This window comes from Pempheris klunzingeri, chromosome 1 (genome assembly GCF_042242105.1).
Source record: "Pempheris klunzingeri isolate RE-2024b chromosome 1, fPemKlu1.hap1, whole genome shotgun sequence".
Lineage (NCBI taxonomy): Eukaryota > Metazoa > Chordata > Actinopteri > Acropomatiformes > Pempheridae > Pempheris > Pempheris klunzingeri.
In genome coordinates this window covers 1,865,470-1,981,253 of record NC_092012.1, presented here as the reverse complement: position 1 = coordinate 1,981,253, position 115,784 = coordinate 1,865,470, and the positions used below count along the sequence as shown (strand labels likewise).

At 43.3% G+C, this 115,784-nt stretch overlaps 4 protein-coding genes across 9 annotated transcripts in view; 3 read left to right on the top strand and 1 right to left on the bottom strand.

Annotated features, from left to right (window-relative positions):
• Positions 1-951: 951 nt before the first annotated feature.
• On the top strand, positions 952-7,731 carry LOC139212231 (ZP domain-containing protein-like). Its single transcript, XM_070842769.1, has 6 exons — positions 952-1,116; positions 5,376-5,584; positions 5,665-6,065; positions 6,179-6,278; positions 6,912-7,104; positions 7,195-7,731. Exons 1-6 carry the CDS (start codon positions 987-989, stop codon positions 7,329-7,331), a joined length of 1,170 nt encoding a protein of 389 aa, XP_070698870.1. The 5' UTR covers positions 952-986; the 3' UTR covers positions 7,332-7,731.
• A 7,727-nt stretch (positions 7,732-15,458) lies between these two features.
• Positions 15,459-62,141, top strand: ppfia1 (PTPRF interacting protein alpha 1). 6 transcript variants are annotated; one of them, XM_070832231.1, is made up of 31 exons: positions 15,459-16,030; positions 17,967-18,236; positions 30,806-30,907; positions 31,600-31,764; positions 31,924-31,998; positions 33,762-33,863; positions 35,074-35,307; positions 36,282-36,428; positions 37,444-37,578; positions 41,650-41,733; positions 42,020-42,151; positions 42,239-42,301; positions 42,421-42,500; positions 42,611-42,761; positions 44,047-44,270; positions 44,381-44,612; positions 48,170-48,199; positions 49,189-49,313; positions 49,739-49,911; positions 50,030-50,123; positions 50,603-50,614; positions 51,795-51,876; positions 52,608-52,808; positions 53,133-53,195; positions 54,962-54,988; positions 57,079-57,254; positions 57,384-57,481; positions 57,578-57,753; positions 58,691-58,759; positions 58,876-59,044; positions 60,427-62,141. In XM_070832231.1, exons 2-31 carry the CDS (start codon positions 17,967-17,969, stop codon positions 60,486-60,488), a joined length of 3,753 nt encoding a protein of 1,250 aa, XP_070688332.1. In that variant the 5' UTR covers positions 15,459-16,030; the 3' UTR covers positions 60,489-62,141. The 6 variants fall into 6 exon arrangements, with proteins under 6 accessions (XP_070688332.1, XP_070688347.1, XP_070688340.1 ...); XM_070832246.1 differs by lacking the exon at positions 50,603-50,614 and adding an exon at positions 60,073-60,137 and having other exon boundaries at positions 60,405-60,504; XM_070832239.1 differs by lacking the exon at positions 50,603-50,614.
• A 1,932-nt stretch (positions 62,142-64,073) lies between these two features.
• cttn (cortactin) lies at positions 64,074-81,614 on the top strand. Its single transcript, XM_070832278.1, has 15 exons — positions 64,074-64,190; positions 65,824-65,922; positions 66,050-66,123; positions 66,216-66,345; positions 67,918-68,028; positions 68,861-68,915; positions 70,498-70,608; positions 71,456-71,566; positions 74,156-74,266; positions 77,108-77,163; positions 77,694-77,763; positions 77,862-78,175; positions 78,619-78,745; positions 79,083-79,151; positions 80,025-81,614. Exons 2-15 carry the CDS (start codon positions 65,839-65,841, stop codon positions 80,159-80,161), a joined length of 1,560 nt encoding a protein of 519 aa, XP_070688379.1. The 5' UTR covers positions 64,074-64,190; positions 65,824-65,838; the 3' UTR covers positions 80,162-81,614.
• Positions 81,615-93,879: 12,265 nt separating this feature from the next.
• Positions 93,880-115,784, bottom strand: part of LOC139219884 (SH3 and multiple ankyrin repeat domains protein 2-like) — a 134,754-nt gene continuing 112,849 nt past the window's right edge. Inside the window, exons 16-24 of the mRNA XM_070852268.1 lie at positions 114,440-114,575; positions 112,618-112,698; positions 112,476-112,484; positions 110,448-110,471; positions 109,354-109,392; positions 108,632-108,744; positions 107,712-107,817; positions 104,251-106,759; positions 93,880-94,408 (exon numbers count right to left, since the gene is read on the bottom strand). Of these exons, the coding sequence (XP_070708369.1) occupies positions 93,880-94,408; positions 104,251-106,759; positions 107,712-107,817; positions 108,632-108,744; positions 109,354-109,392; positions 110,448-110,471; positions 112,476-112,484; positions 112,618-112,698; positions 114,440-114,575 (3,546 nt within the window). The remainder of the gene's footprint in view (positions 94,409-104,250; positions 106,760-107,711; positions 107,818-108,631; positions 108,745-109,353; positions 109,393-110,447; positions 110,472-112,475; positions 112,485-112,617; positions 112,699-114,439; positions 114,576-115,784) is intronic.

The following is a 115,784-nucleotide window of genomic DNA, read 5'->3' as shown; positions in this document are numbered from 1 at the left end:
CTTGATGAATTCATTGATTTCCTTAAGCAATTTGGTGAAATTAAACGAAGCGTCACTATTGAAACTACCGAAACAGAATTCAATGACCGTGTTGTAGTTGAATTTCTGGTTCAGCACTGTTGAAGCTAACACCGTTATTGCCATACACATATACTTCTAGTATAGGTAATACATTTTGCATTGAAAATCTGTCCGACATATATGCATCCAAGATTTGTGATTCAAAGACTCGCACTCTTATGGCAGAATTCAGAAGTATTGCACACACACACACACACACACCAGTCTTCACATCAGCTCAGGTGAACAAAGCCCTGAGGAAGGACCTTTTTTCGAAGAGCTTGTCGATGGAAAATGTCTTCATCTGGTCGTACACCCGTCTCATCATCCTTAATGGGTGTTGCCACAATGCTGTCGGGCTGAATTCGTGCTGGATATCGCCCTCTCAAGGCCGTCCACAGCGTATTCCTGTGCCTGTTGAAGAACTCACCATCATGAGCTTGTGTTCCCACATACCCACTCAGTTGTGCTGCAACCAATGTCTCCTCCATTTCCTGTTTTCCCAATATTTTCCCCAAGATGGCTTTCAGGTCTTCCATTGCCAGAATTGTAGCAATGGTCTCCTCTTCAAACGCTGCTATCCATTTTCCTGCTCCATCATGAATGCAAGTAAGTCTCTGCACTAGTCCTTCCAGATCCATTTTGGGCCATGGAACACATTGGAGCTGGGCACCTTTTGCCAGCAGTAGATACTCTGATGCTTCTTCCACCACTGTTGTGGCCACTGGTACTCCCCTTGTGTTCATAGTGAGTACTCCATTAATACTTACTTGTTCCTTGATGATTTCACTTCAGCTTCTCCTGTTTTTTGTCTCAGTCTTGCTGCAAGAGGCCAGGAAGCCCCTGGTGCCTTGCCTGTTTTTTTCCCTGTTTTGGGTTTGGACACCAGGCCAGGATCAGGCAAATCGGTATATTCTGTCTGCAGAATGGAGTGTTCAGAAATTTTTCCTCCTGTTGCTTCAGCCTCCTGCAAAAGTCTCACCACACGGTCATCCATCCAACTTATCCTTCTTGGCTTCCTTTCCCTGACCTTCAGTGATTTCAAAAAGACTTCAGGTAAGTCGGCTACCTCATCTTCCTCTTCAGGTTTTGCAGCTTGTGCCAAGATTTCAATACATAGTCTCCCACAAACTTTAACTCATGCAGAGGCATTTCTGCAGCATAGAGTGGTGGTTCTAAATCAGCTGGATTCCTCTGTTCCAGCTGCTTCCTAACATGCTGTTTAGTCTTTTCTCTTAGTGCTTTAGCAGCATCAGAGATCAGGTGTACTGAATTGTCCTTTCCCTTATGATTTTTGATCAGCACCCTCATCTCAGCACATTGTGTTGCATCAAATGTTGCCTCCGCAGGCCACGGAGATGGACCTTTCTTTGTCCATGCATTCCATTTTTGTGACAAGTTCTTTATTTCGCCTGCTAAAAGCGGATTCCTTCCCCCCAGTATACTTACTGGAGCCAAATCTTTGATTGCAGATCCCATGATGTTGTGCCAAACTATGTATATATGCCAAAATGCAAAAAATGATTGCTTCCACAAGGTAGCCGCAGTGTATTTATACTTATGCAGACCTGTATTAGATATAGGTAGATATATGTATATATCTCCCCTCTTTTTCTTTTATAAAAGAGAAACCACTCGCCACACCAACCACAGTGAGACAGGGACCAGAATACAGCCCCACAGGCCCTGCTCTGTTGTGTAACAGAGCAGGGCCTTTTTTTTTTTTTTTCCAATTTTTCCATAGTGTGTCTGTGACTTCTGGATGGGAGGGGTAAGCGCCGACTACTGTTTTATGGGCAGTTTAACTCTAAACATCTGCCTATGAGCTCTAAGTGCCACACCTTTTGAAATTCTGCCAGCGTCTAAGTTAACTGCGCAACAAGTTGCGACTTTGAACTAGAACTGTTTTTCTTCCTCCCAAAAAACCTCCTTTTTTTATATACACTACTCACAAAAAGCCAGGGATATTCGGCTTTCGGGCATAGACATGAGGAGAGAGACATACAGGACAGCAAGCATGCACTCTTTTATTTCTCTCCTCTCTACTCATGGAGCCAGAGCCTCCACTCACATCCACCACTGACACCTCACACACACATTCACGCAAACACCAACACCAACACCAGAGAAAAACTCCGCACACACAACTACACACACACTTTTCCTGCTGCTGCAACCCCTCTGAGACAGAGACGGACAGAGACACAGAACACACTGAGACAGAGAGCTACACAACACTTATCAAAACCTATATACATGCATATATATAGGGTTAAGCCCGAAATTATTCATACCCCTGGCAAATTTTGACTTAAAGTTACTTTTATTCAACCAGCAAGTTTTTCCTTGATTGGAAATGACACAGGAGTCTCCCAGAAGATAATAAGACGACGTACAAGAGGCTTCATTGTGGAAAAAAATATTTCTCAGCTTTTATTTACATTTGAACAAAAAGTGGCATGTCCAAAATTATTCATACCCTTTGCAAACTGTCACAGTCTATGGGAAAATCCAAAATTCTATACCATTCCAAATAGTCCAAGCTGTTCTAAAGCACCCTAATTACCCTGATTCATTGGGAACAGCAGCAGCAGGAACCGTTTTAATTAACTCAAGAGGTAAAAAAACAGCAGCTCTCTGCAGTTGGTTTGTGGACAGTCATGGCTAAGACAAAGGAGCTCACTGAGGACCTGCGGCTGCGCATTGTGGCTGTCAGGAAAGGGCTATAAGGCCATATCTAAATGTTTCAAGTTCCAGTGGATACAATGCAATGTATTGTTAAAAAATACAAGACGTTCCGCACTGTGGAAAATTTCAGAGGATGTGGTTGGAAGCCAAAAGTGACACCTGTGCTGGCCAGGAGGATCACCACCAAGGCCATCCTGGTGAATCTGGGCTCTGCTGGTGGCAACGTCTCAAGGCAAACAGTCCAATGGACACTGCACACTGCTGGGTTCCACGGATGCAAACCAAGGAGGACACCACTTCTCCAGATAAGGCCCACAAAAGCCCGCTTGGCCTTTGCAAATGCTCACAAAGAAGAAGACTTCTGGTCTTCTGTTTTATGGTCACATGAAACAAAAATTTAATTGTTTGGCCACAATGATGTATCCTTCATTTGGCGTAAAAAAGGAGAAGCCTTCAACCCTAAGAACACCATCCCCACTGTCAAACATGGTGGTGGGAACCTAATGCTTTGGGGCTGTTATTCAGCCAATGGACCAGGGAACCTAATCATAGTAAACGGCACCATGAAAAAAGAGCAATACATCAAGGGCACAGCAAAAGTGGTGAAGAAATGGTTAGTGGACAAAAACATTAACGTTTTGCAGTGGCCCAGCCAGAGTCCTGACTTGAATCCAATTGAGAATCTGTGGAGGGAGCTAAAGATCGGGGTGATGGCAAGGAGACCCTCCAACCTGTTGGAGCTCATCGCTAAAGATGAATGGGCAAAAATACCAGTGAGACATGCAAAAAGCTGGTCAGCAATTATAGGAAGCGTTTGATTGCTGTAATAGCCAATAAAGCCATTTTTTGTTCAAATGTAAAAAATATTTTTTTCCACAATGATGCCTCTTGTACGTCATCTTATTATCTTCTGGGAGACGCCTGTGCCATTTACAATCAAGAAAAAACTTGCTGGTTGAATAAAAGTAACTTTAAGTCAAAATTTGCCAGGGGTATGAATAATTTCGGGCATAACTGTATATATTTCACACAGTTCATACGGTCCAGACACATAGACATACATACAGACAAAGTGCTTAAGTGGGATTTGCCGGCTTTTTCTCTCTTATCACACCCCGTGGACCGCTCCTTCGCAAAGGAACACTATGGCTACTACAGAGGCAGGCCAGTCCTAAGCTTCCGCCATATAGTCCAACATATACATTAACCTGTGTGTCAAATTTATGGCCCACTTTTAATTAGCCAAACTTCAAAGACACCCCTATTTTGTAATCAGAACCCACACAGGGCGCGCAGAAGTTGTTCCCTACAGCAACGAGCTTTCCCCCTGCTCTTTGTGGCATCGGCCGCTGTCAAAACAAAAAGAAAAATATAGAGTGCTCAAACCCAGCCGGCCTGATGCCCCATTTGCGGGCCAAATCCGCTGTACACCCACCGGAACAACGACATACGCTTGCAGTCTCTATTAACAATTTCTGATCAGAACTTGGAGTCAACAGCCCGAACACTTTAGAGGAACCAAACCGACTTCCAGATACATACTTCACACCATAATTTACGTAGTCAATGGACTGCTCTCTAGTGTCGTTACTGACGTACGACACACATAACACAAACACACACTCACCTATGACTCCCCCCTTCACACTCACAAGCACACTCAGAAACACATGCAGTTAGTAAAAGCCCAGAAATATTAAAAGCTATGTACTCTGTTCCACCCACACAACTCCAAAACGTTTCCCCCTCACAGATACTTGGAGGAGAGCCAAATTAGAATCTGAATTTGGAATATTTTGTCTGCTAAATTCACTGTACCAGCATCTCTCAGCTACCTCCCTCAATCACAGACAATATACCAAGTTTTTCTTTTTATCAAAAGGGAAAACCCCCACCAGGCCTGTTGAAAAATTGTCTGTGACGAAAAGAGAGCCTACAGATGCCGGTCACCAGTCCAAAGCCAGTCCCAATCCGGCTCCTACCAAATTCGTGACGCCAAATTCTGTGGTGGCAAACAATGATGACACACCAACAACTTTCCCCCTATGGGGGATCAAATAAAGAAGTCTAAGTCTAACTAATTCAATCCAATAATATATTTAACATGTATTCAATGATGTTACAGTGGTTGAACATATTTAAGAGACAGGTGGAATAAAGTACATGTTAACTGCAGGTAGATGATAGAGGCAGTAGGAGAAGGAGAGCCAGGTAATCCTGAATTGAACAGAAGCCCCACCAAAGACGCTCTCTCACTTTACAAATCCTTGCATGGTTTTTTATCCCATACTGGGGGGTCCACCCCCTTCTCCTGCATCCCTTCCTATTATGGTCAAAAGGAGCATCTCAAGGTTCTGGAGAGTTCTGCTTTCGCAACTTATTGTTTATGGATCATCACCAACACCATTCCAGGAAACACAAAGTTCACCCAGGGTCTCAAATAACCCAAGTAATCAGAGTTATATCAAATCATCATTACACAAGTGATATGAAAACACAATATAGATAAATGTATAGATAATGTATAGGTAAGGTATAGATAATGTATAGATTTCCACTACACCTCCTTTCAGCATGATGTGTTTTTATTCATACATGACACGCTGCACATGTGCCTCTTGTTCCAGTCGAAGCCATTGTGATCTGCGGTGAGTCCACAATGAGAGTCGAGGTTGATAAATCTTCATACTTTGGACTCCATGAGGATCATTTGCGTCTCAGTGACCCCAGTGACCCCAGTGACCCCAGCAACACCGCCTGCAGCCTCCAGCAATACTCCAACAGCACTCACATCATCGCCGTCGTCCCCCTCAACGCGTGTGGTACTCAGATGGAGGTACTTCCTCACCCACTGCTCTCCTCTCTCACTTACTTTGTCATTGGCTGTGTGAGGACTGATCACTTTTCCCTCTGCAGGAAGACAATGAAAACCTCATTTTCAAGAATGAAATCACGACAGTTGACAACAGCAGAGATCTCATCACCAGAAAGCACCCGGTGGAGATTCAGTTCAAGTGCCAGTACTCCAAACACGGGAACGTGTCCCTGGGCTTCATCGCACACAGGGAGAACATCACCGTGTGGGAGAAAGGCTTGGGCACCTTCACCTACCAGTTTGAGTTGTACCCTGACAACCAGTTCCAGAACGTGATTGATCCGAGCTCATACCCTCTGGAGTACAAACTAGGGAGCAGGATTTACATGATGATCAAGGCCTCCTCTCAGATCAGCACCACCGAGCTGTTTGTGGAGTCCTGCAGAGCTGCACCTTACAACAACCCCAACTACTTGCCGACCTACTCCATCATTGAGAACGGGTAGGTATATGATTATCTCCCCCTGGATGTAAACATCAATGACTCACTTACTTTTCCTTATAATGTAAATACCTCCATCCATGTGTAAAGCCTCTTATTTGTGCTCTGACTAGGTGTAAAGTGGACTCGACAGTTCAAATCCACTCCAGGGACAATCACAGACAATTCAAGTTCAGCATGGAGGCCTTCAAGTTCATCGGCTTGCACAACCAGGTGAAGAATGGGTTTAGAAAGTGTTTAGACTGGAACAAGTGACTCTGAATGTCTCTGTGACGTCTCTAAGGCCCAAGTAATAGTTTCCTCATTATATCCGACATGTCTGATTATTAGAGGCTTAATGTTTCTCACAACTCACAATGTGAAACACATCTTTGCACTAAACACTTAACACATCAGAGATTAAACATCCTCAAGAGTGTTTATGCCAAAAGACAGCAGTTGATTCAAAGTGCTGCACAATCAGCATAAAAGAAAAGGAAATCTACAGTTTTTCACCTGTAATGTTTTTTGCTGTGGGAGTTAATCTGTTAAAGTTTTGTCAGACTGTTAAATTAATTCCCTGAGACAGTCTGCGGCTATTTTAATGACCAGAAAAAGAAATTTTAGGAATCTTCAGGCCTGTTTGAAGGCCACGTATGTTCATCAGCCGCACAGAGGCGTCACTTTCATTGATCGTGTTTTGAATCAATCATCAAACAATCAGCGGTGGACATCTGTCGGCCGTCGGCGACTCAAACACCTCTAATGTCTTTCAGCTGTCACCTTCCTCATGTGGTCTATTTAGCCCGTTCAGTGACTCCACTGACACTGTGTGAGGTTTGATGTTTTGTGGTCTGTTGCGTTCAGGTGTACATCAACTGCTTGGTGCTCATGTGTGAAGCAGGGGCTTCCGGCACCAGGTGCTCCCAGGGATGCATCAACTCCCCACGGTCAGGTGGTCGCCTCAGGAAGAGAGAAGCTGTCACCCAGACAGCCAGGCACCTCATTTCCCAGGGTCCCCTGCGCCTGAGGAGATCAGCAGAGCGCACCGAAAGCCCAGGTATGAAAACAGGGAGTTTTCTGGCCCGTTTGAGTCCCGCTTACACTTTGAGACAAGATGGAATTCAAACTGTGCTTCTCTCTTGTCCAGCGGTGAACGTGAATCTGAACCTGGTTTTCATCGCCGGATGTCTTCTCGCAGCGGTCGGCATGATCTGTGGGGTGGTGGTGTACAAAACCAGAGTGTCAAGGGTTAGATACCAACCTCTGCCTGTGTTTAAAAGCTAAGACAGCAGCACCTGCAGACCACCACTTCTACTTTCATTAGCCCTGAATGCATATTTGGATTGTTTTACTGTCACTTATTGAGTATTGGTTGTTCGTGTGTTAACCTGTGGTCACATTTAAATGAATGTCTGCAGTTGGATCTGTATGAGCTGAAAGAGGAGGTTTAGATGTATATATGAGACAGTGACAGCATGATCGCCTGGTACTGCAGCTGCTGGGTGATTCTTCACTTATGGTGTCTGTGTTTTGGGGGGAATTTAGCTTCACAACTATTATTTTGTGTTACAAAATTGTGTTGCCATAATCAATCATAATCATTTCTGTGTGTAAGTGTGTTTGAACTCTATGTTGGTTAATAATACACTTCCTTAATGGATCAATAAAAACAAGCATTCTCTTACATATTTGCTTTTATTCACATTAACACACATCAAATATAAATTATCCACATTCATGTTTCTATTAAGTAAAACAGCCATTATATTTTTACTCAGCCTCACCCTATCTCTAAGGGTGAGGAGCCCAGCCACCCTGCGGAAGAAACTCATTTCGGCCGTTTGTATCCGTGATCTCGTTTTTTCGGTCATGACCCAAAGCTCATGACCATAGGTGAAGGTAGGAGATCCTCAAAGTATTCCTTCCACCGCCCGACGACATCCCCAGTCGAGGTCAACAGTCCCCCACCCGCACTGTAAACAGTGTTGGCAGAGAACTGCTTCCCCCTCCTGAGACGCCGGACGGTTTGCCAGAATTTCCTTGAGGCCGACCGGTAGTCCTCCTCCATGGCCTCCCCGAACTCCTCCCAGGCCCGAGTTTTTGCCTCAGCTACCGTCCAAGCTGCAGCACGCTTGGCCTGCCGGTACCCGTCAGCTGCCTCAGGAGTTCCACGAGCCAACAAGGCCCAGTAGGACTCCTTCTTCAGCTTGACGGCATCCCTTACTTCCGGCGTTCACCACCGGGTTCAGGGGTTGCCGCCATGACAGGCACCAGAGACACTTCATTAATGGATCAATAAAAACAGACAGAAGCTCTCCCGGAGGTGAGAATTGAAAACCGCACCGATGGACGGCCTTGTGTTCGAACATGGTGTTCGTTATGGACAATCTGTGACTAGGACAGAGTTCCAACAACAGAACACCACTCGGGTTCAGATCGGGGAGGCCGTTCCTCCCAATCACGCCCCTCCAGGTCTCACTGTCGCTGCCCACGTGAGCGTTGAAGTCCCCCATTAGAACAATGGACTCCCCTGTTGGAGCACCATCCAGCACCCCTCCCAGGGACTCCAAGAAGGCCCGGTACTCTGTCCATAGGCCGAAACCACAGTAAGAGACCCTCTCGTTCACCGGGGCGAACTCCAACACATGGCGACTGGGCTGCGGTGCTATAAGCAAGTCCACACCAGCCCGCCGCCACACACCTTGGGCAACACCAGAGAAATGGAGAGTCCAGCCCCTCTTGATGAGCTGGGTTCCAGAGCCCAAGCTGTGAGTGGAGGTGAGCCCGACTATATTTAGCCGGTACCTCTCAACCTCCCGCACAAGCTCCGGCTCCTTACCCCCCAGCGAGGAGACATGTCCCTACAGCTAGAGGCTGTTTCCGAAGCCTGGGTCGCCAGGGCACTCTGCCTCCACCGCCGCCCGTTCCACATAGCACCCGACCCCTACGGCTCCCTCTGAGGGTGGTGGGCCCACAGGAGGTCAGACCCCCGTCACCTAGGACCTGTTTGCTGTGGCATAAAGCCTAAAGACTAGGTGGTCTCCCCCCACCTGGTCTAAACCATGGTCTCCCCCACCTAGTCGAAACCATGGTGTCCCCCACCTAGTCTAAACCATGGTCTCCCCCCACCTAGTCTAAACCATGGTCTCCCCCACCTAGTCTAAACCATGGTCTCCCCCCACCTAGTCTAAACCATGGCTCACTCTGCTCTCTGTTGGCTACAGAGGAACAGCTCGCTGACTGAGAACAGACTGAGTTCATGCTTCTGTTTTATTCTTACAAACATTAAAACACCTTAAATGAGAGAAGTTGCCTGTCTTCATTAGAAAAAAACAAACTCAACACTTCAAGCCAAAGAACTCTGCTCCAAATTAGCTAACGCTAGCAAAGGCTACAGCTGTTTCCATGTCACCTAACTGTACCATCACATTTTCTGCAAGTTTAAGTTTATTTTCCGAGGAGGGGGGCCGTTTGTTTTGACAAGCAAAGGTAAGACACTTTACTTCCAAATCCAGATATGCAATCATCGAATCACCAGCTTACTTAATGCTAGCTTAACATTGAGTGCTGCTCACTTTGTGGGTTTCGCTTTGAGGCAAACAAACTAAGCCACAAGTTATAGCACATTCTCAGACGGTATCTTAATGGATAACAGTGACTGAGCTGGCGGGCTGTCTGGGATCATCAACACGACCATTAGCAAAACTTTTGGCGCCTCCCTTCATTGGACCCCCAAATATGTGGAAAAAAAACAACAAAAACAGGTCAGGTTTAAGAATTAAAAACCACCGAAATCAAGACAATGACTGACCTGCAGATGTAAGACTGGCTAAAACCTTTCAGCTCAAAAAATAAAAGCACCCTGATGCAGATTAATGAATGAAGGGGTGTGAACTATAATGAGGCATTCCATCACCCATCCAGCTTGTCTAACCAGGAACAGTGGCCTTTGTGTCTCCATTCATTATTACAAGCACCTGCTTCAATCTATATGATGCTTTAAGAGAAAAAACAGAAACAGAAAGCAAAATACCTGCATCTAGATTGCATAACAGCATTGATTTAGTGTTTGTGTTAGAAAATACCATTTGAGTGATGTTGGTGGTAGAGTTACTGTGAAAATAAGTTTAATAATTAAATAAGTCACTGTATCCACGTTAAGTATTGGTTGTCTTTGTAAATGAAGCCGTAATACTTCTATTGGACTACTCAAAGCGCTTTTACATCCTCATTCACCCATTCGCTGATCATTCGTACAGGAGGAATCTAAGTTGGAGGACACATGGAAGCTGCTTCAGGAGCAAGCTGGGCTTCAGTGTCTCCAAGGACTGAAGAATCCCCACATAAGCAAAAACACGATATTATATTAGGCAACAGTGGCAGGAAGAACTCCCCTTTAACAGGAAGAAACCTCGAACAGTGGCAGAACGTGCTCCTGAGTCTCCTCAGCTCGGCGTGGAGGGGATGAGAGGGATTGTCCATGATGGCCTTCAGCTTTCCTCCAGTGTTGAGGTGCTGCTGATCAACTGTTAGGTGTCGTCTTGGTCTCATGATGTCAGAATGTGAACAGCAGGATGAGGAGGACTGTTTAAATACCAATTCTAACTGAAGCAGGAAATGTATTGGTGGATTCATGGATCAAACCTGTTGTGAATGTTGCTGTTAAGCTTCTTGTTAGAGAACAGCAGCTGGTGCAGAAAGTACTGAGACACTGAACAGTTGGACATGTGCATTCAAAGGTTTAGAGAAGGTCACATTAAGTTCACCTGGAAAGGTTAGAATGCATTTTAGGTTCATCCTGAGATTTCACCTGAAAGCTGAATATCCCTGACTTTTAGTGAGTAGTGTATATATAGTTATAGTGCTTATAAGGGGAATATGACTAATAATTACCTATATGGTAACATTGAAAAACTTGGGCGTTTGTAAAGTACAACTTGAACCTGAGAGAGGAAACTTAAGATGAGCTGATAAGGAAACTGATAAGCTGCCAAGATGGATTGAAGTAGATGAAAAGGAAGAATTCCTGTATCACGTATCAAGTCAAAGCCAGAATATTATCTCAAAACATCCTCATACCGAAGTGACAGTGACAGAACTGGATGGTTTCCAGTGACTCCCAAAGCGACATATTTGAGTATTCAGCGTCCTCTACAGGACAGATAAGAACCAGCCACAAGCAAGCATATAACTTCTCCATGACCTGAGTTAACATGGTTTGGTTTGGCTTAGGCAGCGAAACTACTTGGTGAAGTTTAGGAAAAGATCATAGTTTGGATTAAAATGCACATGTCAGGAAGTGATGTAATGTATGTTAGAAGTTATGTTGTGTACGAGACATTAGTGTTCAGTATGAGGATGGTCATATATATAAACTTAGATAAAGTAAACGTCAGTGTTATGACCAGGTCTCCTCGGTTAAAGTGTTAAATGAGTGTTTGCTGCTGCCTTTCAGGTCTGGCATCTATCAGTCTGACATGAGGTGTGTTGTGGTGGATAACATGAGGATCATTTGCGGCTCAGTGACCCCAGCAACACCGCCTGCAGCCTCCAGCGATACTCCAACAGCACTCACATCATCGCCGTCTTCCCCCTCAACGCGTGTGGTACTCAGATTGAGGTACTTCCTCACCCGCTGCTCTCCTCTCTCACTTACTTTGTCATTGGCTGTGTGAGGACTGATCACTTTTCCCTCTGCAGGAAGGGAAATTAAATTCCCTGAGACCGTCTGCGGCTATTTTAATGACCAGAAAAAGAAATTTTAGGAATCTTCAGGCCTGTTTGAAGGCCACGTCTGGGCCCAGTGTTCCCAGAGCTTCACTAAGTCTGTTCATCAGCCGCACAGAGGCGTCACTTTCATTGATCATGTTTTGAATCAATCATCAAACAATCAGCGGTGGACGTCTGTCGGACGTCGGCGACTCAAACACCTCTAATGTCTTTCAGCTGTCACCTTCCTCATGTGGTCTATTTAGCCCGTTCAGTGACTCCACTGACACTGTGTGAGGTTTGATGTTTTGTGTGTTGGTCTGTTGCGTTCAGGTGTACATCAACTGCTCAGTGCTCATGTGTGAAGCAGGGGCACCCGGCACCAGGTGCTCCCAGGGATGCATCAACTCCACACGGTCAGGTGGTCACCACCATCAGCATCACCGCCGGAAGAGAGAGAAGCCGTCACCCAGACAGCCAGGCACCTCATTTCCCAGGGTCCCCTGCGCCTGAGGAGATCAGCAGAGCGCACCGAAAGCCCAGGTATGAAAACAGGGAGTTTTCTGGCCCGTTTGAGTCCCGCTTACACTTTGAGACAAGATGGAATTCAAACTGTGCTTCTCTCTCGTGAGTGTGAATCTGAACCTGGTTTTCATCGCCGGATGTCTTCTCGCAGCGGTCGGCATGATCTGTGGGGTGGTGGTGTACAAAACCAGAGTGTCAAGGGTTAAATACCAACCTCTGCCTGTGTTTGAAAGCTAAGACAGCAGCACCTGCAGACCACCACTTCTACTTTCATTACCTCTGAATGCATATTTTGATTGTTTTACTGTCAGTTATTGGGTATTGGTTGTTCGTGTGTTAACCTGTGGTCACATTTAAATGAATGTCTGCAGTTGGATCTGTATGAGCTGAAAGAGGAGGTTTAGATGTTTATATGAGACAGTGACAGCATGATCGCCTGGTACTGCAGCTGCTGGGTGATTCTTCACTTATGGTGTCTGTGTTTTGGGGGGAATTTAGCTTCACAACTATTATTTTGTGTTACAAAATTGTGTTGTCCTCATCAATCATAATCATTTCTGTGTGTAAGTGCCATCAGTCTATGTTGGTTAATGATACACTTCCTTAATGGATCAATAAAAGCATTCTCTTACATATTTGCTTTTATTCACATTAACACACATCAAATATAAATTCTCCACAGTCATGTTTCTATTAAGCGAAACAGCCATTATATTTTTAATAATTCCTCCTTTTGCTCAACCTGATCAGATTTAAGATTAGGAATAAAAAGATTTAGGAATAAAAACTGATAAATTATTTCTAATATAATAATTGTGTTTCATGTCAGTTATAAACAGTGTGATTTTACTATTCTGGTAAAACATTACATCGTCTCGTTTTATTGCTGATTGACCACAAGATGGAGCAGCGACTCTCTTTGCTGCGTTCACTGTGATCAGCAGTTTCATCTCCAACAGCTGAATGTAGGTCACTCGGCGAAACGGTTAAAATGTTGGTTTTAATGCTAATAAAGTTAATATATTATTTAAGAAAACGAATAAATCCCCTCTCAACATATCTTATTCAGTGTCATTTGTAGATTTTTAAAGCTGGATTGAGATTTTTTTCAGTTATTTAAATGTTAATCCAAAATGGAAAATATGAATTTTGTTGTGTTTTTCTTCTGTTATTATTTATTAATGGGTGTTGGAATAAACTTAATGTGGTGGTCAGATATCTACAGTGCTGTAGTTATAGAAAAGTGCAATGAAATCACATTGTCACAACATGCAGATTTCCGTGTTGTATGTATATGTTGATTTGTATTGATTATTATAAGAAGTATTCAGTAGTAAAAGTACTAATATCAGAGTAGAAACACAATTACAAGTGAAGTTCCTGCATTCAAAATTCAATTTAAGCAAAACTACAAACCTTTTAGCACATAAATATACTTTAAGTACCAAAAATAAAAGTACTTCTAACGCAGAATGGCCCATTTCACATTCATATGTATCATAAGACTAACTATAATGTGACTTTATATACTGCTGAGTAGCTAATTTCATAACAATACATCATCATTTATTAGTCAGTGTCCATTTTGTATCAATAATCTGAATCTGTAAAGTAACTGATGTTGTCAAATAATGTAGAGGAGTAAAAAAAATACCATCATTTCCTTCCAAATGTGGTGAAGTAGAAGTAGAAAGTACCCCAATACTGTGTTTAAGTTAGATTCCACCAGTGTTTATATATGTTGTCGTTATTGGTATATAATAGACTAAATTATATACTTAGATCATTGATTGTTAATTTAATCAACGGTGGAAGAAGTATTCAGATCCTTTACTGAGATAAAAGTACTAATACTAAGTATTGATACTGTGTTTCATGGTGATTCCAAGTATAATCAGGAAAAAGTACTTAAAGTATTAAAAGTGAGACTTCAGAAACATTTTCTCCTCATTTGAGAAGCTGGAAACATGATTAATTGATTAATTCATTAATCATTTCAGCTGTGCTTGTATAGGAAGTTGGGTAGTTTCATCTATAACAACCCATATTTCACATGTATTGTGTGCAAAAATCTTAATTTGTAAAGTAGAGCTGCAATTAATTGATTAATCAACACAAAACTGATAAAAGGCAAATAGTTTGATAATCAATTAATCATTTTAGTCCCCTTTTTCAAATAAAATTTAAAAAGATAATAATTATTCCAGGGTTCAAATGAGAAAATGTGCTGCTTTTCTTAGTTTTACATTATAATATATATATATTTTGGACAAACTATGACACACATTGATCTCTATGATATTATTTTGTAGCTTTAAACTTCACAGACCAAACGATTAATCGAGAGAATAATCGGCAGACTAATAGTAAACAGTAATAATCGTTAGATAGATATTATAAAAGTGCAGATAATTATAAATGTAATATTTCCCCCCCTGAGGTGAGGTGGAGCTCAGGTGCAAAGTGGTGTGACAGGTAAAAACTTATTAGATCATAAATTACTTGTATTTGTTTGACAGCTTACCTGCAGTGCGTGTTCAATAAACTGATTTTTCTTTTTAAAATGAGTGTTTTCAGTGTATGCAGCACCTGTGGGGGTTCACCTGGGCGAGGACTCCCTACAGGAACTGTTGCCGACCACCACACCGGGCTGCCGGGCTAATGAGCAGCGCTAGCCACACTCCGAGCCCTCCATTGGCTGTCCCGACTGCCGAGGCTGGCAGGCAGTGGCGACAGGGAAGGACCGGACATACGGACCTCAATTTGGTGGAAATACCGGGAGGACGCCACGAATTCGGACGGAAACGAAAGGAATACAAGTTTTAATTTACGGTTTGGGCTTTTCCAAGCGGACCGAGAGCCTCGCTAACGCTCAGTGTTGGCTGGAAGTTTCCGAGTCGAGCCGTGATGTGGTGACGCGACTCCGCCGAACCGACAGGGAAGCTAACGCTAGCTAGCCGAGGAGCTAACGCTACTTGGTAGATTAATCATTTCAGCAGAGCCTCGGAGACCCATTTCGGGGTTTTTACACTTGTTTTAGTATTTCCGATAATGTAAGATAAATAGTTATGAGATGTTGTGTCCTTTTGTGTACTTTTATACGAAATAGAGCTTATTCTTAGATAACTACCTGGCGGTTATCTTAGCTAAGTTAGTGTGTGAAACTAGCGAGCGTTAGCTGCCTAGCTGGCTAGTAGCTAACGTTGGCTAGCAGTCGACTTTAAACTGACTTCAAGCCAAAGAACTCTGCTTCAAATTAGCTAACGCTAGCAAAGGCTACAGCTGTTTCCACGTCACCTAACTGTACCATCACATGTCTACCTGTTACGAAATGTTATTTTCGGCGAGTTTAACTTTATTTTCCGAGGAGGGGGGCCGTTTGTTTTGACAAGCAAAGATAGACACTTTACTTCCAAATCCAGATATGCAATCATCGAATCACCAGCTTACTTAATGCTAGCTTGCTAACGTTGAGTTAGCCGGCCAAAACTTGGAATACTGCCCCCTGCTCACTTTATGTGGGTTTCGCTTTGAGGCCTTTAGGACATTATCCCCTTTTTTCACCAGGAGAAGACCTCTTTCACAGCCTTAATGCATCCCAGCCTCCGTATGGAAGCTATATGCTCTGAATGACTCTGGATATTTGAAGCTTGACGAGGTTGGTGACATACATTTGGAGCACCTGGAGCCTGTTGACAGAAAATAACGTGGATCACAAAAGGCATCTGGAGTGACGTTAGTCTGTAAAGGTGAGATAAACACTCCAAATGTGCACCAAACAATCTAAACCACAAGTTATAGCACATTTTCAGGCTGTATCTTAATGGATAACAGTGATTGAACTCAACATGTACTTCAGATTGTGGCTGAGCTCCATGATTATACTTTATTCTCCAGTGGAGTGACTATAAATGCAGAATACAAGAACAGACTTATCTTAAAGTTAAATATTTGATTAGTCTGATGCGTGCAAATGCAAGTCTAGTTTCCTAAATGACATCTTAATTGAGTCACAAGTGGCAGTGACCTTATTCTGCTGTCATGCCAGATTGGTTTCTCAGTTATCCCCGTATCATCTCTGTGCCGTGTAAAGAAATACCCCAAAGTTGTTCCAACGTAATAAGCGGTTAAGCTGGTTAAGTCTATATAGGCGCCCTGCTTCCAGGTTGTGGTTTGTCATCTTTACTTTTTGACGTATGGGGACGTCTGTGTGGTAGGTTAAACTGGACCCACCATCTGTCACTCCCTCCCATGGATGCTGAGTGACCCTCCCCCTCATAAACATTGTTGAGCCTGAGTGGCTTGACCTCGATATGGAGCGTTGGTTTTGTATTTTGCTTCTAAAAATTAGGTTAAGTTTAGCTCCATCAATCTGAAACAGCTTTTATCATCTGAAACATGCGATTTGGAAATGTAGTTAATTAAGAACGACTGCCAGGTGGATTTTATCAAGATAATTTGCATGTTACAGGTATGCTCCAGCTCTTGAACACAGTTGAGTGTTGGTGCAAATGGCTTTTGGCATCTCAGGCGATGCAAAGAAAAGGATGAAGGGGAGGCTCTGGTTGCCACCAGGTTCCTACTCGCCTTGTTCCAATTTGTAAATTGTTTTTCCTTGTAGGTATGTTAAATCCAGCTCACATGATTCTTGGCTTTTTGTCCAGCAGCCTGTCTACAGGACCTAAGCTCCTTGGTGTGGAGAGTGGCTCTAATTCCCCAGACGTTCCTGCCCAGCTGTTGTTAGATGCAACATTACTCAAAAAACGCTTCAGACAACACAGCTTTTTTTAGTTGCCTGTGGCTGATTTAAGGTCCTCTGTTCTTTTCTGAACAGCGTCAGACTTCCAGTAGTTAACCATTAGTAACAATCAGTAAGCAGGTTCACCTGATTTGGCTCTGGTTTTCCTTCTGATTCATCAACATGCTGTTATAATGGCCAACGCTTTGGTGTCTGCAAAGTACGTTGATTAAAACACCTCCAAGGTGCCGACTGTCTGCTGTTTCATCTCAAATCTGCAGAGAGGGGGTCTGTTATGAGCAATATTTAGTCTTTTAATTTTGATCGTGAACTTACTGGTCATTTTCAGGCAGGAATGTGTTACTGTGTGTTCCCACAAAATTTGTTGACGCTTTGCAGGAGTAGAATGAATGTAAATCCATGTCTAAGTTCTGGCTACGGCAGACATTAGGGAATCCAAACTAATATGAACTAAACTCTCCTTGGACAGGAATAATATTTTAGAGTCAAATCAATTGTGCTCTGACTTTTACATAAGAAGGGATTTGTGGGAAATGTTTGGGTTTATTGAGCACAAATTTCAGAGGATGTCAGTGACAAAAGGTCTGTTGGGTTTGAGATAAGACTGCACCCAACTACAGCGGATGTATGAGGCTGAGAGCAAACTGCAGTCACTGGAAGGTTTTGTTTGTGGTTCTTGATGCACTGAGAAATGTCGTTTTTAACATTTAATGATAAACTGTCACTATCCTTATGCAGGATGTGATAATATTTTCACTGTTTTTACTGAATATTACTGCCAGGGAACCAAATATAAATAGTCTTTACAGTTCAGATGTTTATCACATGTCTCCTGCTCTCACAACTCTCGTCCTCTAACTCCAAACTGTTTCTTCTCTCGCTGTCCCCTTTGGCCCCGCTCCGTCCTGTTCAAACCGTGGCTGCAGATGATGTGCGAGGTGATGCCCACCATCAGCGAGGCCGAAGGGCCCGGCGGGGGAGGCGGCAGTGGTCGTCGGGGCTCTGGCTCCCCGCTGCAGTCGGACTCGGAGGGTCACTTCGAGTCGCTGATGGTGTCCATGCTGGAGGAGAGGGACCGTCTTCTCGACACTCTGAGGGAGACTCAGGAGAATCTGGGCTTGACTCAGGGCAAACTGCACGAAGTTAGCCATGAAAGGGACTCCCTGCAGAGGCAACTGAACACGGCTTTGCCACAGGTGAGTGAGAGAGGTGTTTTTTATCTGTCAGAGAGTCTGATGATATGGTGATGTAGAGGTTTGTCAGCTGCAGCCCAGGACTTATCTGTCCTCCAAAACATTAACGATAATAACAATCATAAAACTCCTCTTGTACTTTCTTTTTATGGTAAAAACAAGCACAATTAAAGACGCAGTGTGAGAGGGATTAGAATAATAACATCAGGTAATGCAATAAATAGTCTCACCTTGTAAAAGTCAAGACTGAAATTTGGTGTCGTTGTACCAGGACGCTTGAACGTGAAATTCTTTGGGCTGGAAGTCCATCAGAGAAAGATGTTAAAAAGAAATAATACATGTATATATCTATATAGAGAGAGCGCAAGTGCTTGTAACTCCCAAAAAAAGCAGTTAAGTACTAAAAAAAGTATTTAAAAGTATTTACAGTAAGTGTGGTGCTCCTGGCAAGTCACCCTCCTGCTATAGCGCCATGTTGGAATTTCACAGCATAAAAACCACATAGTTTCTCACTGTAAAAACAGGAAAAAAACAGTCTATTTTACTTTAATTTAAAGAGAAACACACCACAGTCCTGCGGAGCACCCATCCCGCATCACTTCGTATCTCTCTGTTGGATGACGGCTCCTTCAGCCAGGTCTGCACAAAGGCAAATTAGGCCCACTATGTTGGTTCTATAAGCCCTTTTCTTGTTTGATTGAGCAGAGCTGATTTTTCATGAGTTGTCCAATCTAATAAATAACATGATGACCAATCACAAGTGTCCTCAGAGTGGACTGACCGTCATCTCGTGGGTTTAAGAGCAAAAATGAATGGCTTTGTTTGTTGTACATTATTGAAATGTAATTTGCAAAACACAAAAACAATGAATATGCAGTAAGCTCTTGCAGTAATTAGGTTGTGATCGCTGTGCTTCTGTTTCTACTATTTGCATAACATGATGTGGGGGGGAATGGTGATCCCGACTGTCCATCTGCCTCCAGGTCTCTGTTGTATGAATGGCTCGTGTTTCTACCCTCCGAGCTCTTATATTTAAAACAAAGGCATCAGGTTTCCAGTTTTTAATGATGCATAAGAGGCCGGTAATCAGTCCAGCCTAGTGGTAGTTTTGGTTGAATATCCATCCAGCATGTAAAGCTAACATGCTCACAATTTATTAAACGAGCGAGGGAGTCGTGAGGCGTGCAGAGTGGGACAGATGACGGATCACAGGGCTGAAGGCAGAGTGGTCTGCGGATTGGGAGGGGCCGCTGCATACATTAGGCAGAGCAGATTACACAGGGCTCTGACTGATAGTGTCCCAACTTTCCTGGAACATCAGATGGTACGAACTGATGTTTAACACACTCGTGGGATGTCCAGGCCTTTCCATTCAGCTCTGCGCTGTACAACCAGTGAAACTTCAGCCAAAGTAAAACCATCCAGATGCTGTGTCAGGACTCTCTGACCCTTAACGTAGCGCAGAATAAATATACGGAGGGAAACATGTAAAAGTAAAGCACTGTCATCTCTAGCTTTCACATAAGCTAATGATTATTTTCATCATCTGTTGTTCAAAATGTCAGAAAGTTGTGAAAGTTTGTTTCTCCAAGGTCTCAAATGCCTTGTTTTGTCCACAACCTGAAGATATTCAGTCTAATGTCACAGAGGTGGAAAGAAACAAGAAGATATTCATCTTTTAAGAGCCTGCGATCAGCGAAAGTCAAACTGTGATGATTACTTATTTAGCAAATGTTCATCCAATAACACTACAGTGATCAGTTTATTGATGCTTAGAATATTTAATGTGTCACACAGAACATTAGTTTGAACTGAACTTGAACTGTCCTGAGTCATGTTGTATCTCATGTGATGTTATTATGTGACATCTCAAGTTCAAAGCATTTTACATAATAGAAGGACTCGCCCTTTTAAATGCTCTACGGGTGTTTAGATCCCCGTTGGAGGCGTAGCCACTCGTCTCTTTATTACCTTGTGGTTACTGTTACTGTTGAAATTAACAATCTATTTGGCATAATTAGAAATTGCTTAAGTGTATTAAATCAGTAGTAAAGCTGTCACTGTCATTCTTAGTCTTAAATCAACGTATAGTTACTTAAACACGACAATTTAATGGAAATAATGTTTATTACAAGACAATTTTTGAAACAAACACACAGTTCAGACTACTGAATGTACGACCCCGTTATAAAAACCATAAAAAAGAAATCATTTTTGAACCCGGTGAATCAATTCTGTTGAGCTATAGACAATGAGCGAAGGATTTATTCAGGCTAAAACCTAAAGATATTAAAGCTGTAATCCTGTCGACAGAGGGCCATCTCACCAACATCCACATGTTTAGGTTTGTCAAAGAGATCAGTGACCTACTGTTGGGGAAAAAATGTAATGATAACGTAAGAAATTTAGCAACTTTATCATTTTTAACGAAATGCTAATGGTGGTGTGATGTAATTTGTGATCATTTGAAATCTCAGTCAGCACAAAAGGTGATCAGTTAGCATGAATCTACCTCTATCCTCCACCCTACATATTCATCTTCTCCTCCTTTTGTTCACCACTGAGGCATCTGAGGCCTTTAGCCGGAGCCTCCGTGTGTTCATTTCGGTGTGTGTCGGTACGTGTGCGTGCACGCCGCTGTGCTGCTGTCAGCTGACTATCTGGCTGGCTGCCAAGCCTCCTGGGATTTGTATCTGGAAGGCAAGAAAATCCAGCTGTTAAAAAAAGTAGAAGCACTTAATATGCTGTAATCTGGTGTTAATACACATCGTTTTGTTTTCACTGCAGTTCGCTCCACTCAGTTCTATGTAACTGAGGGATTTCACCTTATTAGTAGTTTATGTTTTATAAATATAAGATTTAAAGAGTATCGTGAAGATGATGTGTTCTGTCACCTTTTTATTGGAAGCCAGTGTGTCTGTTGTCTTATAACACAGGTGGAGCTGCAACAATTGTCGATTAAACTGTCTTTTCTTGGTTTTCTTATTAGCAGGAAATGAATTATTTGGGGTTTTTGACCTCATCTTGGCTGTAGGATGGTGTGATTAATAAATATCTGCACAGTAGTTTGTCAGTCATCATTAGATTCAGCTCTAAACACAGGTCTCTGACCTTGGCCTCATGTAAGTTTTATTAACATTTTACTTTAAATGTCTATTGTTGTTTTTTTACAATGAAAGAAATCTCAGCAAAACCCTTTTTAGGTGGAAGATTTGTGGTAAATTTCAGGTCGACATTACTGAAAGCTCTTCCAGAAACGCTGCGTCAGAATTGAAAATGTCTTGTGTTTGTATGTTTTGGCTGATTACTGCTGGGGCAGCTCTGGCTTTAGCTCAAGACATTTGCCAACATTGTCTTTGTGTTTTCATCCTTTTATGGACAAAGCATTAATGAATCCAAAATTTGAAATGGATTCCTACTTGGTGAGGAGCTCTGAAAGGATAACTTCATTTTTTTTTTAAAACCTGGGGCCTATTTTACCTTGTTTTTGGTTTGCTATGAAATCACTCTTTTTGTCAATGGAGTTTGGTGGCTTTGAAGAGAGCTATATAATGGCCCTTTCTGATTAAACAAAAAGGATCTCTGTGCCTGTCAGTGGCAAAAACAAGCACTTTTAGCAGACATATTTTGATCTGGTGCTACTTCAGCCATTGTGGCAGTCATCCACCAGTCATTTAGACACCAAAATAGTGAAAGTGGTGCGTCTAACAGCACTTTTCAGGAAGTAATTTCAATGACACATAACTGGAAAATGTATAAACCAGAGGGGAATATAAAACAAAGTGGGAACAGCAATCAGCAGCCAGCCTCCATTGAGATACATTCCTAGTAAGCTTGTAAACTCGCTGTCATCTTTAACTATTGTGTTAAAGAGAGAGTCGAGGTCTTCGGGCCACAGTAGGTAGGTGAAGGGGAGGTACAGTTTTCTCTCTCGCTCCCTCCCTCCTGGTGAGAGTACCCTTGGACTGGTATGCACAAACATTCCAGGGCGGCTTGCTCACACGTCAACAGCTTTTTCAAACTCCAGCGGTGCCCTATTGGAGGGCGCTTATTTGTTCTTTTGTGTTTTCTTTTTTTTTTGCCGTGTGTCTTCTGTATGCAGGCCAACTGGTCTCGAGCTTCCACAATCGTATGCAACCGTGTGGACAACTTATTGACTCCAGACTTCTTTACTGATCCAATTTTAGGACCCACATGTTGTGGCAAAAGTACATTTTCTGTGCTTCTGTGTCAGCCAAGCCTTGTAATAGTTGTGCTTGAAGTGGCCTTGGCTGGGTGTGGGTGTGTGTGTGTGGTGTGTGAGTTTCCAGCTGTTTCCTACCGCTGCTGTGAAGGCTGTTGAGGCAGTAAAAGAGAGGGGAGTGGTTGTAGTTACCGACACGCTTGGCGCTTGTTTCATTCATGTGTCTTCCACACACATTTATCTTGTGACGCTCCGGGCGACTGCTGTCCTTTCCAAAGGCTTCACTTTTGTTATAAAAGGGGAAAAAAAAAAAAAACATCAGGACAAATGCCAACCAAATCCCTGACCGCACAGCATCATCACACATACCAAAATGCCCCTTGCCTATTTGTTGAATAGTCAAACTCAGTGTGAGTGAAATGAGGGAACTGTGTGAGCGTGTGGATAAACAAGCTTTTTTTTGTGTCCCACGCTTGAGCAGGGGTGTCATCGACGGTGACGTGATGGGTATTGTTGTTGTGATGATTTTTCCACAAGCCTGTGTGTTGTTTTTAATGTCATTTTTATTGAGGGCTATTCCCTTTTTAGATGCAGTAATACATCTAAATGTGAAAACAGAATTTTATCCAACATGTGAATTAAAGAATGGAAAAATTGATAGTAATACTAGTCACCTTATTAATATCATAATAATGGGGCACCTTACCTCTGTGACTCCATAGTTAAACTGTCTTTTTCTGTGCAGAAGATTTGCACTGCAGCCATTTCTGACATGTGCTTCTTGTTGTGCAATAGTCCAGCATCTTACAGTGGACCTGACACTGTGAACTGGGGATCTCATGACCTAGAGATGGTTTGAAAAGGTTAATGCTCAAAGCTAAGAGGGTCTTTCTCGATGTGCACACCATAAATGACACTGCTGTTGCTTCAGGTACCAGTGAGACGATGAAATGCAATCCAAGAAGGCCGGTATGAGTAATGGATCCCCCGGCAGCCCTGTCACTCCGAGGACCCCGTGGCCGCTCAAGGCTCTTCTCTGTTCTGGTCCCGCAGTGGCGAAATGAGCTCCCCTCTTAAATCAGGATAGCTGAATCACTGACATCGCTGCAGACTCCACATCTACCTTTTCAGACTCCAGCTTCACACCCAATGCCAGCAAGTTAATGAAAAGAGGAAAAGCACTCTAATCATTTCTACTGTTGCACTGAAAAGGGTTTTAGTTGTCTCTTTGGGGGGAGGGGGGATGCACTCTCATCTAGCTTTTCCTCTTATAGAGTTTGAATACATTATTGTAAGCTGATGTGGACAAAAGCATCTGCCAAATGAATGTTTAAGGGCTTATCAGACAGCAGAAAACACTGGTTTAGAAGACCACAAGACACAATTCTGGAAAGATATTACAGTGTCACATTTTATCTACAGTATCTATTTAATATCTACAACATTTGCTCTATAAACTAATGTCAGCATTGTATGTTTGCATGCGTTTAATTGGCCATCACGGTGCTTTGTTTGCAGTTCTTTTTCATTTTTAAATGCAAGCCGAGACAGGAAGTGCTTCAGTCCTTGTGCCTTCAACATTCAAATGTGATTAATAGAACAGGTTTTCCATCTGGCTTAAACCATTGTGCAAGATGAGAAGCTGTTGCTTGCAGTAAGAAGCAAAAGAGGAAGAAAATAGAGGTTGACCTCAGTGTTGGGGGTGTGGTGTGGTAAACAGGCACAAAAATGTGACTTTTGTTTGCGTGGCAAAAGTAAAATTTCAGTCTTGCTGTTATGTAATTTCAAAACAAAATCATGTGTGTGACTGGGCTTTGGTTCGTGACGTTTTGCTCCTTATTTTGAGGGACTGACCGACTTCTATATTCTGGTCAGTGGCACAATGGCATGAATTGAGAGGGCAGAGTGGTAAGACGGAGAGACAAAGACGGACTTGTTCCACACAGTGACATGAAAGTGACAGGGTGCAAGTGTTGCCTGTTGCCAAATGTGAGCTGAATTAGAAACTTAAAAGGAAACGGACACAAGACGGGGAAGAGAAGGCTTTGCTCTTCTGCCTTTCTGTCGCTATTCCTAAATCTGTCTGGGTTTTCTTTTGTGAAGCAGCTTCCTGCAGCAAGGCATGACGTTTTGGGAGCTGAGTAAATTGCTTAAACTGCAATGAGGGCTCTTACATCTGATCAGCTCACCGTGGCAGCAGCTTGTCCCTCCTTAAACTGTGCATATTTTCTATATCTCCACCTGTCTGCTGTCTTATCTTAAAATACATGTAATACTGATCGACTAACAAAACATGCTCTGATCTTTATGCACACTTAATTTGAGTTGGCAGTCACCGCCAACAGTCATTAGGACTACATGAACCTGTAGCTACTTCACAATAAAAGTCTTACAGTTATATTCCACTATTATTGACAACTTTTGAATTTAATACAGGTCAGATAGGCAGCATATTCCATGTGGATATTCAGAATAAAACCTTATTCCTAATGTGGAGTTTTCTAGTTAAGACATGTGGCATATGCCGATATTATTCAGGTTTTAAGAACACTGTATTTATACTGCACATTCAGCATAATTAGGGTTTTTCCTGCAGTTTTCCAACACGTTCTTCTTGCCTGTTTATGGTCAGCTCTGTGCGTTAAACACAAGCCAACCGGCCAACAGTTAGTAAGGCAGAGGTAGAAATGCTGCCCACATTTTTGGTCAGAAAGAGACACACACCTGCTTTTAAACATTTTGAAAGACTCAGGTATCCACAGGAATATTGGTGAAATATCTGCATGTAAACATAGTCAGTGTTTGTTCAAGTAACATAAATGTACTAAATTCAGCCTAAATCTGTATAGTATAGGTGCTTTTACTTTTCTCTTGCTCACAGAATATGCCAAAAGCCCAAACTGTTCTCTCAGAAGTGAGAATTTTTGTGAATGTAAATGACACCCAGCTGAAACAGCGTCATCTCCTGTCTGGAGGTGCAGGGTTGTCTCTTTACTGCGCTCCGTCTTTATATCCGTCTGTGCGAGCGTGAAAAGCTGTGATCGAGAATGGCCAGCTTATGCCGCTCTTCTTTTGTTCGACTGAATAGTAATTAAGCCAACTACTTAAGCAGTGAGCGAAATGTGAAACACAATGATGGATTAGAAGGAACTCAGATGACCCCCTGAATGTTATTTCCCTTCATTCTGATATTGAAAGTATTAGCAGCACTGTCTGGACGTTTCACGGACCTGGTAGTGGAGCTTATAGGTGTTGGACTGTTTCCGTTAAACGTTTAAATGAGACATTTTATGAACGGCACAAGAATCTTTATGAGCATAGTGATGGAAAAGGTGGTGCAAACTCGCTCGGCTCCTTTAGATTGACTTTTTCTCTCCGTGTGTGTGTGTGTGTGTGTGTGTTTGGGCAGCACGCTAAGCAGCTCTGAATAGGAGCCATTGTGGCGTCTAATTAGTTTTTGACGGTGAGTCCTCCTCCAGGAGAACAGATGCCCTCTGCACAGTGTCAGATTTCAGCACACGCTATAAGCTTTTAAGAACGGCTAAAGTCATTATGCAGGAGGAAGGCCTATTGGTGCCCATCTCCAAATACAGTGCAGGCTGACGATGGTGTGGCGTTGGAAAGAGCTTATCCTCAGTCTGCTCATCAGTTGCTACGCACGGATATGCTGCCAAATTTTTAGAATCAATAAAGTGCACCAGTACTTTCAAGCAAGACGAGTCTAAAGCACAATATTGAGTGAATTAGTGCTACGGAGGTTTGAAAATAAAATAAAACGCCCGTGTCCGTGCCCACAGAGTGACATTTATCTTCACCCAGTTTGCTGTTGATTGGAGTCTGTAATGTCAATAGTGAGGACAGGAATGTAGAACTGAGAGGAGCCTCACCGTTTCCTGATCTCCTTCCTTTTTGCAGCGTTGCCAGAGCCCCAGAGTTTATAACTGATCTGCTGACACATCCCAATGTAACAGTGTGAACACTAATTACTGTAGTTTTGCTCCTTTAAGTAGTACGTTACACACTTTTGTCAGTTTCTTATTTAAATGTGTTATGATAGAAGCATTCATTTTGGGGTTTTTTGTCACTTTTATTTGTTTACACACATGGAAACTGAAAAAGGTGATGGAGAAAGAGAAAAAGCCTCAATATGGCTTGATCGGGGCACTCTCCAGTTCATACCTAAATCCATAAAAAAAAGATAGAGTGCTTAACAAATGTCTCAGACCAGCTGTCATAAAAATGAGAAAACACAAATATTTTAGAAATCTGTCAAAAACTTGTTTCAAATTAAACATTGTATTATTATTTATTAGGCAAATAACAAACTGGAACAACTAAATAGTCCTTATTCACATATTTTAACCAGAAATCTTAATATTTAGTTTGACTTCCCTGATTGTTTTCATGGACTTTTCCACTGTCTCTTTTGTTATTGAGCTCCAAATAGTTCCCAGCTGTTCCCACAGACTTGCTTTGGATTAAATGTGTGTGTGATCTATTTTTTAAACCAATAAATCCCAGATCTGTTCGATAGGATTCAAGTCTGGACTCTGACTTGTCCAGTCCATCAGTTCCTCTACTCCAGATTCCTTTTACATCATTTCAAATCCATCATTGTGATTAAAGAGCTGCACATACTGGAGGGTTAACCATCACAGGAACTAAAGAAATATTCTGGTAATCAGCAATACTGTTAATTTAGGGCAGGGGAGGCAAACACCTGACACTGGGTGGAGGTCTGATACATTTGTTAAACACTGTATATTGGAAGGAAAGACAACAACAGAAGATTGCAAAAACTAGCAAACTAATGGACAGCTTGCATATTAATTTCCTTGAATGCCAAAAAATGTATATTTTTAATTTTATATTACAAAAACAGGCTATAAGATACGAAACAAACAAGATTTTTATGATCATATTTTAGAAACCAAGTGAAAAATTCAAATTATGCCTTTTTGAAAAGCCTTTTGTGGTGAGAATCTGTTCAAAGTTAGTCCATGTCCCTACAGGATATGATATGTTTTGATATGATGTATGCAAACTACATTCAGTCACTTGTTTTTTGCCGTTTCTGTTCCTGGTCAGGCAGATTTCTTAATTGCGGTATGAAACAGAGAAGGAAGTGCTGGGATGTTCCTCCCTGTGAGGCTGGAGGCCGAAAAACGACAGCGCGGAGTAGTACAGTCATCCCTGAAAAGCTTTTGTGTGTTCCTCTGTGTTTTGGTACACTGTTCCTTTAATAGGTTGGCACACATATTCGTGTACCCCCCCTTTAATCCCCTCCCCTGTTCTAAGGGCTTACAGAGCAGCTCAGTCCACTTCTAACCAGCATGTCGCTCATCTACACTTGCTGAGCCGTGCACCAGTCTGCCCTGCAGCGGGGAGGACTGAGCTCAGGCTTGGTGGCGTTCATGTATACAAGCTTATGATTCTACTGCATTCAATCTGCATATATAAAGTTTTTATATCTATTTGGGGAATAAAGAGTTAAGTGCTTTGACAAATGAAGCTTCACTCTTCTCAACTAATTAAAATGTGGCCAACGTGATTGAGGACCTACAGAGATAATGTAATAAGGGCTGAGCTATTGTATTCAAGTCTACACGTTACCCACCTTATGTATGTTTTATATATAGATTATCCAATATATGGAAGTGGCAGCTTGATTTTACATATTCTAACAAGAAGACTATGTCTTATATTATCTTGTTTTGTTGATGCTGGTTTGTCTGTGGGTTGTTTTAATGGTCCAGTCTGGCTCAGATTTTAAGATTATATTTTTCTAACCATGTACTAGACTGAGGATGATCCAGGGTTTCTCTTTTTTCTGCCTCCTTTGAGGAGTTATTACAAAAACACACAAAAAAAAGTAGGAACAATAAATAAAAGTCTGCAGCTCCGATGCATACTTTTGATGATCGATAGATCCGTAATGGTAGCTTTTAAATCAATATCCTTCTCATGTGTTTCTTTAAGGCTTGATTTTCCCATCCTGACATCATAACCGTGCAAGTCTACAAGTACCAAACGTTTCCATTTGTGTTTTCTCAACATGATTTGTTGTTTAAATGATGAGTTCAGGAACGTCGGGGGATGAATGAAGAGGGTCATAAACTGCAGATCGAGGCCCAGAGAAATCTTAAGGTTGCTGTACAACTCAACCTCAGCGTCTGCTCAGGAATGTAGGAAGTAAGCCACTCTGTAATTACCCCTGGGCCTGCCTCTCGTGGGCTCTCATTGGCTAGCGGAGTGGAGACCTTGATCCCAGCCAATAACAAACCCCGCTCTTACTCCTTTGGCGAAGCAGAATCTGTGCCAGTCACTGGAAAAGCTCAGGGGCTGGAGTGAAGGGAAGGGAGAATAGTTGTGGTGGTGACTGAAAAGAACGATCAGTTCCAGCTCCCCCTCACCCCCTCACCCTCTGCTTCCCCTCCCCCAGCCCCTACACACACACACACACACACACACACACACGACTCCCACCCTTGAAAACGTTGTAAGAAGGCCTTGCCACTCAGGGTGCCTGTGCTAGTTTTTGCAGGGCAAAAAATCAGGATGGCACATTCTTTAGGTTCAACCATGCATGTAATCCATAAAAGCAAGTGTGTGTGTGTGTGTGTGTGTGTGTGTGTGTGTGTGAGTGCACAGCTGCATTTGTTTGAAGAAAACCTGAGAGACGTGAATAATGTGGGATCTATTAGAACAGGTCGGTTCAGACGGGCGTAAATTGCATTCTTGAACTTCTTGAAGGTTTTTCATCATCTGTCTTCTATTTTAACATCAAACCTTGTTTCTGTATGCGTCTTAGAGTTTAATGTATGAGTATTGTCCGTATTAAGTCACTGTGGTGACATGATTAACTGGAAAATGAGCGATAATCTTATCTTCATTGGTATGCAAATGTTAAGTTTCTTGAGAAACGGCAAGCAGTTGTCATCTCCCCCAGGTCTGCCGTCCTTTGGCCAGAAAAGAGCATCGTGACCAACCGACCAAACTCTCCCTGGTCAGATAATCACTGGTGTTGCTTTCATAAGAAGAAAAGCCTTTTCAGTCCAGTATCTTGGTGTATTTATTATGCTGTGATGCTGTAACTAACCACGAGAAGAGGACTGGTGCTGGATTAAAGGGAGTGATTGATGTGAGAGAGCGCTAAAAGAAGCCAACAAACGTGATCTTTTCTCTTTTCGTGCGTTTCTTCTGTGAATGAATTTCTATCCATCCGTCCGTCACAAGACGAACGCGGAGCAGAACCCACCAGCTCCCTCGACCAATCTATTGGTTGAAGAGCAGGTGAAATTTGACCACAACTACACCCTCTCCTCCATTGTGTCTGATGTAAATGTCTTATCAGTGCGGTAGACGGCAAAGATGAAGGTGGTCTTCTTCCGTGTGTTCGTTTGCCAGGAAAGACGGTGTGACAGCAGGATCTTCTTCTGGAACTCTGCTTTCCTGTTTGTTTACCAGAATAAACAGAGCCTCCGTGTTATTTTTGCTGCCTGCTCCAGATCCTCTCCCTCCGTGGAATTCACAAAAGGGCGCGTGGCAAAATATTTATCATGGAATAAAACCACAGACGGTTTACAGTAAAACGATTCTGATAAACGCTCCTACACAAATAAGATAATTATACACAGTGGAAGTGAACATTGTTTGCCACGACTTGAAGCTTTTAAAACAACTATTTTAAAGTGCCAGTTCAGTGGAATCAATATATTGAGCGGTGGTGACAGATCGTTGTTGGAAACAAAAACATGTGAGATATATTGGGATGGATTATGCTAATAATTGGGATACCCACCTCTCCCACAGGGGAAAGGAGAGAAGGGAAAGGGCAGAAGGAGTGTATAATGGGCACCGCAGACAGAGAAATGAGAGAGGAAAGTCCTTCAAGCCACAAATACACATAATACAATACAATAAATAATGGTACATATGAGCCTGGTACATGTGAGCGGTCACTGTGTGATCAAGACATCCAGAAAAAACGCACAGAGGAAAGTGATGCTGGAGATAATTTGACTGTCATCCTTTCTTTCTGTCCGATAATCCAGTCTGGACAAACAAACATTATTAATGATATTAGTTGTCTAAACTTCCTGCATTTGTCCTGTCATATAGCGGGAAATGTCCTTTATCTGAAGCCCCAACCTGCAGTGTGTGGTTCAGGTTGTCAGGAGGATCAGAGGAAGGTGGAGTTGTGCCCTACTGCAGATGTTAGATTCACAAATTATTTCACACTCAATTTAAAGTTTTAAATATTCAAAACTCTTGCCTCCACGTTACCAACTGTTTTTTTTTTGTTTAATCTTTAGTGCTGCATCCTTTAAACATCTGATCTTAGTAAGGAGTGCTTACATGTGACCGTATTTGTACTTTTCTGTTCCAGGAATTTGCTGCACTAACGAAGGAGGTGAACATATGCAGGGAGCAGCTACTGGAGAAGGAGGAGGAGATTGCGGAGCTGAAGGCTGAGAGAAACAACACACGGGTTAGTATGATGCACTGGTGTACACACACACACACACACACACACACACAGAGCAATAAACAAGTGTCACACATTCAAACAGGACATGACCTCCACTATCCATCAGTGAAGGTCGGTTGGAAGTCTCCGTCAAATTCCTGTGTGTCTCTGCCTCGAGTATAGATGGTTGCCATAACACTGGTTTGCAAATCGGTCTTTATCATATAATCCAAACCAGTGTCACAAGTTATGGGCCTTGCAAATTGCTCAGTCATCAAAATATCTCAACCACAGACACCAAGTGTCATTGGACAGAGCTGTTTGTGCTGAGAAGGAGCAGGACCCTACGTCATTAGTCAGTGCTGTCTGTGGCGCTGTGACACACTCACTCTTTGCATTGAACAATGTTTCAGCATTGAGCAGTCTCACAAACATGGATTTAACAGAGAAATAGACAGAGAAAATGGTGTTACATGATTACACACTTCAGGTCTCTTAATGAAACAGCAGATCTACATTTCTAAATCAATTAGTCTCCCCAAAGCTCCATAGTGGCTGTGGACAAACAACAACTGTATAGTGATCGATTGTAGTAGGATGAACCTGATGAGCCTTGATGCTTTATGAGTTTGACTACAATGGTGTAAAAGGAGTTTAAATGTGAGGTCATGGGTTTCTAACCAGTAAACTCTGTCTGTATTGTGTGTGTGCAGCTCCTGTTGGAGCACCTGGAGTGCCTGGTGTCTCGCCACGAGCGAAGTCTGAGGATGACGGTGGTGAAGAGACAGGCTCAGTCTCCAGCAGGAGTCTCCAGTGAAGTGGAGGTCCTCAAAGCCCTTAAGTCACTTTTTGAACACCACAAAGCCCTCGATGAGAAGGTACGGCTGTGTGCCCCATGACTGTTTGGAAAACAATGAATGAAGTGGGAGTTTAATGTGCAGTACAGTTATTTGACAGGGTGAAGCAAAGCTATACGGAGGGACAAACATTTATAAAGTTCTACAGGTTTGTTTATATTTGTTTCACATGTTTTCCAGGTGAGGGAGCGACTACGCGTTGCCTTAGAGAGATGCAGCGCATTGGAAGAACAGCTCACCATCTCGCACAAAGAAGTAAGCAAATCTAATGAAAATAACTGAATAGAACTGACTGCAGAGAAATTAACTTTAAGGATAACTTTGTTTTTTTTTTTTTTACATGTTTTGAGTTTGAAATGACTGGTAGCCACTAGACAGGCTACGATTGCTGCAGTGTAACAACCTCCTCCGTCAAAGTATGTCCACTAAAAGTGCTTAAGCATTATGGGAAGGACCCCCTACAGAGAGAGAGCCGTCAGATCCTTTTTATTTAACCACAAACAGATGTTTTATTGCTCTCTTCAAAGCCACCAGAGTCCATTGACAAAAACTATAATTCTACCTCTCAGAACTTGGGAGTTGCTGCTCTAGTTGCATCAAATTTGGTGTTTTCACACTGAACTAATTCTTTAAAACACCAAATTCACACAATAACACAAACAAGTTAAATGATTGAGGCAGCAACTCCCATATTTTGCAAGATTGAATTACTGTTTTTGTGAATGGAGTTTGGTGGCTTTAACCCGTGCAATGTTTTTGCTTAAACAAGAAGGATCTTACAGGACGTACTTGGATCAGGACTACATTACAGTCATTTGTAGGTCGAAATGTTTATAAACTAGCGCTTTTATATTACTTGTATATGATGTGGGAATATTTGCTGGAACAACAAACAACCCAGCCAGTTGACTCCATAAAAAACACAGTGAACAAGTGGTTCCTGTTATTGGCAATGCAGAAGTACTGTGATGTTATTTGAGCAGTATATCTGCTTTAACGGGAAGCTCTACACAGCAGGACCTAGTTTTTCTATCCCATGGTTCTTTTTGATGTGGTTGTTGTTGGACTGTCACATTTAAAACAGCAAGTCAAACGTTCCAGATACTCTGATTCAAGCTGTGTGTTTAGGTTGTTGATCTAAACAGAAAACTAGAGCGAAGGCGCTTTCATTATCAGCTCCTTTTGGATTTTCTGGAGAGACGGATTGACACGCAGCTTTGAAAATCAATCAGTGCTTTAAAATGATACTAGATCAAGAGATTTTTTTATCAGGAGAAGCTAGGAAAAAAAATCCAATGGCCTGAATTGTATTTTATTGCAGTTATTTAACACACACTGAGGATTCACACTGAATCTAAGCATGAACACACATGTGCACATGCATGCAGAGGGAGGAAGAGTCTTCAGTCCACTGTGTAGTGAATGAGATAAAGATTGACAAAAGGCCCGCAGGATCTTGGGGACGTGTCCTAGATTTCCTCCCTGCTTCATGCTACAGCACTTCATGCTACGGTCATCTTTTGTTCCTGGGAATCAGCCTGGGACCACACACACACACACACACACACACACACACACACACACACACACACACACCACACACGAAATCGCCCACTTGCCACTCTCTGCTTTTATTAGTAACCTCCCCACCCAGGGCTAGGCAGCTTTTTGCTGTTTTGTTTTCTACTGTCAGGCCATTTGGCTTAGAGGATGTTATATGCTGCAGCGTGTCCGTGTGAGTTTGCAACCAGAGTAGTTGTGGTTTGAACTCGAGGCTCTGCGCTCTCAGGGCTGTTAGCAACGCTCCTTTGTGACTGTCCCATGTATGCACACTCACAAACACACACACAGAGTGCTTTCTGTAGTGAAATGGAATAAAAATAACATCGCAGACATTAAGAGGAAGCAAACTAATTTAGCTCGGTTGGTTTAGTGGTTAAAGAGATAATTGCTCGGATGGTTTCTCACCAGCAAATGAATGGCTGGCTGAGGTGTTAACAGACTGGTGTTTTCTCTAGTTGGCTTACCTCAGGGAGCAGCACAGCCAGAAGAGAGGCCTGGCAGATGGAACCAGCGAGGTCAACCACAACTCTGAAAACACACCAAGCACTAATGGCAAGGTGAGGTTACTCAACAGCAAGTGTGAAAATGACATGTGTGTGAAAGCCAAGTGGGAGACTGTGTGACTGTGTGACTGTCTGTGTGTGTGTGTGTGTGTGTGTGTGTGTGCATCTGTTCCGTTCACGAAATTCAATCTAATTAAATGTTGTTAAATTGTCATTTTGATGTGTTGATTCTTGTTTTAGTGGTTCTCTGAACACACCGTACCATAAACATGCAGTAAATATTCAGCAAACACAAAAACAAGTTGTTGAAACAAATTAGAATAAGCCCAACCTCTACAGATCAATAATGCACGAACCAGTGCATTGGAAATGTCTACGTTTCATCAATACGTGCCATTCTCAACATACATGCACGAACAAGGTGCAGATTAGTGAAGGAGGCTGGAGGCTTTTCTGCAGTATGTCTCAGTTAAAAATTAAGAAACCCTGACATCCGTGCTGGAGGAGCAGACCTGCAATGAGTAGTCGATTAGTTATCAATTGTTTAATGAATCGCCAGCTATTTTAATTATTGATTTATCACTTTGAGACATTTATAGTCAAAATGTCTCTGATTCCAGCGGCTTAAATGTAAATATTTTCTGGTTTCTTTGCTCCTACGACCGTAAACTGAGTATCAGTTGGACATTTGAGGACGTCGTCTTGGGCTTTAGGAAACACTGATCTACATGTTTCAATATGTTTATGGACCACAAACAGGAAAATGACTGCCGTATTAATCAATAATGAAAATAATCTTCAGCTGCAGCCCTAGAATAGAGAGAATGTGAAGGATTCAGAGTCACTGTATGAGTCTTGAGATTATTATGTGCACACTTGCATCATATTGATCAGCCTTTAGTCAGATAGCATCATAATAGAAGCCTGTCAGAGGTGGTTTGTGCTAATTTAGTCTGTGTTTGGGGGATTTCTAGTATAAAGTTGAGTTATTTTATATATTATTGAGGAAACGTCTTTTAAACCTTGTTTTTCTGCCTCTCCAGTTCTTCCACTTTCCCTCCAGTGTTTTCATGTTAATCTTTCCTCCAGTCTGATGTTTCTGTGCTTGTTGCCTCATGTTCCACTAGAAGATGCTTGAGGAAGGTTATTCAGTTCAGCGGTGGATTTGTACCTTTGTTTAACTGAAGTGAAGTGAGTCCCTACGTGTGGGGTTCTGTACATCTCGTGTGCACCTACTTAAACAGTTGTGTTAATTGACTCACAGCGGTCATCGGATGGTTCGCTGAGCCAGGAGGAGGAGTTGGGGTCTGGGTTCGGGAAGGTCGGCGAGCTCCAGGAGGTGGTGGAGCGTCAGACGGCGGATCTGGGCCAGATGAAGGAGCGCATGGCTTCTATGGTTTCACGCATCAACGAGCTGGAGGAGGACCTGGACACGGCCAGAAAGGACCTCATCAAGTCCGAAGACATGAACACGCGGCTACAGAGAGACTTGAGAGAGGTAGGGATGTCATGACGAGGTATCTGTACGCTGCCTTTAAAGTGGAACTTATCACTACAAAGTAATAACTGATTGAACAGTGTGATTGTTTACGGCATAAGAAAAGTGCGTCAGCCATTGATTGACCACAACCTTTGGACCGTAACCAGGCTCCTAGCCGCAGTGTTAGCCATAAACGACATAGCGTTCATAGTTCTTAATCAGTAAATATCACAATCTGCTTACTTATTAATACACCTGGACGTTTTACTCTTTGCCTTTATGACACCAGTGAGTTTAATATTTTTCTTGCGGTGGCCTCAGTGGTGAAAGTTGCAGACAGATGGTTGAATATTTGAAGATGCCGATCTGTTTGTCTCTGCCGTAGAAATGAAAAACATATAGAAGTGTTAGAAGTGGAGGTGAAATGGAAAAGTAGAATATGTAAATGTATCTTCACTTTTTAAACTTTATTGATACAGGAGTTAAATCAGTTTCGTTTCAGAGAGTGAACCATCAAAGTCACACCGAAAGAAGTGGGGCAGTTGACTGATGAATTGGCTATCAGCTTGTTCCTGCTCCAAACCATCATTACTATGTCAGCCTTTAATCCACTATTAGTTGTTCTCTAGTTTTAATATAAGTCATAGTAAGCAGAGGGGTACAATTACGAACTGGAGCTCATTGTGGCTTTATGTCCAACAGGGGATGAAGAGGATTAGACAAAAGATAAGCTGAATTCCAAACCAATAAAACTGTAGTGGATGGTAGAAAGTGTCATTTCACATAAATAATGTGACAATGATTATATGCATACATCGCAATGCCGACTGTATTACCCATATCACATCTTTTTGAGTGAAATTCTCTCTCTCTACGCTGCGCTCCTCACTCGTTTGACTTTCCACGGTGCCGTGCCGTGATTGTTATGAGTCAGAGGTCAAGCTCAAGGCCACAAATACCGAAGACACTAACGCAGGTGTTTGTATGTGCAGTCAATGGCTCAGAAGGAAGACATGGAGGAGAGGATCACCACCCTGGAGAAGCGCTACCTGGCAGCTCAGCGGGAGGCCACCTCCGTCCACGACATCAACGACAAGCTGGAGAATGAGGTGGCCAACAAGGAGTCCCTCTTCAGACAGGTAGGTCCCACGCTCTGTGACCTCAGGAGTCTCTGAGGCCTGCGTCACCTGTCCTTCCAAAGTTCACTTGAATTGATGTAAAGTTTGCTGCATCATTTAATATTTGTTATGTCCTCACACCCCTGACATGCACACACATCCACTCGTTATAATCTGACATAAGCCCCATTCTCACAGGACTAGTATTACCTGGGGACCTCTAGTAATTTGTAATAATTGCAGAGGTCGTCTGTGATATTAATCCTGTGCAAATCTGCCATGTCTGTGATTTGTAAAGTAAAAATTACCCAGCGTGTTCAGCCAAACACAGAGGTCATGGGAATGGACATGTTGGGCTCATAGTTTTATTTTCCCACATTTTTCACAAGGTTTTTTTGTTTCAGCTCTTCTCAGTTGAGAATTGTGGATAAAAGTTTTGACTGCATTTTGGGTGCAAGTTCAGGATGTTGTTGCACTGCATGACAATGGGGGCTATTGTTGGTAAATATGCAGACACATGAAACACAGACATTGGGGGAGTAATCTGTAAATCAAATGAAGTCCCCCTGGTAATATTAGTCCAGCACGAATAGGACTTTAGAGGAGATAAGACGTGTTGATTTTTAGTGTTTGAGTCTCAGAGTTGTCTGCCAGCAGGAATCGCCTGCAGTTTTCAGACCCCTGCTAATGAATTCCACACAGTGACCAGCGCAGCAGGCAGTGAATGGGAAGCCTCAAAGACACTGGCTTGTTTCTTTACATGTACTCACTGAGATGGAGACATCTCTCTCCCCTTTTCTTATGGGTTTTGTCTGTCTTTGTATCATTATGAATGTGTTCTTCCTCACTTCCTGCCCACCCCACCCTCACCCATCCCCTCTCCCTGTCTCCCTTTGTCCCCGTCTCTTTCTCCAGTCTTGTTTCTTGCCACTCTGTTCACCTTGTGGAGCTGAAAACAAACCCCCGAGCCCAGGATGTGGCACAGACGAGTCTTCGGCATGCTTGCTAATGACTGTTTGCTCTTGGTTTGTTGCAGACTGAGGACAGAAACCGGCAACTCCAAGAGAAGCTGGAGCTGGCCGAGCAGAAGCTGCAGCAGACCATTCGCAAGGCAGAGACTCTGCCTGAGGTGGAGGCAGAGCTCGCCCAGAGGGTAGCCGCCCTCACAAAGGTACCAGCACCTGTCCTCTGCCCCGTGTGCCTCTCAACTGGTTTACTTTTGGTAACGAGCAGATTTGGGTTCCTGCAGATCCTTAAAAATCCCCATAAAATGTATTAATCCAAAATTAAGGCCTCAATTGTGTTAAAATGTAAAGTAGAATGAATGAATCATATTTCTTCTGACATTGCAACATCTATTTTTTTAGATGATTTACTGAAAACCTTTCACGTTTACGTCCTGCAGACCAGGAGAGAAGAAGCAGAAACACTCATATTTTGTTTGCAGATCAGCTCTATCTGTCACTGCTAAGAACTAACTAAGAGCAACAAACCTGTAGGAGGCCGTGCACACGAGGCACGGTGTTTGAGACATCAGTTTAAGTTCCAGAGGTATTAGGAAAGGCCTAAAAAGTATTAAACCTAGCTTGCCTTAAGCTGGAGGAGCCATGTTAATAAATACTTAAAACATATGTAACTTAATAATCAGAGGCTTTTGAAAATCCCAGACTTATGATTGAATCCTGCATTGACGTATCTGCTGGGAGGAGGAATAGTGAAAAAACATATGATTCAAATAGAAAATGCATAGCTCCTCACTGTGAAGCTAATCTAAACACACAGTGTAGCCAGGACTGTTGGATCAGTTCCTTTACATCACAGCAACCAGGAGCTCCCTGCAGAGGAAGAGCTGCTGAGGAAGCCATTGTTTATGTTACTCCAAATATCCACAGGGGCCTATTTTTAGAGGTTTCGCTCATGTTTTTATCCATTTATAGTTTGAGTCTTTGTCTTGGACAACACATGTCGCTGCTGAACCTACACAGGCGATTTAGCACCTTATTAGTATTGGAGCTGGCTCCCACTACATGTCTGAAGTTTCAGTTAGCATTCACTCTTCTTCTCATCTGAGTCTTTTAGAGTTTATCAGGAAGCTACTGATCTTTGTCCGTTCTGCAGCTGCTTGTCTGTCTTTTACTTAATTCTTTTCTTTATTAATCTGATTTAAGTGGGTTTGAATTTATGCTGTCAATAAGCACATAAGACGAAGATTAAAAGAAAATAAAGAGATTGATGATTTTGCACAGGAAAAAGACAAAAAAATGAATAACAGAAAACAAAATAAACTATAAATAGCACTGAACTGAAGTACGTTTTACACATAACACTGCAGCTTGACAGACTAAAACAAGTCTCTTAGGCCTTTTTCTATATCACAGATTTACATGAAAGTTGTCCTATGCAAATGTTTTAATCAAATGTTTTTACCTGTTCAGATGTCTTGTTCTCACTCCTCTGCCTCACGTCCCATCTGAGCCTTTTACTTCCACGTATTTCCACTTGTCCTGACTAATTTCCTCTGAGGAAATTAGCGGTTGTGATATAGAACATGGCAGTTAGACAGACGTGCTTAGAAATGGAAAGAAACGCTTGGGTATGTTTTGATATTGCTGCCATGATATAAATCATCTCTTCTGTTCTCCACCCTCTCATACTTGGAGGGAGCTTGTTGCACAATTATTCCATCACCATCGCCTGTCTGATATGACGTCGCTCATTGTGTTTGGCCCCGATCAGTCGAGAACTTTTTGCAGGTTGCTAAACGTGAGGTGCTCTGAACAGCAGCTTTAGGCATCTTTTTCTTTTTGAAATTGCTCGGTAACTACTTAAACAAAGTATAAATTACATCAGTGCAGCTATTAGAAAATACAGGGGCTTTATATTTATAATGACATACATTGTTTTTAATATGTTGTTAGCTAGCTAGCTAATTGCTGCACTGATTCTGAGGTAATTTATACCATTTATGTCCTATTACAGACCCTGGTGCTAGTATTGTAAAATACTTTTGACTTGAACTAGCTGGTCTATGTTATGGCCCTCCTAACAATTCAGCCAATTGGACAATAGGAAAAACTGCAAATGATGGCAGGTGTTTTTTCCGCTCTAAGTATAAGTTTTTTTTCAACTCGTGGTGTTCAGGGCGCTCAGTAGAGCAAAAAGCTTCACTGTCACTGAAAACAATAAAATATGCCATCCGTTTGTCTACCTGTTCTGTCTTCAAGTGACAACGGTCATTACAGTCATGACCCGCTGTTGCATCTGTCCGTTGTCTCCCTCCAAACGTGATGTTTAACTGTGCTTAAGTTCACATTAAAAGTCTCCCCTGTTTTCTCCTCTCTCTCATATCTTTGTGTCTGTCTGTCATGCTCCGTCTGTGTGTGGTCTTCATGCCTTCATACCACCTCCTTTTTTCAAACCCTTAGTGTGTTCTGTGTGGCTCTAAAGGCACTAAGACTCAGAAGAAGGTAGATCAGTTTTACTCTCTCGGAGCTAAAACTGTCCTCCTGGATAGTGGGGAACTCAGTAATATTCTGTTACTGAGCTTAACTCGGCCAGTAGAAACCAATAGTAGTAGTAACATTTCCAGAACAGCTGGAGAAAAAAATGATTGTGCCTTTTTTAAAATAGTAAAAATTCTAAACAAAAATATAGTTCTTCCTATCCTTCACATCACAAGTGCCTGGTTAAGCGCAGTGTCAGACTATATATCAAAATGCTGTGGTGTCTTATGGAGCCTGACCCCCGGCGCTGACTTGGCCTTCTCTCTGTACGCCTGTGTGTTTGTGCCTCCTGTGCTAGTGAGCTGTGGTGATCTGAGCTTCATGCTGGTACCTCCTTTGTGTTTTTTTTTTTTTTATCAAACACAGAAAACTCTTAATGCTCGGTGTCTAACACAAACAGGAAGTGCCAGCTGATTTGCTCAAAGACTTGTGGAGACCCTGCCCATTCGAGCCACTAGAAACTGGAACAGGCTGTCCCTCAGAAAACTGTTTACAGGCCTATTGGCTCTTACATAAATAAGAGTCAATAGGCTGATAAAACATTGAATTAAAGGGTAACTCCTGTATTTTGAACATGGGGCGTATATTTTGGGTTTGAAATGACAAGTAGATACAAGAAGTTTTGGCATTGGTATATCGCCTCAGCTGGCAACTGGGAGACAGGCTGTAATGTTATCTGTAGGGGCAACTGTACCTGATCACAGTAGGTCCACTAAAAGAGCTTGTTTGATCCACTGACAGGCTCAGAGTGTTATTCTAAGTGTGTGACAGCATCATGGAAAGGATCCCTACAGAGAGAGACCTGGAAGATCCTTTTGGTTTAACCACAAACAGCCGTTATATCGCTCTCTGCACACACACCAGACTCCACTGAAAAAAATGGTAATTTTACCTCACAGAATACAGGAATTGTTGGTCTGCTGCTGCCTTGATTGGTTGTTTTTTTTGTGTTATTGTGCGACTTGGTGTTCTAAAGAATCCAGCACAATATTTGTGTAACACAAACAAACTAACAGATTGATGCAGCATTTGACGATCAACTCCTGTGCTATGTGAGGTAAAATAAGTGTTTTTGTCAATGGAGTCTGGTGTCTTTGCAGAGGGCAACATAACAGCTGATTGTGGATAAACAAAAAGGATCTTAAATGTCTCTTTCTGTAGGGATATAATGTTGTCTGGCACAAAAGCAAGCACTTTTAGTGACTTACTTTGAATGCCGCTGACTTGTTGTGGTCAATTTGAACCCAAAATATGTAAAACAAAATAAAAATACTGAAGTTATCCTTTAACTGTTGTTTCATGAGGCAGTAATCATTATTCGCATAAACATGCCTGATGTTCTTGGTAGAGCCGTGATGATTTAATTGTAGTTTTGCTTCACTGCTGTTTTTATTTTAGTCTTTCTGTGGTTCGCACTGCTTTGCTGTCCTCTCCCAATGCAGCTGGTGCATGACTCTGGACCTTCTAGCTGTACGTCGGCTTATTATATAGATGCTTGCTTCCCAGGCTGTTCATGTTGGTGACCCCATCCATAGGATAAGGATTTGGGCTTTGCACCCAAGCCCCAGACTAAAGCCTTTTCTTAGAGAGGTCCTTCTGCGGGATGGATGACAAAGCACTGTAGGGGGGAGATCATAGCCTAGAGCTAGAGACACCCTCATTAGCTCTGAGAGGACTGAGCATACTGGGACACTTTGGGATCTCAGTTGGGAAAAGATCATGTTTCTTTTTGTTTTCAGGCAGAGGAACGCCATGGAAACGTGGAGGAGAGACTGAGGCAGATGGAAGCTCAGCTGGAGGAGAAGAACCAGGAACTGCTCAGGGTGAGAAAGAGCACTGACACTACACTGGGCCACTTTTTTTAACTACTATTCAGACTTGTCTTAAAGAATAACCTCATTTTTAAAACCTGGCCCCATTTTTTTTTAACACATTTTGTTGTCCACCAGACTCCATTGACAAAAGCACTAATTTTATCTCACAGAACACAGGATTCATGCAAATCCTTTAAAAAGTCTCACAATAACACAAACAAAGTTCAGAAATACCACAGTTCTCCCTTTAACATACGAATACCTTTTTATACCTGTTCTTCTACTTTGTGCTCAGGCACGGCAGCGAGAGAAGATGAACGAGGAGCACAACAAGCGTCTGTCCGAGACGGTGGACAAACTCCTTTCAGAGTCCAACGAGAGACTCCAGCTTCACCTCAAAGAGAGGATGTCTGCTCTGGAGGATAAGGTGTGTGGTACATGAGTGTGATCAGTGGTGCAGTGATGGTTTACTGTTGTTTGTGTCCCATGACGAGTTATTTCTGTCTCTGTTCAGAATGCCCTCATAAGAGAACTGGAGCACACCAAGAAATTGATTGAGGAGTCTCACCATGAGAAGGTAATGGATCATAGTTTAAGTCTGAGGCTGATTCTTCCCCACTTGTAATACGTTTCGTTATGTTAGATAATGTAGAACTGCTAGCTGTAATGGTATTTTTAAAATATCTCCTTCCATAGGAGCAGCTCCTGATCCAGATTGAGACTATGAGGGCAGAGAACGAGCAGGGCAGGAGCAGGAGCAACTCCTTACTGCACGGGTAAGACGGTTAACTGGTGGAGCTCCCAGTCTCAACTTCTAACCCCCCCAAGAGACTTCCTGATTGATTGATTTTTTTATTATTTTTTTTTTTTAAATGTGTTTTTCCAGACGCTCTCAGCTGGGCAGCACTCCAGACTTCAGGTATCCAGTGTCGGCTTCCTCAATGATGGACAGTAACTCAGACCATTACAGCAGCGCTCTTGTGCTGAGACGGCCTCAGAAGGGACGGATGGCGGCGCTCCGAGACGAACCATCTAAGGTAAGCTCCCAGCTCCTCTTCTGTTGAGGAAGAACATCCACACGTCCGCTATAGATTCATCCCTCGTGATTTAGGCTGATAATTTAACAGACTGTTTATGTAGCATAATCGCTGACCAGCATCATCCAATACTATGAGAAACTGAGAACTTTGACCAGAAATCATGTGTGTTCAGGTATTTTGACAAGTCAATTAACCAATATCCTGTTAGCTGTTAAGAGGAGAACTACAGTATCTTTAAACCTGGGCCCTATTTTTACATATTTGGGTTCGAAGTGACTAAATAACCAGAAACAGACATATTATCGCACTCTTTAAAGCCACCAGACTTCATTGACAAAAACAGTGATTTTACCCTCCAACACAGACATTTCTGGTCTTCTGCTGCCTCGGTTGATAAGTTTGTTTGTGTTATTGTGTGACTTTGGTGTTTTAAGTTCGGATTCACCGCAATATTTGTGTAACACATACCCACACAAACAAACTAATTAACTGAAGCAGTGGCAGTCCAGCCAGTTCTGTTTTCTCTGAGCTAAAATCCCTGTTTTAATGAATGTAGTCTGGTGTGTGTGCAGAGAGCGATATAACGGCTGTTTGTGGTTAAACCAAAAGGATCTTCCAGGTCTCTCTCTGTAGGGATCCTTTCCATGATGTTGTCACACACTTAGAATAACACTCTGAGCCTGTCGGTGGCTAAAACAAGCACTTTTAGTGGACCTACTTTGACCAAAGGATCACGTTGCAGCCATTGCAGCCCCTTTGGTGGCTGCCGGCTGAGGTGATCCACTGGATCACTTTCAAAACTTGAACCAAAAATGGGTCCCAGGTTAGAAAATACTGAAGTTATCCTTGAAGTCTATTTCCTTATGTTCTTTCCCCCTTTGAAATAATTGAACTTATTACTGTTTTTGTGTTGTCTTCCTTATAATGTGCTTATTTGTCTCGTGTCCCTTTTTCCTTCCTCTACCTGTTTTAGTCTAAGGTTTGACTTCTTTTTGATGATTTTCTTCTTTTCCATTTCTTTCTGTTTGCTTCCACTCTGGACATCAGCGACATGTAAGTCAGTGTAGCAGAGATAATGGTGATAATTACTTGTCTGTGTGGTGCATTAATGACAAATACTCTCTCATTCTCTCATATCCCTCCTGCCTTCTCTCTCTGTTTTTTTTTTTTTTTTAAATCCTTTTCTTGTTTTCAATATCTGCTTTTTCCTGTCGAAATGCTCTTCATTTGTCCCTCTACTTTCTCTCCATGCCCTGTTTCACACCTGTATGGATTAATCCAGGTGCAGACACTGAACGAGCAGGAGTGGGAGCGCATGCAGCAGGCCAACGTTCTGGCAAACGTGGCCCAGGCCTTTGAGAGCGACATGGACGCCTCAGACCTGGAGGAGGACCGAGAGACGATTTTCAGCTCGGTGGACCTGCTGTCCCCTGGTGGCCAGGCTGATGCACAGACCCTCGCCTTAATGCTGCAGGAGCAGCTGGACGCTATCAACAATGAAATTAGGTACCAGCAGCTACATGGATACCAAACTTTGCTTCACATGACCTTAATGTCTTCACCTTGGACTGTCGTAAGCGTATCGTAACGCCTCCCTCCCTCCGTTACGGTTGCAGGATGATCCAGGAGGAGAAGGAGAGCACAGCCATCCGGGCAGAGGAGATCGAGTGCCGGGTGGGCAGTGGCGACAGCCTGGGAGGACGTTTCCGCTCAATGAGCTCCATCCCTCCGTCACTGTGTGCGGGCTCCTCCTTGGGCGGCTCCCCCCCAGGCTCTGGCCACTCGACCCCCAGACGCATTCCTCGCAGCCCCAACAGAGAACTGGACCGCATGGGTGTCATGACCTTGGTAACACTTCCTTTGCTATCATATGTTTCCCAACCAGGATCACACATCTGCACTGAATAGCACATTAAACTCAAGTTATACCTCAGGATGAATGATAGATTATAGTTTCCTTTGTGATTATTTCGTTGGTGTTTTTGTTTGTCGTCCTCTTGTAGTTTAGTCTGTTGTAGTTTGTGTTCTTCCACATATGTTTAACACAGTTTGTCCTTCCATGTGGACTCTGTGTATTTATGCTGTCTCCTCTCATTTCTGTGTGATTAGTGTACTAATATGTTGTGTGCATGTATCAGAGTATGTAACCATGTGTATATGTAACTGCCCCCTGCCCCGTAGCAGTATTGCAATGACCCCTACATCATCCAGAGCTCCCTCTCCCAGCAGACAGTAACTTACCTGCCCTATGGTGCATCTGGCTTCAGCCCTCCCCCTCAGCCTTATAGCTATGCACCATGCTTCCAGGTACCTGCAGATCTCTCCACAGCTCCCTTCCTTTTCTCCCCGGGTGGGTGCAGTCTGCCTCTTCCTCTCCGTCCTTTTCCTATTGATTTTTCCAAATGCACACAGGGCACACACGGGAGGAAACGTTTTTCCACTTTGTGTTCCAAGTGCATCACTTTGCCCTGAGAATAACTGTGATTCTGTGTTTAGTGTAGTGTAGTGTAGTTGAGTTTATGAAAGCAGCAACCAGATCTTTTTGTCTAAATCTGTTATGTTATAAATAAGAAGAATTACACAGTTTGCCTAAAAGACTAGTCTTGAAAGAGGAACCTTTCTGCCTCCCTGTTCTATCAGCAGTAAAATGGTTAATAGAGGAGAAAACGGAAGACTTTAAGTTAAAATTCAGCCTCAGAGGGGCGCTCTAGTACATTGACTACCATTGTTGAATGGGATCAGTTCTCCAGTTAGGCACAGGCACTTTTCACACATACACCTGGCAGGTGGGTGTTTTCCAGGAGCTGTAGGTTCACCTGGGATGGACTGTGTAGTGAAAACAGCCAAGAGATACAAGAGATAGAAGATGTTTATTTGTCATGTGCACAGTGAAAAATACACAGTAACACTGAGCAATGAAAATCTTACTTTGCTCGTTTCCCTTCACATAGGCAAAAACAATTATAAATATAAAAAGAACAAAAAAAAAGGCAATGTACAGAAAAATAATTTAAGAAGAAAAAAAGAAACAGTGTATTAGAGTTTGATTGCAGATCACCAGTGCAATGCAAAGATGGAATATTCAAGCTTCACAGGACAGTTTGATATTTGCAGGATTTAGCAAAATGAAAAACCAGCATAAACCTACAAGAAGCTATTCATCAGTGGAATAATACCGAAGAACTGAAGTACTATACTACATACGATATTCTAGATACATGTGAGTATTTGAACAATGAGTTAAAAACGAGACACGCCTCCAAACCGGTGATCAGAATTCCCTTTTATGGCCAATACTTACAGAACAAACACATTGAGCACACACCTCTTCCCCTCCTGTGAGCTCCTCCTGCTCACCTGTGTGCTGCTCCAGGCTGCACACAGGTGAGCAGGGCTGCCTTTCTTTGTGTCAGACACAGGGCTGAGTAACAGTCCTCCAACTCCCAGAGCCTTGTTTTGATCTGCACACATAACTTAAGTGCATTTACGTGTGCAGATATACAAATAACTGTAGGATCTGTCCTGTTACTGGAGGGCCACCTCCTGTAACAGGGTTTGGTTCTTGGGAACCACACTGGTTTTCCTGTTAAGGCTCGAGCTGGAATTACTCATCAGTCAGTCCTTTCAGGAATTTGTGATCTTGAGATTGCAAGAATTAACACGGGTTCAAGCAGTACCAGCGTTTGTTCAGTCCTTGCTCGGGGAGGAGGAGCATTTATACGTCATCAGTGTTACGGATAGAATGATGAAGTCGTCATGCATTGTCTTGTAATTGTAATTCAAATACTGTAGAAGTGTTGTAGGGAGAAGCTAGCACTCTGTTCTATCAGTTCACGAAGTTTATTGAACTCGGGCTGTCAAACATTACAGACATGAGAGGAGTGCTGCCTTAGTTTGGCAGATGATGCCTGAGAACTGACTGTGAGCACTAACATAGCTGTGTTTGCCTTGGTAAACTATCACATCTGTCTCAGAAGCATCAGTGGAACTAGTCAAAATGCCCTAATTCCTAAATAAGAAGACGCTGGAAGAAAAGGAACATTTTGGGTGATTAAATGAATTTTCTGCTCACCCCTTCAATTTCCTCTTCCTGTTTCCCTTTTATAGCTCACTAATCTCTTCCTTGCCCTCGCCTCAGTGTATCAGTTGAGGAAAGGAAATGAGTGATTAGGTATTTTCCTCCTGGGGGCAAGAGAAACCCAGATAGAAATGTGGCACGCTGATGGTTTATTTGCTCTGCTAATGCCAGGCCTGTGAGGAATGCAGCGGGGGGAAAAAGTCCTCCCCCTTTTTTAGTGCACAGTGGAAAATATGACTAGTACAGAGCTGGTTCATAAATTCAGGTGTCACACTGCCTTTGGCCAAAGGTGTAATACCCCATAAAGCAAACCCATTCAGATAACCTTGAAGATAAAAAGCTCATTGTATTGTCAGGCGTGCTGACAGGACAAGGATAACTCTTGAATGTTTACATATTCTGGTGTTGTAATGACGGGCAGGTACCAAAAGTGTGAAATTGGCTCAGTGGATCAGCTCAGCAAGCAGCCGTTTTATCTCTGATCACAGTAGGTCCACTAAAAGAGCTTGTTTGATCCACTGACAGGCTCAGAGTGTTATTCTAAGTGTGTGACAGCATCATGGAAAGGATCCCTACAGAGAGAGACCTGGAAGATCCTTTTGGTTTAACCACAAACAGCACACACACCAGACTACATTCATAAAAACAGGGATTTTAGAGAACAGAACACAGGAGCTGCTGGTCTGCTGCTGCCTTAATTGTTGACTTTATTTGGGTTCTTGTGTGACTTTTAAAGGGTTCCTTCAGATCCAACACACACAAACATAATTACATTTCATCAAGGCTTTTCTTCCTCTGAAAATATATGCTGGTGTAAAAGTTGGCCTTCCTTTTTGTCAGTTTCCTTCAATGAGGCTGCACCCATCCCACCATCCTGACCCAACCTTCAGCCTGTTTTTTTTGTATTGTCTCCTGCTCGGGTGCAGTGGTGATCCTGCAGACTTTATTTTCCTAAGAATTGCACGTCTTCGCTGCACAATTATACTGACAGTTTCTCTGAATCTCTGCTGTGTGTGTGTGTGTGTGTGTGTGTGTGTGTGTGTGTGTGTGTGTGTGTGTGTGTGTGTGTGTGTGTGTGTGTGTGTGTGTGTGTGTGTGTGTGTGTGTGTGTGTGTGTGTGTGTGTGTGTGTGTGTGTGTGTGTGTGTGTGTGTGTGCGCGCGCGCGCGCGCACGCGCGCGCGCGCCCGTCCCGGTATAGATGGGTAAATGTATATCTTGTTCTGATTTCCTGCTCTTGTGTGTTTGTGCATGGCTTGGTTCCACCGCTGCTCTGTTGTGCGTCTCACTAACTGCTTTTCTCCTCTCTCCTTTTTTGCCACGCTTCAGCCTAGCGACCTGCGCAAGCACCGCAGGAAGGTAAACTAGAGACCTGCTTCACTGGGCTCTGTCAGCTGCCTCTTTTTTTTTTTTTTTTATTATCTCCACTCCCTCATCTTCAAACCCTACCGACCAAGTACAACCCACAGTTTTCCACTTTAAGTTCTCCATTCCATCCCACGATGTATCCGGTACAAACGGATGCTCCTGTGTACACTTTTAAAATCCCTTTCCTTAACATACGAAGGTGTTGCAATTAAATCTTTAGCAACTTGTCTGCAACTATTTTTTGATAATTGATTCTTAAATGTAAAAAATGTGCCGCTGTTCTCTGGTTTACATCTTAGCAGATTGAAACTCTGAGACTGTTGCTCGGACAAAGCGTGAATTTTTCACCAGGCACAAACATCAAACTGTTAATCAGTGAATGAGGAAAGTAGTTTTTATTTGTTGCCCTGAATGACTCAAAATGTCCAAATCCTACATCTGATTTAATATGACAGTGAAACGTAGAGACAACAGATAGAAGAGATGAATGAATAAGTTGTTTAAACTGTTCTACCAGGTGCTGTGGCACCAGGTTGGTGTTTCAGTACTTTGATGAAACATTTTGTCAGGACATAATGTTCCTTACTTAGGTTTAGATTGCAGTTGTGAATAGTTAAGCCCAACCTTTATTTGGAAAAAGTTAAACCATCTCCATCTCCAGTGCTTAGACATGTAGCCTGCTCAGATGTGTTTGTGGTCTGTCCTGATTCTTTGCATCTTCATTTTTGCCTCTAAAATGAAGTCATCATTCTGCTTTTGTCTCCTATTGATGCACAGAATGTTAGAACTGGTCTCAGACCACATGGGCTGTAGCTGCCTGGTGCATTTAGAAATGTTCATTAATGAACCAGCTTTCTACTTAACAGCTGTATGTGCAGAATAAAGGGCATTCTTATCTTTTTTTTTTTTTTTTTTTTTTACCTCATGGTCAGACTGAGATCCAGTGTGTCCCACCTCATTAACATGCGTCTCTCTCACAGTCTGCTCAGGATGACAAGGCCACCATCCACTGTGAGACGTCTCCCCCCACCACTCCACGCTCTATGCGCCTGAACAGGGAGGCAGGGCACGCCGCGAGCCATGAGGACATCAGAGACATTCGAGGGTAAGACTCCCCGTCCCTTCACTGCACTCAAGTGGCGCTCTGTTGATACTAATGTCAATTTCACTGGCATCAGTGTATTTCTGAATGCATTAACTTTAGCTTTGCCTATTGTCTAAAACTCTTTTTGTTCTTTATACATAATTTCAGTCGGATCTTCTGCATGTTCCCCTTTGTGTTTAAGGAAGTTGGTAACAAAGCTTTAATGTTTCCGGCTCCTTCTGACTGGAATAAGTTACCTGTAAACATCTGCTCACCATGCTGCTTATTTAACAATGCTTTCTTTTCTCATCTTTTGATTTTCTTTCTATTGTGTTTTGTGCTCTTAATTTTGTGAGTGTTTGTTGGGGAAAACAAGATGATGCATCTCAAGGGGTTTATCCCGATGACATCTCTCCGTCTTAATCACTACCCCTCTGGTCCCACAGTCTGGCCGGCCTGCAGGACGGCCAGGGCAGCAACCCCAGCAGTAGTAACAGCAGCCAGGACTCCCTCAACAAAGCCGCCAAGAAGAAGAGCATCAAGTCTTCCATTGGACGCCTCTTTGGGAAGAAGGAGAAGGGCCGACCCAGCATTCCCAGCAAGGACTCCCCGAGCCAAGGTCAGACACCAGGCACGGCACATGTTTATGTAAATACAGTGGAATCCCAGAGTACCGGTATTGCTGTGTTTCCTGGCCCTGTCACATCTCTGAACACGGTGTTTGTTTACGCTCGTAGCCGGCACCCCCGAGGCAGAGAGCTCTCCCAAGGATGGTTTAGGAATGGGCACCTTAGGAGGCCCCGCGGAGAAGAACAGGAAGCTGCAGAAGAAGTAAGTATCCTCCCGACGGCTCCCCCACCCCCTCAGTTTTCTCCACAGTGTTTGTAGCCTGAGAAAAAACAGTTTAAAAATGAGAAGATGCCACCCTACTATACAGAATGTGTATATATTTACATATGAAGTGATAATAATGTAAAAGTCCATGAGTGTTTCTGTGGGTTTGATGCTCCTGCTGCAGTCCAGGGCTGACTCCGACGCTCACTCCCTGCCACCTGGCTCACGCTCACTCCTATCAGCTCATCTTCTTCCACCCCACACCCAGTCGTTTCCATCGCAGCCATCTCCCACAACTCTTCTATGTTTTTTTTCCCCTTCATTCCCAGTTTTGTGCAAACAAATTACCGACACCATGACGGTTGTTTTTGCTTCCATGTAGCTCTTAAAGTAGCGTTACTTCATTCTTTCTCTGTATTGTTTTGTCAACCTCCCTCTTCTTTTTTTTTATCACCCCCTTCTCATTCCATGTGTAGTCCAAAGACCGGGTAAGTTGGTTCATATTGCTTTTGTGCTTTTGCTTTGCCTTCTCTTCTTTCCACACTCGGCTTCCACACGTTGACCTCACCAATAACTCTGAGGACCCCCCCTCCCCAACAACTGTCCCTCCGAATGTCTGATGGCTTTTCCGTGCTGCTCTTTACCCTGCTTTCCACAGAGGAGCTTAACTAACAGGAATGTGTGTGTGCTGACTTTTTGTGAGTGACACATTTTCCTCTCGCAGTTTTCCGATTGGAGCATGAAAGTTATGCACTACAACTACAGGAAACATGGTTAATGGAAGAATTTAACCAAATAGTTGTCTTTTTGTCCACAAATTAAGAAAAGCTCATATAAGACACTTCGACATTTTCACTGTGTTCCTGTAAATGTCCTCAGATTTGAATCAAAGCTAAGTTTTTAGTGCCTCTGTTAATCTTTTCATAAAAGCACATCTGCCAAACAGAGGATGGTCTTGTTGGTTATCAGTGACATGCGGCACACAGCTCCATCTAGTGGCCATGAACACCGGCTCTCCTCATTTTATAGCATCAGTTAAGACTTTTTGGCATGTTACCGAGCTGAAACGACTTTCAGAGAAGCTGCCTTCTCCATGGATTCTCTGCTAAATGGCATCGTTCCTTCATTACAAACTGAGAATGTGCATGAAGTGGATGTACAGAATTTAGAAAGCCATTGCAAGTGTTTTCTTGCCCTCAATACTTCCCCTCTATGCATGTTATGCCGCCTACAGTTGTAGAGCAAGTGCATCCGTACTAAAGTCGTGTTCTAAGTGGACTCTCAGAGCACTGGTTCTGGGAGAAAACTCTGCTGACTAATGATGTTCATGGTTAAACTGAGGAGGTTCTGACGAGCACGACTGGTCCTCCTGGGCCAGGGGTTTGTTCCCATCTTTAATGATGGTAATAATTCTGTGGGAGGTTTTCCTCATGAGCATGTCTCTGTTTGACTCTTCCTGGGTTTCAGTGTCTTTGTTTTCTCTCAGACTCCTGCTCTCTGTTTTTAGAATGCATGTCTTTGGGTTTGTGTACATGTGTGTTTCAAAGGTGAATTTGACTGAGTGCATATCGGGGCGTTTGCGGTGGGTTCTGTGGATTTGGGTGAGTTGCTGCATATGTGTGTGGGCTTCTGTTGCGTTTTGGCTTTACATTATATTTTGTGTCTCAGGCATGAATTACTGGAGGAGGCTCGTAGGCAGGGCCTGCCATTCGCCCAGTGGGACGGACCAACGGTGGTTGTTTGGCTCGAGGTATGCAACTCTTCTGAATCCCATTCACACCAGCAACACGTCAACAGAAGAATGAGTCCTAAAACCCAGAGTTAGCTTCTTTTTTTATTCATTTTTTTTTACTTCTGGTGTCCTCGTGTGGAAGTCAGGGTTAAGATATTTTCCCATTTTTGTTATACAACATAAAATACTTCAGTCACTTCAATTTTGAAGCTTTTACGCGTCTTAAAAAAGGCGATTTTTGCTAAAAAAGTGGCTAAATGAGATTACAGAAGTTGTCTGGGAGGTTAAACATCATCACGCCGCACATGGAAACTCATCCACTCACCAGTCTGCCTTCACAGCCTCTAGCTGTGTTTATACTCACTGTCCAGAAAACTATTTCAACACAAACTTTCCAACTTGCATATTCATCAATTTATTGTATTCTACAAATAGTTGTATCAGATTGTAGTGCAGCATAGCGACCGTGGTGTGATTTGTTTAGAACGTTAGCTTAGCCTTAGTTTAAAGGTTAAACACAAGCTTTTTACTGCATTTATGCTTCAAAAATCATAATAGTGGTCATTTGTGAAGGTTATCCAGCTGAACAAAGCCTGTGAGTATCATAAAGTTTTCTGCAGTAATCCAAGCTACAGTGGAAAAAAAATCCATTGGCGATGCTAACTTTTTGGATGCCCTACAAAAGTAGTCCATCCCTGCAGCATGTATCCAGGTTAACTGATGCCTCTCCTCTGCCCCCCTCTGGCCAGCTGTGGGTGGGCATGCCGGCCTGGTACGTGGCCGCGTGCCGTGCCAACGTGAAGAGCGGCGCCATCATGTCGGCGCTATCGGACACAGAGATCCAGAGGGAGATCGGCATCAGCAACCCGTTGCATCGTCTGAAACTTCGCCTGGCCATCCAGGAAATCATGTCTCTCACCAGCCCCTCTGCCCCGCCGACCTCGAGAACGGTACGGGCAGAAACAGACAGGATTCGGGCACACACATGTAGCTGAGTGACACCAAAGTGTGGATGATTCCTCTTAGCTTTCTCACTTTACACTCACCTGACTGAGCATGACACTTTTACTGTATTAACCTTTTACCGACTTAACATGAACTAATGATGGGAGCAGACTGGTTTGGATTTGAGCTGAATTCTTTTGCTAACAACAAAATGAACAAACGTTTTCTTGATCTTCTCTCCATCCCACTCTCTTTCTGTCCTCCATCACTCTTCCTCTCTTTTTTTACGCACTTCTCTCGCTTGTCATTGGGGGGTGTCACATGATCAGACAACAGGAAACGTTTGGGTCACACATGAAGAAATGGAAACTATGGCAGCCACACCTCCCACGGTTAGTCTTCCCTGATTGGCTGGACGCTGGCGGCGTCTCGCTTCTGTGGTGACTGTCGAGGCTCGTTCCAAGTTGCCGCCGGCACAGTCGGACACTATTTGACACACAAATGTGATCGATGAGTCTGATGCTAATCTGGCTTCACGGAGTCTCACCAGGCAGCTTGAAACAAGACCTCATTCCTTCTGCTAGTTTGTCGTTTTTTCTTTCCTCGTTGGCATCAGTGCTTCTCTTGTTTCTTCCTTTAGATTTTACATACTGTACTTGTGTTTCTGCTTCAACAGTAGTTAGTGTTTTTGTGTGTTAGTGCTCTATAGTTGCTTTTAAGAAAACTTTCTCTACAGTTTTAATTGTTATGGCGCTTTTCCACTACTACCTACTCGACTCGGCTCTGCCTTTTTGGTTTTCCACCAGGTGATACTACCTGATACCAGGTACTATTTTAGTACCTACTCGGGGTTCCAAGCGAGCTGAGTCGAGCTGGAAATGTGATGTCACCAGACTGCAGGCCACTGATTGGCCAATCAGGGAGTGACATCACTGGATGAGTCATGAGAGCGACTCGTTCACAAGAATCAAACCCCCTGTTTTTTAAACCTGGAAACAGACCGGGTGTTTTTATTATCCCTGTGAACGAGGTGAACGGATCCACACAAACCAAACGCTCCAGGTCCTCAGGTGTGTTTGTGTTTGTGCCACATACAAATTACACTGCTGGAGTTTCGGGCCACCTTGCTATGACGACCCCCCCACTTTGAGGAGATACGCTACTGTAATGGAAAACCAACCAAACAGAGTCGAGACGAGTCGGGTAGAGCAAAAACTTGTGTGATGGAAAAGCGCTTTAAGTTTAGTGAGAGTCAACCAGAACAAGGCATCTAAAACAGCCAAACATTAGAACACAAGCACGAAGGACTCGCTCCCACTGCCATCTTTTAAACATTATCTTTTAAGTGCAGTGGAGCAGCACAATGTACAAGCGTTGGGCGATATGACGTCATATATTTACAAGAAGACAATATAAAGTTTATACCACTTCTGGCTTTAATGTCTCTTCCTGTATCACACCAACAACCACAGGATGTGTTGCGATCAGTCTTTCTGAATCAATGTGATGATTTTTGCTTGATTTGCCACATTCCTTACTGTTTTTATCAACCTGTACTTATAAATCATATTCTTAACTTATTTCTCAACTGATAAATAGAAACTTTAGTGTATTAATAGAGGATTTTATCCATATCGCCCACTTCTGCAATTTGGTTTTGTTGCCATTTTTATTTCCTGTTTGATGTCTCACCATTAAAGGGCAAGTTCGGTAAATTTAATCCTGGGGCCTATTTTTTTTTTTTTTTTTTTTTTCTTTTACATATTTTGGTTTCTAAATGACTGGAAGGTACAAAAAGTTTTTTTTAATTGATCCAGTAGATCACCTCAGCTGACAACTGTCTGAAGTGGAGTCTGAAGAAGATCCTGTCCATTATGCTGTCAGACACACCAGATCCCATTGACAAAAACAGTGATTTTATAACAGCTGAATGTACCGTACTAACTTTTTACACCTGCCAGTCATTCAGACATCAAAATATGTACAAGTAAAGCCCAGGTTTAAAAACACGGGTGTTGCCCTTTAATTTTTCTGGCTTGTTATTTTACTTTGGATGATATTTTCCACGTTAAGCTGCTCTAACCCCGGACCGCTGCCTCACTAACCCCTCGCCTTTCTGTTCTTCTCACCATGCTCACTCTAACCATGCTAACACCAGGAGGATGACGAGGGCAGCTGGGCCCAGGTTTGCACACGTTCCCCAAAAACCCACTTTATGCACTCCCTCTCTAGTATTCTTAACACCACCTTCTAGTCTGTGTTCACTCTTTTTGTACGATCTCAGAGGAGACGTGACTGTATCTGTTTCACTGTTCTCTCTGGGTGCAGCATTCACAACATGCATGTGTGGAGCACTAAGCACTTACTGTGGTGGTGTTTGTTAGCAAATAGTCCAAACCAACTGCAGGAGACAACGTCAGGACAGGAAGTTTTATGCTTTGAAGGGCACACAAACCACATGAACACCAGTTTGAGGTGAAGTACGGGAAAGAAAAGTTAATAAAGCAGCTTTTGCACAGCTGAAACTTTCCAGTGTTGTTTAACCCCAAGAACATCTCACTGTAAAATAAAATAGATGAGTATTTGTCCTAAAAATTACAATTTTCAGTCAATTTTCAAGTCAGCTTTCCAAACTTTTATTGTTCCAGGCGCTTCTTTTGGTTTTTCCTTCTAAAATATTGAGTATTTTGGATTTTTGGACGACTTGTTGGACATTTTAACTGCTTTCTAATATTTTCTAGACCTAAAAAATAATCTAGAAAGTAATCATCAGATTAAGTGGCAACTAAAATAATCATTAGATGAAGCCCCAGACGTGCATCCCTCACATGTTCCCTACTAAAGAAATAAAAACAAGAGGTTGTGTATCTTATCCAGTATAATATACTTGCTGACACCATAGTTTTATAGCTCAGTGTTCCTTGATGTTTTCGAAGCAGCTCAGTGTTTTTTTTTATCTGGTGGTTGTTTATCTGAAGAAGAGGAGCGAGGAAGGAAACCTGTGGTTTAGTGGTTTGTCACAGTCACAGGTTCTGTCACTTGTGGTTATTGTGCAGTAAGTCGGGTTTCCTGTGTAAAGATAGACACACAGACGCTATGAAAGGCCTCTGAACAGAGTAACATCACAGTCCACCTGCAGTAAGACCCGTCTCCTGTTACAATAACATCAAGGCCACAGTCCCACTTATCAAACCGTGTCTTCCATGTGAACATGCTGCTTTTCAGAGTGCTTCATACACTTCCAGTCAGTTTTTAAGCACCCAAAATGATTTTTGAAGAATAAAAGACTCGTATTAATTCCATAACATTTTGAAAACACAAATAAGAAGCTGCTGAAAGTGAACTGAGGAATGCTTGTGATGCTCATGTTGAAAGTGACATCCAACAGTTCACCTCTCATGTTTTACCAGCCATGATGAAGACACAACTAAGAGAATTTAGTGAGCAAGTTAAAGGATAACTGATATGTCTTCTTCTTCTGAGTACGTCCACCATAAGTGATGTTTTTACCACAGACAAGCTCGGAGTGTTATTATGTTTGTTTAACCATAAACAGCTGTTTTGTCGCTCTCTTCTAAGCCACCAGACTCCATTGCCAAAAACGGTAATTTTACATTGACAACCTTAGGAGATGCTGGTGTAGTTGCTGTGGCTTTGATGTATTAGCATGTTGGTGTTTATTCAAACTAACTCTTTAAAAGGCCAAAGCCACACAATAGCATATCCACATTGATTGATTGAGGCAGCAGCAGACCAGCAGCTCCTGTGTACTGTGAGCTAAAATCCCTGTTTTTGTGAATGTAGTCTGGTGTGTGTGCAGAGAGCGATATAACGGCTGTTTGTGGTTAAACCAAAAGGATCTTCCAGGTCTCTCTCTGTAGGGATCCTTTCCATAATACTGTCACACACTTAGAATAACACTCTGAGCCTGTCAGTGGATCAAACAAGCACTTTTAGTGGACCTACTTTGATTTCAGCTTCCCCAAAGGATCACGTTTCAGCCATTACAGCCCATTTTGCAGCTGCCAGCTGAGGTGATCTACTGGACCAGTTCAAAAACCTTTTGTAGCTACTAGTCATGTATAAACAGGACCCAGGCCCACTGGAGTTATCCAGTGATTAAACTGTGTTTGTGATAATATATGTATATTGAATAGGATATTTTTTATTCAATCTCCTGCAGCAGTAAGAAGTTTCATATATATGAACAACACTTTCTCCTTCTTCTCATCACTCTCACAAACACTCGTTAAGCCATCTTCTGTGTGACTGTAGACGCTGGCGTATGGAGACATGAACCACGAGTGGATCGGTAACGAGTGGCTGCCCAGCCTGGGTTTACCGCAGTACCGCTCCTACTTCATGGAGTCCCTGGTGGACGCCCGCATGCTCGACCACCTCACCAAGAAGGACCTTAGGGGACAGCTCAAAATGGTGGATAGCTTCCACAGGTAAAACAGTTTACCTCACTTTGATCCAGCTTATTCCTCATAGACCTCAACTGCTGTCAGTGTGATGAGTAGACGAATGATTGGGATCCAAATAAACTGCAAACATCTGCGTTTGTGTCTGTACAACAGGAACAGCTTTCAGTGTGGAGTGATGAGTCTCAGGAGGCTCAACTATGACAGGAAGGAGCTGGAGAGGAGACGGGAAGAGTCTCACACTGAGCTCCAAGGTAAATCCTAGACGAGCCCACCCGCCTGAGGAGTTATCTCGTTATCTCTGCAGACGGCATCACCCTCCAGCTGGACTTGTGTCTGTGTCGTTTCAGAAGTGCTCGTGTGGAGTAACGAGCGCGTGATCAGCTGGGTTCAGGCCATCGGGCTGAAGGAGTACAGCGGAAACCTCTACGAGAGCGGCGTCCACGGGGCGCTGCTCGCCCTCGACGAAACCTTCGACCACAACGCCCTGGCTCTGCTGCTGCAGATCCCCACGCAGAACACACAGGTACACACAGCTGCCAGGTGTCTCACCAGCTACCGTGTGAAGCACCAGCACCAGCACAGCTATTATATTCTGTATATTTTCCATTTCGTTTGGTTTTTACTGCTTATTTTCAGTTTACTTTCAATCAATCAATCTTTATTTATAGAGCGCCAATTCACAACAGCGTTATCTCAAGATGCTTTACAATAAAGAGCAGGTCTAGGCCAAACTCTTTAATTAGAGAGAGACATGGATTTGAATGGGGTTACTGGTTTTAGTTTAATTTTTAATGTTTAATTATTATTATTATTATTGTTAATATAATTAAAAGACTCTGGACTCACCTGGTACAATAATTTACCTCTGTGTAATAATTTGTAATAATTTTTAATACATCATTTTTTATACATACTCATATATTTATATTTTTAATTATATTATATTATATATTATATTATAATTATATTTTATTATTATTTATTTTTTCTTTGAAGTTTATTCTTATTCTTTTGGAGCTGTGTGTAACAAAAAGCAATTTCCCCCTGGGGATTATTAAAGGAATTCAGAGTCTGATTAAAATGTTTTCAGTTTAGTTTTTATTAGTTTCAGTATTACTTTCAGTTACTTTTATTATTATGAATATGGGTGTTCTTTAGGGGCAGATTTAAGTTATGGTGACACAAAATGAAAAGGCAAAGTCAGGAAAGTGTAAATTTCAGGGGCTTTGGTTACAAAATGATAATTAGAAGGACAAATAGATGCCAGAGTGTGAGATCTTTACTCTAAGGTTGGTTTAAAACATTTAAAACATGTTTTATATCGTGGAAATTCAACCTTTTAGTCAGGGAGTTGTGTATTTGATGTAGAGTGGGAGCCCTGCTGGTATTAATTCAGATTTAAATGTGTGGTTTGGATTCAGTAACCGTCGGTGCTCCTCTCTCTTCTCTCTGTTTTCTAGGCCAGAGCATCTCTGGAGCGTGAATACAACAGTCTGCTGGCCATCGGCACAGACAGGAGGATGGAAGAGGTGACAAACACAGACACACTGGGCAGCACAGTCACACAAACTGGGTGAGACGTTACTCACCCTCCTCTCTTTCACACACCTTTTCTCTCTCCGTCCCTCCGACGCCTCTCCTCCAGGACGACGACAAGAACTTCCGCCGAGCTCCCTCATGGAGAAAGAAGTTCAGGCCCAAAGACATGAGGGGGATGTCCTTGGGTGCGTCGGACACCCTGCCCGCCAACTTCCGAGTGACCAGCAGCAGCGCGGCATCTCCCTCCACGCAGCCAAAGAGGAGCCCGATGGACGGTAAGCTGAGGAGGACGACCACCAGTGTGTGCATGTGTTTGAGTGTAATATGCTCCGTCTCTGCTGCCGCGTACTCAAGTACAACGTCTCTGACGGGCCTTGAAGTTCTTCACGCACTCTCTAAGGAGATCTTTGGTATTTTAAACCTGCACCACATATTTTGGTCAGTGAATGACTTGGAGGTACAAAAACTCCTGTTGATCGCTTCAGCCGGCAGCCACGAACACACTGCAAGTAATTCTTTGGGGCAAATGGACCTGATACACATCCTCTATGGAAAGGATCCCTACAGAGAGAGACCTGGAAGATCCTTTTGGTTTAACCACAAACAGCCGTTATATCGCTCTCTGCACACACACCAGACTGCATTCACTAAAACAGGGATTTTAGAGAACAGGACACAGGAGTTACTGGTCTGCTGCTGCCTCAGTCGTTCAGTTATTGTGTGACTTTGGTGTTTTAAATGCTTAGTTTACTTCCCAACAAATATTTGTGTTGGACACAATAACTCATAAAAAACTAATTGATTGAGGCGGCAGCAGACCAGCACCTCCTGTGTTCTGTGTGGTTAAATCCCTGTTTTTGTGAATGGAGTCTGGTGTGTTTTGAAAAGAGCGACATAATGTCTTCATGGTTAAACCAAAAGGATCTTCCAGGTCTCTCTCTGTAGGGATCCTTTCCATGATGCTGTCACACACTTAGAATAACACTCTGAGCCTGTCAGTGGATCAAACAAGCTCTTCTAGTGGACCTACTGTGATCAGGTGCAGTTGTCCCAAAGGATTATTACATGCTACAGTCCCTGCAGTCTGCCCTCTGCTGCCAGCTGAGGTGATCTACTGGACTAATTCTAAAATGTTTGTCCCTATCAGTCATTTCAAACCCAAAATATGTACGTCCAGGTTTAAAATGACCAAAATGATCCATTACCTCTTCTTGAATGGCTTTTGCTGCTTTGCCGTTTGTTTATCATGCTTGTGACTAATGGCACGTCTTTGCATGTGATTTCTGCCAACATGGAAACGCAGGGAGTCAGTCTATACAGAGGCTGGACACTGCCACAGTCAGGACCTACTCTTGTTAACATACAACGGTAAGACGACACTCAGCCACTTACGGTACGACACGGTACGGCTGCAGCCTCGCTGCTCAGCTGCTCCTCTCTTGTTCCCAAGCAGACAGCAGCTTTCTTGTACTGCAGGTACTCGGCTCTAATAACGCACGTTGTACGCCTCTCCTCTCCTCTCTTCCCCCTTTGTGTCTCCTACCTCCCTCCCTCCCTCCCTCCCTCACCCATCCCCGGCTTCTGCCCTGCTTCCCCCCTCTCGTTGTCCGCTCATCTCCGTCCTCCCCTTCTCAGTTTATCCTCATTATTTCTATAGGTAACCGCTGGTCAGAGGATGACGGGGAGTTCCCTGCATTCAAGACCAGGATGATGAACTGAAATGACCTGCGAGGACACTAAAAAGATGTTTTGTGTTTTCTGTCGTCACCACAGAGAAAGACCTTACTCACCGATCTCAGTATCCCCAGAGGAAACTTTCTAGATTTATCGACATTTGTTATTATATTTATGTAAACCAATGGGACATTTTAATTGATTTTAGAATTACTATGTAATCCTTTTTTTTTTTTTTTTTTTTCTTTCGCCTCTATCCCCTTAATCAACCCACTTTTTAAGAAAACCATTTCTCCACTGTGCCCGTATTAAGCTCAGCTCTCAGATGTATGTAACTGAATGTTTCAGCTGTCTGGAGTTTGTATATTTCTACCAACAGACATTTTATCTAATCTTTTTTATAATCCTGATTCTATTGACCAGATGTATGTTTTTTTTTTTTTTCCTTACTTTGATTTGAATTCTAATCATTGAATTTATGCTTAAGTGACTTTGATATGTGACATAACTTAATTCATATCCTTTGCCCTTTTTAACTGTTGTAATTTTTGTAGCTTATTACCTGTGATTTTTGTGTAAATGCAGCTCTTAGGTCAGCGTATGTGTGAATATCAGACAAAGTTGCTGGAGTTGTCCGACTGTTTCACAAACTGCTCAACACTGTGAGTCGGCCATTCGCCGTTTGAATAACTGCTGGCAAGCCCGGCGATGGCGACAACAGATTATCATGTGAAACACACAGCATATTTTCCTTTTCTCTCTTTTCTATTATTTTCCATATCTGCGAAACCAAAATGAAACTCTTGAATTTATGAATTAAAGCCATATAAAGGTAGCAAAAAAAAAAAACCTACAAAAAAATAACAGAGGGCTTCTTTCGGATGCAAGTGGAAACAGAATTCGAGGTTCTCTCTCTGGTTGACCTTGCATGCGGAAACTTTGTTCACATATCCTCCCTCCCTCCCTCCCACGCCGAGCTCACCCCTTTAACAGAAACAAAACCTCCCCCACCTCCGGAGACACACACACACGGACGGACTCGCTCGTACGGGAGGACTTGAAACGTACAGACGAGTCTGACAAAGTGTGGCAGCTCCTTCGATGGACCAACTTCACCGAGGCCTCGGTCGATCCCCGCTGTGACTAGATGACCCTCAAGGCGGTGCGATCCACCCACAAACCCCCTTTTTTAAAAAAAAAACAACCAACAAACACTTTGTACGAAGACTTCATATCAAGCCTTATTGTTTTTTAACTCCTCTCTGTCATCTGTGTCCTATTTATTATCACATCATCATCCACGTCGTGCTTCGTCACTCGTTCTTTCATAGCTGAAGTTTGCTCCTATGAATGTAGCAGTGCCCCCCCCCACACACACACACACCTCCCATGTCCCCAACACTGGTTCCTCCGTTCGCTTTCACGGCAAATGAGAAGGAACCGAAGAGTTTTTCTTTCACCCTACATGTAGCTCAAGATTAAAGTAGAAAAGCTTTTTTTTTTTTTTTTTTTTCTGTTTGTGATTTAGTCATTTATGCACAATGCAAATCATGTTGCTGTTTTATTCCTGCTCTTCCCGTTGAATCTTCTGATCTTGTAACAATGATGTACAGTCTGAGTACTTATAAACTATTTTTATCACAATATTATTTATTGCTTACTTTCAATAAAATACTGAAACTTATTTTCCACTGCAAATAAAAAGACTGAAGCTCGTCTTTTCAACAATCTCCCACCTTTTTTTCCCGTCCTGCTTCTTGTTCGCTCGCCTCAGTTTACCGTAACACTCAAATGTTTATTGTCATATATGTAAAGATAAAAACGAGTTTCTGAAGTTTATTTTATCTGTAAAATCCTGGCTGAGGCCTTTTAAGCAACTTTATAAGATTAAAATACTCAAAACTATATAATTTATGGAAGTTATGAACTACAAAGACGAGATTAATGGAAAGTTAACATTATTATTCATATGGAAAAGTAAAATACAAATAAAATCAAAACGGGTGCAGCTGAAATGTTGAAACGGCAAAATAATATATTTATAATATTTAATAGTGAAGAAAGCAAAGAGTTAGAGTAAATTATATTAAGAAAAGTCCATCACGTTCTCTTCAATGAGCTTTTGAGATTTTTCAAACATTTGTTGAATAAATCAAACTACTTTTTGGATCTTTTTTTTCATAATTCTATGTTGTAAATATCTCTGTTATATTTTTATATTTTATATTTATGTTCCTTGATTATCCACCAATGTAGAAAAAGGTTAATTTCTTGCAGTGTGAAAACTTTAATAGGCAGTAAAACCTGATTTTGATTCTGAATTTGTTCCACAAAGATGAGAGATTTGGCTAAATTTAATTGAAACAATGACATTTTTTAACTAGAAATGTCGGTTCTTCGACATCAGTACCAACTGGATAGATTTAATTCAACATGATAAAGGTTATCATCACTATAATCACTTTGCTCCACACATCTGCAATGTGAAATCAATTCATTTACATATTTATGCAAATTTTTAACGTAATCAGTCCACACCCATGTTGGTTATTCTTAATCATCATGTGCAGTCTATTTATCTTATATCTGTATACTTCCCTCTACTGCATGGTGTTCTATCTAATTTTTACTAAAAGGCAGTAATATATTTATATACAAACGATCGGACACATTAAATCACCACTAAATTCTATTTTGAACTTCTTTTTCCCTCGAAGACGAGACACTGAGGAGGCTGACTCAACAATTTCAGTGAAATTATTTCAAGAAAACAATAGTATATAATATATCTGGGGTAAGTGAGCTCGTAATTTTCATCATCAAAACCAATTTAGATCTGATAAGTTTGAGGTAAACTTTGTTTTATTTAGTTTTACCTCACTTCACACTGTGCATTAGTGTTTAATTTATATATAACTTATATATAAGTTAAACAACAGGTGCCTATATAAGGAGAATATAATATAAGATAGAATAAAAAGCTATGCAGTATATACAAATATAACAAAGAGGTTGTACTGTAGTAGAATGGATGATGAGTGAATTATTGAACCAGTCATCATCCATTCTACTACAGTACAATCTCTTTGTTTTATATATATATATATATATATATATATATATATATATATATATATATATATATATGTATATATATATATATGTGTGTGTGTGTGTGTGTGTGTGTATATATATATATATATGTATGTATATATATACTATATTGTTTCTGCTATTTTGTATACTTCTTCACACTGTAGCCGTACATATTCTTTTATATCTCCTCCTGTCTGCTGTAACACTGTAAATTTCCCTGTCGTGGGACTAATAAAAGAAAAATCTTACCTGATCTTATTTTATCTTAAAATGGTCAAATTAATTTGTTTCCAGATGGAAGCTACATGCATATTTGAGTAAATGTACTTAGTTACATTCCACCACTAAAAACAGGTCAGATTCTTCCACATTTCTTAACTGTACGTTGTCTTTTCACCGGTTTTTAAGCAGAAAAATGACCCAAAAATAATTTTAAACTAAAATCACCAGAACCTGTCGGCCCCGCCCACCCGTGACGTCAGAGCGGGATACTGGGAGAGCCCGGAAGAGCCGCGGACAGCGCGAGCCCGCAGATTCCCAGAGACGTTTCTCCGCGAGCGGACCGCATCCACCGGGGGGGACTTTTCTTCTTCAGCCCGAGTCCGAGTCCGAGTTCAGACTCCGGTCTGGTCGCCACCTTGGTCGCGGAAGGTGAGTCTGTGGTTCGGTCGGCGGAGGATGCGGGGAATGTCTTCCTGTCTCGCGCTGAGTCAGTCAGTCATTCCAGAATGTGTGTTAGCTTTAGCCAGCTAGCTAACTGGGAAACTGGAACAGGAAATACCACAGGCAGGCATTTACACACACACACACACACACAATCAGCTCAATTCCGACATTTTAAGGCTGAATGTCACTCAACGTTAAACCCAAACGTGTCGGTAAAACCGTCACCGAGACGGGCGTCCTGCCACCGACGCCTGTCCGCGGGTGGTCGTCGGTGTCAGCGCTCCAAAAAAAAAAACACCCAAGACTGTTTAATTAGCTGCATTTCAATGGGGAAACTACACACACACACACACACGCGCCTGTGGAGATGACACTCCTTTACATATGTGGCCTGACCTACTTGGATTGAAGCACACTAGTAGTATTAATAGTGCAGAGGGATCGAGCTAACCTGTGTCCACACAGGGAAACACAGCCTGCTGCACCTGGATGAGTCCAAGCTACCAGCTGCTGCCTGTTCTCCACACTGTACCTACACCTTCCCTCCCCACAGGGACCAGGGAGTTGTGTGAATGTGGCTGAGGGCAGCACATGGGTGTGGTTGTGCTGCTGGGGCAGGGAGATGCTGGACTTCCTGGTCTGAAGACGTCCCCTGGTCCCCCCCCCCCCTCCTGAGGTGGATGGAGCCACGTCTCCTGCTGCAGCCTCAGATTGAACGCGGATGCCGGCCGCTGAGTCAGGAATTAGGATTAGCACAGGAAGCTTTTGTAGCAGGAGTTAGGTGGCAGGTCGCTGGAGATCACCCAGGATCCATCACGTAGCTCTGCAGCATCTCAGTGCAGGTCAGGGTGGTTCAACGTAAAAACCATGATTAAAAATGTCTACACGTCTACATTAATACATTATTGGTTCCTGTAATCACTCCACAAGTGCTGCAATACGATTATTTGTCATAAACTCTCTTTAATTGAGACTCTCGTCGTTTCAAGAACTCAAAAACTGAGGGTTCAAGTTTCCCAGAGATCAAGCTGACGTCTCCAGTTGTCTTGTTTTGTCCGATTAACAGCCGGAAACACAAAGATATTAGATTTAAAATGATGTAAAACAGAGAAAAGCAGTAAATCCTCACACTGAAGGAGCTCAAACTAGATTTTTATTAACCGTTAACTCTCCATACTGTCCATATTGACCTGGAAGTGGTTTAGATGGAGGTGAATCTGAAACATCAACTGATTAATTAGTTTGTCAGTTGATTAAAAACTAGTATTTTTTGTTCTGTTGTCCAAGTTACAGCTTCTCACATGTGCTGATTTACTGCTTTTCTCTGTGTAATTCCATTATAAAGTAAGGAAACAGATGTTTTTCTTTCGTTGTAAGATAAATATGATCATACCTGCAAAATAATCGCAGTTCCCAAGCCAACATCTTCCCCTGTCTTGTTTAAAGATCCAAATATATTTAGTTTTTACTGATACTGGAGAGACTGGAAGCAGAGCGTGTTGGTAGTTTATGGTTGATAAATGACTTTAAAAGATTAATATCTTATCAAAACGTTGTAATTTTGTACTTTTACACTGTAAAAAGTGTCTTTCTTTCTAATAAAGTCTCTTTTTTCCAGTGTGTTGCATTAAAGATGTGGAAGGCAGCAGCAGGACAGTCGGTCAGTATGACTGTAAACGATGGAGGGGACGACTGGGAGACCGACCCCGACTTTGAGGTACCGTTGCAGGCTGCTTCCTCCAAACGTTTCCCCTTAAGTTTCCCCTTAAGTTTAAGTTCTTCTCCGTCCTCCGCTCCGCTCTGCTCTTTTCCATTCACCTTTTTTCTTCCTGCTGGATTTCTAGAATGACGTATCGGAGAAGGAGCAGCGCTGGGGGGCCAAGACGGTGACGGGCTCCGGACATCAGGGCCACATAGAGTGAGGAAGCAAATCTCTTCTTTTCCTTTGGTACTGAATGTGGGGAAAACCCCCAAAATGTGTGTCCTTACTCTGTCCTCCTTTTGCCGTAGCATCCACCAGCTGCGTGAGACGGTGTCGACGGAGCACACCAGCCTGAAGCAGAAGGAGATGGACACCATGCCCAAGGCCTCGCACGGATATGGAGGAAAGTTTGGAGTGCAGCAGGACCGCATGGACAAGGTGTGAGGGGCCTCTTTAAGGATGATACTGTTGTATTTTAATATCATAAGTCCCCCGCAGAAGGAGCCTGACCTCATACACTGTGAAAAATTGACCTTTTGCTATAATTAACGAGATATTTCAACAGAAATGATAACAAATTTGTAGAAGTAATAGTTGTGAAATATCAGAGAGCGGTCCCAACGCAGCCCCAGATAGAAACAAACAAAGTTAAAACATAATAACTTAGTACGTTTCAACTGTCTCATGTTAGCCAGCTTAGCACACAGTTGCTAATGCTAAGCTAGCTGTTGTTGGCAGAGAAAGGCGGCTGGACAGCGCTACATGTAAGTTACTCATGTTTTAACTTTAATTCAGGTAGTTTTCTACTAGCTAATGTTAGTTAGCATCTTACTTTGGGGCAAAATAAGTTTTCTTCTGTTGATTTTCAATGGATTCAGCTGTGAGTGAAGGTCCTCTGCTCTGTTAAATCCATGTGAGACTCCTCTGCTCTAAACCCTGAGGTTCTATATGAACACTGTTTTGGCTCCTTTGTCCTGAAAGCTTTCAGCACTAAAACTAAGTGTGTCCTCAACAGACTCACTGCAAGCGTGACAGTTTCGGCTGCTACCGTAGGATTAGACAGAAGCCGTCTGATCTTAGTGAAGGGTCAGTTGTAACCAAAAACAAGCAACAGCTTTGCAACGAAACAGGTTTTTTTAACCAGCCTGAGCTTCATAATCACAACATTTCATCCTATTCTGACATGCTCGTCCAAGAGGAGGTCGTTCTGTCACGTTCAGGTCGTCATCATCAGTTCAGTTTAACAAACACACACTCGCTCTCTGATTTCAGTCATATCATGACTGTTCCTCCATCTGTGGGTCACCGATGTGTGCAGCAGCTCACCACCACAGCTGTGACCCATCTGTCCAGTGATGTCCGCCATTCACTGGACTCTGAGCTCGTGTGCAGCCGTGCTACAGTGATGATGATGAAGTCTTTAGCTGTGTTCTTCTTCTTCTTTTGAGGGGTTGAACTAGTTGTGGCCTTTTCCTGCAGCTTGAGCTAAATAGAAACCAGCTTTGTATGACTAAAATATCTGCTATCATGTTTTCTTTGTCAACATTATCACAAATGTAAATGACCTCAGTTCTTTGAGCCTCTGCAGCACTTTCTGTAATGTTCACCACAGTCAGTGTGTGTGTGTGTGTGTGTGTGTGTGTGTGTGTGTGTGTGTGTGTGTGTGTGTGTGTGTGTGTGTGTGTGTGTGTGTGTGTGTGTGTGTGTGTGTGTGTGTGTGTGTGTGTGTGTGTGAACAGGCTGAGTCAGTCGTGGCCGTTTCACACTTGATAATCTCTCCTGGCAAGCAGCTCTGTCCATCCACACCTTTCTCTCTCTGGGCCGTGCGGTCACTGCAGCGTGAATGTGATGACCGAGCACTGTTTACAGCACACCGTGTGCATGTGTGATGAGTCAGACGTGACCACCTCAAACCGCCGGCTGTGTTAACACCCCCCCACACACACACATCCATCAGATGTACCCTTACTGTGCTCTTTGTAACCAGAGTTTGTGTCTGTTTCTTGACAGAGTGCTGTGGGTCATGACTATCAGAGCAAGTTGTCCAAGCACTGCTCCCAGACGGACACCTCCAAGGGCTTTGGAGGGAAGTATGGAGTGCAGGCTGACCGTGTTGACCAGGTACTTCCTGTGGCTGCCCACCACTCGACTGGGCTGATAACATCTCCTTGATTTTGTGATTTCTTTTTAAATTTAAGGCCCAGTGCTCCCTCTTGAAGGAGACTATTCCCCAGAATCTTTACATATTTTTGGTCAGATTGTCTCTCTTCAAAGCCACCAGACTACATTAACAAAATCGGTAATTTAACCTCGCAGAACATTGTAGTCGCTGGTCTTCTGCTTCCTTGATGTGATACTTTGTTTGTGTTATTGTGTGACTATTGTGGTGTTTTGAAAAGTTCAGATCCAACACAACATTTCTGTAACACACAATAACACAAACTCTTGAGGAAGTGGTAGAGCAGCAACTCCTGTGTTCTGTGAGCTAAAATCCCTGTTTTAGTGAATGTAGTCTGGTGTGTGTGCTGTTTGTGGTTAAACAAACAGGATCTTCCAGGTCTCTCTCTGTAGGGATCCTTTCCATGATGCTGTCACACACTTAGAATAACACTCTGAGCCTGTCAGTGGATCAAACAAGCTCTTTTAGTGGACCTACTGTGATCAGGTGCAGTTGTCCCAAAGGATCACGTTGCAGCCATCGTAATCTGTTTTGTGGCTGCTGGCTGAGGTGATCTACTGGACCAGTTCCAAAACTTTTTGTACCCATTAGTCATTTCAAACTTAAATTATATAAAAGTTGGGCCCAGGTTTGAAAATACTGGATTTACCCTTTAAAGAACATCTGGGCTGAGACGTTTCCAGGAAATATTCCTAATCTTTGTACTTTATTAAACATTCAGTTTGAATTTTTTCAGTGGAATAATTAATGTTGTGTCTTCCTCTCTCGTTGCAGTCAGCTGTTGGGTTTGAGTACGCCGGGAAGACGGAGAAGCATGCCTCGCAGAGAGGTGACGCCACAACTCTTCGTCTCTTAGCCCCACATCACCCCGTAGTTTATTTGTGCAGACCAGTAATGTTCAGCTGAATCCGTGTCCTCATTCAGTGGACACATTAATGATCAATGTCTAAATTCGCCGTCTGTCAGCCATTGAGGTTTTGTTCACAGTGTAAGCTTTCCAAATTGCCTGCAGGAGCCACTTTTCCCAGCCACAAACAGTTTGATGAGCGTCTGGCCGGTGGCCAGCTGCTCCCTGTAGGCGTCTGTTGTACTGATCAGAAGCCGCTTGATCTCTGCTCCGCCAGGATCCCACTGTCCCGACGGAACATGGTGTCGGCTACTTAAGCTCTTGTTTTGTATTTGATTTCCTAGCATATTATAAGTCACAGAGCAGAGCGGCCTGCGAGCACCATGATGCTGCTCTTGTCTTTTTTTTGGCTCTGTACTCCAGCACATTGGATCTGAAACCAAAGTATTAACCTCCAGTGTTCAGTGTGGAACTGTTTCCCCTCAGGGAGGAAGGTAATGGCGCTATAGTTTCTACATAGTTACAACTTAAACACTTTTATCTACGAGTCACCAGGACATGTGAGGTCCAGTGTGCTGGAATAAAACTTAGACTTATAATAATGTTTGCACACTGCAACTGTATTCACTATGAACAGTGAGCCCAGTGCTCTGGGAGTCCGCCCTGGCTTCTTAGCTTTCCCATGAGCCCGTACTGCCATCACCTTTGAGTTGCCTTCATCCCCTCTGAGTACAGAACATTTGCCCAATTCCAATGCTTCCTCAGTAATGTGACTATTTAACAACAGTGCAGACGTCTTTCCTTTTGCACCACCAGCAGGACAACACACAGTCTGAGGGCATTTTCACACCTGTCTTGTTTAGGTGGGTTGAATCGAACCCTGGAGCGTGTCCCCCCCCCCTCCTGGTGTGGTTTGTTTCAGCAGGTCTGAACACTCGGCCGGGCTGAGACCCTGTGGAAGAGGTGGTCTCGGTCTCGGTCTCGGTCCGGCTACAGACGAGCGGTGATAAACCTCAATGTGACCCAACTGCAGGAAGCCCTGCTCCTTTCTGGATTAAACAGGCTCCCTTACACAGCCCAGTTCAGCAGGATAGATTCGTTACCCCCCCTGAACGCTCTCGCCCCTTCAGTGACTCCAGCGCACCAATGCAGTAGTTTCAAGCTGCAGCTGCTCCTCATTTTCAAGCTGTATCGCTTTCCTAAAGTCATAAATGCAAACGATGTGATAAACGATGACTGGGGCTGTGATCAAGTCGTCTCTCCACTGAGGTTTTTTACTCTTTGTTTACTTCTAATCAGAGAGCAGTTTTGGAAGAATGAACTGATTGGATGAGAGCGAACGATCTCTAGGTGTGAAAATGCCCTCAGGGTTTGTTTGGTAGTGAACATGTTTGTGTTTTAGTGTTTAGATTTTTCTGGCTAATGCTCGTAAATGTTTTGGGAATTTTGGAATTGGGCTGCTTCGTGACCACTGCTATCATGCTGCTTCACCCTGACCTTTGACCCTTGCTTCCCTCCCTCCCTCCCTCCCTCCTTCCCTCCCCCCCCCTGCTTTGCTGTGTAGACTACACCACTGGGTTTGGGGGGCGATACGGAGTGCAGACAGATCGCGTTGACGAGAGCGCAATGGGCTTCGATTACCAGGGCAAAACCGAGAAACATGAGTCCCAGAAAGGTTTGTCTAGATTTCCCATTAACCTGGAGAGGTGTGGAGACAATGTGGTACACACACACACACACACACACACACACACACACACACACACACACACAGAAACAGCTTGGCCTGACTGTGAGAGCAGCTCCGCTCAGGTCCTAGCAGATCATGCTATTTTGCATTTCTTCCCGTTCCTTCATTCCTCAGCCTTTTGCCTGCGTGTCGAAGGCTGCAGTCGGGCTTTGTTTTCGTTGTAGCTCCTTCGGCTCAGCTGCTTGTGTGATGTGATGTTTGTCTCCCCCAGTGTCAGATCACACAGTCTTACTGTAATAACTTGGAGGACGTAGGTGGCCACATCCTGTCTGACAGGCTGTCTGCCGCCTCCTCTCAGATTTCAGGTGATTCGGCTGAGACGTGCCAGCGCCTTCTGGTCTGTGGCTTGGGCCGGACCCAGCTGGATTTTCTGGGGGAATGGGATATTTTAATTTGGTGCTCTTGTTTTTTTGTCCTTTTGAACAAGCCCTTTGTAGTGAGGGAATCACTTCTCCTCCAGTTCACTTATTCTTTTTCTTGTGGCAGATACCCACACTGAAATATTCCCAGAATGCCTTGTTGGCGTCATGCAGGTCTTAGAGACTAAAAACATGTGATCATGACACCAGATAGAGTCAAAGTGCAAACACAAGAGAAGAAATGCTGATTTACACCAAACCTCATTTCAGTGTTGACAGTGCAGTTGCATGGGGAGAAGAGTATTTGGTGGAGGACTTGTTTGCCTTGTGCAGACTCTGCTCCACCACTTCCTGTCTTAACTTGTATGTTTTTCTCCCCCTCCTCTGCTCTGCTCTGCTCTGGCCACCGGCAGATTATGCCAAGGGCTTTGGCGGCAAGTTCGGTGTTGAGACCGACAAGGTGGACAAGAGCGCCGTGGGCTTTGAGTACCAGGGCAAGACGGAGAGGCACGAGTCACAGAAAGGTTGGTGTCATCGTTCCCACTCAACAGGAGAAAACACACACCAGAGAGAGTTCATTCTCCAAATGTCCTGCTCAGTACAGATCTTCTCACATTCCCCCATAACCAGACTATCACTGACTGTGTCCTGTCTCCAGTAACTCTAACAATAATACTTATAATAGGAAAGAAGAACCAAGTACTGCTACTAGTAATGTATGTGTAGTGATTTTTATCAGATATGTTGTCGATAGATTGAGATAAATGCTTTTCTAGCACTCTTCCACTGATTAAGCAGCCTGCCACCCGTCCGATTGGCCCTCCGGACCCATAAACCTGCTGATAACACATCAGCAGCGATGCGTCACTCCCTCATATCTGTCCTGACTCGCCTGGACGCTCGGTTGGAGCGCAGCAGAGCTGAGGGCTTTACCTGCAGCTTCTTGTCTGACACACCTGCGCAGACTTCACAACACACACGTTGTTCTACGAGCCGATGTCGAAGGCGTAGGTGACCTTAAGAATTCCCCACAATGCAACGGGCTGTGTTATTAATGCCTGGGTTTGCATATGCGGCGCGGGCTGTGATAACTGGGTCACATGCTCTGATAAGAGGGCTTTTGATAAAACAGTCTGCTGAGAGGTTTAGTACATCACACAGGAGCTGGTTAAACTTTACAATGACATAATTTAATATATGTGTAAAAATATTCCTCCTAACAGGCATCACAGTCTGTACAGCTCTGTGTCTCATGGTCAAACCTTTTCAGTCAGTTATTTTTTTTACAATCAAGTTTTTATTTCACTCCTCACTGTGAGACAAATTGCCATATGGCAGTATAAGAATAAAACATGGTACAGAGTCATGTGGACAGAGCATTATACAATTATTCCTCAGATTTTCATTCCCTTTTTCAACAAACAAGGGGAAAAGGGAACATAACTATATACAACCAGGGAGAGGATCATCTTTATATGGGAGTCAGATCAGAATACCTGCAGCGAAGTCGTGTTGCTCTTAAGTTAGTTTCAAGTGTTTGGGCCTTACAGGGAGCTCAGAGGTGAGGGTCTGTAGACATTCCTTCAGTTCACTACCTTAACAAAAGTTAAGTGTTTGACATATTGAGCCCAGTTTTCCCAGCGTCGTGCAAAAACATCCATCTTTAGATTTAAAGAAAAAGTAATCTTAATCTTTTCCATCCTATAAATCTCCTTTGTTACATCAATCCAGTTGATTATTGTGGGTCTCGCTGGAGTCAACCACCTTTTTAGTCGGAGCTTTTTTCCCCCGCTGCCAATAAAATACCCTTCTGGAGAGATATAACCTGTATGTCCCTGCAGTAGCTCTGGATGCTCTGGCAGTCCAGAAAAACATGGTTGGAAATCTGTTTTTAATCTATTTCTTATAAACCTATTTTATAATCTAGGCTGTCCAAACACTAGTTAAGTATTTTAAATCTGCTGTGAGTCAAATATTGTGTTGCGTCTGAACCAACCCTGTAAAAACAGTTACACAACGACACAAACAAACACACTGATCCAGGGATGATTACGGCTGTTTGTGGTTAAACAAACAGGATCTTCCAGGTCTCTCTCTGTAGGGATCCTTTCCATGATGCTGTCACACACTTAGAATAACACTCTGAGCCTGTCAGTGGATCAAACAAGCTCTTTTAGTGGACCTACTGTGATCAGGTGCAGTCGTCCCAAAGGATCACGTTGCAGCCTGTTTTGAGGAGATCTACTGGACCAGTTTGTACATTTTGAAGCCCATAATATGTAACCATGAAATCTAGTGATGTTTAAATGTGCTGTGCTCCTAGAATAGATGTAGATGTAGGTGGGGCAGTATGTTACCTTCCACTGGTGCCGCGGTGGCTGATTAATATCTTTGGTTGTCGTGTGTGATTACAGCCGATGTTGCAAAGCAGTGTGCTGCTGCATTTAAGTACCGTAATTTTATTGAGCGCACCTGAATATAAGCCGCACCCACTAAATTTAAGAAGAAAAAAGAATGTGTACATATAAAGGCCACACTTGTCTAACATGAGATATTTACACAGAAAGATTTTTTAACATTTTTAATGAAATAATAATAATAATAATAATAAAATACCGTAGCCTACCATCTTCATCTTCCTCCTGCACCCTAAAACCACTGAAGTCGTCTTCTTCAGCTTCCGTGCAGCAGCTCTATTTCCTTCTACGACAGTCAGACCGATCGCCTTTAACTTAAAAGCTGCATCATATGTGTGTTTTCCATATTGAGGATGTGTGCATGAAGCGCAGAACAACTGTTCAAAACACAATCAAACTAGCGTCAAACTAGCGCATTATCTCTTCCATCGGTCTGTCTCGCTCTTGTGCTTCCTGCTAGAGCGCCTCCTGGAGGCCGTTAGCCCGTGAAAACTCTATAAATTAGCCGTATCATTGTTTAGGCCGCAGGGTTCAAAGCATGTGAGAAAATGTAACTGAATTAGCAGAAGTAGTAGTATCTGATTTCTTTTTATGAACAGCCAGTTTCATGACGATGTATACCAACAGTGATAATGTGGTTTTGTCCATATCACACATTCAACCAGATGATCTCTGCTCTTCTCTGTGTGTCTGCAGACTACGTGAAGGGCTTTGGGGGCAAGTTCGGCGTGCAGACGGACAGACAGGATAAGTCGGCGCTGGGATGGGACCACCAGGAGAAACTACAGCTCCACGAGTCTCAGAAAGGTACCGCAGCAGATCTGGTGTCTGTGGGTTTCACCGTAGAAGCCAGATAAATGACTCATCTTCAGCTCAAGCTTATCAGCTCACAGCTAATGTTTGACCGTTTCTAGAACTTTGACCAGCGAGAAAAGCCGCCAGACTTCAGCCCAGACAAGCTGTCTGCTTTGAGTTTAACACTCAATGTGTTTTTGCTGTGAAAGCTCCACTTCCTCTTCGGCTCTGATGTGGTTTCGTTGTGGCTTTGGATGTGGTCTTTCAAAGGTCGATCGCTTCCTCAATCTGCGGCTCGGCTAGAGGAAGTGAAACCACAGCTCGGATGTATATTTGCACGTCTCCGTTGTTCAGTTGGCCAAAGCTGCAGTCGCTTCACACACTGGTTCAGTCGTCCCACGGCCGGCATCAATAGAGCGCTTGTCCCCTCAGAGCAGTGACGAGGTGACAGAAACTGAAACTGACAGAGTTTTGAACCACAGCTGGAGCAGATGTGTCCTGATAGACAAAGTCTCCTTTCATTCTTCCTCGTGTGTCACCTGCAAATGACACTTTAGTACATCTGTGGCCTTTTTTCTTTACTAGTAACTATGTCCAATGTATAGTTTACCCCCCACCACCACTGACTCTCACTCTTTTTTTAGGAAGCTATCAACGCTAAAAGTATGTACCACCTTCCATTTTTAGCCTCTTCTTGGTTTGTTTTTGTTCATTTCTTTGCTAGAACACAAGAGGCCGTCACTTTGGGCCATGTGATGTATGTTTCATGTAAACATCCTAGAAAACAAGCAGAAATTAGCCACAAATTACAACATCTTACCTCATTTTGATTCTAGTTTTCAAAAGGGAGTTCGCAGCTGTTTGTTGATTGTGTGGCGTGTATTTAGAAATGACCCAGAAATGGGGAGCAGGTACTAAAGAGGTGAGAGGCTGAATCCAAATGTGAGAGCTGAGGGAGAAAGGAGACTTTCTGGAGATGTCCAGAGACTTCACCAGACTGTGACCTTTCAGTTTCTCTAATTACCTACAAAAAACAAAAGTAACTTAGAGCGTAAAAGCTACTTTAGTCAAACACCACTGAAATAGAAATAAAGGCTCTAGATGTGATCAGAATACACTTTATTATTGTAAAGTAAAGTCACAGCTGTGCAGCCTGATGGCTGGAGACCAACAACAGAAGGTGTTCCAGTTTACTAGACTGTAAGTTTCCACAGTAACGAGTGAAACGGTCGTCTTTCACATTTAACCTTCGTGGTTTTCGTGCCATCGCAGACTTGACTTGATGCCACAGTATGTAGGAACGAAGTCGGGCTCAGCGCTGAACGTCAGGGTTCAGTCAGAGGTTGGTGTTGTGAGGCAGACAGGAAGTGAGGCACTGCAGACCTGCCGAAGAGGGAAGCGCTCGGTGTTGATGGCCGCCGGCCGTGATCCTGTTTAGAGGGACGCTGGCGATGATTTTAATAGCAGGAATGTATCTTCAACATCACGTGAAATAGTTTAAGAAGGTGCTTCCTCAATCTTCCTCTTTTAAAAACCAGTATGAGTGTTTATGAGTCCAGGAAGCGGCGCCTGGAGAATCATTGTCTCTACATGTCTGTCTGTTTCTGTGCACATATGTGTGTGTGTGTGTTGTGTTGCAGACTATAAGCGTGGGTTTGGAGGGCGGTATGGGGTAGAGGTGGAGAAGCAGGACCAGTGTGCCCTGGGCTATGAGCACAAGGAGAGCCTGGCCCAGCACGAGTCCCAGAAAGGCACAGAAACCCCCCCCTGAACACAACACCCCACCCCCTTCAGTCATGGCTGCTTTCTTTTAAGTGCCTTCCTGTCCTGACAGATAACTGCCCCCCCACTGCTAAACCTCGTCCCACCTCTGCAGCACCAACCGAGTAACACGAACAATGTGGACGAGCTCAGATCACCTAAAATTACAAAAAGAGAGAGACGCAGGTCAGAGGACATGAATCAGGGATAGAAAGGTGATATTTGTTTTATCTTAGAAGTTTGGAAACATGTAAAAAGGTTTATTTAGCAGCTGTTCTGGAGCATTCGATCACATCACATGATATTCACCAGCAGATGCACTTTCTCACTTGTATGTACATAACGATTATTATCATTCCTACTGCTGCGTGTTTTAGTGGCAGCCAACACAAACTATTTACGTGGCATCAGGCGTAAACACAAGTTTGATTTGTGATAGTTTAACCTCACAGTTGAGCTGTTTATTATCATTATTATTATTATTATTATTATTAGGTTTTCTCCAGTAGTTTTCTAGTGAAGCACTTGTCTGTGTCGGTCTGTGCTGCTCCGGTGTGGATAGTTTTGTTTTGTTAGCAGCCCTCTACCTGAATGCAGACGCCCCGTCACCTCGGCCCCCCCACCTCCCTGATCACCGCCCTGCTGTTTCCCTTTTGTTTGCTTCTGCATTTGTTTTGTGCATGATGTCGTACGGCCACCGAGCTTCTTACCGAGGCCTCCTGCTGTGACCGCGCAGACACGCCGTTGAGCCAAGATGGCCGCTTGACCCCCAGCTGTCTGGCTTTACCTCACGACTCTCCCCTCAGTCCCTCCCCCGTCACTGTCTGCGTTCAGTTTTGTCTCTACAGGTGTGCATGAGCTCGTCACCCCGTCCCCCGACCCCAGCAGCACTTCCTGTGAAACCAACCACAGTCCGCTTCATCTGAACTCAGACCGCTGTGTGTCTCTGACAGCGAGCCACAGTTCAGCACGAAGGAGAAGCTACGTGAAACTGAACGCTCGATTAAAAAGCAGTTCTGATGACGCCGGCTGTGGTTGAGTCATTAATGTAAAGAACGTATTGACGCTTCCTTTTCTCCTGCTTGTCACCAGATTATTCTAAAGGATTTGGAGGGAAATTTGGTGTCCAGAAAGACCGCATGGATAAGGTAAGGAGTGTGTGTTACAAAAAACATTATTATTATAATGTTAATCATTTTCTTCAAGTTGTTTCTAGTTTCACCTGAACTCTGATTGGTTACATGACAGTTTAACACCTATTTCTCCCACTCTGGTGAAAAACTGAGGCCCTTTTTACCCAGATGATACATTATTGCCGTGAAGAAGAATCCTTTGAGTCGGCTTTGCTTTTTTTTTTACACTGAACCAAACAGCGGCGGAAAATTGCCACCTCAGTGTGCCGGCTGTCCGGAAGCTAAAGTGGCCTAACGTGTATCACAACAGTGTCTGGTGGCGTCGCATGTAAAACTTGACCACTGTTCTGTTTAAGTACGTTTTACACAAACATTTAGGCAGAATAGCGGCGCTAAATTCCCTCTTTGCCGACTTGAGCCCCTTTTAGAAAAGTGAATTTCAGGAGTTTTGGCTCCACGATGAGAAGAAGAGTCTGAGATGTCTGATGTAAAGTGGTATTTTTCTTGGAAAAGTGAACCCTGATCTTAATCTCTGGTTGGCGCAGAGTGCGGGGACCTTTGAGGAGGTGGAGAAGCCGAGCCCGTCCTACCAGAAAACCAAACCTGTGGAGGCTGGTAAGCTCTTCGTCACCATCGGCCGAGTCTGAGTCTGAGCGTTAGGCAGCGTCTGAACTCGTCGCCTCGTTTCTTCTGTCTGTGACTTCCCTCCTCAGCTGGCAGCAGCACAGGAAGCATCAAGGCCCGCTTCGAGAACATCGCCAAGCAGAAGGAGGAGGAGGACAAGAAGAGGGCCGAGGAGGAGCGGGCGCGTCGGCAGGCCAAGGAGAAGCAGGAGCAAGAGGAGGCGCGCCGTAAAATCCAAGAGACGGCCAAGGCCCCCTCTCCTGTCCCTCCTGCGAGTCCCAGTCCCACCCCCAGCCCGACCCCCCCAGTCCAGCCAGCCGCTGCTCCTGCTCCTGCTCCTGCTCCAGCTCCAGCTCCAGCTCCAACTCCAGCTCCTGCTCCTGCTCCTGCTCCGGCTCCACAGGTGGGTCACAGTGCTCCCTGTTCAGTGGCCTTAACACTCCTCAGGTAGAGATAGGACTGTTTTCCACTGGAGGTAAACTGCACACACTCCTCTTACTGTAGAGCAGAGCCATCAGGAATGTAAAGAAAGGAGCATATGGTGGCTGTTAGTTAGTTGTGTTTATTCTTTTGGGCTGGCAGCAGTACAAGTAACAACCGAGCAAAACCTGGAGCCACAATGTGGAGAGTGTATAGAAGGTAGGATAACTATAAAATATCAGACACAACTAGAATAGAACAGAAAGGCAGGATTTAAAACCAATAAAAGACGACAGAGTAACATGAAATAGAGGCCCAGCAGAAGTGAGCTAAAGGAAACGGTAGCATCATCTCATCAGCTAACAGCTTTAGTATTTCCTGCAGAAGCTCGTCTCACTTTAACAGACGGTACTTTTGTCTCGTCAGACCACAGAGGAGCCAACCTACGAGGCCGCCGAGGAGAACGGCGAGCAGCTGTATGAGGCGGAGCCACAGAGCCAGTACGCACCGCAGGAGGACCTGTACCAGACCCCCGAGGAGACGGCGGCAGGAGGTGAGGCTGCTCCTCCTCTGTCTTTTCCCCTCCAGCCTGGTTTCCATGCTGAAATAGGCAAATGTTCATATGTAATTTATTAGAATTGGTCATTAGCCACTTCATCTTACTGCCACCAGAGCAGAGAGTTTTTAGAATCTCACTATGAAAATGTTTTGTCTGATTGTAAACTCATAGAAAAGCACAGTGACGGACTTTAAAATAACTTTATTGTCCACAAAGGTGGAAAACAGTTTGGTCAGACTCGTGCCTGTGAGATAAACGCCTTCAGACGTGTATGCTGCAGCCAGAGGGATCCTGTCTTCACTTGGACTAACAAACCGTTTTCCCCTTGCAGACGGTCAGCAGTACGAGTACGGCGAGGACCTCGGGGTGACGGCGGTGGCCCTGTACGACTACCAAGCAGGTGAGCCTGAGCGCTGCTGCAGCTGCAACACACACAACTTACAACCCTAATCAATCAGAGTCTAGAAACCACGATCAGTGGATTTGATCTCAAAGTAAACTCATGCCGCTGGACCAACACTTCCACTGCAGTTACCACAACACCTCCTGTTTCACGAGGACATTCACTGATCTGATCATCTGAAACACATTCTGGATCACTTCTGGATCACCAGTCAGAAGTCAGAACTGAATCCTGTCAGATTGATGGAAAGGATTAAACGTACAGAAAGAGAAATGTGGGTCTAAATGTACCTCAGACATCTAATTCAGGTGTTTTTTAACCTATTTTGGAGCCTAAATCACCGGTTGGTACAAAACATTTTGGAATTGGCTGCAGTGTGATCCTTTGGGACGCCTGCACCTGATCACAGTAGATCCACTAAAAGAGCTTGTTTGATCCACTGACAGGCTCAGAGTGTTATTCTAAGTGTGTGACAGCATCATGGAAAGGATCCCTACAGAGAGAGACCTGGAAGATTCTTTTGGTTTAACCACAAACAGCCGTTATATCGCTCTCTTCAAGTACTTTGATCAGACAGTCGCCCCAAAGGTTGTTGAGGTGATCTACTGGACCAGTTCCAACACTTTTTGTACCCATCAGTCATTTAGACAGTAAAATATGTGAGTTTCATCGTTTATTAAAGTTGTTCAGATAGATCTTATATCAGTTGAGTCTATAAAAACTGTCTGTGCCAGAGGAGTTCAGTTCCAGAAGGAAAGCTGAGATTTTCCCCATTTTAACCAACAGTGAAAAACTTCTTACTCTCAGAAAACAAAGAAAAGAAACAAACCTGAGACGCTGAAGTTTCACTGATCTCTTCTCTCGTTGCAGCCGGTGACGACGAGATATCCTTCGACCCTGACGACATCATCACCAACATCGAGATGATCGACGAAGGCTGGTGGCGAGGCGTGTGCAGAGGCGCCTACGGCCTCTTCCCGGCCAACTACGTGGAGGTTCGGCAGTGATGACGCCGCTCCCGCCCCCCTCCTGCCAAGATGACCCGTGTCCCTGTCCTTGTGCGAAACAAAGAGGAAGGAGACCGTTTTGCTTTCCTTTTTCCACACGTTGGTCTTTTCTCTCTTCACCTCATCTTAGCGCTTCGACGCGGCGAGACGTCCTCAGGTCTCCTGTCTGGCTTTCTGTTGCTCTCCTTTTCCCCTCCCTCCTCGACCTTTTCCACATTCGCTCCGTTTCTCTCCGTGCAGCAGAAGTCTGGGAGGACGAGTCGCCTCAGAATAACTCGCCACCAAGAGAATAGATAGAACTCGTTATCTGGGTTTGGAAAAAAAAAAGAAAAAAAGGCACAAAGCTTTGCTCTGCTTTGTAACGGCTCCAAGACGCAGCTTTGAGCATCCAAAGCTGCGTCTTGGAGCTTTTTATTTTTCTAGGTACAGTGTTAGAGCTGAGCTCCACGAGCAGTGGATCAGGTGTTGTTGCTACATCACACGCTAGAGAGAGAAATGTAGTCTCACCAAAGACCAGAGCAACGACAGCAACCAGCCTGAATCGTCTTAAACGCGTCCGGCTCAACCTTAACGTAGTGGGGAAACAGCAGCCCTCCTCTCTTATGATGCACGTAAACTGTCCAGCACATTGAGTTTGGACCAAAAAGCCGACAGACACGACGGCGTAAAGTTTCACAGGAGGTCAAATTTCCCTCCTGACTGTCGCTGCACTCGCCGGGGAAACGTTCTCCCTCTTTCCTGAACGCTTGCCCCTCAGTCGCAGGGTTGATTAATTAGAAACGATCGATAATGAGGTTTCCTCCTTTGCTGATGTTCAAACGGGGCCATGGAGTCTTTGACTTCAACTCCACTGTGGCGAATCACAAGCTAAACAAACACTACAGCTGCGAGTATTATTTTAATCATCTCCACACATTAACTGTACAGAGATCATGATTTACGATGCTTTGAGAAAAGAGATTTGAAGACGTATTTTTGTTCCCTGTGGTTTCCTTCTGGACGGACTTGTGTTTTGGCGTCTTGCTTCCGTGAACGTTTGGGTTTTCGTGTCATAATCTGTCGAGTCGCTCGTCGACCTCGCAGTGAGTGACCTTTTTAAAACAGGAGTGAGAGAGTGTGTGTGTGTCGGTGTGTGTGTGTGATCTCCAGACATTAATTATTCCTCACAGACGGCAGGTGTGACGTACCAGCCGTCCAGTGTAGCTCCAACAGGTGTGTGTGTGTGTGTGTGTGTGTGTGTGTGTGTGTGTGTGTGTGTGTGTGTGTGTGTGTGTGTGTGTGTGTGTGTGTGTGTGTGAGGGCTTTCATTCAATTCATCTTTGGGGTTTTATAATAAAAAAAAAGTGACCTTTTCAAATGCATTATTTTTATCTGTACCTCTGTTTGCTTGAGTCACATCATTACCTGCTTGTTCTTTTTTTTTTTTTTTTTAGTTTCAATAAATAAACTATGAACGATGAGCTCGTTTGGAGTTCGTTATTGTGTCACATTTCTGAAGTTGATTTAGAGTCACTGGTTATTGGTGGTTAATTAGGCTTTAAAATACAAAACAAATAAGTAGATTAACATTTATCTGGGCCAGGACCTCCTCTTTCCTCTTTTTTGGCTGAACAGAGATTTGCACACGAGTATTTAGCAGATGAATTGAAATAAAAAGCTTAATTGTTGGCAGACGATGGTCAATACCACTCGAGATAGAAACGGAAACCAGGACTTTCCTCAGACCAAAATCTGGTCCTTTTTACATGCAGAGATGTGACCAGAGAAAACCAAGAAATGTCCATTTAAAAAAAAATGTATATTAAAAAAAAGTAGCTGCAGTAGGATCAAATAAAAAAATCATTTCTGGTATTGATTTGGAGTCACTGTATAATATTACATGGAAGCTGCTGAAATGAGTTTTCCATAAAACGATGCATTGAAATCTAATATAAAGAGTGTGTCCTGTACAGCGTGTAGAGTTAACGTAGGTACCGACCTGGATTCACTGCATCACACAGCGTGGAAGCTGCCGAGAAAAAGAAAAATGAAAAATCACAACTTTTTAAAAAAAACATTTAGTTATAAAAGCAAATTTTTTATATATATATATATTACAAAAAATCAGTTTCCCTCAGAATATTAATATATAACTAAAATCCAGTTGTGTCCTATGAGGCCTGTGTGTTATTACTTCAGGTGTTGATTTTGAATTACTTAATTGGAAACTATTGGGAAGGAACTTTCAAATGTATTTTTTTACTTTTTAATTACTACTTTATTTAATTATTACTAATTAACCTTTATTTATACAGTATAACCTGGCTGAGCACACGTGCTCTTTAGTTATTCTGTCATAATCAGCAAAAATTAATTACATTTTTTAGCTTTACATTATATAATGCATCATTTAAATTCTGTAATAGCTTAATGCTTTATAATAGTACTTAATGCATTAAGTAAGTATAACAACTAAAGGAGAGAACTGCTACGACAGCGTTCTGTCCCGAAGGAACATTTTAGTTTTATGGCATTTCTGTAGCGATTATGTTAATTGATTCCTATATATTTTATATATGGCTTTACAAACTGTTGAGTGTCAGGAATTTCTCCCCTGTGGAACAAAAAACTCCTTCTTGATTATGTAGAATTAATTATTTTGCACTGTTAATCTGAATTTGCAAAGTCACTGAAGTAAAAAGTACAACATTTGTCTCTGAGATGTGGAGGAGTTGAGGTAGAAAGCAGAAGAAAACAGAAATAGCCATGGAAAGTACTCAATAATTAGACTTCCACCAGTGGTAACTGAGAAACACCATGAAGTGAGGTGATGGCAGCTCGTTTAGCGAACAGTACAAATAAGAAAAGTGACTTTAAATGTTATTTAGAGAGGTTGCAGGTCATCAAACACTGTCATGCTGAACCATCAGTGTCACAGTGGGGAGGACGGGCTGATGTGAGCCCTGTGAGGAAGAAGTTTATAGAAAACCATAGACAACATTGGTCATGTGACTCTACATTTTTAAAGAGCATCCATCTTACTCACCGCTTGATGGAGAGAGATCCACAGAAAAAGTCCTGAGAACATTTAATTAGAGAATATTAAAACAACTGTTATTTCTTTTTTTATGTTCATGCAGTCAGTTACAGTTAAAGCTGACCAGTGGCTACATTCATTAAGGGCATTAACTGGTTTGCATGGCTTACTAAAAGTACTGGATAAAAAGTAGAAATAGTTAATTAAAGGTACTGGATAATAATATCAATATTACACATTTAATTTCTATTAATCTCAGCAACTGCTTAAATTTTCAGATGATCACTTCTACAACATTTCATAGAACAAATGTCCCATTTTCACTTCCCACTGACAAAGAGCCTTTTAACACATCATCAACTGTGTTGCACCATGTTTGGAAAAGTTATCAATTATTTACTGTTTAAGAAAAATCAACTTTCATATTTTTAAATAAATCTTATCACATTTTAAACTAAAGAACAAATCTGCGGCATTTTTAACAAAATTATAATTGTTACATTTCATGAAGACATTTTTTAATTGAACACACTTTTATTTTTATTCACCGTTGCCATGACACTGCCGTGTTGCCATGACAACATCTGGTATCTGTTTGAAAATGTGTGGCTCGAAACGAGGCTAGTTAGCATGCTAGTTAGCATGCTAGCTGTCGTGACCCGTAGTGAAGCGTCTCTCCACATTGTGCCGCTTTGTCGTCGCCCCGCAAATGAGACACACGCAGTTTTCTTTCACAGCAGTAAAAAAAAGAACTCTTCCTCCCACTCACTGTGAAAATGATGAGTTTTCTTTCTTTCTTCTGCCATGTTCTTTAGGTTAGAAACCGCATTCAGCTCCACATCTGCGCTGAGCCCGCTAGCTTACTCTGCACAAGTTGTCCTGCGCACAATACTGACCTTTGAACTCGAAGAGGTCAGAGGTCACCTAAATCTGAACTAATTCTTTTATTTTTAAGATATTGTCATTTTCAAATCTATATAGATGCAAGTGTGATTAAAAAAAGAATAGCGACAGAAAAAAATGACATTTTAGACGCAGCTCACTGATGAGTTGTGCTATTTTTAGAACAGGCCTGCTGGGGGCGACTCATGAGGTCCTTGGGGGGTCACCGTGTTGGTGACCTCTGGGTTAAATAATGATACTGGATAAACCATCGACATAATTGGCTAAAAGTACTGGATAATCCATTGACATAATAATATCAATATTACACATTTAATTTCTATTAATCTCAGCAACTGTTTAAATTTTCAGATGATCACTTCTACAACATTTCATAGAACAAATGTCTCATTTTCACTTCCCACTGACAAAGAGCCTTTTAACACACCATCAACTGTGCTGCACCATGTTTGGAAAAGTTATCAATTATTTAATGTTTAAGAAAAATCAACCTTCATATTTTTAAATAAATCTTATCACATTTTAAACTAAAGAAGAAATCTGCGGCATTTTTAACAAAATTATAATTGTTACATTTCATGAAGACATTTTTTAATTGAACACACATTTATTTTTATTCACCGTTGCCATGACACTGCCGTGTTGCCATGACAACATCTGGTATCTGTTTGAAAATGTGTGGCTCTAAACGAGGCTAGTTAGCATGCTAGTTAGCATGCTAGTTAGCATGCTAGCTGTCGTGACCCGTAGTGAAGCGTCTCTCCACATTGTGCCGCTTTGTCGTCGCCCCGCAAATGAGACACACGCAGTTTTCTTTCACAGCAGTAAAAAAAAAAGAACTCTTCCTCCCACTCACTGTGAAAATGATGAGTTTTCTTTCTTTTTTTCTGCCATGTTCTTTAGGTTAGAAACAGCATTCAGCTCCACATCTCCGCTGAGCCCGCTAGCTTACTCTGCACAAGTTGTCCTGCGAACAATACTGACCTTTGAACTAGAAGAGGTCAGAGGTCACGTAATCTGAACTATTTCTTTTATTTCTAAGATATTATTTTCAAATTTATATAAATGCAAGTGTGATTAAAAAAAGAATAGCAACAGAAAAAAAATTAATTTTAGACGCAGCTCACTGATGAGTTGTGCTATTTTTAGAACAGGCCTGCAGGGGGCGACTCATGAGGTCCTTGGGGGGGTCACCGTGTTGATGACCCCTGGGTTAAATAATGGTACTGGATAAACCATTGACATAGTTGGTTAAAAGTACTGGATAAACACTTGAAATAGTTAAAGTTAGTTATAGTTAGTTCGTTTTTTCCGATGAAGGACAGGCAACTTCTCTCATTTAAGGTGTTTTATTTTCTGTGTGAATAAGTATTGAGCTTGATCAAGGACTCAGTCTGAGCTCTGAAAACCACAGTCAGCAAGCTGTTAGTCTGCAGCCAACAGGTCCCAGAGTGAGCCCTGAAGCACATATGCAGTAACAGTATATACATTCCAGCAAGAATACAATTAGTTTTGATTGGTTGACTAGGTGGGGAGTAGCCGTGGATTTATGCTTGGCCCTCCCTTCGTTGGTGCACAGGCTGGTCCCAGCCTCTTGGCATCACGACCTTCATCCAGCAGCCGTACCTGTAAACAAAGTATCCTCCTTGGTGACCTTTCCCTATCGTGTGTGTGCATCTTACAATGGAGTCTTTCTGAGAGCATCCTCCCCTGCAGTTATCTCATCCTGCTGTTCCAGTAACGGCCTCCCACCAGCCTCGTCCCTGGAGCTCCCAGTACTGGGTGTGAAATGTAGTTTATGAGGTGTGTATTGTAGTGCATGTAAGCGTGCTTGTGCTTTCTTGCCATAAACGTCCCACTTAATCATCATGTGTCTGGCCCTTCAGAACCTGGGGCCAGTGCTTGTTCCCCTCTTTAGCAACTTTGGGGTATGGCTCTTCCCTGTGGCGGTGCATTGCATTAATGTGTCTCTCCCTGCAGATTAATAACAGTGCATACATTGTCAGTAAGAACTGAGCTTCCAGTGTTAGCAACACAAATGGGTCTAATGGTTGATTATATAGTGTTATAAGTTCACTCACAGGTCATTTAGTTAGTTCAAATAAAGGTTATACAGTTTATTATTAATATAATGTTAGTCATACAGTCATTATTGCTAATTTAAATCCAGTGTTCTGTTATTAGTTTTACATATAGTGTTGTTAGTACAAATTTAAGGCACACAGTATTGTATATTTGGCCTTTTTTAAAAGTAGTGATTAAAAGTAGTATTAAAATTCCCCACATGACCCCTGGGTTAAATAATGATACTGGATAATCCATTGACATAATAATATCAATATTACACATTTAATTTCTATTAATCTCAGCAACTGTTTAAATTTTCAGATGATCACTTCTACAACATTTCATAGAACAAATGTCTCATTTTCACTGCCCACTGACAAAGAGCCTTTTAACACACCATCAACTGTGCTGCACCATGTTTGGAAAAGTTATCAATTATTTAATGTTTAAGAAAAATCAACTTTCATATTTTTAAATAAATCTTATTACATTTTAAACTAAAGAACAAATCTGCGGCATTTTTAACAAAATTATAATTGTTACATTTCATGAAGACATTTTTTAATTGAACACACTTTTATTTTTATTCACCGTTGCCATGACAACATCTGGTATCTATTTGAAAATATGAAGCTCTAAACGAGGCTTCGGCTGCTTTTTGGGATTTTTTCCTCCGGCCTGGTGAAAACAGACTGCTGCTTACCCAAAGCTGTCTTCAGCTCACGGGCTGTTTCTGCCCGTCGCGGGCTTCCCGGTGGGAAGTTAGCATGCTAGTTAGCATGCTAGCTGTCGTGACCCGTAGTGAAGCGTCTCTCCACATTGTGCCACTTTGTCGTCGCCCCGCAAATGAGACACACACAGTTTTCTTTCACAGCAGTAAAAAAAAAAAAGAACTCTTCCTCCCACTCACTGTGAAAATGATGAGTTTTCTTTCTTTCTTCTGCCATGTTCTTTAGGTTAGAAACCGCATTCAGTTCCACATCTCCGCTGCGTCCGCTAGCTTACTCTGCACAAGTTGTCCTGCGAACAATACTGACCTTTGAACTAGAAGAGGTCAGAGGTCACCTAAATCTGAACTAATTCTTTTATTTTTAAGATATCGTCATTTTCAAATTTATATAAATGCAAGTGTGATTAAAAAAAGAATAGCAACAGAAAAAAATGTAATTTTAGACGCAGCTCACTGATGAGTTGTGCTATTTTTAGAACAGGCCTGCGGGGGGCGACTCATGAGGTCCTTGGGGGGTCACCGTGATGGTGAATAATGATACTGGATAAACCATTGACATAGTTGGCTAATAGTAATAGATACACTTGAAATAGTTAATTAAAGGTACTGGAGAAACACTTGAAATAGTTACATAATGATACTGGATAAACCATTGACACAATTGGCTAAAAGTACTGGATAATCCATTGACATAATAATATCAATATTACACATTTAATTTCTATTAATCTCAGCAACTGTTTAAATTTTCAGATGATCACTTCTACAACATTTCATAAAACAAATGTCCCATTTTCACTTCCCACTGACAAAGAGCCTTTTAACACACCATCAACTGTGCTGCACCATGTTTGGAAAAATTATCAATTATTTAATGTTTAAGAAAAATCAACTTTTTAAATAAATCTTATCACATTTTAAACTAAAGAACAAATTAACAAAATTATAATTGTTACATTTCATGAACACATTTTTTAATTGAACACACTTTTATTTTTATTCACCGTTGCCATGACAACATCTGGTGTCTGTTTGAAAATGTGTGGCTCTAAACGAGGCTAGTTAGCATGCTAGTTAGCATGCTAGCTGTCGTGACCCGTAGTGAAGCGTCTCTCCACATTGTGCCGCTTTGTCGTCGCCCCGCAAATGAGACACACACAGTTTTCTTTCACAGCAGTAAAAAAAAACTCTTCCTCCCACTCACTGTGAAAATGATGAGTTTTCTTTCTTTTTTCTGCCATGTTCTTTAGGTTAGAAACCGCATTCAGCTCCACATCTCCGCTGCGCCCGCTAGCTTACTCTGCACAAGTTGTCCTGCGCACAATACTGACCTTTGAACTAGAAGAGGTCAGAGGTCACCTAAATCTAAACTAATTCTTTTATTTTTAAGATATTGTCATTTTCAAATTTATATAAATGCAAGTGTGATTAAAAAAAAGAATAGCAACAGAAAAAAAATGTAATTTTAGACGCAGCTCACTGATGAGTTGTGCTATTTTTAGAACAGGCCTGCAGGGGGCGACTCATGAGGTCCTTGGGGGGTCACCGTGATGGTGATCCCTGGGTTAAATAATGATACTGGATAAACCATTGACATAGTTGGCTAAAAGTAATAGATAAACACTTGAAATAGTTAAATAATGATACTGGATAATCTTTGAACTTGATCTCTGTCAGTTGTAAACTCTAAACAACACGTCTGCAGTAAAACAAAGTAAAAACAGGCTCCTCCTGCTCTCTGCTGATCCCTTCTGGTCTGAGCTAATAGAAGCTGGAACAACCCAACTGATGTCAGTCCAGACGCTCTTGATGCTTCCTTGTTCACTTGATTTAAACGGCCCGTGGCAGAAGGACGGAGAGGGATACAACACTAGTGCAATATTATATTTATTTCTTACAGTGAATTTTGGTTGCCATACAAGAAGTCTTGAGGATTTGAGGGGGCAGGGGGGAGAAGGAAGAGTGCAGTTACAGGAAAATTCTCTCTCTTTTCATTTCAGTAATTAGTTGACTCTATGATGATTCAGTAGCACAAAATTACAGCAACATAGAAAACATGAACACAAGTCTTTGCACAAATTACCGAAAACATCTTAGCCTCTATGAAGACTTAATCAAAGAATAAAATCTATTCATGAAAAAAATAAATAAATTAATTAATTAAGAAATAAAGAAAGAAAAAAAAGAAAGAAACAGTTACCCAAATGTTGGACGATGATAAAGGTGGGAGCAGTGTTTTGAGGGGGAGTGGAAGTGGGTTAGTGGGCCACGCTGGTCCTAAACATGGCCTGGTGATGCTCTTTAAAGATTCCTACTACATCTACTCAGCTCTACATTTTCCACAGAGAAAACTGCTTAGTGACCCGTTGATCCGGAGAGGAAGCAACAGCCACCACTAATCTTTTTGGTGGATTTATGTATGTATACATATATATATAGGTTTTATATAGTTTCCTACCAAGATGGCCTGCGGACATATATATATATATATATATATATATTTATCTCTCTCTCTCTCTCTATATATATATATATATATATAATTTTTTTTTAAATTTACATATTTTGCTCTTTTTATACACACTCTAGACTCAGGGGGTTTCAGAAGATGAGAGAGGTCTAGTCAGGCAGATGGTGGTCGTCAGAAGATACCTGGGATTTTGTGGTCACTTGATTGGCCAAAAATATGGAAAGCCGAAAGGGTCACAATTTATTTATTTATTTTTTGTGGCGTCTGAGGTAATAGTAAACTCCACTTGGAGTTTATAACTGTTGTTCTAAATGTCATTAGGCATCACTTAACTACCAGACAGCGGCAGGTGTTAATTAAACGTGTCAGAGGTCGCTCACTCGAGCGGTAAGTCTTTTCTGCAAATTACCATAAATACCATAAAAAACAGCATGAAAGTTTGGACTTTAAATATTTCTTTGTTCTCTAAACTTCCATATGTCCACATGTTGTTCTTCCAAAGTTAAATTACAAGTTTTGAGCTGCTGTTTGAGTTTTTCTTCGTTTAAAACCTCATAAGAGCTAAAGCGAGGTGGTGTTCACGATCACGATCCACGGACATTGAACTGTGGAATTGTGACCCTTTCGGCTTTCCACTACAAAAGTCCACTACTGCAAGTAGAGTGTGTATCTACTTTAGGCGTTAAAACACTGACAAGTGATCGCGTCATGATATGTAACTTTTAAAATGGGAAAACAAAACACAACCAAGGAGATTCATTCAGAATAAATATTGCTTCTTAAATAACCCAGAAGTCTAATAATATCCACGTTTTTATCTATATAGTGTTTCTGTTTTTTTTTTTGGCAATCCACGCGTCAGTGTCGAACAGGTTTTGTTCAGATAACATCTATAAAATTTCATAGAACTCTATACAAATCTTTAAAAATACTGTGCTTTTCTACCCCCGCCGACACGTCGTCGCTGTTTGTTTTTAAAATAAGTTACACGTTAAAAGAGGAACAGGATTATAGCAGCATTGTCCCGTGCCAGCCTCCGTACAGCGAATGTTCACAGAACACAGAGCTCCTGTATGTTTCATTTGTCTCCTCGAAAGCTGCACCTGCATGAAGCTGCGGAGTGTGATATGAAACCAAATGAGGGCGAACTGGTGCCAAAAAAAAACGGTCTGCGTGTTTCCAGACGTTTGGCTACTGTCGAGCACATGTGGGACCGCACGGGGAGGCGTGCTGAGAGAATCTGCTTCCAGATAAAAACACCAGCTCTTTTTCCCTGTAGAGCCGTACAAGCGACAGCGGTGCAGGCGGTGGAGGAAGGGAAGTGTGAGCTATTTAAGGCATCCTCTGCAGGATGAAGGGGCGAACGGGGACCACCGCTCCGGTCCTCAGGTCAGCTCTGGCAACTATAAATCAACCTTCATAGAATTTCTTTTTTAACTCTTCACTCTAAACCTTTTAATAGAGCTATACATATAATCAAATAGACATTTTTATCCTGTTAAACACTCTTATATACACACATTTCAACACAAACTGTACTTCTACTTCTGACCAGCCTGTAATCAGTGCTAGCAAACACATATAAATTTCCAGCTTTATAAATGCTCATTTACTTTTAAATTGGACCCTTGTGACGAAGCTGAAGTCCTGCCTCTGCTGCTGGAGCGGCAGCGAGGCCGGACACAAATAAATAATGTGGGAGTCGGAGAAGCTCTCAGTCCTGATGTGCAGCACACCAGAAACCGTTTCTGTCCCTCTCTAATCTCACGCCGATGATCATCTGCCAGCTTTGTCTGGTCATTATTCTCTGTTTTGTTTGCACAGTGGTCAAAAAAAAGAGCCATCAGAAAAGATCTCGTCACTCTTATTCTGTCTGGGCTTCATTGACGTTGCACCTCCGGCCTTCTTTACGCAAAGAAAACACAGTATTAAAGGCTGCTTCCGCCTAAAACAGAACTTTCCCTCCCTCTGGGTGGATTTGAGTTAGCTTGATGCTAATTAATCTCTTATTAAGTCTTTAATCTCTTCTTTCTTTATTGAGAAAGATGTACTAATGTACAAAATGTTCAGGTAGTCCTTAGAAATGAGTAATTCCTCTGGTAAAATTTGAGTTTTAAATATCAACCTGTGAGCTTTAGTTCTCTTTTAGGTTCCTTATAACTTGTGTGTTTCTTTTTAGAATTGCTGAACGCTAAAATAAAAACTAAAAAAAGGCTCCAAAAGGGTTTGACACTGGATTCAGATTCAGTAAAATGCTGTCAAATGACTTTAACCTTAAACTGCTCGACACTTCTGAGAAGCATGCTTGTTAATTTTCTTTGCTGAGAGTTTGATGAGGAGCTCGATGCCACTCTGCAGACAGGAGGCAAGTTAGCTTAGCATCAAGCTTAGCATCGTGGAAACAGGAAACGGCTCAGCTGGCTCCCAATCACATACTTTTCTTTTTACTTGTAGTACAAAGCACACACCTCCTTGTGCAGCGTGCATCCAGTTAGGACTAATAAAAGAACATCTCATCTTACTCCATCATAACTTTGCATCTCGAAGTTTGACCTTCTTCTTGGTACAGCAGCGGCTCCGCTGTGCAGAGGATTGTGGGTCATAGCAGCCAGAACAGCATGCCGACTTCCACACTGTAACATGTAACCAGATGCAGAAGGACATTGTGGTATTTTGGGCAAACTGCAAACTTGACACAGTAAAAGTTCTTCAAAGAAAAGTTCTGGGATCAAAGCTGTGACAGATGCACCAAATTTAGAAATAACCGTCCAGTAGTTAGAGACACTTCACTGGAGGAAAAGTCAGGGTGTTATCCTCTGGGGATCACGAATGTCTGGTATTTCATAGCAGTTTTTCAATAGCTGTTTAGGTATTTTCAGGTATTTGTGACTAAACAGCTAAAAATCCATCCGCTTCACATGTTACTGATGTATTTGTCATCACGGTGACAATAATGAATGCAGTCTATACTCCTGCGAACCTGCCATCACCTCTACAACTCACTTTTTTTTAACTTTGCACAGAGCCAGATTAGCTGTTTCACCTGGCCTCCAGTCTCCGTGCTAAAATAATCTCATATTTAGCGTACAGACACAGAACAGTAGCATCAATCCTCTCAGCAAACTTGCAGCAAGAAAGCATTCCCCAAACTGTCGAACTATTCCTTTAAAGCTCTCTCTAACAAACCTCAGCTTCTACCACGTGCACGCGGGGTGTTTGACACATTAGCATCACTGCGGGGCCACGTGAACACTTAAGAGTTGACCTGCTAATGGTGAAGTGGAGGGAGATTTGACAGAAGGAAGAAAAGTAAAGTAGAAAAAGTAAAGAACAGCTCTAGTTTCCCTACACTGGGGCCCGTGTAGCAGATCCATGGAAATAGCTAAAACTGGCCTTGGTGGTATTCTGGGTCGACACACACTCACGCACACACACCCACACAAAACTTGAAGGAAAAGCCAAGAGGGACGAGTACGCCCTGTGCAGACAGACAAGCTGGTAAAACCATTTCAAGGTGAGAATTTAAACTTTTCTGCTCCAACGTTTGTCTGTCCGTCGTGTAGCTCGTGTCCTCGCCCCGGGTTTCCTTGTACGTTGAGCAGGACACTGGGAGGAAGCAGCAGCAGCAGCAGCAGCAGCAGCAGCAGCAGCAGCAGCGGCTCCTCCTCTGGTGACCACCTCTCTCCACGCGTTGCTCTCTCTCAGGAGAAGAAGGCCATCGCAGTATTGGTGTGTGTATACATGCTTCGGGTGTGTATGTCTGTGGAGACGGTGTGTGGCACTGTGCATAAAGTGTGTGTATGTGTCTGTGTGTGCATGGACATGAGATATGGTTTCATATTCGTTTAAACATGTCAGCTAATGTTCTTATTTTTGACACAAACAGGTGAAAAGCAAAAAAAATGGAGTCTATCTCAAATTTTTCTCTACAACCTTAGATGCACCCAGAAATATAACTCCGGTAGGACTCTAGTGAAGAAATATTATTCTCTGAACAAACTCTAGCAAAGATAGAAAAGGAGCAACGACCAGCTCAGCTGGTTTTTCATGCACCCACACCGGGTGTATGGAAAAAGTCTTCAGTATTCCAAAGCAGTTGGGTGAGCACGAGTCTTTATGTGAAATAAACTTCCAGACGAGTATTTTTTCCAGCGTTTGAGTACACGTTATTCCAGAGTTTGTGTGTCTGGTCGGTCTTTTTGTACTCTCCTCTGCTCTCTCTCTCCTTGATGTGACATAGCAGCTATTCTCTTCTCTCTCCCCCTGCAGTTCCGCCCGACATCCCACGATCCCCTGATGCTCAGGGCGGCGGGAAGGAGGACGAGGGCGGACGAGACCGGAGCGCTGAGATGAGGGCGACGGGAGGATGAGAGAGGACAAAAACAGCGAGAGGCAGCATCAGCTTGGACAAAACTTCTACCCAGTTCCACGACTTGAGATTATGTCTGATGAAGAGATTGGTAAAAGTGATCGGTAACACCTGCCTCTTCTCGGCCTCGACTCCACGCGTCGCCACCCCGCCTCCTCGGGGCTTATCTGTCCTGCAGCAGCTTGAGGGCCCTCTCGATGTTCATGCGGTGGCCCACCCTCGTCACGCCCAGGTCTATCAGGTCCTCTTTTTGCAGCGAGGGCAGGTGGGCGCCTTCGATCTCATTGTCCAGGAAAGCGTCCCTGTGCTCCCCCAGGTTGAGGCTCTCCAGCCAGTCCGCCACGTCGTGTTTGCTCCACAGCTCCATGGGTTTGGAGGCGAAGGGTTTGCCCGAGGCCGCCACCGCCTGCATCAGCGTGAGCGGCGAAGGGGAGCGGGAGCTGCCGCTGCCGCCGCACGAGGAGCTCAGGCTGTAACCGCCGCCGCTGCCCATGGGAGGGGTGGGCAGGCCGAAGACGTCGGTGAGGGTGGGCGACACGGAGGGCGGCAGTGAGGAGCAGGGGGTGAGGGAAGAGGCGGAGTCTGGCGGGCTGCAGGGGTGCGTCTGGGACGGGAGGCTGCTGGGGGGGGTGGAGGTGAGGGCAGCAGTGGCGGCAGCGTTGTTACGCATTCCTGAGTCTTCTGTGGGAGGCCTGGGGGAGGGGGGGGGAGACAGAGAGGTAAGACAGGTTAGACAGGCTTTTCAAAATAATGTACAACCCAAGACGACCTCAGTTCAAAGACACTCTGAATACAGACGTTGGATTCATTCTTCAGGAATATATTCTCTCTTCTTTTAGCTCATATTTGCTCTCCACCAGCTCCGAACAGAAAATCTGTCTCTGCTGCAGCTGGAAATGGGAAACGAGACTGAACCAGACAGTAAAGCTGTGGCCACAGAACAAAACAACGAGCTGAAAGGTGCTAAAATGCTGAGATGTGATGGTTCTGTGTGGGTTTGGGAGCTCTTTTACATCATGCATTCACTTCTGATTCATTTCTATTCAAATAAAACTGTACTGTATATATTTATGCATGTTTGTGTGTACGTACGGCTTCTTTCTGTGCTGTCGGCCCATGATGGAGAGTTTAATTGTGAAAATGTGGATCATTTCCAGACCGGCAGACAGAAGATGTGAAGCTGACGCCTGAACTGTGTAATAACGCTGCTGGAACAGAAGTTTGGTGCAGTAATGACGGTCTTTGCATTCATCTGAGGAGTGTTGAGAAAAACGACCCTACAGAGGGACATTAGAGTGAAACTGTGCTGAAGGGATCTGTAATGGTGATAAACCAACAGTAGGTGGTATCACAGGCAAACTTTCCACTGAGGCTGCTGCAGCATCCACACACTTCACTCTGTGGCCTCAAGTTTCTGCTGCTTATATTTGGGTTTTTCCTGCATCGGCTCTGTGTCTGCAGCCGTCCTGTGCTTCTATCATCTAACACACTCACACACTGGTGTTTGTTCAGTTTTTAAAATGTCATATCTTCATGTTAAAGCTAAAGGGGTCACAGACAGGAGCCTGCAGTCACTCCTAAAGTGAAATTTAAGACTGTTTTTCCTTTAACTTGTGAAGATAAATGTCATCTAATTAACTTTCTTCCTGTTTCCAGTTGATTTAGTAAAGTCTCTGTGAATTCCATTTCAGGTTACTAACTGTGTAAACAGAGGAGCAGGATGACCAGAGCAGACGTCATCACGCTCACTTGGACGTTATTTGGTGAAATGTAACGACCTGAAAGTGTTTTGTTTTGGGGAGGCGACACCATACGGGTCAATTCAAGAAAATCTGACAGTGTTTTAAAGTGGATCGACAGACGTGAGGCTCCTTGAAGACAGTTCCAGAGTTAAAGCCTCTTACAGTGGAAGAACTCCCGCCTATTAGTGAGTCTAATGGTTCGTTACAGTCACGTGAAACGGTCGCCGTGTCCGCGGTGACAAAGGCTGAGTGCACAGAGAGGCTGAGTGCAGCGCTCGCTCGGCCCGCCGGCTCTTAATGGACAGACGTGTGCAGCTACGTGAGGAGGGAGGCTTCTCTACTCCAGCCTTTTTATAGCCTTTACAGTACGAGCAGGAGCTGAATAACAGGATACCGAGGGGAGCGTCTCTCCTCAGAGAAACTTATACAGCAGAGGAATATTACCTATAATTCATCAGAATTAAAGGAATAAACCCTGACAGTTAATTTAGCATCCTAGAATCAGAACAACAGTTTAAAGGAGTGAGTGCTGGGACGTACGGACAAATTATTTAAAGAGTAACTTGACAGCTTACTTTATTATACCGCACATCGATTCCCATCTGTAGTGATGGTTTAAACAGAAGCTATTTGCCTTTTTGGAAAGACATAAAATAGTATTTCAGTTCTAGTCTACACTAGAAAACAACGGCCCACCCCTGCAAGAGGTCGCCAGATACATCTTTGGGGTTTCAAGATGATTAATGGGGTCAGGAGCAAATGTTGTTTTAGAGGTTCAGAGGAGTTAAACGGTTTCATTTCTTATGATGAGTCTGATTTTCTGCATCTGTGTCATCGTGGGAAGACAATAAGTAGTGTTGTGTGTGGATTCAAGGTCTAAGAACTCACTTTAACTATTAAAATCACATCAGAGGCCCTCGCTGACTTTAAGGTTCAGTAAATATTTGATAATATTATAATAGTGCCACAGACAGGACGTGGAGGTGAGACAGGGACAGACAGTTATTACTCTGGCTGGAGATGGACGTCACAGAGCTGCTGCAACACAAAACATCAGGCTTTCTTTAAACCTGCATCCGTTTTCTCTTTACAAATCTTTCTGGGTGTTTTTCTGCTCAGCGGCACCATCGACTGACTGACTGACTGACTGACTGACTGACTGTCAGTTAACCACAGTATGGCGCAGCGTGTTCAAAGTAAGACTAGCTGAGAGAAAAGACAAAGATAACACACGGTTGGTTTTGGTCTTTCCATGGGATGTGTTGACTAAAAGCTAAAGCATGTAAAGTTGAAACAGGAAGGTTGAAGTGTTGCTCTGAAAACACATATTTGGAGAACAAAAAAACTGTTCCTGTTATAAGAGCAGGCCTCAGCGAGACAGAGCTGCAATTAGAAACAAGTTCCTCCACGACAAGCAAAAACACCGAGCTGTGTGTGTTTTCTGTGTGTGTGTGTGTGCCCTCACATTACCTGCTGCCCCAGATGGAGGGATGTGATGGATGTTCTGATATTTGGAGCAGTGACACACAAGGATACCCCCCCCCCACCACCACCACAACACACACCAATCCATGCACAACCATCACACCTTCCTTCAACTTCCCCCAAGGTTTTTGCTCCCAATTGAGTTTTCTCTTCATACACTGATTGAATTGTGAACACAAAACTTGTGCCAACACTCGGACTGTTTTCAGAGTGCTGAGCCAAAGGCAGAAAACAGGCCAGATCTGACTTCCACACTTTGACTCCCCCCCCACCACCACCACCGCCCCACACTTGTGAGGTGCTACATGTAGCCTAGATCTCGCTCTTCCCTACTTGTAACATATGGAACAGCCTGAGGGGAAGTGAAGGGGACTGAGGGGGTCGTTCTGCCAAAGTGGAACTGGGCCATTGTTAGAGCGCTGCCTTCACCGAGCCTCTCTCACGCTCAGCGACACCACTTACACTTCTTCACTTTTCAACACCAGCTTCTCCACAGAACGTCATGTCGGATGGATGAGATGGAGACAGACAGACAGACAGACAGAGGACAGCGTTAGACATGATGAACACCATGTAGGAACACAAAAACACACTCAGGGGATGAAGGAGCAGGAGGAGGTGCATGGAGGAGCGTAACATCTTTATGAGCTGATGAGTCTGGTGTCTCCGGCTCTTCGGTCACAACATTTAAATCAGACCGGACGGCTCCGCTCCGCCTCTGATTAACACAACCGCACTGATGCTTCAAAATACTTAACCTGAGATCTGTCAAGCACTTCTCTAATTGGTATCCTGGTGTCATCTATTAAACACTTTTTGTTACAGGAGTTAAATTGATGTGAAAAGTATGTAATTGCCTATTAGACTAATTAGCACAGTGCCTCGTTTAGCTTCTCTGACCTTATTACCGTTTCTTTGCAGCTACCAAGAGTCACGTACACCAAAAGAGGACGGTGCTGTGCTATGAATTCCTCTCATTCGGCCGACAAGCGAACCAGATTATTTATGCACAGATGTAATTTCGCTAATTGCAAACAGGGTTCACACATTGTTCTGTGTTTGCAGCGGCGTCGCCTACAAAGATCGCTCGTGTCCACGAGGACGAGGAGAAATCCAAGCAGTCGTCGTCAGTGCTCGACGCGGGCAGATGACGACAAAGGTTTCATCATGTCTGTTCATAAAAAAACACACAAACTAAGAGCCAACAGCCACACTAGCAGCTCTGTGAGGCCGGAGTCCTTCTTACCTGGTGGCAAAACTTGATGTGTACTGACGAAATGCAGGCGGGCAGCAGGTGAGAAATGAAAATGATTGTGCAGAAGTGTATTTTTAACATCTAAATCAGCTGATATTCAACCTGAATGTGCCTGTCATGAGTTTTGGTGTCATTCTGCTTACTTTAAAAACAAAAAAAGGCAATTGTAAAAAAAAATAAAAGTTGGCACATCTAGCTTTGAAGAATGCAGGTACGAGCAGAGTGTGTGCTGTGGAAGTCACACACACACACACACACACACACACACACACACACACACACACACACACACAGCAGTAACGTTAGCCCTCTCTGGCCTTCATCACCGTGCGCTCGCTCTCTCGTCAGCTGAGCAGGTTTAGAGGAAAGTGATGCAGTGCTATTGATATCTGTGGTGGGAGACCTCGCCTTCACCACGCCCACACACATCGCATGACTCCCTGCGTCTTCGTAGCACACACCGGCTCACGCACACAGGGTCGCATTCATTGGCATGCATGCACACGCTGCCTTTATTTATAGAAGCCTGAATGCACACACACACACACACACACACACACACACACACACACACACACACACACACACACACGTAGAGACTGACTCGGCTGTGCTGGGTTACATAACGGTGGCCTACTAAAGCAGCGCGGCACGTGACCTGCGTGAGATGATGTTGAACTCTGCTGAGGGTTAGGCTTGCCATCCTCTTGCTCCATCTCTCTCTCACACACATACACACACACGTACAAACACACACACACACACACACACACACCCCTCCCCCGACTCAGGCTGACATCACTGCAGGCCTCAAGGCTGCTCTCATCAGCCGGTTGCTAGGCAACCCTTTCGTCCACAGGCACAACCAACGCACATTTAATCTGGGAGGCTAAGAGACAGGGATAAAAAAAAAAAAAGAGAGAGAAAAAAAAAAAAAAACACACAAATGTCCAAAAGACAAAATCTGATGTTACCACTGGTGCTGAAGCTGATTCCAACATACTGTGGAAGAAAGGGAGGGAGGGAGGGAGGGAGGGAGGGAGATTGTGCACGAGAGCAAGACAGCAAAGGATGGAGGGAGACGGAGAAAGAGAGCATGTGTGAATCTAGGCCATCTTCTGTGCATCTCAGTTGCCATCTGTTAGACGATCTCACAAGCAGGACCCTCTTTACCCTCCACAGGCCTCTTCCTGTGACGAGGTGCTCCCTGTCAGCACATCTCTGGCTGCCTGCAACCTTATCCTGTGCTGCGGTGCCTGGCAACCCGCTCCGTGAGACAAAGCAATGCGACGCGAAAACCCCCTCTGAGCACAGAGGCAGATAATCAGAGACCCCGGTGGCACACGAGTAAGAGCGGTTTAAACTCCATCTGACATGAGAAACGCACGCACAAACCCCTCCGAGCCGTAATCGAAAGGACCAGATTACAAGCAATTGAGTGATTTTAGCGGGATGCTCGGTGCCGCTTGAGGAATGAGGGCTGAATGCTGCAGTCACATCAGGGCAGGGTGACATCTGTTTATTTGATCCCACAGTGAACCAGTTACTGAAGTGAACTAAGCTAATCAGACCAGTCAACATTCCTTCAGAGCACACACACACAGATAGAAAAAGGCAGCCATGAGACTGTCAGCCCGGGTAAGTAGGTGACATTTCCTAAAAGAAAGCTATTTTTAATGTTTGGAATACAAAATACAGCAAATAGCAACTGCAGACAGGTAAATTACACTCACTTTAGATGAGCCTCAGCAGTGCATGTGTGTACATTCAACAAGTTTGACATTTTTACACAAACCTAACGCCTCATGACGGCAATTAAAACCACTAATTGCAAAGAAATCTGAATTAAAATCTGTGTGTAGCTTTGTCATTGTGAAACTGCACCTCCATCCATTACTGTAATTTCAGGTTCTCATCCTGCCTCCATCAAACTCTTTACTTCCATCTCTTGAAAGTAAAGTATAATCACCCACTTAGATCGGCTGAGAATATTCTTACCTACCTAGGAGTCCTCTAAATGAGGTTACACATGATCATTGTTTAAATGATGATTCCAGCAGACGTCACTTCAAATGTTACTGGATAATATTTCCCATCTATACGCAGATTGAATCTCCTTCTAATGAAAAACAGTGGAAATTAATCCAAGAAGCATTAGCGATACGTCCAAGCCGCGTGTTGAAAGGTGTTAAGTTTCACTCCTCCCGAGTGTAACTGCGTCAGTAAGCTGAGGAACTAATCTCCACGGGGTCTTTACTGCTGCGATAATGGCAGCTTAAGTGACACTGATATTAAACTGAAATTGGCCATCTTTCTCCATGTCTCATTTACGATAACAATTTCAACACATACGATCATGTGGCAGGTGTAAACGAAGTGTTTAATGCCCTATACGATCATGCTCCTGATGCACCTCCTTAGCATTTATCTGATCCTATAAGTCTGATGATTAAATGATCTGTGCAGCTGAAGGAGTGAAACCCATGTTTTGACTCTCTCGCTATCAATCCACGTTATAGTTAATGTTACCAGCTAGCTAGCTTGAAAAGCTAGCATACAAGTTATTCTGGTGTTTTTAGGAGATTCAGGTGCAGGACCACCACCCTTGGGACTGGAATAGTGCTGACTTTGGTTTGCATGCAGCCAGGAATACGAAGGCGGATGCTATCAGATTGGTGATGTGGCAAACGAAGGGGCTGATACGGGACTAAATGTAAATGAAATGCTCTTCCATCACATTTGGATTTTATGAGATGAGACATGAGACACTGGAGCCACAGTTCTACATCTGACTATAAACTGTATGGTCAATATTGGAATACAGAAACCTGGACTTTCTGCTGCGATCCTAAATTTGTCTAAATCAGTATAATATTTATATAAAAATAAAAACTCTATGTAATGTAATATGCTGATGCTGTTTTTTTTCTGCAGTGAAACAAACTAATCATTAAGACACTAAGTGAACATCCTCATGTTTTAGCCTTTGAGCTTCTTATCAAACATTTACATCCTGTACTTCAGCCAGATTTCACAAAGTAGCAATCGCTCACACTATATATGCAGACGACACTCAACTTTATATTGCTCTCGGACTGTGAAACAATGCCCTCAGATTTATGGCTGATATGCTTAATATTTATTGTTTTACATCATATGTACAGCCATGGTATTGAGCCTACCTTACAGATGTTTTTTTTCTGTGAATATGACCCTTTAGAGTACATAGATGCACCAAGAAGCTAAATTGTTTGATGTGTAAAGGTTCACAGAGTGTCGCTGTGTTTGTCTCCATGGGTTAGAGTCAGCAGGTACATAGCAGCCCAGGACATACAGAGGTGTTTTTCCTGGTCATGAAGTCTTCTTGAGATACATACACCATCTTCCAGATTAGTTAATGTCCCTGAGCTGATGGAGAGGATTGTGTCTTTTTCCCTTTTCCTTTTCATATTTAGTCCTCGTTTTAATCAACCATTTTCTTTTTCTTTTGTTATGGGTTTTATACATTTCAATACAAAACATTTCAAGTTTTCCTTGAGTATATAATTTACTATATATGTATAATATTTGTCTTGCTTTTGTATGCTTTGTTGTGGTGACGTCTGTGAATTCACAGCATCGTCTTGCTGCCTCTGTCGGCACATTCTTAAGCAATTCAAGAAGCCAAGTGGGAGGAATCAGCATCTGAAAAATAATCTAACACATACGTACTGTAATTGTCACAAAGAAGCAGACGTAAAAAGACTTTTCCCAGAGTGCAGCTCATGTTTGCAATAAATCTCACATGAGTCACATGACCCTAAAACAGCAACAAAAAGTAGATAAAAATGTCTGTTTTCTAGAAGTCACAAAAACCACCACTGTGTAAAACAATCCTCCCAGTTCAGCAAATCACTCCAAATGCATGGCTTGGGGGGGATAAACAGTTTACTTTGAGAGACTGCCAGTTTCATACACCTGATACTTCAGAGTCATAAAACTACTAAACAGCACAAAGAGACGACCAGATGAATTTTCACTTTACAGGCAAAGCAACTTTCTCACCAAAACACAATCCCAGTGAGAATAAAGGTGGTAATTACGTCATTAACTCAGCTGATTCATCATGCAACGTCTAACATTTGTGTATCATCTATTCTGCAACTACTCACATATCACATATGTTGGCATTACAATGAAATCAGTTTCACGTGGATACTGAAACGAGCTACGGTAGTTTCCATCTTCACTCACTATGTTTTGCAACTTTGAGACGCAAACTTCTCTAAATCATACCACGAAATCAATATGAGCAGCTGTGTTCACACAAATGTGTCCAACCAGACATCATAACATGATGGCTTCATTTCCTACAAACCACATAAAAGTGGAAACGGGGCTTTGGTGTGATGCGATAGCAGCCGATGGGACCTACCTGTGAAGATGGGAGACACAGAGGGCATGAAGAAAGAAGAGGTGAAGGAACTACAGGAGACTGGAGAAAATGGAGATGAAGATGGAGAGGCGTGAGCTGAAAATGAAATGAGTACAAGGTGTAAAGGTCAACAGACATGATTTTAAACTGCAGAGGATGGAAAGGAGGATAACATGATAGTATGTGGCGTGAAGCGTGAAGGAGGGTACACAAGGCCGGACGCAAGCAGCTGCTGGTCATCTCACTGTAATTACCGCCAAAGGACGTCACTGTGCTGATCTAACAGTGTTTATTAGATCAGAAGGCACGGACACCCAGAGCAATCAACTCTTTTCCTCTGCTCTCTGCCCCTCTTGGATGAGCGATGGGACCGTTCATACAAAATGCATGGGAGCAGTGAATTATTTATTGTGCTTTTTATTTCCCCCTCATACGGGGGAGATGTGAGTTTAAATAACCATGAGTTGAGCTCATTCAGGTGCATGGTCCATCAAAATGTTGTCCCAGTTTGTGCAAATTTGACTTCTGCATGTCCTGACCAGTCTAAAACATGGCTATGCGGGATGTCAATCTTGCTATACATAATGTACCATCCCTTAATCCTACCTATCAACACGCAAACTGCATTAACGTTCATATTTATTGCCTATAGTGCCTGTTAACTTCCAAGTGAACATTCAGTTGATGGATGTGACAGAAAACAAATAAATGTTCAACAGATAAAACGGCAAGAGGATGAGCTGAATAATGATGTCTACACATGCCACATTATAAAGAGAGGATTCAACTTCCAAGAGTAAAGTAAAAGTAAGTAAAACCTGTGCACACCTGAGATCCTGCAAAGCTGCTATGCTCTGGAATTCGCAATGTACCGTATATACAGTATATTAAGATGCACATGTACTGCTAGCCGTAACATTGAATCAATGAACCCTTCACATGATGTACAAGTACACTCCTGTAGAGTGTATATATCTATCTGTAAAAAACGTTCCACCATACCTCACATATAAGTCGTATATAAGTCAAAACAACCAGCTGAGTTGTATGTTCTAGACGTCCTAACCTTTGGTTGCTCGCTAAATGTACCAAAGTTGTAATAAACTAGATACAAATGACCACCACAGAATAAAACAGACTATCTTCACAGCTAGAGACGTCTCGGAATAACTGAGAAAATGTTTTTTTGTTGTATCTTGCCTGATCCGACCTTGTAATAACACAACACATCCTGGCATTTCTGAAACTTGTACGAAACTCTTACAACTCTCCAAAATTGGTAAAACAACACATAAGAGCTCAGGTCCACCGCACATATAATAGAAATACAGCATTAACAGATAGTCAAGTCCTCCTTTACACAATAGCAGATCCATGCTATGACACAACGCTGAGCAATGCTACGTGGAAATCGCCACAAAATCACTACACACTGTAAGAGTTGGGGTTTGTTCAGTCCATACAGTATTATTACAGTATATAAACAAGTCACCAACCACTGCAAAAAACAATGAACTTTAGTTAAAGATGAAGGAAGATCAGTGCTTCTGTAGGTCATGGGAAACATGGAAAACATGATGAATTGCAAACAACAAGATAAAAAAAAGAGGAAATCGTGAGGATTGATTTATCACATACCTTGTTCCAAAGGCCCCCCTGGTCCCTGTAGGGGAGTCGAGGCTTTCTCCTGGCTTGGGCGGCCTGTCGCGATTCATTTGCTGCAGAATGGAGCTCAGCTCGGTGATGACGGTGTTCTTGTTGTCTGGTGTAGATGGGGGGCTGCGTAGCTCAGGGGGCTGATCGCCCCACAGCTTGGATGTCCTTTGAGTAGGAGTCCTAGGAGGCTCAGAGGATGAAGGGGGAGGGGGAGGAGCCTGAGGCGGTGACCCGTAGGACTCCGGGGGCTCCTCAATGAGAGCGTCGTGATAAAGTGATGTTCTGTTGATGACGGACTTGCCCTTGGGTTTGGGTGGCACTGGGGGCCGATCCACCAGGAAGGCATGCCCGTCTGCGGTGGCGTAGAGGCTCTCCAGCGCACTGTCGCAGAAGCCTCCCTCTGACGACAGGGTGGAGATGCTAGAAACGGTGCTGGTGGTGTCCATGTGCTGAGGATCCCCGCTACTGCGGCTGTCTACCTCTTCGATGCCCGAGTCACCCACCCCTGACTCTTGGTCAGGTGGTGGAGGAGGATATGAGGGGGGCATGCTGTTCGCCACCCGTTTGTGTTGATCGGTGACAGGTGGCGGGGCGTGCGTGTGGTATGGGGGTAGAGGAGGTCCCCCATTCCTTCTCTGCTGTTGGAGCATCTCTGCAATGGCACTCGCCTGATCATCAGGAATATCAATACTGTTGGCAAACTCCAGCGGTGGGGGGAGGGGCTCTGAGAAGTCAAAATCCTCATCAATGTCAACTGATGCCAGAGGGGGAGGGGGAATGCGGAAGGGCAGTTTTACTGGTTCGTCCATGGATTCGCCTAAGGGGATGCTTCTCCTCCGTGATGAGGGTGGCTGAGGATTGGAGGACAGCATTGGAGCTTTCAGTGGATCGGGTTGGTTGGGGTCCTTCAGCTCAGACGGCCTGTTGCTGTCCTGCCCCTCCATGTCTTGGCTGTTCGCCTTGTTGCTTGCCTCTGTGCTGGTGTGGACCATCAACAGCCCAGCTGACTTGGGCTGCGATGTGTCTGCCACATCCGCAGGTGCACTTTTCCTCTCTTCAACTGTCTGATGCTGCCGTTCTTCCCTCGCCCCATCAGACTCATACTTCTGCTCTGTCATCTGCCTCCGCAGGCCGCCTCGCCCAGGCCGCCCCATTGTCGCTGTGGAGATCGCGGCAAAACTCGTCTCGATCCCGGAGCGTAGTTTGGTGTCAATAAACAGCGGTTGGTTGAGGTCTGGTTTGTGGCTTGGCTGAATAGGGAGGGACTGGGCTTCATGCTTGGGGGTTTGCTGAACCTGAGGAGGATTTTGTGGCTGATTCTGAGGATGGTTTTGTTGCTCCTTCATGGCCCGGTCACGAGCTGCCAGCGCCAGAGCCAGTGGAGAATTAGGGTCCAAGGGCTTGCCGGTGACAGGATGGAGGTAGGTCCCATTGGCCCTGTAGTGGCTCTTGGGAGGAGTGGATGGGAGACTAACAGGACTGTCCAGGTTGGGGCACTGGCCTGTTCTGGTGTTGAGAGGCTCCCGTACCACTGTGGGCTCAGGAGTGTTGAAATCCGTCATGTTGCCACTGCCACCCCCAACAGGGGGCCCAAGCTGTGATGCAGGAGGGGGAGCCAATATCCTTCGAAGCCGCTCGTCGCTACTGAACATGCCCTCATCGATGGACTTTGACTGGCGAAGGCGAGGGGTCGGTGTGGGACAACTGAAGTCATCATCCCCCATGTCTATTGACTGGAAGGCGATAGAGTGTTTTTTTGCCTCTAGCCTCTTCTCCCGGTCCCGTACTGCCCCGGCAATAGCTGCCGCAAAGGGGTTGCTAAGAGACATAGGGTCTTCAGGACGCAAGCCTCCACTTCCACCAATAGTGGGCGTGAGAGGTGGGTGTTCAGGCGTGGTGGGCTCGATCTCCATACTGCTACCCTGGCTGCTCTTGCCACTGCTGCTGGTGGAGGGCTCCTTGACGATGATGGTGGGGATAGGGATGGAGGAGCATGTTCGTTCTACAGGTGTGGTAGGCATGGAAACCGGGCCCGAGGGGCTTGCTGGCATGTGACATGTTTTCTCAGGACTGTCCTCAACATTGGGCTGCTTCACTAGCATGCCCTTCCTTCGAGCTGGTTTCGCTGGCACATACAGTGTCTTATTGCCCACCTCGGAGTAAGGGTTCTCTGGCACGGGCGTGCGCCCTCGAGTGCGTGTGCTCTCAAACTGCTCTGAGCTCTGGCGGAAATAGCCGCGCCTTAACGTACCAACGTCGGTGGTCCGGCTAATGGTCGTCACTGCATTGGGTGAGTTCTGGGTAAAGCTGGGTCGTGTGGTGCCGTAGCTCTTCGGTGCGGAGCCAGCGGCTGAGTTGTAGGCAGGTGGCGACGGGGGTGAAATGGCTGGGGGAGGAGGGATGTCCTCTGAGGTGTCCGGCATAGAGAGGCTGCGGGAGAACTTGAGCAGGGGAGGTGTGAGGAATCCCTGTTTCTCATCCTCCGATGTACCTTGGAGAAATGGAGCAGAAAGAAAAATGATGTGGGGACCTGGGGGAGACGTCCCTATTCTTTATTTCTAGCGTGGCGAGAAACGTCTCATTTATCGATGTAACCTTTATTTACCCAACACAGGAACACAGAGGCCACAGAACCGTAAGAAGAAATATCCTGCTGAGCTAATTTGACCAATTACCAAATATCACCAATTGAAACAGGGACAAAAATAAACATTTACATTAAAGACCTAACGCTGAATTAAAACTATTCAGAACTGTGGCAATGCAGTAGCTACTGGGGTCATGTCAAATCATCTCAATTAAAAGACCAAAATGGCAAACATTTCATTTATTTGTTCAGAAATATAGTGACATTTAGATATACAGAATAAGCTTCATGGGTATCTGAGAGGTTGTAGCCAGCATTTGGGGGATTCATTAAACCAGAGAAGGCTTGCACAAGATGCTTGTTAAGTTTAGTCACATCCTTCCTTTCATTTGATAGCTCTTAAATTGTGAACGTTAGGAGAGCAAGCGCCTTGCTCAGGGGCACTTAGTCAACGTGCTCTCAAAAGACAGCATTTCCCGTGCGATACATTTTCCCAGAGTGTCATCAAACCACAACACGCTCAAAGTGCTTTCAATGCAATTATTCTGAGAAAAGCATCAATTTTTTGTAATAAAAATGATGGCACTGCAAATCAAAAGAGCTGTGAGTAACATTAGCCTGCATGACGTCCCTCCAGTTCAGCAGTGAGAATGAGGTTTCAGCATATGCTTAATGACCTCCAATATTATCGCCTGAAAGCACACTTTGCTGACTGGATCATTCTAATTTATCTATAATTAGCTTTAATATTGCTTGAGCACACAAAGTAAGTCCTCTGAGCATTAATAGGATATTACAAGCTAAAAGCACAAGGTACTGCACATGCACACACACATTTACTGTACACACATCATACCTATGGACTTCTGCTTTTTGATAGTGCCCTTCTCAGGTATCCCCAGGAAGGCCCCTGGCACAGTGGGCGGCACCACTGCGACTCCCTGGCGGTCATGATACATGGACTGCAAACCAGAACAGACCCAGAACCAAACACTTTTCATTAGCTCTCTGCTGAACGTCAACTCGGAAGGGTTTTATTCTGTTTTATTAAAATAAGCAGATTCAAATTCACAGAATTGTATATTTCCATCAGGGACTTGATTTGTGGGGGCGGCACACACAACACAGCCCAAAATACACACATTTAAAACACAAAAATTAATATCGTACGCTCAAAAACCAAAGCAAACACCTTCAAAATGGTTTTTTAGTCTGCAGGTCTGAGAGCAGCTGTGGTTTACAGACTTCATTCACTATATTCAAGTCACTTATTTTATCGTATTTATGTTGGAAAACTTAACTCTATTTAATTTGTTATTGTTATGTTGTATATTTTCAACCCTTTTTATCCATTTTTTTCCATTTTAGTTTCGCTTTTGTTTATTAACTTTAATGATATTAGTAATATTAGTAGTACTTTTACATCTGTTATATTTGGTTTAGTCTTCTCATCGATTGTATCTAGTTTTTATTTCAATAATTTTACTACTCTTACTGTTATTAAAATTATTATTTTTATTTTCTGTCACATGAATTGGACTCAAAATGTTTTTTTCCCTCTAAAAGTGTTTTTTTACAGTCAACACTTTTGTTTCATTATCAGTTTGTCATCTGTGAAGCACTTTTACCTGCATTAACAAGTTCTACATGAAATACGTTTATAAAGTAACAAAACACAATGAATAATCTATATACTGTGTAATCTGTGTAATGAAAGATGTAATTTCAATGTATGTTCCACCTTTAATAATATCTATTTCAGTTCTTTTCACTTACATTCATATCAGTTTGTGTCACCAAACAGCGGCTGGACGGCCGTGGTTTGATTGTGGCAATCTTCATGTCAATAGGCGAGGACTTCTGGGCGTGCGTCATCTCCTCCACTTTATCTGCAAGATGAAGCGAGCCGTAACTGGTGAGCGACAAAGACGACTGGGACATGGACTTCAACTTGCAAAGCCTTAGTGAGGTTCTCATGGGGCAAACGCAAGCTAATCATTCACAGTGACCCCTCCCTGTATTTCCACACTCAACTGCTGATGAAACTGCAAAAAAAAACAAAAAACAAAACCAAAACATTGAAACAATTGGTTTTTTTTGGGGGGGTGGGGTGGGACAGGAGGACTTTGATGAAATGTGTCGGGTGTGTCCAGCCTTGCAAGCCGTGCAAGCTCTTTCCAAACAGCCGACTCAGCGACATCATCCAACTCTCAGGGTCGTTCCTTCATTAAACTTAAAATGAGCAACGAATTCAAAGTCTGTCAAGTTTGCTGTTTTTTCTTTTTAACCTGCAACGTGGGAAAAGGTGTCAACAGCAAATTTGGCAGAGCTGAACTTCCCTCTGGTGTGTGATGATGCCATCAGATAGAGTCCACCTGAAGGGTCTTGCTCAGAGAAGCTACATGCTAGCCCTGATCTAGCCTCCGGACTGCAGCGCCTCCCTGGCTAGCTCAGTCTGGGATGGAGAAAGCTTCCATGCATTAGGGGGGAGTGATTACTTAGAGTGACTTGGAAAACAATCCTCTTCTTCTGCGCATCTACACACAGAGGAGAGGAGTGGGAAAGGGGGGAGGTGGGGGAGAGGAGTGGGAAAGGGGGGAGGAAAGGAGTGTCAATGACCTTAACTACAGTTAGAGCTAAAACACAAACACACACACACACACACACAGAAAAACAGAAGAAAATACACGTTCTCCTCTTGCTCTCCGATCAGTCTCCCAATTGGATTGCAGCTACAGCACATCAGACAACATGCAACACGGTTGCCCTGGAAACCTATCGGTGAGTGAAACATTTCCTGGAATAAACCTCCTCCTCAAACACACACACACACACACACACACACACACACACACACACACAGTCACACACAGAAGCCTACAACACAGGAGGGAAAAAAGAAGGCACACATGAAGAAAAGAAACATGACAGAAAAGCTTTTTAGGTCAGGTAAAATGAACAAACATTCACTTACAGCAACAGTGTTGTGTTTGTTTTTCACTCACGTATGCACAAATAAAATGTGGTGTGATTCCCCATCACAGGTCTGATGCTATGTTCCTCTGCGTTGGAAGCTGGAAATTCTCCCAGAAATTATAATTACTGGCACTCGCTGCTGTTTGTGTTGCAAGTGGAGATTGTGGGTCTGCCTGCACGACGCACTCTGACGTCAACTACTCCTTTTAATCTAAAGTGAATAATGGGGCTATTCAGCATCCGCACGGAGCTATAAAGCCAAACCAAGTCCAGAAGAGGAAGAAGCAATCATCTGTGACTGTGAACAAGGGACACGGGAGCTTTAACGCCTTCCAGTTTGACATCAATGCAACATTAAACCATGCACCAACAACATTTAGTACACAATGACGTTCAAAACAGCTGTAATTCATGCAAACGCACGACGGGCGTAACGCCATTTGGTTTCACTGAAAGTCAAATGACCTCATCGGACAAATCAAACTCTACTAGAAGTAATTGTAAAGAAATACAACAGAGTTGTCAATCACAGTGAGGAGGGTGGGGAAGGTGTGTAACATGAAGCACTCATTGGAAACTGGACTGGATCAGATTAAACATGCCTACGGTAACTTACCACCTTTCTTTTTCCTTAGAGTGGCTTAAAGGGGTGACAGAAAACATTTCTGAGTCTTTGAAGCACAAAAACAGACTCAATCCTTCTTAGACGAACAGAAAAGTGCTTGTATTGTCACTTTGTTTGATATTTACAAAAAGTATTCAGTGTGTTTCCATCTATTCATTTGATGCTTCCTATAATTTACATTCAGACCTTCTCTTACATTCTGCTGCCAACAATACTATCACTACTATAAATGTAGAAAAGTCAAGAATGAAATGCAAATGTGTCAAATAAGCAGCACTGGAGGAAACATGCTGACCAGAGGGATCTCAGCAATTTTCTGCAATGTAAGTAGATTCCCTCTCCTGTCATTCATTTATTCATCCAGCCTTCGTCTCTCTGCCTGCTCTCTGCTCACCTTTGACTCACGGCTCAGCGCTGCGATTACTAACCATCGATAAGTGTGCACAGTGCGTCACAAGCTGCTACTGACAACAAAGCACCCTCCAAGCTAATGATGCTATGCTAGTTTTTCTTTTTTGTAATGAGAACACGGTGAGAAACGTCCCAATGTGACCTGATCTTTAAACTGCTTGTTGTCCTCAAATGTAAATACATTTACAGTAAAATGAACCAAAACATGAACAACGTCATATTTGCAAAAGTGGTTGCAGATTGACAAATCAATTAATCAATTAAGTGTTCCAGCAGAGTTTCTTTTTACAGGAGACCTGAAACAAACATCCATTAAAGCCATAATCCCTCAGATTTTCATGAAATCAGACTGTTTTTTCTGCAGAAGCCATTCATCGTCCATTGCAGTTTGTGTTTTGCTGCTACCTGCATGCATGAGAGGTTCCCAGGAAGATGACACATGCATATAATCTCATTGATAACAGCCTCATATATAACAGTTCGCTCTCTCTGCACCACGTCAGGGACGTATTCAGCTACATCTTCACTGCTTCACGTAAAAAAAAACGTCCCGCTGTTAAAAACACATGGTGGCTTTTATTGTGAAGCAGCCACAGGAAATGCAATATGATTATCTGTCACCGTGGCACTTTTTCTAGTCGTTTATATGTTTTTTTTTGTAAGATAACAGCAGAGGAAGGAGCAGCTGCAGTGAGCCCACATGCTCGTTCACACACCTCCACCTCCTCGGCAACATGAACTCTTTCTCCTGAGTCCCTCTGCCGTGTGGACATGTGGGGAGCTGCTTTGTTGGATTTGTTTGGCTGCACTGTAAACAGCACACCACTTCACTGCTCAGGGAGTGCAGGCTGTTGTATTAAACCACACTTGGCGTTACCGCGGTAACTACAGGTGTCGCCAAATCAACAAGGAGGGAAATCTCACTAACTTTACCATAATAAATGACCTCATAATAAACCTTCAGGGGGGATGTGACGTGCTATTTCACAATAAAAGCCTTGTAATAAATGGGTGTGACTAACGTCTGGTCATCTAAACTCATCATGAGAGTTGAGTCTTGCGTCTCTCCACCTTCGCTTAATAATTTCCTGAAGTTCATTACTCCCACCCTTCTCTCTCTCATGCTGCCTCCCCTCCTCCCCTCCTCCCCTCCTCCCCTCCTCTCTCAGCCCAGTTCAGCACCGATGTGGCCTCTTATGTCTCAGAAACGCTGACTGTCCTGTCTGTCAGAAGGTATTAGTAACACACAGAGGCTCCTCTGACCGGCTACTCATCTCACACACACACTCACACACACATATAAAAACACACAAAACAGCTCAAACTATCATACTAGACGCCATATTTTTGACATTTGCTCCTTGTGGCCACAGTGACAGCTGATGGGTCTGGAGAAGCAAGAGTCCGTCATGCATAATGGCAAAGGAGGGCAGAGGATGAGGAGGGAGGGAAAGCTGTTTCCTTCTTTTTCTACAAGTCCAATCGAAGCAAAAGGATCAAATAATGGAAACTTAAATTGCATTAGCGGGAACAAAAGCGTCATTCAGCCGATGGATGATGCAGTAAAGCGAAATGGAGGCAAAAGGTTATGCAGCATCAACTGCTTACCTTTATCCACTATTGAGAGATTAACCAATCAATGAGGACAAGAGAGAGGAAGAGAAGAGAGAGAGAGAGAGAGAGAGAGCTGCTGTTAGACACTGACTTCCTGGTGACGTTCTGAGGAAGAGGCGAACCGGGATGCTCTTACCGAGTTCCTCCAGTTCAGAGGTCATCGACTTGGAGCGCATAGACAGCGCCGTGGTGGGGGCTCTCTTTGGTGGGGGAGGAGCTGAGACAGAGACACACAAAATGTACACGTCATGTGGTTTTAATCAGAAAAAAATAAAGCAGCATTACATTTTATCCTTCACTGTGTTCACGAATTAGAATTATTACTTAAAGTCTGTCTGCTGACACCGGAGCGTTACTCAGTGTGAATACAGAGTCGACTTAATCAGCGTTTGGTATTGGCAGCGTCAGTAACGGAGGGAAAACTGGTGAATAATGTGATCCACGTCCTCGGCTAAGGGTTAAGCTTCAAAGCTGGAGTTCGGGACTTTTGCATATAAATGAAAATCTGTTACGTTCAAGCCCTCAAACCAGTTCACACAGCGCTGACCGAGCCAATCACCGCTAAGTGAATCTCACAGTATAGCAGAGTTTTTAAATCTGGTGTTTGTGCTGCCGCCGGCTGCTTACATTTACCAAACCCACCTGTTCCAACATGCATATTCCCTGTGACTCACTCGATCATATCTATACCTTCCACGGTCTGTTTTTAATGTATTTTCTACCATTTTAATGTACTTTATTGTCTTTTACCTTGAGAGTATTATCATTATCATCATTATTATTTACCAGCAGTGACTGATTTGCGACCACAGTAAAGGAGGAGCAGCTACAAGTGTGGTGGAGCCTAAACTCTGTGTTCAGTGGAAGGAAATACAGTGTTTGTAAAGTGCGATGGCGTAGGCCTGGGGTGTCCAAACTACGGCCCGTGGGCCAACTACGGCCTGCAGGAAATTCTAAAACTGTATTGGAATGCGAGATGGAGTTCCAGCTGGGACAGGCGAGTGCAGAGGAATCTACGGTGTCCGCTGAGGGGCAAGAAAGTGGAGGTAAGGCTGTTGATTCGAGCACCAGGGCTCTAGCACAGACTGTTTCAAGCTTGTGGGCTCTGTGCTGCAGCGGTTTGATTCCCTGAGATCAGAAATGGACCAGTGTTGAAGAGAGAAGGAGCTCTTCATGAGCTCAGTGATCCTCTCTGGTTGGCAGGTTTAGTGGATCTCACTGATCACCTGATCACCTGATCACCTGAACAAGAGCCTACAAGGTAAAGACCAGCTTGAACCACAACTAATAAATGAAAGCCCACTAATGGAAAGACTGTTTTTTTTTTTCTTGAATCATATTCAGTTATCAAGCAGAGTTTATCTACATTTGATTGATTTGGCAACTTTAATCCACTACAGGTGAGGCAATATACATCACCTGTAGTGGATTAAAGTTAGCAGTATAGTACTTCTAGTGAGTGGTCCAGCCCTTTGGATGTTTTTCTGTATGTGGCCCTCAGTGAAAAAAGTTTGGACACCCCTGGCGTAGGTGTACGTCATAACCACGACAGTTTCTGTGATCGCTCTCTCTGCAACACTGAAACTTTTGACAGAAGAAGAAATAACATAATAACACTCTTTCCTGCTACGACGCTAATGTTCTTGATGATTCTTCTAAAAGTTACTCCCTGACCTCCTGGTGCTGTGGAGTGTGTGTGGAGTAAATCCTGCTGCCTCTGAAGGACGTTATTACAAAACACAGCATCACTGCAGTAACGGTGGGACAACTGTGAGCAGATCCATGCAGCAGGAGGGTTTTCACACCATTTTACCACATGGAGGGGGGGCACAGCTGCTCCACACCTGAAGCTGCTCGTTATTATTTCCTGTTCTGGTTTTGTTTTGTGGGGGGGGGGGGTCACTCTCTGCACAGGCTCTCTCTCCCTCTGTGAAGCGTAACCTTGCAGGTCGCTGTACCTTTTTTGCGCGCCGTGTCCTCGGGGTCCAGATTCCGGCTCACCGTCACCACCTTGATCAGGAGCCGGTTGCCTCCCTGGCGGATCATGTTGACCACCTGTCTGTGGCCCACCTTCACCACGTTCTCCTGGTTCACCTGCCACGACAGACACAACAGAAGAAAATCAGAAATCCTCACATGTGCAGAAAGCTGGGAACATTTTTCTCGGCCGGTATAATGCGACACGTGGTCCTTCGGTTAATTTATACAGCGCCAGCTCATAACAAATGTTATCTTCAGACGCAGGTGTAGACGAAACTCAAAAACTAGTTATAAATGTTAACGTATTGACAGCGGCGACAAAACCATCTCTGAAAACCAAATGTAAAGCAACAATCCTTGACTTTTATTCTAAAAACATTATAAAAAAAACAACAATGGTGGAAAAAAAAAGCAAGAAACAAAACGAGGGTTACTCATAATGTTCTGCAGACAGAGGTTTGCAGCAGGTGCTGTCTGACTGTCACTTTAAGCCCGTGGCGGCCTCACGCTGCCACTGATGCTATTTCCAGGTAGAAAGCTCATCAAAGTGACTGACAAATGATGCGGCAACAACTTGACCGACCGCAGGGAAGAGAGCGGCTCCAGCATCACAACGGAATAATACCGAACATGTTCTGAGGGTTTACGTGAAAACCTGGAAAATGGAAAATTTACTTCTTGAGAACAGGATTAGAGGCTGTGCACACACCTGTGGTCAGGTATCCTGACTGACGGCCCCTCTGTAAACCTGGAAAAAGGCTTTTTCAAAGGCCCAGTTTGACTTTTCTCTTATTTCCTGTTAGTGCTTAAAGATAAAACATATTTATTTGTTGTGTTTTAACTGTCAGAATAGTGTGCTGTAAAAAAAGATTTGATGAATTTTGATGCTTTTTTTAATTTATATGATAATAAATGGGTGTTTACAGTCGGGTTCTTGGAGCAGGTGCGGCTCACAGCACTGACCAGACTGAAGAGTTAAATATTAAACCTGGCCGTGTGTTTAGATGGTGACTGGGTGTCAGCGCCTCCTTCCTGTCCCACTGCGTACCTTTAGAATTGCAGTATTCATGTTGGCAGCAGGAGAGGAAACCCTGGATGCTGTGCTCACACCCCCCCACTGAAAATTCGGTTATAATTAAGGACGACGTGTGTGTGTGTGTGTGTGTGTGTGTGTGTGTGTATCGAGTTTACATCCACCAGTACAGTCATCTGGTGCCCAAAACGCTCCCTAACCTCCACCTGGTTCTAAACTCGACTCTAAACCAAGTCTTGACTCTAAAATGCTCCTCAGAGGTTTTAAGGACCAGGCAGATGTTCCTCATA

Bases quoted from the DNA above. Each gene is read 5' to 3' on its own strand.
- LOC139212231 (XM_070842769.1), top strand. From the start codon at position 987: ATGGAGTGTTCAGAAATTTTTCCTCCTGTTGCTTCAGCCTCCTGCAAA. The intron at 6,066-6,178 runs GTAGGTATATGA...TGCTCTGACTAG, and splicing joins TACTCCATCATTGAGAACGG to GTGTAAAGTGGACTCGACAG. The intron at 6,279-6,911 runs GTGAAGAATGGG...TGTTGCGTTCAG, and splicing joins TCATCGGCTTGCACAACCAG to GTGTACATCAACTGCTTGGT.
- cttn (XM_070832278.1), top strand. From the start codon at position 65,839: ATGTGGAAGGCAGCAGCAGGACAGTCGGTCAGTATGACTGTAAACGAT. The intron at 77,764-77,861 runs GTAAGCTCTTCG...TTCCCTCCTCAG, and splicing joins AACCAAACCTGTGGAGGCTG to CTGGCAGCAGCACAGGAAGC. The intron at 78,746-79,082 runs GTGAGGCTGCTC...TTCCCCTTGCAG, and splicing joins CGAGGAGACGGCGGCAGGAG to ACGGTCAGCAGTACGAGTAC.
- ppfia1 (XM_070832231.1), top strand. From the start codon at position 17,967: ATGATGTGCGAGGTGATGCCCACCATCAGCGAGGCCGAAGGGCCCGGC. The intron at 42,152-42,238 runs GTGTGTGGTACA...GTCTCTGTTCAG, and splicing joins TGTCTGCTCTGGAGGATAAG to AATGCCCTCATAAGAGAACT. The intron at 42,302-42,420 runs GTAATGGATCAT...CTCCTTCCATAG, and splicing joins AGGAGTCTCACCATGAGAAG to GAGCAGCTCCTGATCCAGAT.